Source organism: Mus musculus, chromosome 9 (genome assembly GCF_000001635.26).
Source record: "Mus musculus strain C57BL/6J chromosome 9, GRCm38.p6 C57BL/6J".
Taxonomy (NCBI): domain Eukaryota; kingdom Metazoa; phylum Chordata; class Mammalia; order Rodentia; family Muridae; genus Mus; species Mus musculus.
In genome coordinates, this window is record NC_000075.6 from 66,839,557 (window position 1) to 66,983,735 (window position 144,179).

The 144,179-nt window shown below is 42.8% G+C and overlaps 3 protein-coding genes and 1 long non-coding RNA gene across 10 annotated transcripts; 2 read left to right on the top strand and 2 right to left on the bottom strand.

The window, feature by feature from the left end:
• Positions 1–4,052: 4,052 nt before the first annotated feature.
• On the bottom strand, positions 4,053–80,149 carry Rab8b (RAB8B, member RAS oncogene family). Of its 2 annotated transcripts, none has more exons than XM_030244336.1 (8): positions 49,812–50,161; positions 23,867–23,927; positions 21,281–21,341; positions 15,112–15,189; positions 13,371–13,460; positions 11,778–11,843; positions 9,042–9,092; positions 4,053–8,255 (listed from the first exon to the last, which is right to left on the bottom strand). In XM_030244336.1, the coding sequence occupies exons 3-8, from the start codon at positions 21,281–21,283 to the stop codon at positions 8,163–8,165; spliced, it is 381 nt and encodes a 126-aa protein (XP_030100196.1). In that variant the 5' UTR covers positions 21,284–21,341; positions 23,867–23,927; positions 49,812–50,161; the 3' UTR covers positions 4,053–8,162. The 2 variants fall into 2 exon arrangements, with proteins under 2 accessions (XP_030100196.1, NP_775589.1); NM_173413.3 differs by lacking the exon at positions 49,812–50,161 and adding an exon at positions 79,954–80,149 and having other exon boundaries at positions 4,108–8,255.
• Gm40528 lies at positions 26,141–44,347 on the top strand. Its single transcript, XR_870875.2, has 3 exons — positions 26,141–33,096; positions 38,900–38,955; positions 44,062–44,347. It is a non-coding gene; the product is annotated as a predicted gene, 40528 (long non-coding RNA).
• Positions 80,150–105,067: 24,918 nt separating the features above from the next.
• Rps27l (ribosomal protein S27-like) lies at positions 105,068–109,966 on the top strand. 5 transcript variants are annotated; one of them, NR_154464.1, is made up of 5 exons: positions 106,530–106,624; positions 107,275–107,383; positions 108,031–108,141; positions 109,085–109,161; positions 109,773–109,966. NR_154464.1 is itself a non-coding variant. In NM_001311101.2 (5 exons), the coding sequence occupies exons 1-5, from the start codon at positions 106,619–106,621 to the stop codon at positions 109,783–109,785; spliced, it is 318 nt and encodes a 105-aa protein (NP_001298030.1). In that variant the 5' UTR covers positions 106,530–106,618; the 3' UTR covers positions 109,786–109,966. The 5 variants fall into 5 exon arrangements, 4 of the variants coding, with proteins under 4 accessions (XP_017169030.1, NP_001298030.1, NP_080743.1 ...); NM_001311101.2 differs by having other exon boundaries at positions 109,083–109,161; XM_017313541.2 differs by lacking the exon at positions 109,773–109,966 and having other exon boundaries at positions 105,068–106,624; positions 109,083–109,759.
• Positions 109,967–115,825: 5,859 nt separating this feature from the next.
• Lactb (lactamase, beta) lies at positions 115,826–135,928 on the bottom strand. 2 transcript variants are annotated; one of them, NM_030717.1, is made up of 6 exons: positions 135,485–135,928; positions 135,162–135,228; positions 131,620–131,810; positions 131,026–131,380; positions 128,123–128,288; positions 115,837–116,644 (listed from the first exon to the last, which is right to left on the bottom strand). In NM_030717.1, the coding sequence occupies exons 1-6, from the start codon at positions 135,833–135,835 to the stop codon at positions 116,119–116,121; spliced, it is 1,656 nt and encodes a 551-aa protein (NP_109642.1). In that variant the 5' UTR covers positions 135,836–135,928; the 3' UTR covers positions 115,837–116,118. The 2 variants fall into 2 exon arrangements, with proteins under 2 accessions (XP_006511624.1, NP_109642.1); XM_006511561.4 differs by lacking the exon at positions 128,123–128,288 and having other exon boundaries at positions 115,826–116,644; positions 135,485–135,913.
• Positions 135,929–144,179: the final 8,251 nt, after the last annotated feature.

A 144,179-nucleotide genomic window follows, 5' to 3' on the forward strand; every position in this document is an offset into this window, starting at 1 on the left:
TTAGTGGCTCATCTGATAATTCTCACCTGACCACATCTGCAAAGTCCCCGTTGACATATAAAGTAACTCAGATTCCAGAGATTAGGACTTTGACCTAGTGGGTTGCATTATTTGTCTTCATCCAGGAGTCATGTAAAGACCCATGAAAGAAGGTGGAATTATTCAGGAAAAGTAGGAATCAGGATGCTGTCACTGAAGTTAAGAGAAGGAAACATGTCTTTGACAGGAAAGTTAGTAAGGACAAGGACTAAAAATTGTCACTAGTTTGCCAACTAAGCTGTTTCAAGCATAGCATCTGTCTTAGTTTTAGGGTTTTACTGCTCTGAACTAATACCATGACCAAGGCAACTCTTATAAGGACACCATTTAATTGGGACTGGCTTACAGGTTCAGAGGTTCAGTCGATTATCACCAAGGCAGGAGCATGGCAGTGTCCAGGGAAGCATGGTGCAGGCAGAGCTGAGAGTTCAACATCTTCATCTGAAGGTTTCTAGTGGAAGACTGAAAGGTATGACCCAAAGTGACATACCTTCTAATCATGCCACTCCCTGGGCTGGGCATATACAAACCATCACAGCATCAATGAAGTGGTGGGGCAGAATCTAGACTAGTTAAAGAATAAATGGAAAATAAACAAATGAAGGTGGTAATTATGGGGTTGGCAAGATGGTTCAGTGAGGAAGGGCACTTGCCACTAAGCCTGGTGACCTGAGTTAGATCCTGATATCCACATGACAGAAGGAGAGGACTGATTCCTGTAAGTTATCTTTTGATTTCCACACACACAAATACACACATAAGTGTATAAAAATGAAACAACTTGGCTGGGCAGTGCTGGCACATGCCTTTAAATCTAAACACTTGGAAAGCAGAAGTAGATGGATTTCTGTGAGTTCAAGGTCAGACTGGTCTACAGAGTGAGTTCCAGGATGCTAGGGCTATGCAAAGAAACCCTGTCTCAAGAGAAAGAAGGAAAGGAAGGAAGGAAGGAAGGAAGGAAGGAAGGAAGGAAGGAAGGAAGGAAGGAAGGAAGGAAGGAAGAAAGGCAGAGAGGCAGGCAGGCAGATTTTTAAAAATCTAGGCAAGTCTCTTGTGTGTTGTACTTCTTTCTGAGACAGGTCTTGTAAGAAGGAACTAAACTGAAGCCATTTTGAATAAAACTTCCATTTAGAATAGTAGTCAAATAAAATTTAAGTTCCCAAGACCTCCCTGGGTAACTGACATCCTCAGTTTGAGACATGGATGCTAGTCAAGTTGCCCTACCACAGTTGAATAACCCAACCAATGGGAACAACATAAGTGTACCACAAAGACATGTTTTTACAGAAATCTCCTATCCCTAAATCCTGATTGGTGGGATAACTTGGCACAGATGTTTGTGGTTTTGGAGCTTAAAAACTCTGTAACATTCTTGCTCAGGGTCAGGGGTGGAGGAGGGGTGAGGATATGGCAGGAGGGCCAGCATGCTTAGATGTGGAGGGGAAAGGTACAGAGTAGGATGGGTTTGAAGACATGAGCTCTGAGCTCCCTGAAAGCAAGATAGGCTTAGGGAGATGAATCTGGGGGACAGGGGAAGAATCAGGGTAGGAAAATGCTTCTGTCATCAAGAAGACAGAATGGGGATGAACAGATCAGAGAGGGAGCTAAATGCTTCAAGATTGTTGCTCTTTTTCCCTGGGAGACCTTAAGGAAACAGGTTGATTAAAGTGTGAAATAATTTTGAGAAGACTGGGAAAAATGGACAGCTGAGACAGGAACAGGTACAACAAACAGTGGGATAGCAACAGGCCTGGTGTCATCAAAGTGTTATCAGTTAGAACACAAACAGGAGAAACTAACTTTGCAAGGACTAAAGAAGGCAGAACAAGTAATGACAGGCTGGAGATTCAACAACAGGAAAACCATGGTGTAGTCTGACTATGAACAAGCAGAGGGTCTGGCCATTTTGTCTTTAAACACATCAGGCTGAGGTATGAAGTTTGCTAAAGTTTTACAAACCCATCATGGTTCAAATCACACTCAGAAAAACCGAAGAAGTATGTTTTTAAATGTGTGATTCCAACAAAGGAAACAATCAATGGGGGAGATAAAGGCTCTTTGGCAACCATAGTTATGGAAGACAGTATCTAGACTATACAAAGATAAAATTTAGAATAATACAAAAAATTAAATAGGAATTCGAGATAACCCAGTCAATAAGTGGGCTAAAGAAATTACATCTTTTCAAAAGATGAGGTACAAATAACCAATGAACATTTGAACAAATATTCAACCTCACTAGTCATCAAAGAAATACAAATGAAAGCTATACAAGAAGACTTACTTTCAGGGATCACGCCTATAACTCCTTACCAGGAAAGTTCCTCAGACTGTGTAGAGGACTGGAAGTGCAGCAAGGAGGTTGTGGTGGCTATTCTTGGTTGTCAGCCTAACTACACATGGAATGAATTACAATCCAGAAATGAAGGGCATCCTGTGAGAGACTATTTTTTGCTTGGGTGAATCCACTTCTAGTCTGGCCCTTTGAGGTAGGAAGACACAGACCTTTGACCTGGATCTTGAAGTGGGAAGAGACATGTTTTTGATTCTGATCTTGAGTAGGAAAGACCCAGTTTTAATGGGGGCTGTATTTCCTGCTGGAAGCCTGTCTAAGGGCATGGAAGAAGCCTTTGCTCTTTGCTCACTTGCCCTTGCCTTTCTAGCACATTCCATACCTTCATTGGTATTGGAGCCTGCTTCTTCAGGATTCCAGCACACACTGAAGACCAGCTGAGACATCTAGCCTTGTAGAACTGAGCAACGACTGGATTCTTAGACTTTCCTTTACAGTCAGCCATTTAGATTAGCCTATAGGTCATTTCAATAAACCATACATATACATATATATATACATATATATATACATATATATACATATACATATATACATATATATATATACATATATATATATATAGCATGTATATATGAATATATGTTAGAGAGAATGAGAGAGAGAGAGAGGGAGGGAGAGAGAGAGAAAGAGAGAGAGACTATAACTATTACTCTAGAGAACCCTAATACAGAGGTGTACATCACTGAGTGAGTGACTGGACAAGGACTGGCACAGCCTGCCTGAAGACACAAACCTCTGACGTGAAAAACTGAAAACACACTAACCTCTGAGGGCCATGTCACTCATGCAGGCAAGCCCTACTGCAACTATCCTATTTCTTAGGTATGTTCAGGCTCAAATTGAGCACAGGAGAGCTGAAAGCCACACTTGCAAGTAGTCCCAGGTTGTGGAAACCCTATTTCCAGTTATATGTTAGGTTCCTAGACACTGGGGGGGGGGGGGGGCTCAGTAGTCTGTCTCACCCTTAATAAACCTGAATCTTTGGGAGGAAAAATAAACTACATTGAAATATTATCTCACCCCAGTCTGAACGGCAGACTTAGTTAAGAAAACAAAATCAAGGGTTCACACTTTTTTAATTCTGGCACTTGGGTCTTAGAAGGCAAGGGGATCTTTCTACATCTGAAGTAGTGTGCAAGGCTAGCCAGTACACAGTGAGACCATCTTTTAAAAAAGAAAGAAAAGAAAATTATTTGCTGGCAGGGAACTCTTAGACACTGTTGGAGGGAATGTCAATATGGAAGTTAGTGTGGAGGCTCCTCAGAAACTTTAAAGTACATATTTCTCATGACCCAGCTGCCTGAAGGACTTTAAGTCGACATACCACAGAGACAGTTGCATATCAGTGTTTACTGCAGGACTCTTCACAGGAGCTGGGTCATCTAAACCAACCTAGGTGTCCAACTACAGAGGAATGGATAAAGAAAATGTGGCACATATATACTTTTTTTTTCAGCCACAAAGAACATCGTCATTTGCAAGAAAATGAATATGACATCTGTCTAAGAGAATAAAGGGGGCGAGTGGAAAAGGGAAGGAAATGATGGGCAAGCCTAAGAGGACAGGGAGGAAATACTCTTGGCATACTTTATAGACTTGAATTAAAATATTCTTATGAAACTCGCTATCATGTAAAATGAACATAGACCAATTAAAATATGGTTTAAAGTCCATATATATTCTAAAATGTACAATCCACTTAAGAGTCATAATCATTTTTCAACATGTAGTTTTTATTTTAGATGAACATTATTGTAAAAAAAAAAAGTTCACCTGGAATAAAATTCATTTTTAAAAAACACAACATCAGTATCAGTACAGTTAATGAACTGGCTTCAACAGACTAGCCACATGGCAGGTCCATACTATCCACAGGAGCTTCCCACAGTAAGCCACTGAAGCAAAAGAAAATGTTTAAGCACACAAGTAGAAGTCTATGAAGAAACGCCATAGTTCCCATGGTGGGGCCTGACTGTATTCAGACAGTTCATGGCATTTTGCATTAAGGGAACTGCAGCATCAGTTGCAAACAGTCAAGACAAACCCATCCGTAAGGCCACAGGAATGAACGACCATAAGTTCACTTTAAAAAATGAAAAAGGTACAAAGAGGAGACACAAAGTTCTGTTAGTTCTTGGCATATGGCACACACTTCAAGATACACAGTAAAATCCGGAAAATCCTTAAAACAAATGCTCGTTGCTCTCCATCTCTATGCTCAGTCGTTTAGCTTCTTTCTAACGGACAGGAAATTCATAACTTTTATCAGTGTACCCTGACCTGCTATGTCCTCCGGAATCCCGGGATTTCATGCGCAGACACTCCTCTCTGCCACTGGATGTGATGAAAAAGCTAGAGGAAGGTTTTGTTTAGCTGTTCTTAAGTCTGAAAAAATTGAATTGTAGAAAATCTGAGATCAGTAAACCACCATAATGAAATGTGGTTTTAAAATTCTAGGCTTAGAATCTCATCTTTAAAGATTAAGAACTATATTTATAAAAGAATCTAAGTCACAAGCTTGAAAAGAAAGTCTGCCTAATTTGTCCTTTTACTGCTCATAGGAAGACACTTTATAAGCCATAATACAGATCTCAGCATTTGGAGCTTGAAAAATGCAGTTACAATTTCTTACTCATAAACTGCAGGGCAACCTATTATATTGCACAACTAAATTCATTAATGGATGGACAGGAAAGTCATATTTTTGTATGCTACTGGGTATTGACATGCATGCTTTATTCGAAAGTATTTCTCTTTTCCTCCAGTTCAAAACAAGACAAAACAAAACATGCAACCTAAATGTGTTGAATGCCTGGAGGCGGGCTCACTGTTTTCTACTGGTTATTAGAATATCAGTTAGCTAAATGAGGTATAATAAAAGAAATAGTCCTTCAAAGTAAAGAGCATAGTCTTCAGAAAATTTATAACAAAGACTGCATAAAATGTCCACATGAACAGTAAAAAGGCCTATGGCAGCAACTGGTACACAGGTAGATCACTTTGTTATCATCTGCCTGAACTACAGGAGGCTAGAATAAGTTCCCAGTGGAACAGTTTACAATCAACTGATTCACATGCTACTTAGTTACAGTACATTTCACTGTTTGATACCCTCAGGCTCTAGTTGAAAATTTCGAGTCCAATCGTCAAAAATTAGCACAATAATAAAGTGCAGCCACTGAACCACTAATACTGCTGCAAAAATCCCTATGTACCCTATCCAGAAGACCACAGAAAGGCGCTCTCTCTCTCTCTCTCTCTCTCTCTCTCTCTCTCTCTCTCTCTCTCTCTCTCTCTCTCTCACCACACACACACACACACACACACACACACACACACACACACACACACACACTTCTAGATATCTTCAGCCTCAGCAGGGAACAGACAATTCTCTGTCACTAAATTCATCTACAAGTAGAAAAAATAATGCACATATGTACATTATTAAGCAAAGTAGACTATTTGTTGGGTTGTTTCTACCATGCAGAAAGTGACTTTCCTATGGTCTGAGCTCAAATTATATACAATTTAGCAAAGTTAAATGTAAGAAAATAGCAAGGACAATGTATTTCTATATAACAAGGATATACTCCCCGATTGCTGCTGCTTCAAAGAGCACTTTCAGACTCACCTAACATTTATAGGCTCTTTCAAAGAGAAGTTCATGGAGACTAGTTATTAACCCACAAAAGACACGAGAAGGGTGGAGATATCAAAAGCAAAGCATTCTGGTTTTGTTTGTTTAAAAAAAAAAACAAAAACAAAAAAGAAGAAAAGAAAAGAAAAGAAAAAGCTGACCACAGAACATGTCAGTTTTGGTTTGCAGACAACCCCTGAGATAGAAACCGAAGTGCTAAGACACCAAACAGTCAGAGGTAAATACTAAGAGAATTACATTCGTATGTGGTGTCACGGCCTGTGCTTTTTGCAAAGTACTTTGTGACCAATGTAACTGCTTGAACTTTTTTTCCAGAAAAGTAGTGATAAGACATTTCTAAGAAAATACTTGTTCTTTTCAAATATGTATTTAATTTCACAATGTTAGACTTGTAATAAGTTCTCAATGAGTAAACTGCTTGCACGGGGGTAGCAATGTGTGATTTTAAGCCAATAGGTAACTAAAGAAAAAGAAGAAACGGCTGAAGTTTGTCAACAGTAGAGTCAGCATATCCACCAAAAATAACTTTGGGATACTTGCAGCCACTGGAATGTTTCTGAGCTTCCCAACAGATGGGAAGGCCTGACTGGTCCAAACACTGAAACCAGAGATCTTAATCTGAGGCAGAATTGTCTGTATAACCAGCTATCCACATCCATCTTAAGGTACAAGTGCCTGCCACTGTCACCTGTTTTTATGTTCTCTGTGTTAGGATAGCAATGACATTATGATCTATAGTTGGCACAAAAGTTAACACTGAACACCCTCCCCGTCCCCAGTGCAGTGGCTTCACCCACAGAAGAAACATCAGAATCAGCATTTGGTGAGAAAGGCAGTGACGCCTATGGTGTGTTTTGGCCTGGATGGCCACACCACTTCTCTAATGACAAACCTAAGCAAACAGGGCTAGGTCTTAGATACCCAGCAATGGCTATTTGAAAGCTGAAACCTGAATCATATGTGCTCTAATGAAAAGACAAGATTTCTGGAGGATGTGCTAGGTCTAATTACTTAAAAACAAAACAAGCAAACAAACAAAAACCCAAAGAGTCATTTCTTTCAGCCTTACGAATAGCTGTCTTTTAAAATTATATGTTTAATCTCTCTCTGTATATGTTACGTATGTTTTCTGCAAACTAAAATCTAAATCTAACCTTTGTTAACTCTCGCAGATGGGGATTCTGGTTAAGAACTGGGTGATATAAGCTAGTGGGTGAAACGCAGAAAAAATGTACTGCATACTCTAATGTGACAAGACCATAGGTGGATGTGGACAGACAGCTGTGATGACCACGTCGCTACCTATGTGAGATCGCTGCTCATGAAGTGCACAGGCAGACAGCAATGCTCACATACTATGGGTTTTAGATAAGTAAATAACGCCAGCAAGTCACACAGGAGAAGGGACAGCAAACAGAACCCTTGAACAGTGAGGCTGCAGTGCTTTCCAGAGGCTGAGTCCATGGAGGAGGCAGGACAGGCAACTTCAAAGGGGACACAGCTACTCAGGGATGAGCATGGCTGATTGCTCCCTGAAAAGACAGCAATGCCATGGCCTCTGGCTAGATGGGCATTTTTATAAATTTTGAACATTTATCAAATTAGGAATACTATAAATCAAAGCCCTTCAATAAATCTACCAACAGAAGAATTTTTGGCCATGTGACCCAGGCTAACCATCCTTTAATTGTAGCAGGTCAACCTCTGTTTAATGCTCTGCTGTCTTTAAGCATCCCCAAATATACAAGTGTAGAACTTTATGCCACTAAAGTGCTCAGTTAAGAGTCTAAGATTACGCTGTACCAGGGAAAGGCTGACACGCATGTGCAAAGAAAGACAGCAGCTTCCAGGACAGGCAGTAAAACAAGGAAAAACCAGTTAGGTCCTATGTGTGTCTCCACATCACTGCTTCTGCTTTTTAAAGAAAGGAGTCCGCTCTTTTGCTAGGCCACAAGGCTGGAATCCACTTGGTGGTCTGTGTGAGTTCCGGGGGTGCTCTCCGCAGCAGCCGGGCGAAGTGACTCTGAGGCTGGGTAGCCTGTGCTTTCAGAGAGGCAGGGAAAGGCCCTCTAGGTATTCTGCAGTCTCTCAGAAATGAGGAGTTCATCAAAGCAGAGAACAGCGGAAGAAACTGGTCTTCTTAGACCGGCTCTCTGTTATCTTCACTGGCCCACCTGCTCCTGATGAATTGCTGTCGTTCTGAAAAAGAGAGTGTGAAGTTGCTAAGGAAACCAAAATTTCATGGTTTGACCTCAGTTACCTACGAAGTAAAAGCAGAGTGGGGAATAGAAGCTACCACACTTTCACTTTTCCACACTGGAAAGTTCTCTCAGAAGGAAAATTAGTTAAGGCTGTCTTCTTTGCACGTGGTGGATTAAAAAGAGAAAAACATTCAAAGGCTAGCTAGCACTTCTGTTTTAATCATGGGTTAGGTAGAATGCTCTTGTATCTAGTTCAAAGAAATTTCAGCCATGGCCTGAAGGGTGCCAAAGACAGTGATGGAGACAGGGTTAACACAGTAGACATTCTACTTAGAGGAAGAAGAATTGTTAGTAGAAGGAAGATAATTTTCATCAGGACCCATATTAAAATGAACTTCAGGGTGTTCTAAAGATTCATCACTGACAGTTTCAAATTGAAGCCAACTTGACCAATTCCAAGATCATCATTATATAGATAAAAGTATGTATGATATGAGAAGTGAACTAGATAATCTTATGAAAAAAGCAATTTCTGCCATTATTATTTTTACTATTCTGATAAAAATTCCATTAACTACCCCTTAAGAAGCCAGAAGAAAGAGCTGAGACAGATGTGATGCAGAAACAACCCTAAAGCCATAGAAATTATAACCATGGTACAATCATATGAAAGCCTAAGAAACAAGTAGGTTTAAGGCGAGCATATTATAAGCATGCTGTCCATCCTGTTGAATGACAAGCTAAAGGCTGTATCATGGAGATAAAAGCTGGAAGTGGCACATACCATTTTCCTGTTGAGTTTTGTCATTATATCCCGTGCAAGTGTAAAAAATGCCTAAAGGTAAAACAAAGAATATTGTTAATAGTTATATTTCAAAATAGAAATATAGAATTTTTATTATTTGTTTGTCAATATACCACTTCTGGGTTTTTAATTGAAAAAAGTATAATTAAAATCTTAGCATATCCATGCTATTTGCTTTTTCAGTTACATCATATTTTCCAATGTTGTCACATTGTCATTCATTCATAAAATATTTTATACATGTAAGGTTGCCACAGCTTCCTAATACAGCATACACTGAGTTATAGGTAGCTTCGTCAACACACCAAGATTAGGGCAGGGGCTCTTGTCTACATCGCCCTTTTCCTATAGGGAAAGGTTCAACCTCTAGCCCAGATATTTGTCTTAGTTAAGGCTACTATTGCTCTAATGAAATACCATGACTTGAGGAGGAAACGGTTTATTCAGCTTATGCTTCTATGTCACAGTTCACCGTCAAAGGGAAGTCAGGGCAGGAACCTAGAGGCAGGAGCTGATGCAGAGGCCATGGAGGAGTGATGCTTACTGCTTGCTCAGTCTACTTTGTTATAAAAACCCAAGACTACCAACTCAGGGATGGCACCTCCACAGTGGCCTGTGTTAGCATTCCTTGTAGGCTCTGCCCAACAGTTACCTGGCAATAGCCAGGTAAGCCTGGCCTGCTATAAAAGGGATTATTTGGTCTCTCTTCTCTCTCTGCCCCCTTTCTCTCTCTGACCCTTTTTCCCCTCTATCCTTCCCCTCTCCATGTGTTCCTAGCTAGCCTCTTCTCCTCTCCCTCCTCCTTTGTCTGCCTCTACTCCCTTCCCAACTCCCATTCCCATATCCCCAAATTAACTCTATTCTACACTACACCCAGTGTATGGCTGGTACCTGGGGGTGGGGAGTAGCATGGGTCCGCTGAGGTACCCATTCCCACACTAATCATACCATGTTCTACAGAACATATCCTTGGCCTTATAAAACACATCTCCATCAATCACTAATTAACAAAATGCTCTACAGGCTTGCCCATAACCTGATCTTAGGGAGGCATATATTAATTGAAGTCTCCTCTTCTCAGATGACTTTAGCTTGTGTTAGGATGACATAAAACTATCTAGCACAATGCTCAAATCTACTTAAGAAGTGAATGAACAATTATGTATTAAACTATAGCTCTCCCATCTATCTTCCCAAAAACCTCTACCTTTTCTTTCTGACCTCTTCTGAGGAATACCTAAGCATGCAGAGTCTTCTGTGCCTTAACACTCCAAAATTGCTGGTCCTCAGAACTCAACTAAACCCTATTCCAAACTCCCAACCCTGTGGAAATCAGTTTAAAGGAAGCCAAGAAAATTCAAATTACTGACTTAAAAAAAATCTGTCATTATTTTTACTTTGTTTTCACAGAGGTATGAATTTTGTTTTGTGGCCATGACTGGGGTGTAGAGGGGCTGGCATTAAAAAATGTCCCTCTTTTGGTGCAAGAAATTCTTCCATAGCAGAAGGAAACTCGCTTTTCTTTCTTTTTTTTTTTTAAAGATTTATTTATTTTTATTATATGTAAGTACACTGTAGCTGTCTTCAGACACTCCAGAAGAGGGAGTCAGATCTCCTTAAGGATGGTTGTGAGCCACCATGTGGTTGCTGGGATTTGAACTTCCTACCCTCGGAAGAGCAGTCGGGTGCTCTTACCCACTGAGCCATCTCACCAGCCCTCGCTTTTCTTTTTTTGTTTTCTTTTTATCCATGCCTATGAAAATAAATCAGTGGCAGTTTTCTGTTTCTCAACACTCAGTAGCCAACCTAAAACATGAGTGCTGGCTATTTTAAAGAAAGAAAAGCTGCGGCATTTTCCAGTGACTACTGAGGCCCTTTAGTCTTGGTAAGGAGAAAAGAGTGAAGAGTCTAAGACCCGGAAAACAGCATCAGGATCATCAGGTCTAGTCCCATCTCCTACTACACATAAGTTAAGAAAACAGGGCATCTAGAGGTTTGTACAACAGATTTTCTATACAGAGTAGAAATACCGATAGCATTCTGTGTGTTTTTAAAGTTGATCATAAAGTATACTTTCCATCTCCTCTTTTAAAACCTTAAGTGACCTTTAAACAATTATTACATCTTATTACCTTATTATGTTTGTGTTTCTGAGTATTTTTGCCATAGCACACACATGGCAGAGAACATGGATGCCAGAGCTCAAACTCAGGGCCTCCGGCAAGCTCTTTTACCCTCTGGGCCATCTTGCTAGCCCCCCAGATAATCTGGCTTTAATGGCTAACATAATGAAAGTTTATTAAGACTCAACTCTGAGAAAACTTCCTTATATCTACTAAATGCATTACAGTGCCATGCACAATCTACTCCTAATGTGTACACAAAGGGAACAGATTCAAGAGACAGCAGCTTACTGCAAGTGGTTCAGCTTGTCTGCCACAGACTAATGCAGGGTGATGACAAATGACAGAGGACACTGGAGTCTGCACTCCCAACCTCCAAACAAAGGGCCGCTCTGAACTTAGGATGAACTTGGATCTCCCCTCTCCCAAGAACCTTAACTGAGCGATCTTGACATAACCCACATGGAGGCTGCTTGCTAGAAGTCCAGCGAGCAGAACCCATGTGACAGCCCAAGGCCCAGAAGGACACAGGAGGCTCCCACGTACCCCACAGAAGAACACAGGAGGCTCCCATGCACCCCACATTCCTTACCTCTTCTACATTTGTACTCGACTTTGCACTTGTCTCCAAAAATTTAATCCCATAGTCAATTGCTAACTGAAAGACAAACAGAAAATGAAATTTTGTGAGAGTGGCTTGGACACACAAATTACTTAGCAGATTGCACATGTGTCAAGAGTCTATGCCAGAACTCCTATGGTTTTCAAGTTTTTTGTTTTCTTGTACTGTGTTTTACATTTTCCAGTTTAACTTAGTCTAAAAACGACACAGCATCGACTTAAAATACTATGTTAGAAATGTGTGCTGTTGTACTTGTGGGTCTCAAAAACACACAAGAAAAACCAGCAGATGGAGTCTCCCTGTTAGCTCCGCCCAGTATTCATTTACTCTTCTATCTAGTCTCTGAGAGCAGAGCTCTCCAAGGTAACCACCCTCATTCCCCTCTCTGAAAGATCTGCTCTATGAAGGACCCCTGACAAGGGGCTGAGCTGCATACTTTACCTATCAAAGCAGGCCTGGCCTCCAGGTTCTCCCAGCATTCCTCAGACCCTACCTTGCTCCCAACCCTGAACTTTCCAGCCCAGAGAGTGGACCACCCTTCCCCCAAGAGACTCTTCCCTATATAATCCAGACATTTTGTGCTCTCTTCTCTTTTCCTTTCCTCCTTCTCCTCTCCCTCTCTCCCTTCCTTCTTCCTCCTCTCCTCCTCTTCTCTCTGTGTTCACACCCTTTCTTTCTTTCTTTCTTTCTTTCTTTCTTTCTTTCTTTCTTTCTTTCTTTCTTTCTTTCTTCCTTTCTTTCTCTTACCACTCCATCCCACCCCCACCCTCACCTGGCCTCTTGGCAACTCTCCTGGCATCAAGCCTTGGGACTAGTGAATTGGTCTGAGAGCAGCTTCCCAATAAACCTGCCTAACCCAATCTAGCTTGAATGAGCTCATCTCACTGGCGGAGAAATAATCTTATCAGTAATGATGACAAATGTCAACTCTTTACATTTCCATCTATCCTCAGAGACCCCATCCATATAACACTACTCAAATTAAATGTAGATTTTTAAGAGCAAGTTGATAGTCAGACTGAAAAACAAAACACATTTTGCACCTATCACTGGAGAAAAGTTCCAGACTTAAAAAGGAAAGACTTCTTAGGACTTGAGAAAACACCATAGGAGTAAATACACATAAAACACACACATAGGAGTAAATACACATAAAAATAATTGTTTGCTCTATCGACTCCAGGCAGACAGGCCCCTGTAAATGTCACCCCTTATTCAAATCAGCTAACCTGTACTAAACTCTTAGGAAAAACAATAAACTGGAAAGTGATTGTGGTTGAAATTTCTCCTACCCTAGTATATTTTTTCAGAAACTGAATTGTCTTAACTTCAAAGCTGGGCTTTTCACACAGATCTAAAAGAAAGAGCCTGAACTCAAAGCTGCAGGGATCTTAAGAAAGGCCAATCGGTATCTCAGCAGGTTCTTTAGGGCTGAGTCAGGACCGGATGGTATCAACAGGGCTGATTTGAATACTAATTCCCACAGTTCAAGTACAGACTACTTCTCACGGTTGTTGGCTAGTTCTCTGGGCCCCATCCTTTATCCACCCGGCTCACACTTACCTTCTCCCCTCTCTCTTTCGACACTTGTCTTTTGTCGTTCATATCACATTTGTTACCCAGGATCATTCTTTCAACATCTGAAGAGGCGTGCTGCAGGGTTAAAACAGTACCTTATAAAAACAGCCCGAGAAAGACCACGGCAATTCAATGGGAGAATCATAACCTGTCAGAAATGTGTGTTCAATGACAAGACCACCCTTCATTCAACACAAGGCCCAGTCAGAGAAAAGTTTAAACATAGAAGGGAGAATTACTTCAGCTCAGAGCCTTCACAGAGCCCATGCAAACATTTCCCCCAAAGGCTCACACTCTTTTGCATATCTCATACAATAAATATATCTTATGGTTACCTAACAGTCAAACTTATCAAACAATTATTCTAGTCAAAGACAAAAAAGAAAAAAAGAAACCCACAAAAACACACTTAAGTACTGGGTCATCAGTAGAGAAAGTAATCTGGGTTCTGGACTATTAAAAAGATCTACTATGAGCCAGGCAGTGGTGGCACATGCCTTTAATCCCAGCACTTGGGAGGCAGAGGCAGGCGGATTTCTGATTTCGAGGCCATCCTGGTCTACAGAGTGAGTTCCAGGACAGCCAGAGCTATACAGTGAAACCCTGTCTTGAAAAACAAAAAACAAACAAACAAACAAAAAACCTAAGTAGAGTTAGTGTTTGGCTCTCCAAATAAAAATGTATTTGATGGCTGGGCGCGGTGGCGCTGCCTTTAATCCCAGCACTCGGGAGGCAGAGGCAGGCAGATTTCTGAGTTCGAGGCCAACCTGGTCTACAAAGTGGGTTCCAGGACACCCAGGGCTACAGAGAAACCCTGTCTCAAAAAAACCAAAAAAAAAAAAAAAATCTACTATGGACTGGCTCACTCAGATGTGTTATTTCCTAATCAGTGTTAGCAAGTTAACCTTTCTTCTATGCTCCGCCCAACAGTTACCTAGCCCAGCCAGGTAACAGCCTGGCTTGCTATAAAAGGACTGTTTGGCCTCTCTCTCTGACTCCTCTCTCTTTCTCTCTCTGGCCTTTCCTTTTCCTTACCCCCGCCCCCAACCCACGCACGCACTTGTTCCAGGCCAGCCTCTTCTTTCTCCTCTCTCTGTCCTTCTCTGTCCCCTCTCTTTCTCTGCCTCTATTCTCTTCTCGTATCCCCCAAGTAAACTTCATTTTAAACTAGACCTGTTAGGGGTGTACCTCAGCATGGGCTCCCTAAGGTACCCCTCCTGCCACAACAGACAGCATTTTACAAAACATAGCAGTCAGGGTTTTGTTTTGTTTTTTCTGAAATGCTGCGGAGGTTTTAAAGAAAACAATACCAACTATCCTGGAACTAACTCAAATTTCAAATATCTAAGGAGAAAGGCAAATAAATTGCAGAAATATAATTATTTCTGCTGGTAAAACAGCCAGGAATCAGACACCTCAGCTGTGGCCCTGTCTTAGAGCTGCATGGACACTGGCAAGTCTCTTCTTCCTTGCCTGTTTCCTCACGAACAAAGCAGGACCTGGATTAGGTTGCATCTGAGCTCTGACCTGAGTTTAAGTATGAAAATGCTCCTCTGTTCACGGGCTATAGAAGGCAGTCCACCTGGCACCACTGGGGATCTAGGTGCCCCCCCCCCCCCCCGCCCAGTGGACAGGGTGGGCCTCTCACTTCCTGGAGAAAGCAACAGCCTGCCACATGTCCCCAGCAAGCTTCTGTCCAGAATTGCCCTGCTCCTTCCATACACACCTCTTCAATGTTTCTTATCCAATTTTTAATATTGTCAAAGGATTTTTCATTGGTGATGTCATAGACCAGCATAATTCCCTGTGGGAGGAATAAAAAAGCCTTATGTCATATTTCATATACTAACAGCTCCCAATGCAGGCCATGCCTACCTGCCTCTCTTTTATCATTTTGATCTTTAAAGAGAAATTCATAATAAGCTTGAAAAATACAGTGAGGCAAAAACAAATGACTTCCACTCTCATGTCACTCTACCTATGAACTGTTAACATCGTCACAGTTAACTTTAGTGAATTAGCGATTGTGGGAACGTGAGTACTCTTTCTACCTGACTCAGGTGATAATGATTGGCACCAACTGGAGTTTCAGCCCAGGCTGAGATAGACAGGGGAAGGAAGAGGGAGAGGGGCACTTCCAGGGCGCACTTGCTGCTGAGAGGAAGAGAGGCACTTTCAGGGCGCACTTGCTTGTTACAAATGAGAATGGTTGTTCTTACTCCTACAGAGGCTGAGACCATACAGTTTTTAGATTTTTTTCTTTTATTACAGGCTAATCACAATGTTACCATTTTTTTAACACTAATAAATCATGAAAATATAATGCCTTTAGTACATGGGTTAATTAAAGAATTGCTATCATGTTTTTAAAGATTACCCACCTCTATGTTAAGTATCCAAACAATACCCTGAGAGCTGATCATGGCCCTTACAGAAAAGAGACTGGAAGAGGTTACGGATGAAAACAGGAAGACGGCTGAAGACCAGGGCGCCAGCTCCCGGGAAGCAAATTGAAGAGAATCTAATAAGCTAGTGCACGAGAAGAGGTCAGGCTCTGAAAATACTGAGCCATGGGATCTCCAGGACATTCCTCAGGACTTTCAGTACTAAGTGCTACATCTACTAAGCATCAACCCATTCAGCAATGTGTAGTGGGCGGTGGTCCAGTGGCAAAGTGCTTGTCCAGCATAGTTAAGGATTCCGGGCTTGAGCTCCCAAATCATGAGAGAGAGGAGAGAGGAGAGAGAGGAGAGAGAGAGGAGAGGGAGGGAGAGAGAGAGAGTGAGCACAAAAAAAATTGAGGGAGGGGATAAATAGCTTTCTGTATTGAAGGTCCAGGGTACACTCGATTGACTCAAAGAAAGCTTAGCAAGATGCACAGATCTATTGGGAAGAGGGACAAGATGGGTTCAAACAGGCAAACAGGTGAGCACTCGCTAGACAGCAGCTGTTAGGGATTTCCTATAGTCACTACAAATTCTCCTAAGTAAAACAGAAGAGTGTAAGTCCCTCCCAATCTGCTGCTTTTCCTCAACTATCTTGTGGGGAAGGGCAATAAAACCCGGCAGCTGTGTCAACACCTGGCTCTTTCCCTCATAGCGAGTCCCGTCCCCGGGTCCTGGAGGTCCCATGACTCAGGATTCTCAGAGCCTGACCTCTTTCCTTGCACTGGCTTATTAGCTTCTCCTTGGTTAGCTTGCCCGGAGCTGCTGAGCCAGGCTTCCTGCTTCCTGCTTTTACTCTGAACCTCCTAACGCCTCTTTTCTGTAAGGTACAGTGGTCATTCAATATTCAAACATTTGCAGTACCCCCCACTGTTCTCAGAATTAAATTCCACAGCAAAGTCCTGCACAAGCTGGCTTCCAACTGTCCAAATATATACAAGTCACATAAAACACAGACAAAAAAGCCAGGAAATAAAAAAAACATTAAGTTATCTCTCAGCTGGGCTGTGGTGGCACACACTTTTAATCCCAGAACTTGGGAAGGCAGAGGCAGGCAGATCTCTGAGTTTGAGGCCAGAGATCTGGTCTACAGAGTGAGTTCCAATATAGCCAGAGCTACACAGAGAAACCCTCTCTCAACAAAACAAAAACAAACAACACCAAAACAAAAAAAATTATTTCTCATGGTAGTAGGATTTGGGATGATTGATTGGAATTCTTAAAGCATTTTTATACCACGTAACTACACTTTTTAACAGCCAGGAGAAAAATATTGTGGCCTGCCTGCCTTCCTTCCTTCCTCCTCCCCCCCCCCCCTTTATTGGGACAGAGTCACTATGAGCCTTGATTGACCATGGGCCTTGGCTGGCCTGAACTTCCTATATAAACTAGGCTGACTTCCAACTCATAGAGACCTGCCTGCCTATGCCTCATAAGTGCTGGGAGTAAAGGCATGCTATTGTTTAAATGACAAGCAAGATTCTCCTCTACCCCACCTCTCCTTGCCTCAAATGCACATTTCACTTCAGCTATACACTGTAAACAATTTTTTTTTTAATTTTAAATGAAAAACTTTTTAGGGGGCTCAGCGGTTAAGAGCACTAACTGTTCTTTCAAAGGTCCTGAGTTCAAATCCCAGCAACCACATGGTGGCTTACAACCATCTGTAATGGGATCTGACACCCTCTGCTGGTGCATTTGAAGACAGCTACAATGTACTTTGATATAATAATAAATAAATCTTAAAAGTGGAAAAGTGTACATTTTAAAATGAAAAAGTATTTAAGTTTTATGCTTTTTATAATTTACCACAATGAAAAAGCAAATAATAATTACCACTACAGAGTATTTAGCTATATATCTACAGTTAAAATTAACCAAGTAATCTCTATAGTGCTATTATCCTTTGGGCTAATTAATCAAGCTCTATGATTCATGTGCCCTGTCTGCCTCAAATGTCTCTTCCCTTGGTAACACAGTGTGGTGGGAGGGGCAGAGGCTCTCAAGCTAGAAGCTTCCAGCTCAGGTGCTACTACGCAATTAACGGGGGACCCTGGAAGGCAGTACTTTAGCTTTCTCAGTCTTTAACATGAGGCTGCTCTGGGGAGCTACTGAGATGTTATCTGTACGCTACCTAACCCAGATCCTAGTATGTAACTTGGACTCAACAAACAGCAGCTATTTATTACCAACTTGCCTCTTTGATTTCAACAGCAAAAGCCATTTCACTATTTCCTGTGTTTATAAAATTAATATGGGTCTTCTAGAAATAAAAATTAAGTATACCAGTTAAACTTTATGGATCTAGTATAGTCTACAGTGAGAACAGCTGCCTAAGAATTCAGAAAAGGTTGTTGGTCTATGAGAAATAACAATGATGTAATGGCATGGCCCTCTTTCCCTTGCAGCCTAATTGTCCAATCAAGGTTTACTGTAAAGGTAGTAGGAACATGGGAAAGCCTGTAAAGTTTCTGACATGTTTAAAATGAAACCAAGAAATCTACATAGTGGCAAGAATGTCACATGCCTAATTCAACCACCTAGATAGAGCTTGCCATGACCACCACCTGCTGGGAACAGCATTCTCCATGCAAACACAATAGCCCTACAGCTCACTGACACAGACAGCCTGAGAGACCCAAGGCTTCAGCAAGCATTTCCTGGAGACGCTTCCACCGATTCATACTGTCAGCACGTATTTACTGGGTATCTACTATGTCAGGAACTAACACTGTATACAGCAAAACACAAGAGAAAAGTGAAGCACGGGCCCTACCTTCAGAATGGAAAGCCGATACTGTCCTGTAGAGCAATGATCGTAACCATATGAATAGGAAGGAAGATGAGGCATAGGAACATGAGAAAGCCAGGTAATCCTGAGTCTAAATTAAGTAACACATCCCACTGGCCTATTTCTTCATACCATGAACTAGATAGAGCTAGACAGCCAAGGGAGACTCCTGCTCCCAAGGTAGTGTTCCTGCCTACTCTCAAGGGAAGGGAGCATGGGAACGGCATGACTGCCTAGCCCCACAATAGAAAACACTGACCAACAGAAACACTAGTGTGTCTAAAATACTTCTAATCAAAGTTACCTGTGGGCTATACCAAACTTTACCTGTTAAAATGTTCTTTTTCATTTTCCCCAAAAGAAACAAACATCAACAAATGTATTCCCTGGAACCCACAGGAAGTCCCTATCTTCTGATTCCGAATCTAAGCAAAATAAGAGAGCAGCAACCAATGTCTTTATGACAACGAAAACTCTTTACAATCTGAAGTTATCTATTCTGGCAAGTTTGTTTTATTTTTTTGGTCAACTTGACATATGCTAGAGCCATCTGAGAGGAGGGAATCTCGATTGAAGATCCTCTAAGAATCTCAGAAGATCAGCCTATAGGGAAGGCCTGCAGAGCATCTTCTTATTGAAGATTGATATGGGAGGGTTCTGCCCACTGGGAGGTGGGGAGGCAGTCCTGAGGTAGATAAGAAAGCAAACTGAGCGTGCCATGAGTAAAAAGCAAGGAAACAGAACTTCTCCATGGCCTTGAGTTCCAGCCCCAGCTTCCCTGCATAACAGGTCTACAAGTTATAAGGCAAAACAAATGCTTTCCTTCCCAAGTTACCCTAGGTCACCATCTTTCTTGCAGTAATAGAAACCTTAACTCAGATAGTATCACAAGGCCAAGTGTGGAGAACACACTAAGTGGCTAGTGGTATGCTAGTGTTAAAAGGGAGCTTCAATCTTGTGTGAAAGGGAGAAATTACTGATACTCAAATAATAGTGGACAAGGGTAAGTGGGGGACGAGGGGGGTGATAGAATGACAGTGGAAAGACCTGTAGACCTTGGTCACATCCTCCTGGATGCAAAGGATAACCTTGTACCCCTTCAACTCTGTTACCCTAGCACTCCTAGGACTATCAGAGTCACAACAGCTGTACCCTACAACCTGCCATGGGCCCCATGAGCTTAATGGTTTAGCTTTCATAGACTGTCAGACCATATCAGGCTTCATCATCAAAATTCAAGGCTCAAACTTGGGCTTGGCTTATGCCTACTTAATTTATTTGTTTTTTGGTGCTAGAGATTTAACATCAGGAATGTTAAAGACACATTCTACCACTAAGCTAGACTAGGACCTAAAAGCTAGCTCACACTGAAGTTCTGATGTGGGCCTCACAGCTCAGGCATGGCTCACATGCCTCTGATTCCCAGTTGCTTGTCCACCACTGAGCTCCCAGCAGCATGTTAAGTCCCGCCCAGAGCCAATAGGCACTCTAAGTGCATTTGAGAAGCACGTAAGGACAGAAAACAGTCATGTAACAGAGCTATGACAAAAAGGACATGGCCAGGGGTAGCCAAGAGGGCTCTGGCAGCCAAGGTCCTCTAGAGTTATTACTCAGCCACTCCTCGCCAGTCAAGGGGACTCCAGAGAGACAAGCCGCATGCAAGGCCAGGTAGTGGGGCTAGAGAGGATGCAGGCTGACATGGCTACAGTGCCGAGGGACACAAGGGAACAGGAAAGGGACACTCAGTTTCAGGGTCTTGGGTCTTCTAAGACTGCTCTCAAGTGCTCATAAAAGGAAAAGAGACCACAAAAATGTAGAAATAGCTCAGCTGAAAGTAGAGGAGTTCTAGAATAGCTAAGAGCTAATGGCTTAATTACTTATTATAAAGACTAATAGCAAAATATAACTTCTAAAAACCAAATACAGTTTTTGTTTTTTTTTTTAATTCTTTAAAATCTCTTGTTAGGGCTACACAGAGAAACCCTGTCTCGAAAACAAAACAAAACAAAACAAAACAAAAAACCAAAAACCAAAAAACAAACCCTCTTGTTTTTACATTTAAAAAATGTATTTTCCTTCAGTTTACGATGCAGGGAGGGGAGTTTATAACAATCAGATGAAGTCCTGGCTGAATAGGTATTATTGATAAGGACACCAATGCCTTGGGCTCACGGGAATTAGCAAAGTCTACCCTGGATCAGGCTCAGGAAATGGGCAAGCCTCCCCCAGGTTGGGCGCAGGCACCTGGCAAAGCCTTTCTCTGGTCTGTGTGTGAATGTTGACTGAGTGTCTAGGAAGCATGAATGGAGACGGCAGCTTCCTCATCCAGATGTTTACTGCCTGAACTGCTCTTGTAATGCTCCCACCAAGACAAGCTAGCCCCAGTCTTCCGTCCATAATCAGTGCTCTGAATGTCCTGTGTAAGTGCTGCTCTATCAAAGTAAGCAAGAGTCACCGCTCCCAGCTTTTCTGTTGGTGTGTCTGTATGTCTGTCCTTCCTTCATTCCCTCATTTGCACCATCAGGTTTCCAGGACCAAGACGGCCATGCTGAATGCAGTGGTCCTAGGCTCAAGCTTCATATCCATAGACAGGCAATGAATAGCCCTGTTTCCCTGTTTTATTTTCACCTGAAAGGTTAGAACCTTTGAAACACACTCACCATGGCTCCTCTATAGTATGCTGTCGTAATTGTTCGGAATCTTTCCTGGCCCGCCGTGTCCCTAAAACGTGAAACAAAGAAAGGAAAGAATGGTTTTAAGTTACCAGCCACACGGGTAAGGACCCGAGTCACAGCAGATAAAATTCTGATCTGCCCACAGTTTACTGAGGCAGGGGAAAGGAGAACGCACACAAAGATGGCACATCGTGCCTTGAGAGCTGGAGGCAGCAGTGGCCACAGGAGCCTGTCAGAACTCACAAAGACTTGGATGAAAAACTCGGACTTGTTATAAAAGCAGCAATGAGATCCCACTAGGAACTGGGCTATGGGAGGAGGCAGAATGGCTCTAAATTCTTGGACTCCCAGAGGCAGCGATAACCTATCTATAAGTGCTACATTAGAGAGCCATTTTGCTTTCTTGACTGCATGGGTGATTTCAGTACAAAGCACACTGCTGAATGACTACATGTATTCTGCTCAGCAGAGCAGAACAAACTATGTCTCTTCTAGAGCACTTTCAGAGCACAGCCTGCAGTTAATTACAGAGGAACCTGGAGTCCAACATCATTCTCCAAGTTTCTAAAGAATAAACATAAACATCTTGGAATTACACAATCTTTCAGCTACCCTTCCTTTTTGAGCTGAGGGCATACCGTTAAAATATGCAGGATTCTAGGATGGGAGTGTGGCTCAATAGTAGGGCACTGGCCTAGCAAGGCCCTAGGTTCAGTCTCTGGCATTAATCCAGGGCTTTGTGAGGGGGAGCACATGTGTGCTTCACACTGACACACTCCAAGAAATACGGGCATTTCTAATTAAATTCATAGCTTCAATCACACAGAAGAATCTCCTTGATATTGGGAGAAAGTCATTTGTTTTAATTTTCCATTTATAGCCGGAACTAATTCACTTCCTGTGATACTAAAATAAACTAAATTATACAATTTAATTGCAAAGAACAGAGAGATTTGTGGAACTATATTAAAGATCTAATATACAGTAAACCCCACCAAAGGATAAAGGTTCAAGGAAATATAGCCAATTAAACAGCAATTATCTTCATATTTATATCTACTTTATAAAATACTTCCAAACATGATGCCTCCACAGCCCAGAGTGAAGTGGGTGATATTATCATCTTTACTCTGTAAAAGATGCAGCAGGCTCAGGAGAACTATGGCCTCATCTTTGCCACTAAACAGCTCTCAGCCTTGAGTGAGACTCAAACAGTGCAGGTCTCAGCTGTTGGGCACCAGGATGAGACTCACACCAAACCCAGATCTTGTTATTCTCTTCCCTATCAGCATTAGAAATGTGACGAACTTATTTTGTGCTCAGCAACAAGGAGGAACAGAGAAACCAAGCACCTTTGAATGGATTAATCATATTTCCTTGACTCAAATACATTACTGATTTAGAAACAGCATATACATGCACACACTTACACACACACACACATATACACACACACACAAATATAATTAAAAAAACCTTTAAGGTTGAATGTGTTTCTCTGAGTTCTGTGATGGAACAGGGGGTGTGAATGGCAGTAACAGGTGACAACTTACTGCTTGCAAGTAGCATCCATATCCGTAGTATATGGCAGTCTGTGGGATTGTGCCCTCGACTTTTGATAGCTGATGCTATCTCTAAGTGAACAGTGCCAGAATTGAGTTAAGTCATGGAACGCCTACATAGTATCGTTTGGAGAACTGCTTAGGGTGGGCATAGAGGGTATGCCAAATACCTTGGATACATTTGGTATCCAAAATGTTTAAATATTTTTTAAAACTCACAGTACTTATTTTTTCCTTATTTCTCCATTAAATAGGCCCTACTTGATAAATTATAAAATAACAGAGCTATCGAACCTTCAATCTCATCAATCCAGGCTCATTTATAAGTGAAAAAAAGGCAGAGCCTGAGAAGGTGCAATGGTTTGGAGAAGTTTCTCCTGCAGGTCTTAAAGGCCTGGTCTTCGGGGCAGTGGAATCTTTGGGGGCTGGGCTGAGTGGGAAGTCCTGAGGTCATTGGGAGCATGTTCTTCAAGTGGATTGTAGGGCCCTGGGCCCTTCCCCATGCTCTGCCAAGCACTCCCTGCCACTGCCACCCAGCCCCTCATCAGAGACCCAAACCAATGGTCTCACCTAATCTAGGTCCAACTGGGAGCCCAAGCAAAGCATCTCTCTTCATAAATGCAGTGTCTCACACGTTCTGTGACACTGTGTTAGGGATGGACATAAAAGCAAGTACTTTCCCCAAAGTCCTCAATTTACAAGGCTGTGGCTTGACTTTCAGACCCAGGCCTGACTTTCAGCCCAGGGTCTGTACCATTTTGCTGTGTCTGAGTCACAGCTGTGACTACAATGAAGGAGTGTATGCTTTTGAGAATCCGTTTTTTTGGTTTTTTTCTTGTCCAGAGCTTAGAACAGACGGGCTCTGGACTTCCTTCCCACTCTGGTTTTCCAAAGGAAAGGTCTGAATGCCTGGATGATGTTTCTAATGTCTTGAGTCACATTTTAACCTTAGACTTCCAATTCCAGGAGATATTCCACAGGCCTTCATTTTTTTTTTTTCTTAACTTACCATATCTGAAGTTTAATTTTCTTTCCGTCGAGTTCTATCGTTCTGATTTTAAAATCAATTCCTGCCAGAAAACAAAAAAGGATATGCTAAGTTCCTTAAATTCAATCCAAGTCTTATTAGGGAGGGAACAAAGATTTCTATTGAAAAAAAAAAAAAGCTCTCCAACGCACTGGAAAATGTGAGCGCACAGAGGGTGTGAATGGCATGTTTCCTCTGAATTCAGGCTGGAGAAAGGAATGCTAGTCACTCTGCAAAGCATTCCCACACATGTGAAGTGCAGGATTACAGGCCTCATTATTTGGGCACAAATGGACCACATCCTTCAGAGTTACATAATTCAGAAGGACTGAGAACATAACATATTTTCTCCTTCCTGAAATACATACACACAATATTTTCAGTCCTAGTGCCCCAACCTTCCCTACAGAAGACTGTAGAGACTCTTTAAAACAATTTTCTTCCCCTCCCTTCATTTATTTTGTTAGAACCTGCCCACTTAGGAAAAAGAAAATGAGACTCTGCCCATTTGATGTCCAGGGAGGGAAAGCTGATTCTATTTTATACAGTTAGCAGGGACTCCATATACATCTCAATTAATGTTCCCTGAGAGTTACTGCCTAGAACTGAAATGGCTAAAATGCTTTTTAGCCCTGGCCACATTTTGGAATTCCAGAGAGAACAACAACAACAACTCTCTTGACTAGGCCTTCCTCCTCCCTAATCCTGAGACTGACTTAGCTGGTTAGTCTGGTTAGCTGGTGATTTTCAAAGCTCCCTGAGTAATTTGAAACTGAATCCAAAGCCCAGCAAGCCCAAAGGGTGACAAGAAAGGGAAAGCATTTAGGACTTTGGCACTTCAAAAGTTGGACATCTCTTCACCTATGCATCCGCAAGCCGTGACAATCAAAACTTACTTAGGACTCTACCACACAGCAGTGCACAGTCCTTGTCTCAGTAGCATGCTTTATCATTAATTGGGAAGCAGGCTTTATTTTCATTTTTACTTTTGAGACAAGGTGTCATTAGCTAAAGCTGGTTTCAGGTCACTGTGGAGCTGAAGATGACCCTGAATTGACTTTTCTGCCTCTCCCTTCCCAGTGCTGAAACTGCACACATGCACCACCACTCCACCACCCCTGTTTATGCAGTGCCAGGGAAGCAAGGACTTTCTACAGGCAAGCACTCTACCAACTGAGCTATAGCCCCAGCCCCAGGAACGAGGAAGGGCTTCTGTAGGGATCAGAGATAAATACAACTGGGCAGCAATGCACTAAATCGCCCTCCTCTGGCCACTCAGCTGTATTTAGTTTTTTTTCCCACTCTTTTACCTTTTACACTAAACTCAGTTTCCAATACTTTTCAAGAACATTTATAAACTGTGTCCTATAAATGGTCTTGAACAGTAACTGCAGCATTTGGAGTGTGGAGGGGTATCATGCAGCCATGTATAATATTTCTTCACAGGGAGGTGGAAAGCACCCAAAAGGACCGTTTCCCAGCTCCTGCTTTCAGTAATGCATATGCATAAACCAACTGGATTTCACCCTCTTCCCTCTGTGGTACTTTTCCATGCGGGAGCCTTCTTAGCTTTCTGCATTTGGAAACACACAAAAATCCCACCCAAGCCGATCTAACAAACTAGCCTCTTAATCATTCTCCTCTCTCACTAATGGCCCTGGACTGTGAGCAATACAATCTGATACCAGTGTTCCCAGGTTACACGCCTCCTGTTTCCTCCTCTCTGGTAGTTGGCTTTGCAGGAGCAGTTGGAACTGTAAGCAAAACTTAGTAGTGTGACTAGTGCTGCAAGCATCCCATAGCACCTGTGTCTGCCCTCACTTGTTTCAGGTGTAGACACCAGTCTTTATTGTCATTTGACTTTTTAAAATACCCCCAAATCCAGTATAACAATGACCCATAGAGATCCTCTTTTGCCAGGCAATGTGACTCAAATTGGTTAAAAAAAAAAAAAGTACTTGGCAGCCTGAGTTCAATCCGGGATCCCACAGTGGAAGAGAGAATTCCTTAAAGCTGCCCTTTGACGTCCATACATGGACATGGTGTGTGTGTGTGTGTGTGTGTGTGTGTGTGTGTGTGTGTGTGCGCACGCCACATAAAGCTCAAGTGTACAATAAATTAAAACAAAACAAAAAATCCTTCTTCCAGTCTTTAGCTCTTTCTAGCTCCCACATAAAGAACAATGCCTAACACTCAGTAGGCATTCAGTAAGTGTTTCCTAAAACTAACATTCAAAAATGTTATGGCACTTGGGAGGCTGAGGCAGGTGAACCTCTGAGTTCAAGGCCAGCCTGGTCTACATGATGAGTTCCTGGAGAGCCAGGGCTATATGTAGAGAGACCCTGTCTCAGAAACAAACAAACAAACAAACAAACAAAAACAACAAGAAAAGAAAACAAGAAAACAAGAAAAGAAAGGAAAGAACCCAAGTCCCCTGGAAGAGTGTGTGCTCTTAACTAGTGAGCCACATCACAGAAATAAAACCCACTAATAGGAGTGGCGAGGAGGACTGGAGGGTGAGAAGTGAGACTTCAGATTTGCAAGTTCTGCTGAGTACCTCACAAATCAGGAAGACATCACCCAGCACTGAGGTGCGTGCGTGCTTCAAAATGGAGAGACAGTGGATCTGTGAAATGTGCTTGACCTCCTTAACCCCAACCAAATGTGGCTTGAGAAAGCCTCCATTCTCAGATGCTCCAGAGACAGGAAAATCCAACTTCACTCAGCACTAGGCTACCTCAGTGATTTGCCTTATAAGGAAAAAATGGTCTCAGTCAATCCCATCAGCCAAGCTTTAGTCAAACCAGGTTCAAAATAAGGCAAATGCCAAGTTGTAGTTAAGAGGGCTTCTTTCTCCCTATCTCATTTGCCCTGACCTGTAACTGCTATCCAGCCGTGTGGTAGCCCTGGAGCATCACTGAACCTATCCTATTCTGGGGTCCACCTGACTCATGAATCATTCTGGGCTCATAAACACTATTAAATTTAATTTGTTTAAAGCTTGTTTTTCTTTCTTTCCTTACATATGCGTGGGAACAAGCTATCTCCATAGCAGAAGTGGAGGTCAGAGAACAACTTCTTTGTGAATGGTGGTATTTGGCATTGCTTTAGCTGCAGAGTATAGTTGGTTAGCTAACGTGGAAACACAATCAGGATCTTTCACTAGAAACGAAGGGTATTAATATTACTGACAAGTGCACACACATGTATGCACACCCAAACACAGACAAGCATGCGTGTTCTCATAATAGTTACAGTGATATAAAATCTCTCCCCCTAAAAATGAAGATATTTATAATTAGCTTGACAATAATACCAATAGAAATGCAGAAAACCAACATTCACTTTAATATTTCCTTTTCTGAGACAAGAGAGTAATTACGATAGAATTATATTGGTTAGGATACTCTGAACTACAAGTAACAGACTTCAACTCCAATTAGCTTAATGTAGCTGCTAACTCAGAGAGTAAGCCCAGCAGAGACATGTTCAGAGACCCTCAGTCCAGGGGTCCCAGCTCTTTCCTCTGTACCTCCCTCATCTCTGCCTTTCTAAAGGTTCCAGTTTATCCTCTGACTAATGTCAGCTCCTGACAACAAAAGCAAGATGAGAAGAGAACAGTCCAGCTACCTATTCCCTTTTATGATGCCCTTGTCTTCATGACTCTTCCTTTCTTTTTTCCTTCCTTCATCTCTCCCCTCTGGAGGCATAATGTAAAGATTATCCTTGTATGATTCAAATGCTGTGTTCGGTGCCCCCAAATGTGACTGCAATCCTTACTCTGAGAATCTCCCGTCTTGATGTTGTGTTTTTTGTTCCCCAATTATTCTCTGATTGGTCAATAAAGCTAGCTGATCACCCAATAACTGAGCAGGGGAGAGACTAGAACAGGACTTCTTCCCAGTTAAAGAGGGCAGGATAGAGAGGAAATAGGAATTCAGCTACAAGGAGAGGGTCTAGGAAACACCATGAGAAAACAGCAGAGATAGGCAGAAAATGCAAGTATCTCAGGAACTTTGGCTGGGAGGTAGCCACAGTAGCTTAGAGGATTAAAATAAAGTAATATAAAGTAGTACTGCTCAGTTACTGTGCCTTAAAGCTGTAAATAAATATAATAGAACAGTCTCAAGTATTTGGAAACTAGCTAGGTAAGAGAAAAACTGTAACATTAATAAAAATGCCAGTAATAGCTCTTTATTTTATGTGTATTCATGTATAGAGTGGGTGCACATCAGTGTGTGTGTGTGTGTGTGTGTGTGTGTGTGTGTGTGAAAAGATCAGAGTTCAGCCTAAAATGCAGATCCTCTGGCATGAGTCACCTCTTTAAAAATCCCTGTATTTATTTATTGAAGGTAGGGCATGCCACAGTGGGAATCAGAGGACAACTTGTGGGAATCTGGTCACCCCTTCCGCTGCCTGAGTCTCAGAGACTGAACTCAGGTTGACAGGTTTTGCAGTAAACACTTTTATCCATCGAAGCATCTCACCAGCCTCTCTCTTACTGGCCTGGAGAGGAAAGCGAGGCTGGCTGGCCAGGGAGCCCCAGAATCCCACCTTCCAAGCATGTGGAGCTCAACATTCAGCTTTTTTTTTTTTTTTTAAACATAGGATTAAACTCAAGTCCCTGTACTTGGAACTTTACTAATAAGTTCTCTCTCCAGCCCCCTGTCTTATTTCTCAAGGACTTGTCATTGGAACATCATGCTCTGGTGGGCTAAGTCCTACTTCCTGCAGTAACCACTGCCTTGGGACTTACCAAGATTGAACTAATTCACCCCAAGATTCAGGTTAAGGCCCATCCTTGCAATAATGAAGCTGAGTTACTTCCCCGGTACACAGGGCTACTATAAATAGCTCAAGAGTGGAAAGCCTGCTTGGCATAAATCATATCTTTTATAATATTCAAATTTGTATCATTAATACAATTTCATATTTGCATCTGTGTGACGTGGGTAAGCCATGACCAGAGTCATGCTGCCGACACGCATATCAGTCCACTCCACTGACTGGTGCCAGCTGTACTTCTCTGACGTTCACTTCAACCACTGCTTAATCAAGAAACAGAAAATACATAGGCAAGATATGGGCAATCCAAGACTCTGATGCCACCTCTGCTAAACTGTGATGGTGACAGCCAGGACAGTCCTCCAGCCCTCCTGGCCTGTTCTAATTCCCCAAAGGAGCTGTGGAGAGGAGGGGGAGGAGCTGCCACAAATGCCAGCATCAACAACCACAGTACAGGTTTCTGTGAGGTGTGTGGGCAAAACACCTTTACACACAGATAAAATAAATAAACATTTTGAAAAAGAGTAAGATTGAAGAGGGCTATTACATCTCTAAAAAGCATAGCTTTCTGAAGGAGCTTAGCTATGTTTAAGGTCAAAAGAGTCATCCGATTTCAATAGACTTTTAAAGAGCATCAGCTTTTGGCAATGAATAATATAATAATTCATGTTCAAAATGATAGCTTTGTGTTGCCCTGACTTGAGAACACTTCATGAGTTACTTCATAGCAACGTGGAGGCTCATCCAGCTGGCAATCCAAACCATCATCTACCTTGGGAGACCAGACTCCCCGGTCGAGGCTGCACTGCTCAAATATACCCACTACAATTTTTCTTTTTCATAGTCTTAAACTGACTTGGCTTCCCCATTAGTATTTATCTATTCCAACAACATAAGAAACAAACTGTAAAAAAAAAAAAAAAAAAAACACTCCCAAGGGACTCAAAGCCATTTTCATTTTGACATTTTTTTTCTGAATGATTCTCATAGAAATGGCAGCTCACAATTGATTCGTGCTATTCACTATAAAAGGCAGGAGAGGAAATAGAACCACAGAATCACAGGCCTGGCAAGAATCCTGGAGAGCACAGGTTTGTTCTCATGGCTAAGAAAATGGGCCCAGATAAATGTGGGAATTTCATCAGTCATAAAGACTCATGCATGATGGATTAAAGATTAAATTGTTTACATTTTAAGATCACAACTGCAGCCCAACATGATGCTGCACATCTTCAATCCTAGCACTCAGGAGGCAGAGGCAGGCAGATCTGTTAGTTAGAGGCCAGCCTGGTCTAAACAGTGAGTTCCTGGACAGTCTGAGCTTATACAGGGGAACCCTGTCTCAAACAAACAAACAAACAAACAAACAAGCAAACAAAGGACTGCCCCAAGAGACATGAACAAGAAGCCCAGGCCTGTGATGCCTATTCACTAAAGGGCAACATCTGAGATGCCTACCACCAGGAGAGAACACCAAGAATACACTCTTGTTATTCAAAGAGTGACTGCACTGAGGCACTTAGCTATGCCACACCTGTCAACACACCTGTCAACACACCTGTCAACACACCTGTCAACAGGGCTGAATTTAACATAACATTAACTGGAAAAAAAATAAGTTCAGAAATACAGTCAAATTATTACTGGAATTCTCTAAAACCACTACAAAAAAGTCTGTTTCATTAGCACGTAGTACATCCATGTGTGAAGTAGTATCATTTATACTTACGCCAGAGGATAATTAAACTGTAAAATATCTCCATAAATATGATGGCTCAGCAGTTAAGAGCAATGGTTGCTTTTCTAGAGGACCTGGGGGTTCAATTCCCAGCACCCACATGTCAGCTCACAACTGTCTGTAACTCTAGACTCAGGGGATCCAATGCCCTCTTCTGGCTACCATGAGCACTGATACAGAAGACGCACAGATACAGGTACAGGTAAAATAGCATACACATAAAATAATAAAATATAATAAAGCATAAAAACATGCATGAGAATGGTTGGTAACAAATTAAGGATAACTATTACTTCTGGAAAGAAATGAAGGGAGTAAGGATTCACAAGGGGTTGATTCTATTTTTAACTCACTAATTTTTAAAAAAGATTTATCTTTCAATTGTGTGTGTGTGTACACCTATATGCACATCAGTGCAAGTGCTTATGGAGGCCAGAGCTGTGGTATTCCCCTGGGGATGGACTTAAGACAGTTGTGAACTACCTGAGATAGGTGCTAAGAACTGAACTCAGATCCTCTCAACGATCAGTATGTGCTCCTACCTGCTGAGCCATCTCTCCAGCCCTTTAATTTATTATTTTTAAAATCAAGTAATAGGTACATGGATATAGGAGTATTTTGTATTAGCAATACTTTCATGTACATGTACGATTTCTTTATTTTTATTTATGTGTCTATCTGTGCTGCCTGTGAAGGTATGTGTACATGTGTGTGGTATGCACAGGTGTGTGGGTATTTATAGAGGCTAAAAGAGGGTGTCAGATCCCCTGGAGCTGCAATTACAGGCAGTTGTTATCTGCTCTATGAGGATACTGGGAACTGAACTAGGGTCCTCTAGAAGAACAGAAAATGCTCTTAACTGCCGAGTCGTCTCTCCAACTCTTTTCATTTACATTTTTTTTTTAAAAAGCATCTTTGAAAACTGGATGTGGTAGTACGCGCCTTTCATCCCAGCACTTAGGAGGCAGAGGCAGGCAGATCTCTGTGAATTTGAGGTCAGCCTAGTCTACTTAGTGAGTTCCAGGACAGCCAGGGCTACATACTGAGACCTTGTCTCAGAAAAAAACAAGCAAACAAACATGATTTTTTTGAAAGTAAATCATGGCTGGGGTGATGGCTCAGAGGATAAGTGCTTACTAGTCAAGCATGAGGACCTCAAATACATGTTAAAAAACAAAACTAAACATTAGATGTGGCACTATGACCCCAGCATTGTGGGGTCAGGGATGCTCTGGGGTGGGTGTGTTCTTCTTGGGCCAAGCAGCATAGCCAAAACAATAAGCTACAGGTTTGTTGAGACATATGCTTCAAAAAATAGTCAAAAGTGACAGAGGAAAACACCTAACACTGACATCTGACCCACACATACATACAAAATAAAAGATAAATAATAGAAATTTAAAGCAAACATTAGAGGTTTGGAAAACAAATATGAAGGGAGATATCCATTCACCACATTTAGGAAAGCCAAGCCAAGTTTTAGTAATGAAAGGTACTTAAAAAGACTTAGCTGCAGACAAGCAGGCCTATCACCCCTGTTCAATATAGAGGGCCTGTGAGCCTATAGGTGCAGTGGTTTTCAACCTTCCACTCTGCGGCCCCTTAATTCAGTTCCTGTGTTGTGGTGACTGCAACCATAAAATTATTTTCATTGCTACTTCATAACTGTAAAGTTGCTACTGTTATGAATCATAATGCAAATATCTGTGTTTTCCAATGGTCTTAGGTGACCCCTAAGAAAGGATCATTTGACCCCCAAAGGGGTTAAGACCTACAGGTTAAGAACTGCTGCTGTGAGCCAGGCATGGTGGCACACGCCTTTAGTCCCAGCACTTGGGAGGCAGAGGCAGGCGGATTTCTGAGTTTGAGGTCACCTTGGTCTACAAGGTGAGTTCCAGGATGGCCAGGGCTATACAGAGAAACCCTGTCTCGAAAAAAAAGAAAAAGAACTGCTGCTGTAGTGAGTTACCATGTTGAGAAGGCTCTCTGTGTTGGGTAGGGGAACTGGACAAGACAAAGGAGTCCTGATTTTCCATTCAATGAGAGAAGGAAGAAGGACCCCCCCCCCCCCCCCCCCGCCAATTCCTTCCCCTGGGCTGTGCTTACATCTCTGAGGAAAAAGCATTTTCTGGGAATATCCACAGAACACTGGACTTCAAGACACCAGAAAGGTGTGATGTGGAGTGTGTGTTCATTCACAGTACTGCTTATAATACGGTTGGTTTTCAGAAACCAGTGAGGCAGCTGGAGCCAGCTGGAGAGACGGATTTCACCAGAGCCTAGGAAAAAACACTGAGCCTAGCCCAACCCACAGTTGCTGGACCTCACAGGGAAAAGGAACTCTGATGGAAGAAAAGAATGGGCCACCTTTTATCCTGCAAGTTAGAAATAATTTAACATGCAAGAAGGGACAGAGTGGTAACCTCTTCTACACTGGAGTCAAACTAGTTGACAGATACTAACAACCATAGTACCTCCGACAAGAGAAGAGGGGCATCCCGGGTGAGTGAGGGTGAAAGTCAGCTGAGTGTGGGAAAGACTGCTTTTAGCCTGGCCATGGGAATGCTCTCTGGGAGGGCAGCGGGCCAGCTCTCCTGACCTTCAGCATGAGCTGTGACTTGATGCATTCTGTCCTGGGACACTCGGGGGAAGCTGTAGCCTGAATCGTGGAAATGAGGAGTGGGGAGAGGTAAGGGGCCTTCTTCAGCTTCGCTTCCCTACCTGATTCCTACTGAAGTTTAGGGGTTGCTGTTGTCACTCACGTCTTGTTTTGTTTTGTTTTATGATCTGATCTTCTAGCTGCAGGCACTAGAAGTGTGGTAGGAAAGTCCATTTTCTGGATCACTCAGTCTTTCAATAAATGACGGCAATGTAGAATTTCAAGACAGGTTTACTCAAAGTGCTGAACCTACGTGGATTGTCTATGTCCTTTGATGCACTTTAAGAGGCAGAAATTTAGCATTGTGCTTTTATGAAGAAAAAAGGAAAGATGTACTCCAGTTTAAAAGCACACTTGATGGGGCTGGAGAGATGGCTCAGCAGTTAAGGGCACTGGTTGCTCTTCCTGAGTTCAATTCCCAGCAACCACACGTTAGCTCACAACCATCTGTAATGAGATCTGATTCCCTCTTCTGGTGTGTCTGAAGAGAGCAACAGTGTACTCACATACATTAAATAAATAAATAAATAAATAAATAAATAAATCTTTCAGAACAAACAAGCCAGCCCCAAGCTATCTGCATATGGGTTATGTAGTTTGTCTATTTACATTCCTGAACTATTTCAGAAATGGGGGTGGGGAAAAGCTTCTCAAATGTTGATATCTACTTTAAAGCTTTATTTATTTATTTTATGTATGTTGAGTACACTGTAGCTGGACAGATGGTTGTGAGCCTTCATGTGGTTGTTGGGAATTGAATTTAGGACTTCTGCTTGCTCCAGTCGACCCCACTTGCTCTAGCCGGCCCCCGCCCCCTCTGGCCCAAAGATTTATTTATTATTATAAATAAGTATACTGTAGCTGTCTTCAGATGCACCAGAAGAAGGCGCCAGATCTCATTACAGATGGTTGTGAGCCACCATGTGGTTGCTGGGATTGAACTCAGGACCTTCAGAAGAGCAGTCAGTACACTTACTCACTGAGAGGAATCTACTTTAAAGAAATCTACATATACTCTACAAACAAGATATCAGAAAATACAACTTAACCTTTACAAAGACACCTGACATCCTCAGAGATGCACTGGACCTTTCTTTCCTATTTCTTCAGTTCTATTCTATGAAGAGGAAGTGGTAAGCTAAGCCCCATTTGTGGTAGAAATAAACAGTAACACAAAATGCCATTTCCTGCTCAAAAAAGCTGCATAGCTTTGCACTATTTCAGAATTTTCTACTTATATCTCAATTCAATGTAACTTGACATAAGACTACTTCATAAGGCAGCTGTACCTATTAGATCTGACTGTGCTAACAAGAGATAACAAACTCAGGAATTCATTCTAGAAACTGAGGAAGAATCCTTACTGTTTCCTTAGGCCACAAACATACATGACTGAATAAAAACCACTGTGCTTATTTATGCACTGTTTAATTTGTTTGGCAGTGTTGGGGATAGAACCTGAGCTGTGTAAATACTAAACAAGCACTGCACCACTGACCTGTGTACCACTGAACTGTGCACCACTGAACTGTGCACCACTGAACTGTGTACTGCTGAACTGTGTACCACTGAACTGTGCACCACTGAACTGTGCACCACTGAACTGTGCACCACTGAACTGTGTACTGCTGAATTGTGTACTGCTGAACTGTGCACCACTGAACTGTGTACCACTGACCTGTGTACTGCTAAGCTGTGCACCATTGAACTGTGTACCACTGACCTGTGTACTGCTAAGCTGTGCACCACTGAACTGTGTACCACTGAACTGTGTACCGCTGAACTGTGTACCACTGAACTGTGTACCACTGAACTGTGCACCACTAAACTGTGTACCACTGAACTGTGCACCACTGAACCGTGTACTGCTAAGCTGTGCACTGCTGAACTGTCTACCACTGACCTGTGTACCACTGACCTGTGTACCACTGAACTGTGTACCGCTGAACTGTGTACCGCTGAACTGTGTACCACTGAACTGTGCACCGCTGAACTGTGTCCTGAACCCATATGCATGCTTTTACTTTAAGAACTTTCTTTTATGTGCATGTGTGTGTGGAGGACTGTGGAAGATCTAAAAAGCAACTGAACACTATAAGCAGGGTTAACAGGCCATCCCTGTTGGAGCTTGGAAGACAGTAGTGCTAAGAGCTATGTAGAATATAAAGACCTGGCTTAAGAGCTTTCAGAGGAGAACAATGTTAGCAACCAGTCTAGAGACCATTATTGTGATATATTGGCAAAGAATTTGGCTGCCTTTTGCCCTTGTCCTAAGAATTTGCTTGAGGCTAAACTGAAGAGTTTAGGACTAACTTTGTTGGTAGTGGAGATTTCAAGACAGCCTATTATTGACTCTGTCTTGTATTATTCTTATGCAGATCTACAGTTAGAAAAAACCAAGCAGAGCAAAAAGAATTAAAAATTATACAGTTGGAGGAGAAAAAGAACATTAGGCAATTTAATGTTGTAGCCAAGTCTTATGCTCAAAGATATGAGAAGTTCAGAGAAAGGCCTCGTGTTAAATAGAATAAAGGGAGTGCTGCACTCAGGGTAAGACCCTATTCCTGATACCAACTCTGTCTTAGTACTTTCCTATTGCTGTGCAGAAACTCCATGACCAAGGCAACTTAATAGAAGACAGAGTTTATCGAGGGCTTTCAGTTCAGAGGGTGAGCAGATCATCATCATGGAGGGGAACACGGCAATAGGCAGGCATGACCCTGAAGCAGTAGCTCAGAGCTTACATCTTGATCCATAAGTATAAAGCATAAAAATGCTGGGAATGGCATGGGATTTTATAACCTCATCACATGTCCCCAGTGACACTTCTATCCAATGATGCAATTCCTCCCAATCCTTCCCAAACAGTTCTATCAACTGGGAACTATTCAAATATTTGCACCTAATGAGAATGAAAGCTCTTCTCCAAAGCTATCACCAAAGGCTGCATGAGTTTATATGTACCACATGTGTGCAGGTGCCCATGGAGGCCAGAGGGCGTCAGAATTATAGGTGGCTGTGAGCTGCCTAAGACAAGTGCTGGGAACCAACTGTGGGTCCTCTGCAAGGGCAGTACACAGTTTTAATAACTGAGCCATACTTCCAGTGCCCAAACTTTTAAATGTATTTTAGAATTTCAAAGATCTTTAACCCTTAACATTAAAATAGAATGACATAATTAACCCTTAAAATGTTTTTGGGGGAGATGAAGGGGAAGTAAATCAAATGATAACTACCTGTGTCAAGACCTAGAAATAGCAAATGAAGCATAATAATAGCTTCAGCACAGGTAACATTTGCAGAAACATTCAGGTATCAGTGACTATGCTAAATCCAATTAAGGAGGTAGCAGAATTCACCCAGCATTCAGCTCACCACTTGCAGGTGACTAAGCAATTGCAATCCTTGTGATTTCAAACGGAGATGAAGGGGCTGAAAGGATGGCTCAGTCAATAAAGTTCTAGCCCTGCAAGCCCAAGTCTGGGTTCAAGCCGCAGAAGCCATGCAGCAAGCTGAGTGTGGCAGTACATGCGTGTGATGCCAGCGATGGGGAAGCAGAGATGGGCAGATCCCTGCCTAGCCCTACCAGCCAGCTCCAGGCCTTAAAGGCTGTCTCAAGGGACAACATGGGCAGCTCCTGAGCAACGACCCCAGAGTTGGCCTCTGGCCTTCATAGACACATGGCACTGGAGCAGTAGCTCAGGGCTTAGTCCTGACTCACAAGCACAAGGCAGAGAGAGCTAACCGGGAATGACATGGGCGTTTGAAAGCTTGTACCTGCACATACATACACATATAACACACACACACACCATACACACACACACACACACACACACACACACACACACACACAAGAACTGTGCCTTAAGTGTAAGTCCAGAAGTGACAATGAGTTTAATATTATCAAGAGAGATTTTACAGATTCTCTGTGAACAGATGTTCTGTCTTTAATCTCTGTTCACAAAAGGTTAAATAGGAGAACTACCCTTCCTGAAAAATTAAAGTTCGGAAGGCTCTGAGACTTCCATTTTTCTCCCCATGATTGGTTCATGACCATCCCAAGAAAAAAACTTCTCCAAAATGAAACCAGCTGGGTGTCCTCTGCTCCATCCACTGCTGCCAAGAAAGACGCCTCTACAGCAGGAAACCCCTGTGGCATGAGTCATCAGACCCTTTAAACCTGGAATTGTCCGGTCTGTACTTGACAATTCAGTCTTTTTTTTCCACTTGGGGTGAAGGGAAAACTGTAGTCACCGAAAAAATAATTTTAAAAACAAAGAGCAAATCCCTCATTTTACACATTATCGCCATGGGCAAAAAAACAGATTGCCAAATCACTTAAGTTAATTCAGGGAAAAATGAAAACTACATTCCAACAATGCTGTGCGCATGCACATACACATGCACACACACACACACACATACACACACACACACACACACACACACACAGATACACACATACAAGCTGTAAGACATGGAGTAGATCTCTTAGATCTGCCCAGGTACTAGATGTTCGTTATACTACCCATTCACTTAGAAATGAGTAAAGGCTAAAAAGAAAGGCTAAAACGTAACAGAATTAAGTCACAATATGACACAGTGTGCGATCCAAAAACAAAAAATTAGCTGAGTTCCCTCTCAGACTAAATTCTTTAAACAGGAACTATAAAAAAAACAAGTATTCATGCCCTAGGGCTGAAACAACTTTAACAATAATTTGATTATTTTCTGGGAAAATTCCCAGTCACTTTGTTTAGAAGAATTTCAGGTTATATAGTGCAAAATGAAAAACTTAAAATTCACCCCATCCAATTAATACAAATCAACAAACTGGGGGTGGGGAGCAGGGGAGGAGCCTGTACCAAATTCCTGGAGGCAGAAAGGGGATCTAAAGACTCAGTCCTGCAAGCCCAAGCTGCTGCTGCTTCCCAGCTACCTTTTCTGCAGAAATGAGAGGTTGTGAAATCAACCTAAGGGCAAACACAGCACTCTGAATCAGTCAGCGAAGCCTCTGCCTCATCAAGCTAATGCTAGCTCGTGCTGCCGAAGCTAGCTCATGCTGCTGATGCTAGCTCGTGCTGCCGAAGCTAGCTCATGCTGCTGATGCTAGCTCGTGCTGCCGAAGCTAGCTCATGCTGCTGATGCTAGCTCGTGCTGCCGAAGCTAGCTCATGCTGCTGATGCTAGCTCGTGCTGCCGAAGCTAGCTCATGCTGCTGATGCTAGCTCGTGCTGCCGAAGCTAGCTCATGCTGCTGATGCTAGCTCGTGCTGCCGAAGCTAGCTCATGCTGCTGATGCTAGCTCGTGCTGCCGAAGCTAGCTCATGCTGCAGAAGCGCAGTCAGATCAAGCAGCTCCACAGTCCACTGCACCTGACGACAGGTGGATAACTGGAACAAGTGACAGATAACAATGTTAAAGCAGAAAGATGGCATATGCAACAGCGAAGTAAGACAAAATTAGCAGAAATGGCACAAGCAGAATATTATTTCTCTCATAAGAAATGGAAAACTGGGGGCTGGTGAGATGGCTCAGGGGGTAAGAGCACCCGACTGCTCTTCCAAAGGTCCGAAGCTCAAATCCCAGCCACCACATGGTGGCTCACAACCACCTGTAACAGAGATCTGATGCCCTCTTCTGGTGCGTCTGAAGACAGCTACAGTGTACTTACATATAATAAATAAATAAATCTTTAAAAAAAAAAGAAGAAGAAATGGAAAACTACTACTGACTACATATTCTGACTTGTAAGCTCAAATTCCTGTGATACAATAATTTAAAACTCACAACAGTGAGAGTCATGTATTGAATTGGAACTGTCTCTCGCAGGCTCATGTTCTCCCGGCTTGTAGGCGGTACCCTGGAGGCTGTGGAGCCTTTAGAAGGTAGGTTCTGGCTACCGGAAGTAGTTCACTAATTAGGTCATACTCACCTGGGGTCTCTGGTTGGCCACAATGTGAGGCATAAAAGGCTCAGGAAAGTAGTCATGCCTTTGCTGCCATGGTCAACTGAGACCCTCTGAAACCATGAGCCCAAATAAGTCGTATTCCTCCTTTAAGCTGTCAAGTATCTGGTCACAGCCATGTGAAAGTAATTAACACACTTTATACCCTCCACGTGCCCAATGGCGCCTACCTATGTATGTAGAAAGTCTCCACCTGAAGATGAGTAACTCAGTTTCCAAACTTTACAAACACTAGAGGATTCTGTACAAATCTCTTCCCTGGTTTATTCTTTAAAGAAAAAAGGAGGAGGAAGAAGAGGAGGAGGAGGAGGAAGAAAAACAAAAGAATTTATAATAAAGCAGCTACCTTGATAAATCTAAAATCTTTAAGCTGCAGATCTAGGGGTACAGTCTGGTCTGACCCAGTGATGGAGACGAACACACATTTTCTTTCACTTCTTTTGTTCACCCAGCTATTTGCCTCAAGCTTCAAGAACACAGAGAATGAGGAACAACTATATTTAAAGTCTAAAATGTAGGCGTTGTCAACACATGCTACAGCAGATTTTGCATTTAATCCATATTTCCGTATTTCTCTGCTACAAGATTCCAGTATGCAAACAAGAGAAGAGTGGGAAAGGAGGAAAGATCTTGCAGCATTCTCATGAGAGATGTTTTATAAATCAGCCTAATATTAAAATGTTTTAGAGAGTCAGTACCATATTTCATTCATTCTCTTAAAAGGGACCAAAGATAGCCAGACAGTGACGGTGCACACCTTTAATTTCTAGCACTTGGGAGACAGAGGTAGGCAAATCTCTGTGAGTTCAAGGTCAGCATGGTCAAAAGAGTGAGTTCCAGGACATCCCGAGCTACACAGAGAAACCTTATCTCAAAAAACAAACAAATAAACAAACAAAGTGACCAAAGATATTTCAAATTATTTTTTCAGCTTTTAAAAAATAAAACCAAATTGAAATTGAGATAAAGGCCCTTCTATCCCTCCAGTAGCTAAGAAGAGGCTATTGCACAATCCTATTCAGGCATCAACGTTTACTGTGAAACTATTCACAACAGCCAACTTCTGTAACTAACCTAAGTATCTATCAGTGGGGCAGAGGGCAAAGAAAGCGTATAATACGCACACAATGGAAATTTTCGTCTGTCATAATGAAGAAGGAAGTTAGGCCATTTGCAGGAAAATGGATGCAGCTAGAAATGATCACGTTACGTAAGTTAAGCCAGCCTTAGAAAGACAGATAACCTATGCTTTCTCTCCTTTGTGGTTCCTAGACTTTACAGTCCCATAAAATCATGTGTGTATATTCACCATGAAAGCACAGTAAAACTATTGAGGAGATGGAGGAGTCTGACAGTGGGGGGGGGGGAGAAAAGAGGACAAGGTAATATGCTCATCATATATTTTATTTTGTGCAAATACTTTAAAATATATAATATGATTTTTTAAACGCACAGGTATTTCCACTGACTTGTTTCCAGTCTTGGGTAAGAGAATTATCCAATTTATCTGCCTTTTCCAATTCTGTCAAAACTGGCAGTCCTTTCTTGATCTTGGAGATGGATGTTAACAATTTCCCAGGATCTATCAGCATCTGCTTTTCTCCAGCACACATTTCAATTACAAAACATATGCTTTTTAGACACGTTGTCCCCAGGCAATTAGCTGCCCCAACTGACAGGCATTAAATACAGAAATACAAGACTCATTTGGAGATCTCTAATGTGAGCTCTCGAGCTCCAGAGGAGATGGACCTGATTCTCACAATAGCTGGGGAACAGCTTCCTTGAAAATAGCTTTTGGTCTCCATCCCACCCCACCCTTACTTCTCCTTCCCACAGTAGCCATAAGACCTTACCCAACATGGAGAAATGCTTTGAAGCTGTTAAAAGTAATCTTTGAACATTATTAAGATTAAACATTATAAAAGTACCGAAACATAAGGTTTACCATGTCCACAGCTATGTAGGAAACAAGAGCACATGGAAAGTGACATGTGACACAGAGTAGCTTACATTAGGGCGGTGTAAGGGAGGATTTTCAAAACCATGAAGTTGAAACTGGTGCCCACTCTTACGCTATTCTTGCCTTAAGTAATCCTGAGGAAAATATTACATACACTGTAACTGAAACAGCACTCAATATGAATATTCCTAAAATTCTGGATTAGAGCAGCTCTAGGTGGCTATCCCTGCAAAGATCTCAACATCAGACATGTTGTTTACATGGGGCAATAAAGAGCCATGCCAAAGAACCAGCTCACTCACTCTGTGTGAAGGAGAAGACTGCATTTGGGGAGTCAGTTCTCCATTTGTTAGTATTTCTGTTGTTATCAAGACTCCGCAGGGAAGTGAGCTGGCCAGAAGCATAGCTGGTAAGAGTGGGAATGGGAAAGAAATAGAATTAATCAGAAGTAAAAGAGCAGCAGCTATTTCCCAGGAACTATGGCAGCTGTAGCTACATACATTGTCTATCTATCGACTGCCCAAACTTGTCTCCCACTTCCTAATCCTATACTTCCAGTTTACCTGCTGCCACCTGCAAGAGAATGTGTGAAGACAAAGGGAAGGCTAAGCACCAGCTTCCCTGCAGAATCTGTGGTTTGTGGCTTCTGTATGAAAGGACCCATGCACGCAGACATCATCTGTAGACACTATTCGTCCAGTCTATCCCTAGCTGTGATTAGCTCAGATAATTCCAAGTTTGCCATCCTATAATTTATCCAATTACTCGAATCAGCTATGAACAGAAGAAGACAACAGTATAATCTTTGATAAAGTGAATTCATTTGGCTTTTAAAAGCTGCTTGCCTGCGGATCGTATTTAACTTCCACATAAAGGACAAAAGTTACTTTGGGGTGTTTTTGGTTTTATTTTGTTTTGTTTTGTTTTGGAGATGGGGGCAAGGAGTTGGGGTTGGACAATCTCAAACTCAAATTCATGTTCTTCATGCTTTAGCCTCCTGAGTGCTGGAATTACATTTGCAACCACACCTGGCTTGTTTGATATATTTTAGCTTATCTTTCTATTCCTAAGATTCCATATAACAAGGGGATGTTAAACCTAAAACAAAATAAAACAAAACAGAACTAGGCACACATATTATTTTAAAGTAAATTCATGGGTGCAGAGCATGGAGAATTCTAAGCTTTTACTTGTTGGGGAAGACAGCCAGAATGATTTCATATATATACAGTCGAGAGAGTTTGTTTGTTTGTTTGTTTGTTTGAAAGCAAAAGGAACATCACTTGAAAATGTTACCTCTGCACTTGAAGTTGATTTCCAATGTCAAGCTCATTTTCCTAGTTTGTGGCTTACCCAAGGTGCTCTGGTAGCACTGGAACCCTAAGTTAGTGACAGAAAACAAACACAACTATCTGACACAGACTCACTGTCATTTCAAGATGTACGCAGGCAAGCCTGGGGCAGGATTTCCTAATCTAGTGGCCACAATATTCATGCTCCCAGTTTGGCCCAGCACAGTCATTAGGGTGGGAAACACACATGACCATGATGCAAAGGCATTAAGAAACACAGCACAATGATGGTGTGGCTAGAGCTGTAAATGGTCTGCAAGCAGAAAGAGCATGAAGGAAAATGGTACTGGGCGTGTGGGCAACAGGAGAGCACCAACATAGGACGGCAGGAATTCTGAGGATGACAGAAGAATGCAAAAAACAAAACAAAAACAAAACCAAACAAACAAAAAACCCCACACATTCTGGAAAGCTGACATTCAATCTACTTTGGGTAAGCGATATACATTTACTGGCCTCCAGGCTAAAGGCTTTAAGCAGACATTCAGAGACTGAGACTTAAGTTGAGAAGTGGCCGGCTTAGCCCTGTTCAGAGTTTGCAGCCTTAGTGGGAAGTGGTCTCAGCACACCAGACAGGAACACACTACGGCTGCTTCATAGGATGCAGACAGGAAGGTTTTGCTGACGCAAATATAAAAGACATGCTTTTGTGACTAATGAAAGGGCAAATGTCAAGGTTTCACTTTACAGAGACTGGGGCACCTCCAGAAGCCGGATACTGAGCCAGGCACCGAGTACACTGCAAAGGAGAGTGCTGGGTGCTCAGCAGCTCCAGGCTAACACCAGGCTGGCTGCAAAGCCTGCTCCACACTTGGGTGTCTTCAGAAGCAGGAACTAAGACAGATGAGGAAGCTACGATGTCAAACTGCCTGCTCGAAAGCTGTTTGCACAAGCTACTGCAGGACTATTTCCCCGAAAGGTGGCACTAAACAAGTGTCACCTGCCTGTCACAAATGGAAAGCATAGCAAGGGAAAACTTTCCTTCTTGTTTATAAACAAATTTGACTTAAAATTTAAGACAACATAGTATTCATTCTCCTTCCCGGTTCACGTTGCCCCTTAGCAGATGAACCTCCCAGCAGATGAACCTCCCAGCAGATGAACTACACTGGGTCAAGATTGAAATTCTCACTAAATACACTAAGGGTTTTGATGATTCATTCACTGGAATTGAATATTATCAAACATATACAATGATAATATTAGCCAGATATGATGGGCATGCCTGTAACCCCCAGCATTCAGGAGGTTGAAGCAAGAGGGCAATGAGTTTGAGGTTAGCCTGGACTACACAGTAGTTCCCTGCTCTCAACAAAGTAGAAGAAAAATAAAGAATAATGTTTAAAAACAAACAACAACAGAAACCTATTGGTTTTGATTTATAGTAAGTCAGCCTACAGATAATATGAACTTCTGACGCCAAAATCACTTGTGTAATGAGCACAGTGACATAAACGATGCAACTGCATTATCGATGGCATTCTCATCCCCTGCAATAAAGAACCTGAGACTCCAACAGGCTAAGTAGCTTGTGTGTGATGCCATAGTAGCCTTTACTCATGAGGGAATCATCCCAAGTCAATGGATGCCTGAAAACTCTGACAGTATCAAACCCTAGCTACAGACAGCCCCTGACCATCATAGTGTGAGACATATGTACCCAATAGAAGTGGTATTTTGAATTCTGATCCTTTCCTGTCTTTTTTTTTAGGGGGGGGTGCTTCCTGTTTTTGATACCTGGCAGCAGCAGCACCCAGTAGCACGATACAGCTCGCTGTCAGAGAGGCTGCTGTGAGGATGTGAGCAAGCACTCCCAGTATACCGTATCACTGATGGCTTTAGATACAGACATGCAATAAACCACAGAAGACAGTCACCCTTTACTATGATGCAGACATAGTATGTCATATGACTGCCCACATTTTAAACGGGCCAGGCCATGTAACTCTTAGCCTTTAATCCCAGTACTCGGGAGGTTCCAGGACAGCCAGGGCTACACAGAGAAACCCTGTCTCGAGAAAACCAAAAAAAAAAAAAAAAAAAAAAGAAGAAGAAGAAGAAGAAGAAGAAGCAGCTCGTGCTCACTCCTGGGCATGTGCTGTCCTTTTCCTAAGCACCTCTTTCCCCGCTAATGCCTGTTGCTTATATCTCTGCTAAAATGTCTTAATAAACTCCAACTTGGCTTCATTAAACAAAATGATAGGCTAAGCTAAACCATGATGTTCGTTTGCAGGGTCAGCTGTTATTAAAAATCACTTTTAACATATAATGGGCTTATCATGATGGAATGCTACCATGAACCTAGAAGTATCTGACCAATATATAAACATCACAAAATTTAACTTATGAATTGAGCATAGCAAGATATTAATAAAAGAGAATAACTATACTGTAATAAAAGTAATTTAAAACTCATAGACAGTTTATATCTACAGTTTTTCACTTAACATTCTGGATAATGGTTAATAGCAATGTCAAAAACTGCAGGCAGGAGGGATCAGGGTGAGTAGAGCCATGGGACTGGGGACTGGGGACTGGAGATCTTAAGGGTAAAGCTTAAGTCCCAATTCATACCTGCCACACTCCACACCTGAGCTCCCTTCCTTGCACCAAGGATGAGAATTCTGCCTCAAGTCATCTACCAGAATTTCTTCTTAGACTCCACCCTGGAGGGACTAACTCAAACTATAAAGAATCTGGAAAGAAACAGTTGACCTAGGTCACTCCTAGATCACAAAGGCAAAAGTGAGTCAATTCATGGCTGATCCAAATACTAGGTATTTCTTCTTTGAATAGCTTAATATAGGCCCAGGGACTAGGGCTGGTGAGATGGCTCTGTGGGTTAAGGTGCCTGCTGCCAACCCCAACAACCTGAGTTCAATTCTCAAACCCATTCAGTGAAGAGGCCAACTTCCCCTAGTTGTCTTCTGATCTCTATTTACATGCTATGGCAACTGCTTGTGCATACACATATATCCACACCAACACATAGACACAATCAATCAATAGATGTATTTTTTTAAAGATTTATTTATTTATTATATGTAAGTACACTGTAGCTGTCTTCAGACACTCCAGAAGAGGGCGTCAGACCTCGTTACAGATGGTTGTGAGCCACCATGTGGTTGCTGGGATTTGAACTCCAGACCTTCGGAAGAGCAGTCGGGTGCTCTTACTCACTGAGCCATCTCACCAGCCCAATAGATGTATTTTTGAAACATAGTTCTAGATAAATCAAAAGTGACTTGATCATCCTAACTTTTCTTTTTTATTACTAGTGGCAATATTGGGGCTGTAGCATACATAGAACCTACTTATCACAGAGCTACACCCCAGCCTGGTCATGGCCTCCTTTGAACGAGAATAAAGATATACTTTGAGTTAGAGGGAGCTCTCCTTTACAGCGAGACTCGAATGAAAGGTTGGGATGGGCAGAGGAATTTTCTGGTCTCATGACTGAAATATCTCATGCAAGCCGACAGGGACTGTGACAAGCTGTTTTCAAACAGTGCCTGGTTCCACAATGAAGCTATGAAGAACCAGAAACTAGGGTATATTATCTGTGGTTGTTCTTGGCATTTAGAGGTATCTCTTAAATAGATATAAATATCTTCTACAATGAGATGGATGCTTGGTATAATTTTGTCTAACTGTTATATCTTCCCAATTCTAAGTTTATAATGAGAAAGACACTACACTGCAAATAAAAAATGGCCGTAACAATTTAAAAATAAGCAGCCTGGTTCTGTGACATCACTGAAGTTCCCTGTGTCACCTGATAATGACAGTTTATAAACTACAAAATAAAATAAACATAGTTTATAATGCATTTCTTTGTTTTGATCATCACAGACTACCTGCAGATGAAGGTAGGGATAACAGTTATTTATTTACACATAAAGACACAGAGGCCAAAGACACCATGGAGCAAGTGCCCTAACCTGAATCTCAGGACTTAAGCCCATTACTCGCCCTGTTATATCATGCTACTTCATTAGGATACATTTGTGTGGGAAAATAAAACTGTTTTTATACCTGTTTCTGAGGAGGTACTTTAGGAAAAACAGATGATGGGCAAAGGAAACTTTCTTCTTTAAATAAGTATCTCTCAGTCAGGGACTAACAAATCATTTCATGAATTTAAAACAAAAGGAATTTATTGTATACTAAAAAGGTATCAGCATGTGAACTTCATTTCAAAAACAGAGCTGTTTATTCTGTGGTGCTAGCAATGGAACCCAGATCTTTGCAAATATTAGACAGGCCTTTTCCCACTGTGCTCCTATCTTCAGCCCACAGCAGAAAGAATTTAAGAAATGGAATTGGGTATACAAGCCATGAAGTTGCTGAAAGCCAAACTGGTAGATGGTTTAGCATTAACAGGGAGCACACAACCCCTAAGCCTGCTCCAGAGTACTCAATGGTGCTACTGGGGCTGAAAGCCTGGGGTCTCTTGAAAGGAGCATATTAGTGTGGTAGATTTGTGCAGTAGGAAACAGGGCCACACTGAAACTATCTCTATGGAAGAAGCCACCAGGTGGGAGGGGCCTGGGGCTGGGACCCTCGGGCTTTTCCTCCTCTTGCATAACCTTTCACCCAGTCACTAAGCAGCTAAGCCCAGTCTGAGGCCTGCCACTAGGAGCTTGGACAGTAAAGGAGGGGCAGAGAGATCGGAGGTGAAACTATGGACTCCAGTCAGCACTCAGCTGTCAGGTTCTGTGTAATCCCCTGAGGTTTGGGATTAACAAACCCCAGCAGATGTTGATGGACAGATCTCCACAATACTGAGTAGGTAAAATAAACGAGCAGAGAGAGAAAAGAAATAGAGAATAGAAGGTGAAGAGAGGCAACAATTCCCTCCAACACTTCCACTGTTCACCTGTGAGCCAAAGGCCAGGAACAAGTAAGTACTCAGACCACGCCTCAGCCATGCTCTGGTACCAAAGGACAGGTCCAGCCAGCAAGTGACTAACAAGTGGGGGGCCCCAGTAGAAGCAAAAGGCAGCCCTGATCATGACTATGGAAGCTTCACAATCAACTGGGAAGTTTAGGATAGGCTGACCCAATGACCCGCATGTCATATGCTGTCAAGTCAGGCCCTCTAAAAAGGAAGTCTGTCCCTGAGTCAGCGATGTGGTCAAGCAGCACTGCTGCAGCTCATGGGCATGGCCAGTGCCTCCAGTGCTATTTGGTTGTACCGCTTCCCTCTAAATCCAGCACAGCTTGGATTGTTAGTAATTTACATTCTCTCCTCCCAAAGTGGAAAGAAGCACCGCTGGACATGAGCGGCCTTTTTAGCTTGTGTAATTACCCACCTTAAAATATAAAGCCCCACCCAACATAGCCAACCCTATTTGTCACAATTCCTTAGGACAGCATCTCAGAAATGCCACCTCTATCCTCTGGTGTGTGGGTATTCCTATCTCTAAGGGACAGGATTCTCTGCTGTTTGCAGTGGTATTCATCCTGCCTGAACCCTGACACAGATGTGCCTCAATTCTCAACAACTCCGCCCTCTGGTCCCCAAGTCCCCCACTTGCTGTGCTCTAATCCAAACCCCAGAGGATCTAGGATGGGTATCGTTGGATGCGTTTGGCTACTTTTTTTGTTGTACCTGGTTAGTTTCACCTTCCCAATTTGACTTGAGCAAGAGGCTGGGCACTGAAAGCAGCTCAGTGAGAAAGTCCCGGTGGCCGTTTGAATGAATGGGTGAAAGGGGAGCCCTTTAAAAGAGAGTCCAACCTTTTACTTAGAGCCCTTCATTTGCAATCTCAGTTCTGCTTGCCAAGTGAGTGCCGGGCACTCAGTAAATACTTCCTGACATTGATTAATTACTTTGGAATACAGTCAGGTTCTCGAAACTCTAAATTGATCCTACTGGGAGGCATCTTAATGATGCTCTGAAGTTACACATTTGGACAGCTGTAGGGTATAAACACACACAAGTGAAACAGGCACGAAAGCCATTTGAGTCATTTAAGTTATAAGCAAAAGTACAAATCAAAGCACAGCAATTAGTACACATAAAATAGATGTCTTCTTCATTCAAGAATGGAGAAGAGAGCACTGCAGCCATGAACAATATTGAAAAAAATGAAGAGTTCTACACCATGCACGGTCCCACTCTGACCCCTGAAATCACAATTTAAACAGCCTTGGGGTTTGAGTAATTTTTTCAATCAACATACAGTACAACATACCCACAATGAACTAAACCCCAACGTGTGATTACATCAGTTAGACTAACGCATTGCACTACCACCAGCAAAGCCAAGAGAGCTGATGACTTCCTGTTAGCTAAGAAAATCTTGCTTTCCTCAGAAGCCACCTTTTCTGAAAACTTAGAAAAAAGTCTCGGCTGTAAGCCATAGAAGTCTGTGTGCTGTGTGGGAACGTTTGCCATTGCTCTAGCCACCAGAGGGGCTTCCAGGGTCCACTGAGAAAGCCCAAAAAGCAGGAAGCCCAAAACCAAGAGAGACAATAAGCTCATTACCCCAGAGACCTAAACAAAAAACACAGTCAGTCAAGCCAGCAGCCAAAGCTCTGTCAATAGAGCCTTGAGAGTGAAAGGGCCAGTTTCTTTCAAGGAAAGGGGCTCTGCCCCGTCAAATGCAGCCTCTGTTGAAAGGGCTTGTTTTAAAAATGAGCTGAATCTTGCATGGCAAGATGAAGGGACAGTAATGGCTGTGAAGCTTTTTTGACCCACAGGGTAGAAATAGAATTGGGTAGCAGTCTCTCTCTCTCTCTCTCTCTCTCTCTCTCTCTCTCTCTCTCTCACACACACACACACACACACACACACCAAAATCTGATAAAACTGTAGTTGATTTATACTTTCCCCCCCAACATTGTCTCACTAATATAGCTTTGGTCGGCTTAAAACATCTTATATAGAACAAGCTGGCTTCAAACTTGAAGCACGTATCAGTCTCCTGAGTGCTGGACTCAAAGGGTGAGCCATTGTGCCTGGCTGACCTTGTACATGAAGTAGACTCTACTTTCTATTCTTACATTTTGGACTATTTTCTTCCCTTCCATTAAAAGCAAAAGGTTGTTATGGACACACCAAATTGACTTCATGACCCAATTGCAATTCACATGGAAAAAAATTTTTTTGTTCTTTAAAATCTATTGCTGATAAGAAAAGACATCTCTTTGATGAAGGGAGGGGAGATGACTTTAGAACCTTAAATGTAGTGGAAATGAAAACATGTATGAAATTTAGGAGGGCAATAATTTAGCATGTTCTCTGTATTTTGTAGGGAAAGGAACACAGAAAAGACTGGGGAAGATCAGACTTAAGAGAATCCCAGCAGTAGAAATCCTGCCCCAGCAAGGTGCCTGCCCAAGCCCTCCTCCCCCTGAGATGCTCGCATCCACCAGCTTTACCAGAGAAAAAAGGACCATCACACAAAAAAAAAAAAAAAATGCAGAAGAGTTTGGCAGAGTTTGGTAACTGACCTTACTGTAAATGAATGGAATGAACCACAGCCTTTACTTGAGGGAGCAATTGCCTGCAAAACCACAAACTCCCCCTGAAGTCAGTTCAGGACGGCCAGGGCACATATCGTACAAATAAGATGAGCTTCAGATTAGATCACCCTGCAGAATGGAATCAAATAATATCTCTCAAGACTGTCTCCTGAGACCTCAAAACAAAGCTATAATGGGAGAGGCCATCATTATTAAAAACCACTAGTGCTTGCTGGGAGAAAAGTCATCAGCCATCTTGTCCAGCCATAAACACTGTGAGCTACAACAGTAACTGTCCTGGCATGATATGCCCATTGGTGTAACAGTGGCACAGATGCTACGGGGTAACCAGCCTACTGCTGATTGGAGTCGTGTACTCCACAGGAGGAAATTTATGCCTGGTCTTGTAAACCTGGCAAAAAAAAAACCCTCACAGGTATTTATAGCTTATAGGCCCTAAGAGAGAACATTCTACTATTTTGCTAATATTATGGTTTAATATCCAACTACTTTCTAAGTACTTATCTTTATACCCATATGTCTTAGCTAAGGATTTCTATTGCTGTAATGAAACAAAAAAAACAAGTTGGGATAGAAAACTTATTGGGCTTACACTCCTACATTGTAGTCATTATTTTAAAAAGCCAGGCCAGGAATTCAAACAAGGAAAGAACACCCTGATGCAGAGACTATGGAGGGGTGCTGCTAACTAATTTTTGCTCGCTCGCTCTCTCTCTCTCTCCTGCTCTTTGTGTTTGGTTTTTGGGACAGGATTTCTCTGTGTAGCCTTAGCAGTCCTGGAACTCACTCTATAGACCAGGCTGGAACTAAAGACTGCTTTCTTATAAAATCCAGGACCACCAGACCAAGGTTGTTACCACCCACAATGGGCTGGGCCCTCCCCCATCAAGTACTAATTAAGAAAATGCCCTACAGCAGGATCTTATGAGACAAATTCTCAATTGAGTTTCTCTCTTCTCCAGTGACTGTAACTTGTGTCACACTGACACAAAACTATAGCATATGCTGATGCAACTCTCAGCCCCGATCAGGGAAGCTTCCTCCCTCCCACCCCCACCAGTGGACAGTGGTTAATACAGAGACAATAAGAGACTATGGAGTGCTCAGCCATAAATGGGACATCTGTATCACACTCTTTTTCCCAAAGGCTGAGCAAACGAGTGGGCATAACGACTTTCAGAGCCAGAGGTTGGGAATGAATGCTAAGAAGTGCATAACAGGGCCATTGCACTCAAACTCACAGCAGTGTGGCTACCTGCAAAGATCAAGCTACTCAAGAAGCCAGCTTGGATGGGAGAGTGGCTCATGAGGCCCACTGCTAGCTAAGAGCTACCAGCAGTTGCTAGCACAAGGGTAGGGAAAATCGTTTTCCTCAGGGGTATATCCCCTGGAAGGCTGCTCATGCTCTAATGAACTCATGTGCAAAAAAGTAGTACTAATTTGACTCTGTAGGTTACGAAAAAGAAAAACTTTAAATAAGAGGTCATAAAGGGAGGACACAACATCTGCCCCAACACTGGAAGTAACTGGACAAGCAGGACCCAGGTACCCAGGAACTCTGCCTGACCACTGGCACAGGTTCCTTCTAGTCTGGGCCGGTACCCTGAGCAGACCTTGGATTCGAACTCTGCAGCCAGTCCCACAACACCCAGAGGAAGCTCCCAGGTGCTTTAACATGCCTAGGATCCCAGGATCTCAGGATCCCAGAATCACAGGATCACAGAGACAACTGAACTCTGAGGAGTTCTGACACAACCAGGATCACAGGAAGAACAGGCCCCAGTCAGATAGAGTAAGGGCAGACAGCACTAGAGATAATCAGATGGCGGGAGGCAAGCATAAGAACATAAGCAACAGAAACAAAGATTACTTGGCATCATCAGAACCCAATTCTCCCCCCATAGCAAGATTTGGATACACCATCACACAGGAAAAGCAAGATTCAGTTCTAAAATCACTTCTCATGATGATGATAGAGGACATTAAGAAGGACATAAATCCCTTAAAGAAATACAGGAGAACAGAGGTAAAAAGCTAGAAGCCCTTAAAAAGGAAACACAAAAATCCGTTAAAGAATTACAGGAAAACACAGTCAAACAGACGAAGGAAATGAACAAAACCATCCAAGATCTAAAAATGGAAATAGAAACAATAAAGAAATCACAAAGGGAGACAAACCTGGAGTAAGAAAACCTAGGAAAGAGATCAGGAGTCATAGATGCAAGAATCACCAACAGAATACAAGAGATAGAAGAGAGAATCTCAGGTGCAGAAGATACCATAGAAAACATTGACACAACAGTTAAAGAAAGTGCAAAAAGCAAAAAGCTCCTAACCCAAAACATCCAGGAAATCTAGGACACAATGCAAAGACGAAACTTAAGGTAATATGTATAGAAGGGAGTGAAGATTACCAACTTAAAGGGCCAGTAAATATCTTCAACAAAATTATAGAAGAAAACTTTCCTAACCTAAAGAAAGAGATGCCCATGAACATGCAAGAAGCCTACAGAATTCCAAATAGACTGGACCAGAAAAGAAATTCCTCCTGTCACATAATAATCAAAACACCAAATGCACTAAACAAAGAAAGAACATTAAAAGCAGTAAGGGAGAAAGGTCAAGTAACATATAAAGGCAGGCCTATTAGAATTATACAAGACTTTTTACCAGAGAGTATGAAAGCTAGAAGATCCTGGGCAGATGTCATACGGACCCTAAGAGAACACAAATGCCAGCCCAGGCTACTATACCCAGCAAAACTCTCAATTACCATAGATGGAGAAAACAAGATATCCCATGACAAAACCAAATTTATACAATATCTTTCCATAAATCCAGCCCTACAAAGGATAATAATTGGAAAACATAAGGACGGAAACTACACCCTAGGGAAAAGCAAGAAAGGAATCTTTCAACAAACTCAAAAGAAGATAGCCACACAAACATAATTCCACCTCTAACAACAAAAATAACAGGAAGTAGTAATCACTTTTCCTTAATATCTCTTAACATCAATGGACTAAATTCCCCAATAAAAAGACATAGACTAACAGACTGAATACGTAAACAAGACCCAACATTTTGCTGCATACAGGAAACACACCTCGGTGACAAAGACCTCAGAGTAGAAGGTTGGAAAAGAATTTTCCAAGCAAATGGTCCCAAGAAACAAGCTGGAGTAGCCATTCTAATATGGAATAAAATTAACTTTCAACCAAAAGTTATTTAAAAAGATAAAGAAGCACACTTCACACTGATCAAAGGAAAAATCTACCAAGACGAACTCTCGATTCTGAACATCTATGCTCCAAATGCAAGGGCAGCCACATTCATAAAAGAAACTTTACTAAAGCTCAAAGCACACATCACACCCCACACAATGATAGTGGGTGACTTCAACACTCCACTCTCAGCAATGGACAGATCATGGAAACAGAAACTAAACAGAGACAAAGTGAAACTAATACAAATTATGAACCAAATGGATCTAACAGATATTTATAGAACATTTCATCCTAAAGCAAAAGAATATACCTTCTTCTTAGCACCTCATGGTACCTTCTCCAAAATTGACCATATAATTGATCACAAAACAGGCCTCATCAGATACAAGAAGATTGAAATAATCCCATGCACTCTATCAGATCACCATGGACTAAGGCTGGTCTTAAATACCAACAAAAACAACAGAAAGCACACATACACATGGAAGCTGAACAATGCTCTACTAAATGATCACTTTTTATTTATAAGGAAAAAATAAAGAAAGAAATTAAAGACTTTTTAGAATTGAATGAAAATGAAGACACATCATCCCAAAACTTATGGGACACAATGAAAGCAGTCCTAAGAAGAAAACACATAGCTCTAAGTGTCTCCAAAAAGAAACTGAAGAGAGCTTACACTAGCAACTTGACAGCACACCTGAAAGCTCTAGAACAAAAAGAAGCAATTACACCCAAAAGGAGTAGACAGCAGGAAATAATCAAACTCAGGGCTGAAATCAACCAAATAGAAACAAAAAGAATTATACAAAGAATCAACAAAACCAGGAGCTGGTTCTTTGAGAAAATTAACAAGATAGATAAACCTTTAGCCAGATTAACCAGAGGGCACAGAGACAGTATCCAAATTCACAAAATCAGAAATGAAAAGGGAGATTTATCAACAAAATATATCTTAAAATAATTATTCTGTCTGTTGAATACTAACAGTTGGAAATATTAAAATCATATTCTATTTAAAACGAAAATTATTTATTAATATCCCCTTATGATTCTCTGGATTTTCAAAGATTAATATAAAATAAAATATATATGAAAGAAATAGAAAGCATTGGATTTTCATACTCCTCAAAACAAACAGATTTGGAGTTAAAAAATAAAAAGAGGTCATAAAGTTGGGAGAAGAACAGAAGGGATGGGGTGGAAGAGAGGAAGGGCATAGATAAAATCAAATACAGTATATTTGTAAATAAAATTCTCAAAGGATAAATTTAAATTTATTTTTAAAAACCTATTCTCAAAGAATAGGTTTTAATATACTTTTAAAAACCATTAGTACTTCCCAATAGCTCTTAGTGCCAGGCAGTGTGGTAAGTCCTTAATGCCCCTCACCATTCTCAAAACCAGCCAACCAGCCAACTAAGGAACCTGCACCAGGGGTATTATCTCCATTGAAGACAAGAGGAAAGGGGAATTCAGATAAGTATCTTGCTTAAAACCATGTACTAACATGAGAGGGCTGGCATAACAAGCTCAACTAGTTGAATTCTCATGTCTGTTTTAGAAGTAGTTATTACTGTGTGAGCTCTGAACTGTCTGTCTGGAAAAAAGAATGTTGCAATTAAGATGAATTTCAAAATGAGAGTTTCCTTTTTGACATGAATGTTGCTACTGATACAAAGTTGTACAAATGCAATATAACCCTTCCTCTTCTGAAAAGTCTGTCTTTGTCAGATTTTACTTTATATTATTTTTCAATTAAAAAAAAAGCACATTAGTGTAGTCAGTGACTTAATTCTCCATTGGAGAAAACAGCACTCACACACAGACACCTTCATGATGGGAGCCTTCTCTGGCTTCAAGTATCCAAAAATCACTAGTCCTTTCTTCTCCATCTTGGTTTTGAACAGCCATACATGACTCTCCAAACCTGGCTAAGGACCTGAAATCGTTATGGCCAGTGCCACCATACAATGAACTCAGATAAGGTCTCCTCTGGAAATCTAAAAGCTCAGTGCAATACACAGGAAACTAAAATTATCTTAAACACCCAAATTGCTATTAGAATAAATATCAAGGAAGATTACAAAGTCCCAGAGGGAACTGAATAAAAGCACCCAAAATCCCAGCACTACCAAATCACAGGAGAAATGAGAGTTTGGAGCTAGCCTGGGCTAAGTACCAAGACTGTGGAAAGAGAGGGAGGGAAGAAGAGAGAAGGGGAAAAGAAACAAAAGAAATTTCTGATGGAAAACCTCTATATTCAAATTTTTTTTAGATATAAAGAACCTATATTGTCACGTCTATTGCATAACAGGAAAATCATCATACAGAACTGTCACTCTCATTACACTAAGACCTCCCATCAGGGGACCCAGTCCTACCATCTCTTTGCCAGGCTCTTGGCAGTACATCTGTGCTCCTTTCTCCTGACTAATTATATGGACCCTCTTTGATAAGCTGTTTGATTACTCCTTCTTTACAGGAAAGGAGCTATCGTGAGCACAAGTAACAAAATGAAGTGAGAGAGACTCTGACTCAGCAACACCGAGAGGAACGCCCGTGTAATCAACATCTCTGTGACCAGAGAGAACCCCGCCTTTCCTGGGGGAAAATGCTCCACTGAGGCAGCAGCCGGGCCAGCTGCTCTGACACCATCTTTTGGCTAAAGAAGGACACATATTTGAGAAATCAAAACTTTCAGGCAGGACGACACAATACTTGAAAACTGCATCAAAACATTTATCTAGTCATTCAAGAAGGGAGAAGCCAGGCAGATAACACATAAGAGAAAAGGCCGAGAAGGAAAGACCATCTCATGGTGCTGCCTTTCATACGGACTCTTGGGCAATACAAATCTGTGAGAGTCAGTGTGATATGGTTCCTTTGCATCTTCTGCCAATTTTCACTTCAGTTTTCAAAAAAAAAAAATGCTGGGTTATGAAAACAAAACTACTGTTAGCCAGAGACGTTTTTAATATCTCTGAAACTCAAGCAGTTTGGTGAGGAACTCCAAGACAAGTTCTAGACTACCTTAATCAACAGAAATGAAAATATAAAAATGTATTTTAAAATTAAATCTGTGTATCACTGTATTACAATTCCCATAAAGCACATCTCACAATGACCTACAGTCAGAGCCAGAAGGCAGTAACTTAACTCGGAGAGTGGAACAGGGGTGACTCTAGGAGTCACCAGAAGTCATGCCTTCAGCACCTACTTTCCCGGGTCACAGTTGGTGAGTTGGGGTCAATGCAGGAACTGGTCTCATAGCAACAGCAGGTATCTCTCTGTCTGAAATGGGGAAGCTTATCCGAATCATTGTGGACTTTTAGGCATACTGACAATGCTCTACATACCCTGTTCAATTTTGAAGACTTATTAACTAACAAGAAAAATAAAGTAAAATCCCAAATACACAATCCATAGGAAATACTTTTCCTTGTTTCTCTGAGGTCAGAGAAGGATGACATGCAGTTTTTAAGTTAGAAAGAAGACATAAGAAACACAAACTCTCGAAAGCAGACACTCACATCTCAGGCTGACATAAGAAAAGAGAGATAAAACACTTTGGAAACTGAAGGCCACGCCCATCACCAGAAGCAGAGCCAGACACTGAGCACAACCATCTTCAAGGAAGCTCCGAGTGCTGCTGACAGATTCTTTTCACAATTGAAATCAAGCTCTCAGATGACCGCACAAGACTCTGCCTCCTACAGCACCGTATCTGGGAAGGAATGACCAGGCTCAAGTTTAATAGTGGGAACTTCTAAGTTTACAAGTTGGCTCAAGAAAAGGGCCATTTATGTTTTATTCTTGAGAGTAGATATGAGAAATGGGAATAAATGAAAAGTACAGAAAATTATTCACTTTAAGTTCCAACAATATAAATAAACAGCTGGAGACTTATGTAAGAATTCTTCATTGCCAGAAGGAAGGCTATAGCGTTCTCTCTGTGTGTGTGGTGGGTATGCTTGTGTGTCTGTGTCCCAATATTACAAGTTAAATTTACAACTTACCTTTTATTATTATTTTTGCAAACAAAGGCTATCTCATCTGTAGCCCAAAAACCAAGTCTACTAAATTTAAAAGAGGTATACATTGCAGTTTAGAGATGTGGATTAGATTTAAATAAGAAATTCTTTAGGCAGCACAGTGGGTTATCTGAGCATTTGGCTCTGTATAGAGCAGCAGTTACTGACCTAAAGCACGTTCCTGCAGGTCCTTCCCCAGAGTGACCATCCACACAAACATCCCATCTGTTTGACGTAATGAAAAGGTGACAGAAGACATCTTCACTTACAAGAACTTATTTGAAGGATAAAGTAAAGAATCATGTAGTACAATCTCAAGTACTGCCTGAGAAATAGGTAAATGAAAATGAATCTATGAACAGGCTAAAAATATCCAGTTTAAAAAAGAATACGGTTGGGAGGTAGACAAAGTATGCAAATGGAGGGCTGGAGTTTGGGCCCCAGAGTCCACAGACGAGCCAGGAGTACTCAGTTTGCATCCTATCACACCTCCACACGATGGAAGGGGACTGGAGAGAGACCCAAGACTATAGCTGTACAGCAGCCATGGATGAGCTGGGTTCCTGGAAGAGAGGCTGGAAATGAAAAACGACGGGGTGCGAGAGAATGATGAAGCCAAGACAACAGTTTCTGACCAAGGCTCAAAGTTTAATATCCAGCACTCTGCTTATATAAGGAGAGACCACAGACCCATCCTTTGTTTCAGCTGGATTGACTTGCAAAGCAAGCTCAGTGGGCAGTCTACTCCTGTAGGAAATTGACTCCACCTGGGTCATTAAGGTCCAACTGTGGCAAGCACTTAATGTCTATTTAGCCAGCTCCAGGCTGGGGGAAGAGCACACCTGAGGCCTGTGGGCCAGCTTGCCTGGCACACAGCATGAACAGGAGTCCCTGCCGCAACAAGGTGGAAGAGAAGGACCCCATGGATGTAACTCTGTTCACATACACAAACATTCATGTGCACATGAACATGCATACATACACCTCATACACACACATTAAAAAAGAGAGAAAACTGTTGGGACCTGGAGTTTCCTTTTCATTCCAAAGAAGGAAGAAAGAAAAAGGGAGTGAAGGAAAAGACAAAAGAAGGAGGGAGAGAGAAAAGGAGGGGCAGAGGGAGGGCCTAAGCCACTAGAATGTGCTTTTAGTTTCTGCCAGTCTTATACAAATCCAGCATAAACCTCAGTGTTTACTGCTAATCGCATGGACTTTTAATTATATTCTGGGACTGTGCGAGCCAGCCCTGCAAAGTCACATCATGCTCTTTCCTGTGTTATCATCCTCCCCCTCTCCCGCCCCCCCCCCCCGGGGATAAGCACAGGCACCTGTGGGTTCTATGTGACGATGGCCACTCACAGTCAGGTTGGATGTTCCAGTGGTTTCCCACTCAGACATCAATCACCAGTCAGTTCACAGGGCTGTTTTAGTGAAAGGGGAAACATTTGGGGAAGTCCAGAAGCTACCTGCTAACCCCACGACCATGTATGGAAATTCTATAGAGATTCTCTTCCTCCCCTTATGTTTTCCTACAGTAAGTCTCAGAGGCAGAGTTTCCTTCCCTCTGGCTAGTTATAAAAAACACCTTGAATCCTACAACACTCTATAAGGATCCTGTTATTTTTTTTCCCCTTGAGTCAAAAGTAGCATCAGATCATCACTACTATCTTTTCTGATTCTCAATCTCTAGATGAAAGTGACATTTTTCTAATACAAAAATGAAATAATTTATTTTAAATCTACCCAAAATTGGATTGAACTAGAAAAAATATGAGTCAGAGCTGAACTTGAACCGGAACAGAAAATGTACTGGCTCCCTTGACAACTGTCTTACAGCTCAATTTCAAAGCTTAAACACATAACGGGGACAGCCTGAGAACCCACCGTTGCCCCTAGCCAGGGCACACTGGGAGCCCACCATTATCCCCTAGCCAGGGCACACTGGGAGCCCACCATTGACCCCCTAGCCAGGGCACACTGGGAGCCCACCATTATCCCCTAGCCAGGGCACACTGGGAGCCCACCATTATCCCCTAGCCAGGGCACACTGGGAGCCCACCATTATCCCCTAGCCAGGGCACACTGGGAGCCCACCATTATCCCCTAGCCAGGGCACACTGGGAGCCCACCATTGACCCCTAACCATTTGTGGCCCACTGTTGCTTATTTGTTGTCTGCTGTGGGTGATTTAGCATTCAATGTGAGCTACACGCCAAGGAAACTGCTACACCAACCCACTGAGGTGAATATCACCACACAGGGCAGGAAGGTCACTTCTGAAGGAGGCAGACTGACAAGCCAGGAGCTTTTAGATGGTCAGTCAGTATGGCACTACCAAGGAAAGAAAGATTCACAGAAACCATTCTAGGGCCTTACCTGAAGGTCCAGACTGTAGACACACACTCATACTTTGAGCATTTTTACACTTAAAAGGAAGTATTTGTTAATACAGTACCAAGAAGCTTTGTGAGGGAAGTTTCAAACTAAGGTTCTCACTAAAGTCTTGCTTAAGCATTCTTTCCTGTCCAAATGTTCAGGTTAAAAACGCAGTAGGGTTAAATAAGCTTATCATTCAGAGGTCTGCTGTGTGTGGATTGTGGGGTGGGACACCTCCCTACTGCCACACATGGCAAGAGGAGAATGCACTCAATCTGCCTGTGGCCTCAGAGTCACTTCTACACTTCTGATCTACAGAGGATAGTCTATTATTTGTTCTCCTGTCACAAGAAGTTAGGTGGGCCAGAGAAGCCAAAAGGAGACCTCAACATAAAACACCCACTCAAGCTAACAGAGAGCAGGGCTGAGCCGTTTGCTTTGGGCTTTTGCAGTAAAGACACATATCTCACACTAAACATGGAACTCTCCCCTTGCCTCTTTTTCTGCTCTTGTCTTTTAATATCAAAAGGGCTCTTGTGGGGCACATGTATGATGATGCCTGATGGCAGAGGAGGTCACCTCAGATGGAGCTGAGCACTGGCTCTTCAAAGCTATTAGAACCTCCCACACATGCGGGCAAGTATGCTACGTGAAAACACTGGAAATGTGAAGTTAAACCTTCATCCTCTTCCGTCTTTCATCTTTTATTTGCCTACCTGTCACTCAACACAAAACCAGCCCACAGCTTAGTAAAAGAAGGCTGATAATGGGCCTATTGGCCACAGGCACAGCCACCAGCTGAGCCATCACTACCCTTGTACAACATATTTTGAAGTACGTACACTGTACAATGACTAAAGCTAGCTAAGTAATGCACATGTTGGCTTGTGTAGTTATTTTTATGGTAAGATATGAAAGGAACATAAATGTCCATGAAAGAACAAATGGATAAGGGAGATTTGATACATATATACATACACACATACATATATAGTATGTCCATCTGTGTGTTTGTGTATGTGTGTGTGTCTGTGTGTGAAATAGTTCTACCTTTGGCAGAACACAGATGAACAGGGAAGGCATTGAGTCACATAATAAGTAAAGCCCAGAAAGAACAAACGCTGCTCATTCTCACTCATCCCTGGAAACTGACGAAAAAAGGCTTGAGTTGATGGAAGTGGAGAGCTGGAGGGGTAGGGGTGGGAGCTAACAAGGCGGTAGAGATACTGAAGAAAGGATACAAAATGTCAGTTAGGTGGCAGGTGTTAAGTCCAAGGGGGCCTGCTTGCAACACGGTAACTATAGTTAATAATACATTGTAGTCGGAAAGATTCTCGAAGAGACAAAATACTCATATCACTGAGTTCTAACTTGTGAGGGACCATCCTATGAATTAGTTGGATTTAGTTATTTCACAATTTATATGCTTCAAAATAGCATGTTGTACATGATAAATACATCCTTTTCTTTCTCTCATTGTACCAGTTTAAAAAAAATGAGAAAATTTTCATAGAACTACCCCCCCCTTTGCATATAACAGTGGTCTCCAGACTTTTAAAGTATTTAATTAACAACCCCCCAACCCCCGTTCCTCAAGAAAAGGAGATATGGAAAAAATGAAAGGAGTTAAAAGCAGGCCAGCCTGGTCTAGCTAGTGAGTTCAGAACAAGCCTGGCTAGGTACAGAGACCCTGTCTCTAAAACAAGGGAAAAAAAGGAGGGAGGGAGGGAGGGAGGGAGGGAGGGAGGGAGGGAGGGAGGGAGGGAGGGAGGGAGGGAGGGAGGGAGGAGAGAGAGAGAGAGAGAGAGAGAGAGAGAGAGAGAGAGAGATCTAGCAACTCTCTGCTCTATAAAATTCTCATGGAGGAAAATAAGTGATATGGAACTGGTCTCCTCTCTCTCAAACAGCAAGAATTCCATTGCAATATTTTTGCTTGCTTGTTCAGTTTTCAGATGACAGGCAGCTAAATAATGACCATGTATTATCATCATCATTTTATAAGTAAAGAAACGTTTTTAATTCTAAAAACTTAAAAATGGCATTCTTTCTCATTTAAGAGTCTGTCATAGATCATTTTCTATTGCTGTGACAAAATACCATGACCAAGGCAGCTTATAAAAGAAATCATGTAATTGGGCTTATGGTTTCAGAGGGTTCATGTTGGGGACGGGGCAAAGGCATGGTTGACAGAAACAGTTGAGAGCTTACATATCAGCAAATAGAAAGTAAGAGCTGGGGCTAGTGAGATGGCTCAGCGGGTAAGATCACTGACTGCTCTTCCGAAGGTCCTGAGTTCAAATCCCAGCAACCACATAATGGCTCACAACCACCCATAATGAGATCTGATGCCCTATTCTGGTGCATCTGAAGACAGCTACAGTGTACTTATTTATAATAATAAATAAATCTTAAAAAAGAAAGAAAGAAAGAAAGAAAGAAAGAAAGAAAGAAAGAAAGAAAGAAAGGAAGGAAGGAAGGAAGAGCTAACTAGGAATGGTGTGGGCTATTAAAACCTCAAAGCCCGAGCCACCTCAAAGCCCGAGCTGGGCAGTGGTGGCGCACGCAGAAGCAGGCAGATTTCTGAGTTTGAGGCCAGCCTGGTCTACAAAGTGAGTTCCAGGACAGCCATGGCTACAAAAAATGAAACTAAACTAAAACCTCAAAGGCCAGGCCCAGGATACATCTCCTCTAACAAGGCCACACCTCCTAATCCTTCCCAAACAGTTCTACCACTTGAGGTCCAAGCATTCAGATATATGAGCCTATGGAGGCCACTCTCATACAAACTACAACAGGACTATTAATAGTATTATACTTGCCAGGTGAGATGGGGCTAGAGCCCACCCAGGAAGCCTCAGAACACTGGGACCTTCTATTAAGAACAAGGGGTATAAGCCGGGCGGTGGTGGCACACGCCTTTAATCCCAACACTTGGGAGGCAGAGGCAGGCAGATTTCTGAGTTCAAGGCCAGCCTGGTCTACAGAGTGAGTTCCAGGATAGCCAGGGCTACACAGAGAAACCCTGTCACAAACAAACAAACAAACAAACAAACGAACAAGGGGTACAGCTAACACCACACTGTGGGGAGTTCACAATGACAGACCAAGAATGATGTAGAAAATGTGGTTTTTAAGGAGAATAAGGACTTAAATTCCAGTGAGAGCTTTGGTCTAAAGTTAACTAGCTTAGTGTTGGACAGAACTAGGGACATGCAGATGCTCCCAAGTGAGACTGAAAGTGCTCAGGCCACGTAAGAGGACACTATAGTGTCTAGGTGACCACTACTAAAAACCTAAACCAGGGCAGGTGTAAGATGGAAAAGAGACAAAGATGATATCCAGGTTTTGAGTCCGTATACAGAGAAGAATAAATGGCAGTGTTAATAAGTGGGTGACAATTCATGGAAGGGTAATGAATTCTTTAGGTCAAAGGATAACCAAGGAAGAACTGGGGAGAGGATAGGAATATAAGATAGAAAGTTGGGGAGTCATGTGTAATGAGGCTAAGTTGCTTCAATCACAAGGGATTTTTCAATTGATTATATTTTATTATTTTATTAATTTATGTGTATTCCATACACACACACACACAGGCCATGGCACATGGAAATTGGTTCTTTCCTTCTACCATGGGTGCCCTAGAGATCAAACTCAGATTGGGAGGCTTAGAAATAGGTGCTTTTAGCTGCCAAACTATCTTGCTACCCCCTAAAAAGGATTTCTGAACATTTACAACATGATAAGCACTGGACTGACTGCTAGAGCTCTAACAAAGAAAAGCAATACATCTGCTTCCTGCACTCATGGGGCTGGCAAGCTGGCAGGAGGGACAGACATTAATGCAAGAATCATACACACGAGCATGATTACAAATTGTATTAAAGTGTGTCTAATTTCCAAAAGAGAAAAATCACTTGGAAAACAGCTTTAATTACAAGGCAAAAGGAAACTACCAACGGCAACAGAAGGCACAATTAGGAGGGGAAGTCTAGGGAACAGAGAATTCGGAAGCTGATGGGTGGGTGATAAAGGGTGCCAACCACTGATGAGAGGCCTTAGGGCACAGACACTGAGCAAGCCTCTGGCCAAACAGGCCATAGTGACCTGATCTCTGGAAAAAACAGAGCAGGACTTTGAGGCTTAGTAAATGGAGTGAGGTGACAAGAAATCTTTCAAGAGGATAACCAACTAGAAAACAGAGAGGATGTCGATGGAGTTGAAAGCATGGCAAAAAGAAACAACTAAGGCAGAGGAAGGAAGGAGAGTGGGAAGGTGGTGTACCAGGAAAATCAACTAAGATAGCAATGGCTTCCAAGAGCAAAAGGTGAAGGAGGCAGAGAAGGGGTCACAGTGGTAAGGATGCTGAAGATGCACTTGGTGTCACTCAACATTTACTGGAGGATTTCTATACACTAAGAACTGTGCATGTCTGCAGGGGAATTGGTGCAATCAGCAGACACTGACTCCATCAACACTCTGAGTGGAAAAACAAAAACAAATTGATTTTTATCTTATATCTAAAGAATAGTTCTAAGCAATAACATGATAATTATGCAGCCTTTGAAGTATGTACATGTGGCAACAAAGGGGAATCACTACTGATGAAGTCAAAAGTCCTTCCTGGGGAGGAACTTAGGTACAGTGCTGGTGCATTTGGTCCTTGAAGAGAGACCTGTGTATCTGAGCATCAGGCAAAAAGCTCTGAAGATGCAGGTCATGGTCCCTGCTCTTCTGGGAGCTGCAGTTCTCACCCTTTGAGGCACATTTCGTTGTTCAGTACTGAGCAGTAACTGAACCATCATCACAAACCTCTGACCATTTGAACATTGCTTCTGCACATGAATCTGGCTGGTGAATGCACATGTGGAGGCCAGAGGTTGACAGCTGGTGTCTTTCTCAATTGCTCTCTACTTTATTTAAAGAGGCAGAGTCTCTCACTGAACCCAGCCTATCCAGCTTGTCCTGAAGGTCCCTGCCCCTGCCTCCAGAACACAGGGTTACGGGCAAGTACGCACATCCTTCAGCTTTTATGTAGGTGCTGGGAATCTGAAATCTGGTCCCACAGCAAGCAACGAGCCATCTCTCCAGCCCACATACCTTAAAAGTTTTAACAAGACATGTTTCTAGATTAATCACAATTTTGGAAAATAGACCAAAGCAAAAAGATCCATGGCATGCTTTTTTTTTTTGTCTTGTTTAGTGCTTTTGAACCCCTAAAATGAATTCTTTAATCAACATTGTCTTTAAAATCATAAGTCAAATGTATTACAAATATGAACATAACCCTTTCAACTATAGTCAGAATAAAACCTATCCTCTTATACCCCCTTAACCCCAGAGACTCATCCCCGCCACCCATTGTGATTATATATCTATCCATTCAACCATCCATCCATCCATCCATCCATCTACCCATCCATCCACCCATCCACCCATCTATCCATCCATCCATCCATCAGTCCATCCTCTCATCATCACCCAGCCCAGGCTGGCCTGGAACTCACTATAATAATTCAAGCTGGCCTCCAACTTAAGATCCTCTTGCCTCAGCCTCCCAAGTACTAGGATTATAGGTCACTGGGATTAAAGGTGAGTGTACCATTCCAAGCTATCTATCTTAAAAACAAACAAACAAACAAACAAACAATGTCTTTATTAATTCTTTGAGAATTCCATAAAATGTATCTTTAACATATCCCACTCCTCCCAGATCCTCCTCTTCCAGCTATCTATCTTTAATGTTTAAAAACTCTTTTAAGTTCTCACCTTAGCTTCCTGGTCCAAAACAAGTTTATATGAGAACGAGCACAGTCAGAGCTTTCTGCCTGCCCTATGCATAGAGCCATGGTCTAGTAAATACCCTGGCGAGGGAACATTCAGAGAGAACCATGCTTTATGCTCACGCTGACACAGCCACTGCCTTAATTCTCCTAATAAGACAGTTTTATTATTACAAAGAAATTAATAGCATGTATTGATGCTATAAAAGCATAATTAGCAACTTTTCTAAGATTAAAGTACCATCACCTTTATTATTAAAGAAAAACCTATTAACTAGCTTTCGAGTTGAGTAATTTTCTCCATTAAAATCAGCTACACTATTTCGAGATTTAATGTATTGTTCAAATTCATGTATGCAAACAAATTCATTAAAATTCCGGAGACTTCAATCCAAAACTCACTGCACTTAAAATCCAGAGCCCTCATAGAGAATATAGGGCTAAAATATTTAAACTGAAATATTTGTCCCTTCTGGGCAGGCCAATCAATATGATTGTTTTTGTTTGTTAAAGATAGCCAATTAAAAAAAAAAAGTCTGTTTGACAGAAAGATATGTCAACAATAAAAACGCAACTGTGCCTCAACTAATGTGCCTTGATGCTCTCACTTAGAAAGTGGGGATGATAGCAGGACACAAAGATACTATCGTGACTCAATAGGTCAGGCCATGAACAACGTTAATGTCTAAAATAGCACTGGTATACAGTAAGCACGCTATAAATGTTAGTTCTTATAAAAAGCAAGTACTAGCCAATCAAGTCCCCTAAGATTTCCAGGGTTCATTTGGGTATCTAGGCGTATCCACGGTGAACTGGAACTGACTTGATTTATACAGTTCTTATTACAACTCTGTGTGTCTGGTTTCAAAGCTATGCCACACACAATAATTCATCTTTTTCTCAAAACAAAAATCCTAACAAGGACTTAACTGTTTCCTTTATCAATTAAGAAAATGTTAAAATAATTTGACATAGGATCTCAAACAGGAAGTGTTAAAATCAGGAGCTGAACTTGGGGTTTCCAGGTCAACAGTCTACTCTCCCACTTTGTCTGCTGATCATAACTTAGATCAGAACTCTGAAAGAGACCTTAGACTTTTCTAGAGCAAGATCCCCTTCTGCCATGCAGGGACAAACACCCAGAAGGTTCACTGATGACTTGCCTGAAGCTATGTGCTGAGCATCTTTCCCACAGTATCACACGGCCACCGTGTTCTCCCCGACATCAGTAGCCTGCCTGTAGGAGGCCTTCGGCTCTGTTTCTAGCCTCAGAGGAGCCGATATATACAGACATGCACTGTATAAATTGAGCTTGTGGTGGCTGAGCGCCCAGGTGCAAGTTCATGCGACGAAGTAAGTGGACTTGTCACATCAAGTTTAGCTGCTCAGACTTTCCTTTGTTCTGGTTCACAGTGGCATGCTGGAGGCGCAGACTTAGTGAACAAATCAGGTGTAGGTCTACTCTACAATACTGCTGAGGAAAACTTTGCCAAACAGGGTTTTCTAAACAAAGCCAGAGTTAGGTAGAATTTCACTCTCTAAAAAAGGACAGGTTACATGAAGATTAAACCTGACTTGAGGAAGGAAGGAAGCTTACAATTAAGGTGGCTGTTCCTAGCAAATTATAGTCTATATAAGGCCAAGCACACATAAATAAAACAAACCAATGGCACCATGTGGAGAGACAATTCAGAGATTTCTGATATAATTAGTTCCCTTTGCACCAGGGTTCAGAACTAAGTGCTGCCCCTCAGGCCCCCGCTCTACCATGCACATATTTGGTTGCTTCCTAAGGCACTAGGTTGGTGGCCAAGAAACAATTCAAAATCCCAAGTTCTCTGACCTCCCAAGCCAACAGGCAACATGCACATCCACATTAGCTGCCACCAGGGCCTGTTAAAGGGGGCTTGCTCATGTTCCCAGTCAGCACTCTTCTTAAGGGCTTGTGGATTCATTTACACATTTATTCCAGACCACTGAAAAGGACTGTTTCTAGGCCTAAATGCTCAATACACTGAAATTCATAGAGAATTCCAGCAGTCACTCTGAAAGATTCAAGTCGCTATGGACAAAGGGCCAAGAACTCAAGTGTGAGCCTCAGGTTTAGGCTCCATTATCTATTTACAGGACCGACAGAGTCCATTCTCCTCCAAGTGCATTACATTCCTCACCTAGGACATGGCAGTCCTCTTCTCTTCAAATCTTCTGTGATAATGCGGAGGTTTATGTACAGGAATAGACACAGAAACACTCAGGCAACAGTAAACGTCCAGGTGGAGGAAGAGGCAACTGGAATTGCTAACCCTCAGTGGCTCTACCACCCCAACCACCCCACATCCTTCCACGACCCCTGCTGCCCTCAGGCTACAGCCCAGACTAACAAACCTAAGAATAAAAAGTTTCTCCTAATCTGCCCTCCAACTTGACCTTGGGTCACATCCTCTACCGTCCGTTGGCTCAGGTGCCAAAGTTCCTCCAGGGAGAAAAGTGCCTGCCATGCAAGTGCCCGAGTTTGGCTTCCAGAGTCCGCATAAAACCTGGGCATGGTGGTATGTGCTCTTAATCCCAGAACTGGGCAGACAGAGGCAGAGACAGGAGGATCCCTGTCTCAAAAATCAAGGTTAATAGCAACTAATGAACAAGAACCGAGACCCACCTCTGGCCTCTAAATATGTGTGCACACACACAGGCACACTCATGTGTGCGCGCACACACACATACACCCAAACAAATGTGGTTGACGGAACAAATTTGGAGAAAATACTGTGCTTGACCTAAGTAGTTGACTGACTACTGGATTCCCCGTGCAACTTCAGAAGCAATAAGATCTAGCTCAACTCTTACCCAATTCCAGCTGCTGCTTTCTAAAACCCAAAAGTAAATAGAGAGTCAGCATATCCTTGGAGTCCAGATCTCTTGAGTTTAATCCCTTCCTTTCTTCCACAAATGTTAACCACATCTAGATCACATGCTAAACTATTAGTTTCTTTTTGAAGCAAGAGCATTGAAGGCAAATGAGATGTGAAAGAAAGGAAAGCCAATGCTCAAGACAGGACTCAAAAGCACCAATCTCTCTCTTCAGTGCTACAGACACTGCGCCAGCCTACAGGAGCAACAGGCTTGCCTGAACTGCCTAAGGCTACTGCTTCTTCATTCTGCCTTCACGTCAATCAAACACTACTGCCCACAGGTGAGAAGAAGGCATGGTCATTAGCTGAGAATGATAAGAAAAATCCATTTTTCTTTACAGACACTGATTGAACAGTCTGACAAAATGGGGCTGCAGGGGGACCCTGAAGACAAGGAAGCCCTTTTTTTTTTTCTTTTTTACTGCTGAGGAAGCGACCAGCATAAGGTCCTTGAGAGGAGCTTGTGCAATAACGGATGGAGGACTGAATTTATAAGCAGTCAACAAATAGCTGTACAGCCAGTCATCACTCTTTCTAGTGGAGTTTACGTGTGTGTGCTTTAGGAGATGGGTACTGTGTGCTATCTCTCCCAGATAAACACAAGAACTAAACTAACAACTCAATTTTTAAGCAGTTGAGGGAATGAAAGAGATGATGGCTCTATGGTTAAGAGCATGTCCTGCTCTTACAAAGGACTTAGTTTCAATTCCCAGCACCCACGTCAGGCAGAACACAACTACTTTGAATTCCAGTTCCAGAAGATCTGACTTCCTCGGGCACCCGCACACATGTGGTGCATGTAAAACTCCAACAGACTAGCCAGGCGTGATGGCACACGCCTTTAATCCCAGCACTCGGGAGGCAGAGGCAGGCGGATTTCTGAGTTCGAGGCCAGCCTGGTCTACAGAGTGAGTTCCAGGACAGCCAGGGCTACAAAGAGAAACACTGTCTCGAAAAACCAAAAAAAAAAAAAACCTCCCACAGACACACATAGACAAACAAAATCAATCTTTAAGAACTCTACCCTGTATTTCATAGTAAAGTTGTATCATTAGTCTGGGAAACAGCTCCCCTCCCATTATACATTTCAAGAAAATGTCCAACTGGAAGGAAGCTAGAAGCGATTGTATTGCACAATACTATAGGCTATAGTTACAGTAACTAAGAGACCATTTAAACAAAAAACATGGTAAATTAAAGGAGAGCACAACTAAATATATAATATAATATAATATAATATAATATAATATAATATAATATAATATAATATAATATAATATAATGGTTGAAGGCTGAGGGACCAAGACATAGAAACATCTTTGATAGTAATATATATGCAAATTTTATATTTTAATTTACAGTGAAATTTTATACACAGAAAATTAGCTATTTCAATTTTTCCATAAAATTTTTATACTGTGGGACTAGAAATTTTTAAAACAAAGTAAACAAAATAGAAAATGTACCCACTCAGATCCTCTGAGCAACAGCCTCATTCACGTGTCATAGTTCACTGCTGCTGGGACTAAGACAAACATGAATTTTTACCATCTATCTCTAAACAATACAAAAGAGTAATAGCAAGCAAAAGTCACTATTCATTCTCAGGCTGCTGGGTGGGAGTTCCTAACGCCCCGAATTCGATGGTTTACTTTAGCTGCCAACATGAAGCAAGACACTGAAGAAGGAACCAGAGAAAGCGGCAGAAGGGGTCAGAGTACGACCTTCAGTCTTTCCCTCTGCCAGACCAGACCAAGCCCTCTCCCCGAGTCCGGCAGAAGTGAGGGGCTAACAGAGGTCAGTGAAAGGAGAGAGAGCTAAGGCATCCCAAAAATGGAACAGAGAACCCTCAATAAAGAGCTGTTTTCTGAGCTATATCAAGATTTTTATTGGAGGTTTTTAGAAGAGAAAAAGGTAAAGACTTCCTTGTTGAAAACCATACACAGCAAGCCACCCCATCCAGACTTATAAACAATCAACAGGGTACTGCCGCCCACTGTTATCCCACAGCGCAAGCCTTTCACCTTTCTAATGGACCTCAAGAGTCTGCATTTGCTTGAGGGGGTGTACTTCATAGCACCTGTTCCAGATAAACATCACACCACGTCCTAAAAAGTAAACTTATAATTCAGCTTTGAATTAGTTCATCCTATTTTTCAAAACAGAATTTGAGCAATCGCTAAGACTGTCCTTCTACTTTATACATCAGGAAAAATACCCATGATTTATTAAAATAACTACTGCCTTGTTCTTCTACAAAACCACAAAATTAAATATGATGTGAGAAGTCCTGCCAGTTCAAACTCTGGCAGCCCAAAGCTTTGGAGCTCTGCACATTGCCTAATCTCGCTGCGGTTGTTTATCAGGACGAGGTGAATCCCATACCTAGCTCTGTTTCTGCAATCCTGTCACGCTGCCTGCCACAAGCTACCAAATGCCACTGGGGTCTGCTCGTAACTCTGCACCGAAATCTGACAAACATGGTGCCACGCAGAGACTGAGCCTTTACTCTGGGAACCAAGAAATCCAATTCTGGACTGAGGAGGATAAGAGCTCCCTGGGAAACACCCAAAGGTTCAGCAACAGGTAAATACCAAAGTGCCTAATTAGCTGTGCTAGCCCCTGCAGGTAAGGCAGCAAAGGCAAGCAGCCCAGAGCTGCTGGGGAAACACTTCTAACATGTCAGGTGCCTTCCTAAAGGAAGCCCTGAGCAACTAAGCATCAAAAACACATTAGTTTCTTTCTCAAAGAAGCCAAGTCCTTTTGGGTTCTTACTCGTTCAATTCGAAATAAGAAAAATCCCCTAATTTAAAAATTGATCATAGAAGAAGGAGGGATCAGGAGGAATCAAAAGGGATCGGGTGGGGTGGAAGGATGGGTGGCGGAAAAGTCCTGGGAGAGGCAACGGGAATTAGGAGGCATTTGGGGGGACAATGTGGAAACTTAGCACAGTAGAAACTCCCTGGAATCTATGAGGGTGACCCTAGAGAAGACTCCTAGTAATGGGGGGGGGGGGGGTAGGAGCCCAAAGCGAAGCAGCCATCTTCTGTAACCAGGCAAGGCTTCCAGTGCTGAGACTGAGCCATCAACCCAGCCACAAAACCTTCAACCTTCGATCTGTCCTGCATGCAAGATGTGCTGTGGTAACGGTGGTGCAGAACTTGTGGGAGTGGCCAACGAATAACTAGTCCAACTTGAGGCCCACGCCATGAAAGGGAGCCCACACCTGACACTTCTTAGGTGGCCAGGAACCAGAGGCTGCATAGCTCAGAGACCTAGGATAGAACCAAACATGACTGGCAAATAAATAAATAAATAAATAAATAAATAAATGTCACTGAAATGATTCCAAATGATACTCTGTTATACTCATAGATCTGTGCCTAGCCCAATTGTCATCAGAGAGGCTTCATCCAGCAACTGATGGGAGCAGATGCAGAGACCCACAGCCAAATGTTATACAGAGCTCAAGGAACCCTGAGGCGGAGGAAGGATTGTAGGAGCCAGAGGGGCCAAGGACACCATGAGAACACAGCCCGCAGAATCAACTAAACAGGGGCTCACAAAGACTGAAGTGACAGTGACTGATCATATATGGGTCTGAGCTAAGTCTTCTCTACATGTATGTTATGGTGGTGCAGGCTGGTGTTCTTGTGGACCTCCTAACAGCCCGAGTGCAGGTGCTTTTGGAACCCGTTTCCTCCTAGTGGGTTCAGCTTTGATATCGAGGGTCTGTGCCTAGTCTTATTGTAACTTGTTATGGCCTCTATTCAGTTGGTATCCCTGGGAGACCTGCTCTTTTCTGAAGGGAAATAGAGGTGGAGTGGATCTGGGGAAGAAGGAGGTAAACTGGGAGGAGTGAGAGAGGGGAAAGGAAACTGCAGTCAGGATGTAATGTATAAGAAAAGAATCTAAAAAGGGGGTGCTGCAGAGATGGCTCAGTGGTTTAGAGCACTTGCAACCACCTATAACCCCAATCCCAAAGAACCTGCATCACATGTGTACAAACTCAAATTGGCACACAAAGGAAAAACAAATTGTTTTTTAAAGAAAAAGGATACATCATTACATACAATAAACCTAATAATCATTGTCTAATGTTTGTCAATACTAATGGCTAATGTTTAGTCATAGCATGTTGCACAACCAACAGCTACCTGCTCATGTTAGAAAATAGCCTATGTGTAGGAAGGTGCCACCCCCGCTTCCCCATGACAGATGTTAGGAATCCATCAGCATCCTCCATATTGCTGAGCTCAGACAGGGCTTCAGATCTCCACAAAATGCAGCATTCCAGCAGGCCACACCAACCCAAGTGCCTGCACACACACACACCACATCACACACTCCGTTTTGAAGTCACTTCAGCCCAGCTGAGTATCCCTCAAGATACTATGGCAAAGGACTGAGCTGAGTCCTTAAAGAAATTTACCTCACAGTAATTTCAACTCAAGAAATGCCACAAAATGGCAATTTCACTGAAACCATAAAATAGTAATTGCTTTTCCTTGGTAATGATAGAAAACATAATTGCACATATTAGTTTTCCTTAGATATAAGCTATCCCAGTGCTATGAAATCAAAATGGAATAAGCATATATATATATAAAATAAATGTTTCAAAATAGGATTTGGTTGTATTCAGCCCAAAAGCCCAGCCCATTCCTAATCTACTCACTACCCTGTGACTCAAACAAGTGCTGTGCAAAACACAGACACAAACACAGCTCCATCTGCTAATTAAAAATGGGCATGAAACTGTTAACAGGCATCTGTGGCATTGTTTGAAGCTAATGGGCAGAGACAAAGCTGAGATGCTCTTCTAATGCAAACCCAGTGATTTCACTCATTTGCTGTTTGGTATTGATGAAAGTGGGGGTTGGAAGCAGGGTGTTAAAATGGCTTGTTATGCACAGTAAGAGACAAGTGAACTCTCTTTCATATTCTAAAATTGATTGCAGGAAGGCAAACAGCATTTCACACAAGAGGAGACAGCATTTCTATATTAACCAGCCACATTAAACATTTTATCTTAATTCAGAGATAATCTAGTCATGTCTAATGCCACGAAAGAACAACAAATTCACACAATGCTTTCTTTACAGTCCAGAACTGCTTCACAACTCATCCGTCTACCGTTCATCCACCGCACCATCCTATGAAGTAGGCCTTGGAGATTTACTAAGTTTTTCTGGCTTGATTTTTGCCTTGGGAAACTCCCAGGCCCTGAAAAACACACACAGACGATTACACTCCATCAGAGATGAATCAACTAGAGGCTCTGGAACAACCTACTCATCCAAGGCCACCATCTAGGAAGAAGATACAAACCCAGACCTGACTCTGGACCTACCGTACCCCTTAATTCATCATGCCATCTCCCCTACACCACAGTTGAACCACTCTGTTTCATGTACCTAGGAACCGAAAATGACTGTCTTAGGGTTTTACTGCTGTGAACAGACACCATGACCAAGTCAAGTCTTATAAAAAAAACAACATTTAATTGGGGCTAGCTTACAAATTCAGAGGTTCAGTCCATTATCATCAAGGTGGAAGCATGGCAGTATCCAAGCAGGCATGGTGCAGGAGGAGCTGAGAGTTCTTTGTCTTCATCCAAAGGCTGCTAGTGGAAGACTGACTTCCAGGCAACTAGGGTGAGGATCTTATGCCCACACCCACAGTGACACACACACCCATTCCAACCAGGTCACACCTATTCCAACAAGGCCACACCTCCAGATGGTGCCACTCCCTGGTCCAAGGATATACAAACCATCACAATGACCAAGGCTTTATTTATGAAAAGAGTCCTGATGAAGGATCCATTTTCACATACTGTAACCACCACACATCCTGACCACCGTGCCTGGTTTGTAAGTAATCTCATCTAGCGACAAGCCTCATCTAGCTAGATAAGTCTATTTTACATTTGCCACAGCACAGTTAGTTATCTTTTAACTGACCATAAGTTTGTCTTTTTCTAAGAAAAGTTCAGCCTATCTTGAGGGCAAGATTCTTCCAGCGTGGTAATGAGAACAACGCAGCTGAGCCACTCAGCTCATGGGGCTAAGGTCCACACCCCCTCTTCCACCTCCCATTCAGGGCCCTAATTTGAGGCCCCTACCTGATCCATTTGAGCTTGCACTCTGACCCAGGCAGGAATAGTTGATAGTCTGCATTTTCGATTCATCTTTCCACAGCTACACACATCTCATACTCCACAATCGGCCTCACTTCCTAGTCCCTCATCTGGAATCCTCTTTTCATGCTGCTATGAGTACCCTTGTCTGCACACTGTCCTAGGAGCCAGTTACAACACACAGATGTGCTGCTCTGTAACACAGAGTTCCAGGCAGGCGGGTAGGACTGACCCTGAGGCAGCTCAGACAGAGCCCTCCTATCCTCCTTCCTATTCTATCCTTCCTTTCAGATCCAGTTCTAAGAGTTGGTGACAAAGTCAACTGTTACACTTTTCCTGATCTTTGAAGACTAAACTTATTTTCCTCTAAAACAATATCCAAGCTGATTCCCCTCCTGCGTTTTTCAGTATAAAGACAATGTTGCTGTTGTTACCACTTAAACCCGCCTCCTCCCCACCCCTACCCCCAAACTGCTGCCTGTCAAAGGGTGGCTGAAGCTCTTTATTAAAGAACACTTAAGACAGATCCATATTCGTCCCAACACTCAGATTGCCCATGCCTGCATTTCTAGAAAGGGTTTTTTTCATGGCCTGGAACACACATCAGGGAGAGGAGGGTAACCCTCTATCACTCACCACGAAGGCCTCCTCTGCCTAACATCGCTAGCAGCACAAGCACTGAAATGGGAAGTCTACCCGGAGCCCTGGAAGAACATGAAGACACTAAAATAGGCTTTATGCACAAAATGTTCCATTTGAACTTGCATGCTCTTTGGTATTTTAGTTTGAGAAGTTGGAACCAAGGAAAACAACTATGAAGATGAAAATCAAATTCCTCTATGTATCTGGCTTATGCTCAGCCAGATGTTGACATCATTTTAGATAAAAATGTAAATATGACAGTTGGTTATTTAGCTAGTAAGTCTTGATAAAAGTTTTGGAATGAGACCAACTAAAAGCAGCTTTACATTTTAAGCAAGGGTCAAGAAACTGGCTCTACAGCGGACCAGTTAGGAAACACTGTTGAGCACGGTGGGTCACAGAGGGTCTTCAATGTGTATTCCTCATAGTTCTTACTTTTAACAACTTCTTTTAAAATGTTAAAAACAAAAACAAAAAACAAAATGAGAAAACACTCTTAGCACAAAGCAGGCTGCAGGCCCAATCGGGCCCATAGGCTATACTGGATAAACTGACTCAAAGACAAATGAAGCCAGGAGAGTGAGTGGTATAGACAAAATGCCTAAGAGTGCTCTGCTGGCATTTTGCATCAACAATTACCAGTGTGGGGCTACGAAATGATTTGATGAGTTATCTCACATGTGGAAGGAATGTTAATGGCAGGGTGCACTATGATCTCTTGACCTGAAACTCCAGGCCTGGAAGGAAGAATAAAGGCCGTATGTGGAGTTATCCCTCCCCATACAGAGTCTCTCAGGACCATTTCCCTTCCCTTAATGCTAATGGAGATGGAAACACCTTAACTTCCCACCCTGACAGACACTTGTGCAAGTCCAACTACTCCCAGGAAAATGTGGATTTACAGAGAGGATCAAACTCATCCCAGCGATGAACGAGACACAGAGTTGGACTTGGAGCTTCAGTAGTACTCTGCTGGAGATGAAGAATTCGCATTTGTCAAGCTGAGACAGGGCATAAAGTGGATCATTTCTACAACTCACTCCACGTCAAACAATGACTACACTAAATAATGAAACCACTCAGGAAATACCTAACAGGAAGAAGGGGGCAGGGCAGAGGAGAGACGGGGAAGGGAATCAGCTTAGAAGGTCCCATTGTAGGGCAGAGTTGGGTCCTCTCAGTTCTACCAGCACCTTGTTTAATACAAGGCCATTTCAAGATGTCTGGGTGCCCTCATATCCATATTAAAATGCACCCATAACCTTCAGGAAACATACATGAAATAGTTTCACCATTTCTATCTAAACATTATATTTATAAATATTCACCTAATTGTTAATTATGATTATGTAAGGGAAGGGGCTGGAGTCAATCTAAAGTTTTTGGTTTTTTTTTAATTTTTCCAACATTTGAGCTAGTTAGTTGGCCTGAGGCATTAGGCCTGTAATTTCAAGTGACTAACTCAGCTTTACTTCATGATTTGCAAGTATTATCTGACTAATAGACTAAAAGAGTTCCAGAAAGCCACGTGAAAGAAAAGCTACCTTTTGTCACGCCAAAGAACAGGAAGGACTCCAAGTGGCAAACCTTTGAGAAACGAAGAGTATCTGAGACAACTGAACCTAGACTCAAAATGACTGTCTCCTCTTTCATGGATCCCCCATCCACAGTCTAAAGACAAAAGAACTGTTTTTAAACACGTAAACACTAGCAATGCACAATTAAAGCAAAAGCATATCTTCATAGTAAAAGGCAGACATGGGATGTATCTGCCAAATACACACAAACACAGGCCCTCAGAAGAGCTCTTTCCTGGGGCGTGGTGCTTATCAAATTTGTCAGCAGTACTACAAGAAGACCTTGTCAAGCTCAGTCACAGTAAAGCCCAGGACTTTACACAAATGGACACTTAAATTATGATAGGAAAAGAAGGGTCACCAACTGTCACTGAAACAACTTCATAATGGAGGTGTGGTGTGGAGCTTATCGGGAGTGACATTGCTGCTAGAAACTGTGCTTGTGGCCAGTCAGGAGTCTGTGGAACTTTTCTCGAGAGTAGTGTGAACTTCACCCGACTGTTCAAGCGTAATTGCAACTACACAGCATTTTGCTTTCAGGTATATAAGTTCTCTGGCTGTCTGCTACCACTTCCTGTTGGAGTTCTGGGGCTAAGTAAAAGATATGGGAGTTTCCCTCCTCCTATCAACTGAAGACATAGCTTGACACTATATTCACCACATTCACCACACAGAAGGTACAAAGACCAAGAGTTCACATGAGACTCACCATGTATATATACCTCCTAATCTCAGCTGTCGAAGGGTACCTGCTTTAATGTTTTAAATGTAACGTTTAAAGTGTGAAATGTAATACACTACACACACACACACACACACACACACACACACACACACACACAGAGATCTGTTGGGGTGGGGTGGCTAGGGATTAAGTCCAAGGCCTCGTCCATGTTAAGCATATACTATATAATTCAGTTAAACCCTTAGCCAAGAAAAGTGATTTTTAAAAGATAGTGTTAAAAGGTCCTTACAAGAAATGTGGGGGGAGTAGGGCGCTGGTAAATCTACTGCCGAGGAATCCAAGGAATTTAACATGCTGTATTAGTGAGATTTAGTCACTTTCTTTTCATTTTTTTTCCTTTTAAAAAAGTTTATGTGCCCATGTGTGCGCCTGGGTGGGAGATGTCTACGTGTGAGCGCAGCTGCCCAGAGAGGCCAGAAGAGGAGTCAGGAGCCCTAGAGTTGGAGTTGCTGGCTGACAGGTATTTGTGAGCCACCTGCTATGGGTGCTGGGATCTAACCTTGGGTCCCCAAGAAGAACAGCAGGTACTTTTAGCTGCTGAGCCGTCTCTCTTGCCCCAGACTTACTCAGTTGTGAAAGTTGAAGCAGGAGGAAAGTTCTGAGAAGTTTGCACGTGGAACAGACACTGTCCCCCACCCTTAACTTCTTAGGAACTGTCCTTTCCAAGCTGAGCTGCAGCATGCAGTCAACACTGAAGAAGAGTCCTTTGGGGCTTGGAAACTGATACCAGAAATGAATGTCCTTTAGCAGCTGTACCAGCTTGCACCAAGTCTCTTACAAATACACTTTCGAGAAGGGAGATGACATTTAAAATCTGCTTCCTCAGAAAAGTCCCACTCAAGACTAACTGCCAAGAACTCGCAACTCAAACTTCCTTCAGCCCAGATATCACAACACCCAAATTTCCATTCAGTCTGTAGGAAAAAAAAAAATCAGAATAAACCATGGAGACTCTTTACCAATACTTACACTGGAAAGTGCTCGATACCTACTTTTAAAATGTCACCTATTTTCAAATGCCACAAATATTTAAACACGGATTTTGTTTTGTTTTTAATTCAAGGTTTTTTTCCTGCATAAATGTATGTACACCATGTAAATGTCTAGTCCCCACGGAGGCCAGAAGAGGGTGTTGTATTCCATTAGAATTACAGGCAGTATGAGGTGCCAAGTGAGTGCTATGAACCAAACCTGGGTCCTCTGTAAGAGCAGCAAATCCTCCTAACCACCATAGCAACTTTCCAGCCCCTTTGACATACTTATTGTCAACACACTAGTTCCCCATTACTTGTGGATCACCTGGAAAGCCATTTGAAAAATGCTTTAAATAAGCTAGTATTAGAGGCCAGACAACCAAAAAGCTGATGAGTGAGTGGGCCACTGGACTGCAGCTATTTAACAAAGGAAATAATGTTAAGGTCATCCTACTGAAGGTTTAAAAGCAGTTTTGATGTGTTCTTCAGTTTACAACTTAAAGATCCTGTTTACCTGCACACAATGTCTTTTACTGAAGATACAAGAGCAGCTCCCAGTGAAGAGTGAGAAATTTTTTTCTTGAGTCAATTAGAAGTAATTGGGAAATATACAGTATGTTATGATTCACCTACAAAGTAATTAGAATCAAAGGAAACTACACAGGGAGGCAGGCGGAATGTACAGTCAATCACTTGGCTTGGATGTTACCAACTACACGAGCTCAAGAATTTACAAAGTTGAGAAACTTACTGCTGCTTCCCAAGACACGGAATAAGGCGGTGAACAATAAATTTCTTCTAACCACATCATCTCCCAAAGTCCCCAGCCCCTTTAATTCCTATAAACACTCAAAAGATTTTTAACACCCCGTAGACATTACTCCATCATTAGTCACTTTTTAAATCTCGATTCAAAGATGTCAAGAGAAAATGGAAACCAGCGTTCCCAGTTACTAGGGAAAGTCCTGAGCCCCGCGTTTTCCATTTCCTCTCTGATCTCTCAACCCCTGCACTGCATCCCCTGCTTCCCCTTCTCCTTTCTAGTTAACACTCAGCTCGCCTTCACTTTCTCCACCAAGTAGCCTCAAGTCGCCCTCGGGTCCTCCTGAGTCCTTCTCCCACCTACAATCTTCTGCATTTTCTCTTGGCATCTCTGTTCACACCTTTAGAGTCAATGTCGTTTTATCGCTTGCCTCCTGATCATTCAGTCAGTCATTCCCCTCAATTCCCTGTTGACCGCCTCCTAGTCTCACTTCTCTTGTCCCTGGTGTCCTCTGCCCCTTTACTTCATTTGAAGCCCCTCTTTGAGTCCTCAAACCTTCATTTCCCTCTTCACATTTCCTTCCTCTTTCCTGTCTTTCTAACCCACGTTCGTATTCACTCTCCCTCCCCTCCTTCTCTTTCCGTACGATTTCCTGTGTTCCCCCGACTCCGTCCCTCTGGGACGCCGCTGCCGCCGCCGCCCCGGAGCCCCCTCGTGTCCCCAACACCCCTGGTTTCCGATTGCTCCGGTTCCCTTTCGTCCGTCCGCAGTTCCGCATCCCCATCCGTCCCTTTCAGCCTCTCCGGCTCTCACTGCCCTCTCCGCGGCCCTTCGGGGTCCCCTTCTCCGGTCGCCAAGCCCTCGCGTGCCCTCTCCCAGGCCCCCAGGCACCCGCCCCCCTCGTCTCAGCTCCCGTCCCGGGCCGCGGCCGCTCCCTCACCGATGGTGGAGATAAAGGTGGTGTTGAAGGCGTCCTCTGAGAAGCGGAACAGGAGGCAGGTCTTGCCAACGCCGGAGTCGCCGATGAGCAGCAGCTTGAACAGATAATCGTACGTCTTCGCCATCTTCTCACTCCGGCCCTCTCTGACCGCCAAGAGCAAGGAGGCGGTGGAAAGCAGCGCGGAGGGGGGGCCTCTGGCGAGGGGGCGTGTCTGCCAAGCCACCCGCGCCCCGCCCCGCCTCTCGCCCCACCCTCTTGAGGCGACAGGCTCGCTCCTCCCCGTCCCAGCCAATCTGCCCGCGCCTTGTCATCACCCTCCGCCCCGCGAGGCTTTATGGGATTTGTAGTACTCTGGGAGAGCCGCGGGCGTGCCTCGCCCAAACTGTCCGAACAACCTCCCTGGATAACAAATCTGAGTGATGTAGGGTGGTGTGTTAAGACTTTCCATCCTTACAGGGAAAAGACGCTTCGTTTCAAACTCCTCTTCTTTTGCCAAGGGAACTTGACTTTGTTGTTTCTTTGTTTATGGGCATCTTTCAAATCCAAGACCTCGGAATCTAAGTCCTGCAGTTCGCTCATCTACTTGCCTGAACCCGGAGCTCGGCAAGCTTTCTTTGGAGATGCAAAGGTTCACGAAGTCTGTGAATTAGCTGCAGAGTATTACCCAGCCTCTCCCGTTCCCGCCCATTTCCTAGGCCCCCTTCCACAGCCCTTCAATTATAGAGCTCAAGGAGTGATGTTAGCGGGCTAATTTCATTCCCACTTGTGCCTTCTGAACTACAGGCCACAGCCAAATGCGATGATCATTTTAGAGGCTCTGCTTCATAGATACCGCCTCGCGCACCGCGGGAGGATGAATTCTTGAGAAAGAAAGAAAGAAAGAGAGAGAGAGAGAGAGAGAGAGGGAGGGAGGGAGGGAGGGAGGGAGGGAGGGAGGGAGGGAGAGAGAGAGAGAGAGAGAGAGAGAGAGAGAGAGAGAGAGAGAGAAAGAAAGAAAGAAAGAGAGGAGAGGGGAGAGAGGGGAGAGAGGGAGAAGAGAAGAGAAGAGAAGAGAAGATAAGATAAGAGAAGAGAAGAGAAGAGAAGAGAAGAGAAGAGAAGAGAAGAGAAGAAAGATGTGGGAAGGCTTGTGCTACGAACAGCTTATAAAATAGCGCCACCTGAGACAGGTGACGGGAACTTTGGCCATAGAAGATGTAGAGATTTAGATTTGGATTTAGTCTTTGCTAAGCCACTTCACAGCTGTGTGAAGTCTCACAGGCTTGACACGTCTCAGTTTTCTCATCTGTAAAGACGAATGAAAAACAAACTACTTCATAGGTTGTAGTGAAAATTAAATACTGAGTGTGAAAGCACTTTGAAACTTGGTAAGGTGCTGTGAAGTGTAGGTGTTAGTTGCGTTTAAATTTATCACTCCTCAGGAGGCTTTCAATTAATGGGTGGCAAAAGGAAGGGAGGAAATAGCACTTTGATGTATTCAATTCAAGCCTTCATTATTTATTACCCTAGACTAATTCTTTATTGTTCAGTGCTCTTTTATCTGCAAGTGGCAGAAACCCAGCCAGATCAAGCCCCTGTGAGACAAGGGTTTACTATCCAGATCATGAGGAAGGAGTGGCTAAGGGGGACCAGGAGCTTTATCTTGTCAGAAGTCTCTGTCTCATCTCTGCTTCTTTTTCAGTTTTAATTTAAAATATGTTAAATACCAACTGTCCTAACATACACACACACCAACAAAAATTCTTTTGGATGCCTCCATTTTTAAGAGTATTAAAGGGGCCCTGCCTGACAACAAACTATCTAAAACCCTCTAGGACAAAACTTACCTTAGAGACAAGGAAATACCTTCTAGCAGAGGTTGTTACAGGAAGCAGTGGAGTTAATCATTAGAATAATAATAAAAAAACTGGACAGTTAATTGAACACATTGACAAATTCTTCTAAGATTCAACAATGCCTGTGACTTCATGTACAATATCAGCAATGTTGCATGTCTGGTCCTATTGTAGCAGAAAATTTAGTTGTTCCTAATATTGACCATCACTTCCAGTGTAGAGAGAAGATGAAAGGTATCATTAGCTCATACTTATTGATCACACAATGCCCAGAGGGCAGCAGCTACTTTTGCCAACTTAATATCTAATGTCTAGAGTATGCCTTAGGTCAAAGCTGCCTTCAAAGTCATGGTTCTGAGGAAGGACTAAGTTCCCTTTGGAGAAGGGATCCCTGCCTTCTGGCATCAATCAAGCTTCTTTGCCCAAGCCAAATTCTGAAGCATGCCTCTGAGTAGGGCTTCACCAGGGTCTGAATGGTCCATGGCTCAGGTCCATTCCTTGGTCCTCATTCATTGAACAGAAGGAAAGAAGTCTTCAAAGTCCATTGGAGTTTTCCTAACTTTATTTTTAAATTTAAATCATTTTTTATCTTTATTGTGTATATGTATGTAATGGGGGCAGGGTTTGTGTCATGGCATATGTTTAGAGATCAGGAAAATATTGTGAGGTTGTTCTTTCCTTTCATGTTTACATAGATTTGGGGGATCAAACTCTGGTCATCAGATTTGTGTGTTCAGTCACCTCATTGGCCCTCTTCTTTTTAAGGATTTTTATCTATTGATATACTTTGGTGGGAGGAATGCTGGAGAGATGGCTCAATGGTTAATGCTAAGTTTCACTGACTGCTTTAAGAGGACTCTGGTTGGGTTCTCAGCAACCATGTGATGGCTCACAACCACCAAGAGACCTCCAGTCCCAAGAGACCTGATGCCCTCTTATGGCCCCTTTGGGCACTGCACACATGTGGCATGGTACACAGACAGGTACCACATGTGGTACACATATAGCCAAAACACCCATACATAAAAAAGTTTTTTTAAGGAAATAACTTTCGGTCCTACTATTTCAACTATTGGCAGTTTGTGTGTGTGTGTGAAAAGGGACATATTTATATAGTAAATAACTAAGTTCAGAAGAGAAATGCAAGTTAGGAAATTTAAAGTCCCTAGATTTCCTTAGGGGAATTTTGTTAATTAATGGGATTTAAAAAAAAAAATTCTGTCATATTTTCAGTTCCTCAGTATTTTTATACTACCACCTATGTATAATATTGGGACTTTCTAATCCTACATTTGTATACCAAGGTGAACTATTCAAGCATTTTGTTTGACTTTTTTTAAAAATCAGATTTTCTTTTCATTATGCATTATTAATTCTCAGATTTTATACACTGGTGTATTAAAGACAAAATTCACAGTGATAGTAAATGGGTAGCACTGATGCAAGCCATTTGCTCAAAGGTTTGATTGTGAATATGTTTGTAGAGTGGGGGCAACAGGTGACAGATTCTTTGTTGACATCATTTTTCAACTGGATGAGACTCTTCTAAAATGTCACATCACAATGATTCAAGGAAGACAGTCAGACCCATGCTTCTTGCCATTCGCTCAATCCATCTCTATAGAGAGCATTGACCAGCACGCTCAACTTGATTAAGAAAATGTTGACTACAGCTTTCTGTACTGTAGATATTGTAGATGAAAACTGAACAGAGACATCTCAGGAGTTTGCCCTGTGTGTATTTCATGACCTGAACAATCTCTCTTCCTGACCTTAAAAAGCTATTCTTTCCTTACTGGTGACTGAATCATGGTATAATCCCAATACTGAAAAGGGATCTGGTGTTTGAGGATGGTTTTGACAGAGCTTGAGTTTGTTTTTTGTATTCTCTTGTTCCTGGCTGGTTGCCTTTGCTCATAATAGTAAGCAAGATTGCCATGTTTTATACATTTGAAGGTATTACTATCTCCTGTAGTAGTTATTCTCTGGATAGCAAGGCCTCCCCACCAAAAACAACTATGGCATTCTTGAGAGACACTGTATCTTCTATGCAAAATGTCAGCCTAAGTCAAGAATTTGTTTTGAAATGTGTGTGCATGCACATCGTGTATGTGTATGCACACATTTGTGTGTATGTTGGGGGCACTGCGTGCCACAGTATACATGTGGAGATCGGAGGACAACCTCGGGTAACAGTCCTTGTCTTCCATCTTGTTTGTGGCAGGGTCTCTTCTTGTTCACCTCTGCATATTCCAGATGAACTGACAGGTGAGCTTCTAGGGATTCTCACGTCCCCACTTGGTCATAAGTGAACACTGGGATTACATGACTGATACTGCATCCCGCTTCGTGTGGGCTCTGGAGATCCAGACGCTATAGAGCCTTTCACGCTCACGTGCCCTGTGTTTTATCCACTCGGCCATCTCCCTAGCCTAAGAATGTTGATGTGTCGATCCATGACACTTGACTTTGAGAAATGTTTTCTTAAGAGAAACTAAATGTGGAGTGAGACCTGTAGACAAAGTAGAAATTGGCCATGCTGGGAATTCCCCCTCTCCTTGGATGCATTCTCCAAAAACCTAGGTGCTTACAGGAACCTGGATATTCAGGCCCAGGGGCTTCTGAGCCATGAGCTGGCAACCTCCATGTTGAAGCTTCCAGCCAGCTACTCTTGGGGCCTGGCCCTCTGCCATTGCTTGAGCACAGCTGTCCCGGTGGGCTACAAAGATGTCCTTCATAGTCACTGTCCTCTTTGATGACTCAGCAGTGACGTAAGTCCTCTCTCTGTAATGGAATAATGTGTATACTAATTTGTCTTCTCCCCTTCAATCTTGGGTCTCTTCGAGGAAAGAGACTTCAGTAATTTCTTGAATCCCCAGGATACCCCACTGGACACTTTACACATGGTAGGAACCTGGATACGCTATTGAATGAATGAACAAACAAACATCAGTCAGTCATGCCAACCAGGATAGCTACCTTAAAACAAAAAGACTTTAGGGAGAATTGGGGTTTTGTTTTGTTTTTTTTTAGCTAAAATCCTCCATTCTTTGAGAGTCATCAGTATCTTTCTATTTATACTCTACTTTGTATTTATTATTCATTCTGTAATTACACTACTCATTGTTGTGTTTAAGGAATCAGTCTGATTATATATTCTTTTTCTAGTCTGTCAAGATCACACCGAAAGATAAGCCCTTAAAAATACCAATCCCTTTATCACCTGTGTGTCATCTAAAAACACTCCATTTGTTTAGTGATATTCTGCTGGTATAATTTTATAATTATCCTCACCAGAGAGGGACAAGCTGTACTCTTCCACCCACTGATATTTCCTGAGCAATCACCAGGTTAATAATGTCTACTCCAACAAATATTCATTAAGCTCACATTATAAAGCCGGCTCAGCAAGGCCACCTGGAGGTCACAGAAAAATCTGTCCTGTGGTACCTGGCCTCAGTTTGCTCTCAGCTAGTGGAGGGGTGGGGGAACTATGAAAGGCTGAGCGACAAGTGTGAGCAGACATTTTGCTGGCACACACTGGGTGAGCCAAGGGAGCATTCTGATTGATTGGCTGGTTTTTAATTTCCATCGAATACTCCCGTTCTCATTGGCTGGGTGTTCGCCTTTAATATCTGAGTGTCTATGCTGATTGTTCAGTCTTCTATCTTGATTGACCAAATATTAATGCCAAAGCACAGCGAGATTTAAATAATTTCACCTGATGCGAATGGTAAGGAAAGTCAGATACTATATCAAGAACTGAGTTGTGAAACTATGGTATCTGCTTGCCTAATAATTCTCAACAAAACTAGCCTCCTGTAACAAAGCTGGTGTGGAGGGGATGGGCGGATGTCATGCATCCCTCAGTGCTGGGCTAGTGGTCATAACTGAGGGATGCTCACTATGGAAGGGGCCCCTAGAATATTGGCAAGGGCCAAGGCCAATGACCAGCTAAAGGCAAAACTTTTCTTGGCGGCTAGTGGCAGAGCCTTAGTCACCTACAATAGAAAAGGCATCTAAGTTGCAATAATTGGTGTGGCTCTTTCTGGATAGAATCTAGCTCTCAGAAAGGCGGGGTATGGTCTATCATGCCTAAAGTATAGGGCTCAGCTCTCTACTCCAAGAGAGACTTGAAGAAATCTATTCTAATTACTATTAAGTTCATTTCTTTTTGTGATAACAATGTTTCTAACAATAAAATGTTAGGAATTTTCATTCCTTTAATTAACTAAGTATTGCTACAATATAGGATTTTGTGTCAAAGCAGCACAAGTTGCAGGAGTCTGTTCTCCATTTCCACTATAAGGTGCAGGGATGGAACTCAGGCTGTCATGTTTACATGATAAGCACCCTTACCTACTGAGCCATCCTGCTGTCTGCTTGTTGTTATTTTTTTTTTTTTTTTTACTTTTTTTCTCCTTGCAGTGATAGACATTAAATCCAAGCCTTCATGCATACTACACAAGTGTTCTACCACTGATCCTATTCTATCCCAGCCTGAGAAAGTCATTCGGGCTAACTTTAAATGGATGTTGATCCAATAGCAAAACAGAGCTGTGTACCCTAACAGGTATAGAGATACTACAGTAGTGAATAAAAGAATATTTTAGGCCTTGAGTCAGATATAGATCTAGCGACAGGAGATGCTTAATCCAGCAGCTCAGATGGCATGCCTGGGCCCTGGCCCCTCCCTCTCAGTTTCATAATGTTTCTTCAAAGTAGTACTTACTTCAAACAGGCCAGCTACATATCATGTGGTTGCAACGTGTCTACCTGAAACTTCTGGTCTCCCAGCTTCCATATTGAAACAGATAAGAAAATAAATAACCCTCTTCCCCAAGAGTGTGAATTCATGCTCTGAAACTGAGTTCTTCAGGCATTGAATGCCCTTCTCTAAAACAATCAAAGGCTCAAGAGAAGAGCCTAAGTCGACTGACTGAAGCCACTAGAACTGAGAATGGTCAATCTTTTCCCTATGCACATAATTCTGTGAGACAGAAGGAAGGCCAGAGAGGACATTGGCACATATATTTAGGTTGGACACACTGGGACATTTCTGTCTAGTTCTCCCATGCAGAGGGAGCACAAGATTCCCTCTTGTCATTCTCTTAAGCAGAAGGACTGATGTTTAACTGTGAAGAAGAGAACATGGCCTCCCTGGGGAGAGGTTGGATGGTCCAAAACCAGGATTAACCAAACCATTGGACAGCCAAGCCCTGCCGTACTCTGCTTCAGCAGGCAACTAGGGTTACGATTAGGTTAAATACTGCTAGGCTCTGGCATGCCTGCCCTGAGAGTTTGTCATTGGGTCGCCTGGCTTCTGTCCCCAACAAGAACAACAGCCTTTATACCTCCATTGCCTCATCTGTGAGAAGACATGGGGGGGAATGCATTAACCCTTTCTATCCGCTCAATGTTTTCTGCTCGGAAACTAAGGTTCTTATCCCGGGCAACCTTAGGGCTGAAGGCCTGGTCCTACAGACACTGGTCTCCTGGGCCACTCAAACACCCCTGACAGAATCAAGTGACCTGAGAGTTCTGCTGGATCTACTACAGGCCCTAGTGCCAGGAAGGTGGCTCATCATACCTCATACATCCTGCTTGTAAGTAATGCTGTTTACTGTATGACTTGGTTATCAGAACACTTCTCTCTTTCTGCAGACTGTAGAGTTCCAGTGCTTTCTGGGATGGCAATGGCTTATTAGCTTACTAAAGATCTATTGGATTGCTAAACTATGGGGTTAAAGAGAACAATTGAATTCTGGTGCTGGAGAGATGGCTCAGCCATTAAGAGCACTTGCTGCTCTTCCAGGGAACCTAAATTCGGTTTCCAACCCATGCTGGATGACTCACAACTGCCTAAAACTTCAGCTCCAAGGGATCCGACCCTTGGAGCTCCTCTTCTGGCCACTGTGGGTAAACTATACACATGTGGCAGACACAAAGGCATGGTCTGTCTGTCTACCTAGCTGTCTGTCTATCTATCTATCTATCTATCTATCTATCTATCTATCTATCTGTTTCTCACTCAAATTTCGCTTTGTATTTTGAGTCAAATCTAATCAAATTCCTGCCTCCAGTTTGACTCAGAATAGATAATGGTTTCCTGAAAAAGAAAAAAGAAAAAAAAAAAAGGCTTTTCTTCCACTAATTAAATAACAGCAAGGGTTTGTAATAAGAGAACGTATTGGGTTATTCCAGAATCTAGGATAAATGTCATCTCTTTTTCTGAAATCCCTTGCCCTCCCTGTCCAGAGAGAGCTGAAAAGTTAATGTGAAAATCAAGCCAAATTCTTTTATGATTAGAAAAAGAATGAGCACACCAGGATAGACTGTAAAAGAAATAAAGGGGACTAGGTAATTCTTTGGCGCCATCAGGAACACTCAGATGTTAAAACACTGTTAATGAAATCCCAATCACCTGGTGATTTCCACCTATTATGTTCTGTAACCCAAGGAGCTATATGACCTAATTAGGCCTGTTTCGGGGATTATCACATCTTATTCCGCAGCAACTAGCTTAATATTCATTGAGGCTTTTATGAAACAGAGAGGTTCCCATATGTCTCTAGAGCAAAACATTTGTGTGTGCCATCTGCTACTCAAGAGCGGTTTTGGAGAAAAGGAATGCAAATGGCCTGGTTCTTTAATTACTTTCGGGGGAGGCTACACTATAGTTGGGACTGCAGAGAGATCACCATTATTTCACAACCCCAAGAATTTTTGTTATAAGAAAACAGCATGAGAAGAAACAGAAGCCTAAATTTATTTGTGGGGTGTATGTGTGTCTCTGTGTGTGTCTGTGTGTGTGTGTATACATGTTCATGTGTGGACTGTGTTGGTGTGTGTGTGGTATGTGTGTATACATGTTCATGTGTAGACTGTGTTGGTGTGTGTGTGTGTGTGTTCATGTATAGACTGTGTTTGTGTGTGTGTATATTTGTTCATGTGTGGACTGTGTTGGTGTGTGTACGTGTATACATGTTCACGTATGGGCCGTGTGTGTGTGTGTGTGTGTGTGTGTGTGTGTGTGTGTGTATGAATGTGGAGGTGGAGACCAGAGGTAGATGTCAGGTGTTTCTCTCAGTTATCTTCCACCTTATTTTTTGAGACAGGGTCTCCCACATGGCTTGGAACTCAGCTATTAGGCTAAGCTAGCTGGCAGTAAGTCCCAGAGATCTGATTTCTAGTGTGCCTGGTGTTTTACGTGAGTCCTAGGCATTGGACTCTTAACCTCATATTTGAGCAGCAAGCACTTCATCAACTGAGCCTTCTCTCCAGGTCCTGTGTCCTTTTAACTTGAGGCAAAGATCACGTGAAATGATGTGCAAGGCATTTTCAAGCTAGAGTGAAAAGGATGCTATGTGAGGCTTGGAGAGATGCTTCAGAGGCCCAAGTGCCTGTTGCACAAGCATGAAGAAACGGACCTGAGTTTGGAACCCTAACACTCATGTAAAAGCTAGGTGTAAAATCCAGATGCAGGCAGCATGTGTTTATAATGTAGCATCAGGGATGAGGGCCTAGTTGGGGTGGAAGCCTGGAGACAGGAGGCTGTCCAGAGCTCACTGGCTGGCTTGTTCAGGCCAATCAATGAATCCCAGGTTCACTGAGAGGCCTTGGCTAAATAAATAAATAAAATAAGGTGGAAAGCAATAGAGGAGGCCATCCAATATTAACCTGTGGCTTCCACATACATGTGCATGCACATGTGTACACATGGATGATGAACATAAGCCACACATACCTACACACACACCTACACACATATTATCTGAGATACTGGGCCTCTCCTAACTTGGTGTCTGTTGTTGTGACAAAACACTAACTAAAAGCAGCTTGAGGAAGAGAGGGCTTATTTGGCTCACACTTCCGCATCACAGTCCGTCATCAGGAGAAGCCCAGGCAATAACTCACGGCAAAAACCTGCAGGCAGGACCGGAAACAGAGACCCTGGCTCGCTCAGCCTGTTTTCTTATACCACCCTGGACCACCTGTTCTCCCACATCAATCATTAAGCAAGAAGATGCCCCACGGGCATCCCATAGGCAGCTGGGACATTAATGGAGGCAGTTCCTCAGTTAAGGTTCCCTCTTCTTGTGGGTCATCTAGTATGTGTCAAGTTGACCAAAATTAACCAAAGTGGGGCCCTAAAACCCACAGGCCTGCAGAAAAAAAATCTCTTGACTAATAGTTAATGCTTCCATTTAAAAAGATCAAAGGTTCTTCTGAATTTCCTTATCCAAAGTCAGTAGGAGCCGGTTCCCGGGGCTTTGAACCTGGCACGCATGTGGAGGTTAGAGGACAACTTGTAAGAGCTGGTTTTCCCTTTCTGACATGTGAGTCCTGGGGACTGAACTTAAGTCATCAGGCTTTTTGGCAAGCTCCTTTATCCACAGAGCCATCCTTCTGGTCCTTCCTTTCTTTCCTCTCAATTACTTCTTGGATTGTGGCTGGCTGTTAAAAACTAGATACCATTAGAAACTATGTTTCTAGGACTAGGGATGTAGCTCAGTGGTAGAGTGCTGGCCTAGCACATGTGAAGTCCTGGGTTCAGTTCCTCCTACTAAGAAAAAGTATATATTTACCATCAGGTTTCCTACTCCTTAGTCTCTTCAACTAATAATGTGTGTGTAGGTGTATGTGTAGGTATGTGTGGCTTCAACTAATAATCAGCTGAATGGTGCTGATTACTGTGATAGTCAACAGGGCCTAGAATCACCTAGGGAACTGAACCTCTGAGCATGTCTGTAACAGAGTTGTTAGACTGGATAAATTGTGGTGGAAGGGTTCATCCTTACTATGGGCAACACCATTTCATGAGCCTGGATTCCAGATTTAAGGCGGGGAGAGCAGAGGGTGGCTGCTCACCGGCATCTCTCTCTCTCTCTCTCTCTCTCCCTCCCTCCCTCCCTCCCTCCCTCCTCACTATGGATACAATGTGACCAGCTGCCTCCTGCTCCTGCAAACATGCCTTCCTAACGTGACAGGCTGTACCCTCACTATGCAAACCAAACCAAACCCTTCTTCAGGTTGCAATTGCTAGGCATTTTGTCACTGCAACAAGAAAAATAAGACAAAATCCAAAATCCCAGTGCCTGACTTGAGTTGTCTTCGGGTCTCAATTCCTGCTGCCCTTGCTGTTTCCGGTGAGCGGTTTCCCTAGTTGCAGCTGTCACAATACAGAAGGTGAGAAGTCAACAAGCAGAAGTGGCCAGGTGTGGTCGCTGACTGAGACTCCTGGCGGGCCACCTGTCCTCAGGGGACCACTCATCTCTCAGCTGGTCTTCTGCTTCCGATATAATCACACCAGTTTATTGCAGTGTTTCTCAAAGTGTGTACCTAAGTTACTGAATGAATCAGCAGATGTTAGCCTGTTATAAGAGAAAGGGTTTCGTGGCCAGAACCTTTTGAGAAATGGTGTTATATATGATACTGCTCTGTCAGACCTGACTCTCAGAGCCTTTACTACACTGAGGTTCCTGGAGACTGTCCACAGCAGGGTGTGGCGCACTGCACCTTTTAGATCACTTGGGATCTATGTTCTACAGAACATAGGTTGGGAAACTGGTTTCATCTAAACCCTTCATTTAAGATACCAAGATACCAGACTGTGAAGTCCCAATGTCAAAGATAAAAATCACGTTGTTTACAGGAAGCTATCCAGAAAGTGGGCAGAAGCCCTGACTGAAGACGCAAAACACCGGCCCCCAACTCCTGGGTTCTGCTTAGTCCCTGGGCCACACCTCCTGCTGTCATCTCTACCACCAGCATATCCACACAGGGGTCAGCCCTCAGCTAAGGGCCTGAGGTCCCCAGCTACTAAACTAATGAAAACCAACATATAAAGAAGCATGTTTACCAAATATTTCAACAGTGAAAGAAGAAAAAAAAAAAAAACCCAAACTCCTCAACTCTCTTTTAGAGGCTGACATTGTCTATCTTCCTGAACCACTCTCCACCTCACATGCCAAAGCAGGGTCTCCCACTTGACCCCAGAGCTCACCTACGGGCTTCGCTAGCTATCAGCTTTCCCTGAAGATGGAGTTTCCACTTCTGGTCACTGTGTTATAGGCAAGCCACCACACCCACTTGACATTTACATGGGTGCTGGGGAGCTACGATCCCTCCTCAGGATTAGTGGGAGCCATCTCCAAACACCTAACCTTGACTCTTCAATGAGCATTTTGTATGCGGTTTTGGAAACAAGACTAATGTCATGTAATTAAGGTATTTCTGCTTTTTTCTCCTTTCCTGCTATTCTGTCTTTTGGATGAGTTATAAGTTATGTCAGAGGGTCCCATCATGCCCAGGATAATTTCCTATACTGGCATCTTAAATCCTGTAAAATGATCATCCTGATGAAACATTATTAGAGATGAATTATTTAAATTTCTTGAGTGGGTGAATTAGATTCACATTGTATCTTAAATGATTAAGATAGTGTCTAGCATATATTAAGCACACAAAGATAAAAATGTTTGTATTAATTAGAAATTATAATCTTTTGATTTGGTTTTATTAACAGATTTAAATTATGGTACTAATACACAGCAATACTAATAGTATTGCTTATCCATAAACAGTCTCCTTGATGTATTTTTGGTGGAAGACCATGAATTCTAATTAATGCCTAAAAACTCGGACTTTTATTTTTTTTTTTTTTAAAGATTTATTTATTTATTTATTATTATATGTAAGTACACTGTAGCTGTCTTCAGACACACCAGAAGAGGGAGTCAGATCTCGTTACGGATGGTTGTGAGCCACCATGTGGTTGCCGGGATTTGAACTCAGGACCTTCAGAAGAGCAGTCGGGTGCTCTTACCTGTTGAGCCATCTCACCAGCCCAAACTCGGACTTTTAGACCCTTCATTTCAGACACTTGCCCTATAATGTAGAGTTCTATATGTACTAGTACATAGGTTCATTTCTATATTTGACATTGAAACACACAGATTCAGAAAAACAGTGAGTCTGTAGATAGGTCCTATCTTCCAGCCACTACTGTTGTATTCTTTGTATTTTCTTTTCTGACATTTAAAAATTGTATTTTTCTGTTTGTTGTATATGGATGTGGGTGCACCTGTGTGTGCGTGTGCACATGGAGCTCAGAAGACAAGCTCCAGGGTCAGTCCATGGGTGCCCTCCACATTCTGTTTGAGACAGGGTTTCTCACTGGCCTGGAACTTTGCCAAGTAAGCCAGGCTGGCTGGACAGTGAGTGCCAGAGATCTGCCTGCCTCCGTCTCCCGCCACTCCATCTCTAGGATCATAAGTGTGCACTACAGTACCCAGCTTCCTATGTGGGCTCTACAGATCAAACTTGATCCTCACACCTGTGAGGCAAGTGCTTTGTCCACTGAGCCATCACTTCAGCCTGTGGTTCTCTGTGTTCGCCCATTTATTAACCCTTGTCTTAAAAGTCTTGGTTACGAGAGCTTAGTCATTCATTTTATTTATTTATTTATTCATTCATTCATTCATTCATTCATTCATTTAGGAGATAGGGCCTCACTTAATCCAGGCTGACCTCAAACTCCCCGTGTAGCCAAGGATAGCCTTGAGCTCCTGGCTGTCCTGTCTCCACCTCCCAAGTGCTAGGATTACAACATGATCCCAGTTCATGTAGTGCTGGGGATTGAACTAATATATGGCTTTGTACATATCAGTCAAGCACTCGATCAACTGAGCTATGTTCCCAGCGGAGTCTGAGTTTTAGTGTATAGCCATCTGTCTTAGTTGGAGTGTTACTGCTGTGAACAGACGACACCATGACCAAGGCAACTCTTATAAGGATAACTTTTAGTTGGGGCTGGCTTACAGGTTCAGAGATTCGGTCTATTATCATCAAGACAGGAACATGGCAGCATCCAGACAGGTATGGTGCAGGAGCAGCTAAGAGTTCTACATTTTCATATGAAGGCTGCAAGCAGAATACTGGCTTCCAGGCAGCTAGGAAGAGGGTCTTAAAGCCCATGCCCACAGTGGCACACCTACCCCAAGGCCACACCTCCAAACAGTGACACTCACTGGTCCAAACATATTCAAACCACTACACCATCTCTTGGGATCTGTGGGGAAATCAGTTCCTGGAACCCTTTCAGATTCCAAAAACTATGGATACTCAAGTCTCTCATATAAAATAGCACAGAATTTTCCTATCACTGTCTCTTGTGAACATTCAGTCATCTCTAGATTACTTATGCGTGTCCTCCTAGTCTATTGTTAAGGAGCAATGGCACGAAAGAAGTCTCTGCACGTTCAGTATAGGCACTGCTTTTTCCAAGTGTCTCTAAATGTGCCAGTTGTATCTGCAGATGTAAAACCCACAGACACAGCGAGACAACTAAGAGGGTCTGGTAATGATATTAAAGTGTTGGTAGGTGGCAGATCACTTTGTCATGGGGTCCTAACACCCTGTTTCTGTCCCAGCAGGAGAAACTCAGAGGATTATGTATTTATAATTCACTGAGAACCACTAAAAATATGACATGCCTGTTTTCAGGCAGTTCAAGGTCCACACTGATGCTCTGGGCTGCCCTGCTGCTGCTACCCCAAGCTCCTCTCCCCAGCCGAGTTCTTTAAGCTGCTTGGACTTAAGCATCGAACATTCTACAGGCCTCTTCTCGGCAAATCAGGATGAATGAGAGGAGGAATGGGGCCAGGTTTCCTGGACTAAACCCCACTTCACTTCAGCAAATCCCTGGGCCTTTCTATCTGCTTTGTCAGCTGTGAAATGAGCAGACTGATTCAGCCCTGCTTCAGAGGGCGACGAGTGGCAGGTTTAATTAATGATGATTGGGATGGGCTTTGTGATGTAAAGTTGTTCATAAACGAAAAGGAGCAGTAGTGTTATTTCACTCCAAGTCGGCTACATTTGGAGTGCATCCCGCTTATGGCTGCCACAGCTAAGCCTTCAAATCCTGTTCGCAGGGGTGCATTTCCCCGGACAGAAAGCAGGCTTGGTAATAGAGAGGCACAAACACGAAACCAGTGCACGTCTCACGTGTCTGGTTGGCAGGCAGCACCAAGATCCACTGGGTCCAGCTAGTGGCAGGTGATAGCTGTTTTTCACAACCCAAAAGAACAGTGTGCATCCATTTAGACTCCAGGCTATTCTGGAAAGCTCCCGGAGATCGAAAGCATCAGACTGGTAGACAAAGTGATCTCCATTGATCTCCCTGGCAAGTAGTCTTCTGGCTTGTTCCGGTTGGCAGCTCACGTTGATAGTATTTTTGTCTGGGTCAATTGTGTACTGAACACAGGCAACAAGGATCAGGGCCCTCGGGGGACTACTCCTGTGTCTTATGGGGATCGCATTCAGTGGAACTCATAGGGACAGAGCTATCTGGTTTACCAGAAGTCATGCTGGTCCATTTGAGTCACCCTGGGAACTGCTCATTCCTTTGACCATAATGAGAATGTTACCTCTCCCCCACAATTCATCTAACAATATCTGCAGCAGTACGTTGTAACTTCCACACATTTATTGGATTTTGGGGTTAGGATAATAAATATCTTCAGAGAGTCACATGCTGTGTGTCGGGCCCCAGTTGGCGATGCAACCGAGAGGTGACTGGAACACAAGAGCACACGCTTCATCAATGGGTCCATCCCATCCATTGATGAGTTCCTAGATGAATAGGCTGGTAGCTGGTGGGGCCATGTTGGAGTAAGTAGGTCACTGAGAAATGTCCCATATGGGTCCAGCATGTGAATGTTTGGTTCCTAGTTGATGGCAAGGCTGGAGGAGCTACATCACTGGAAGGGAGCTTTGAGAGTTTAAACCCTGACTGTGCTTCCTGTTTACTCCCTGCTTTGTATTTGATGAAGATGGGAGCACTCAGCTTCCTGATCTCACTGCTCTGCCTGATAGTCATGATGAAAACTTACTCCACTGGAACCATAAGCCAGAAGAAATTCTTTCTCCCTTAAGTTTGATTTTGGGTTATGGTGTTTTATCACAGCAAGAGAAAAGCAAATGGTACACTACGCATGCTCTCAAAAGTTGTATCTGGTCCCCAGGCCCCTTTTGACCTTCTCTGCTTCTTGGCTGCCATGAGGTGAGCCTCCTTCTCTGTCATACTCTGCCACCACCATGGTGGTCTGTCTCAACACCAGCATAAAAGCAATGGAGTCAACTGGCCATGAACTGATACCGCTAAAGCCAGGAGTTGAAATAAGCCTTTCCTCTTCTGAGGACCTTTCTTCTGGATATTTTGCCAGTGGTAAAAATCTGTCTTAGGCTTCATAAGACCTTGTCTCAAAATAAAGTGTCTAATGAGACAGTCCATGTGAAGAACTTAGCATAGTATCTAACACAAAACAATTGCATAGGAAATCTTTCTGCCTGTTTCTCTCCCTCTGCCTCCTCTTCCTCCTCACCCCTCCTCCTCTTGTCATCATTAATTACAGATTATAGGGAAAGGAGTCTCAGTTGCTTTTCAAACCTAGAAACAGGTTTTAAAAACCTGGCCCATAGCTCCTTTAATGCTGTCTTATACCTGGGGCAGGAATCCACTGGGATCAGGACCTCTAGGTTTTCTGCCTCTCACCCCTAATTTCAGATTTTATTATTTGGTTCCTTGAAGTACGATTGAACCAATTCTCACATATTCATGATAGCCCTGTGTTAAAAGGCTTTTTGCAAATGAATCGCTTGGGTTTTGTGCATATTCATTTTGTAGGTTGTAGAACCTGCTCCTGGGAACACTTAGATCTTGTCAACTGAGTTCTTAGCATGCCTGCCATTGTCATTTCAACACTTTCTTCCTTCCATGCTTCACCTCCAGATTTGATTATTCCACATGAGCACAGCCTGTTTTTTTTTTTTTTTTTTGTAGAGATTTTTAAACATAATATTTGTATCGATTATTTGGGAATATCACATAATGTTCCCTGATCACTTTTGCTTCCCAGTTTTCCAGGTCTTCCCTCTACCCCAGTGACCTTCTGCCCATCCCCTCAAACCTAAAGATTAAAAAAAAGAAAAAAGTCCATTTTGTGTTGTCCATATAGTCACTGGAGCATGTTCAAACTCCCTGTGGCCAGCCCCTTCAAGAAAAACGAATCCTTCCCCCTACTGAGCCCCCCACCATTAGCCATCAACTGTGAGGGACTGTACACCATCATCCTTATCACAATTTTTATGACTTCTCTTTAGTGGCTTCCTGTATAGGTTGTTCCTTTTATTAAGGGACAGGAGTTGTCCCAGAAGCCTTCTGTGTCTCCCTTTTTTCAACTGTGCGTCTGCAGTCGTCGATACCACTGCAGTAGAAGTTTCCTTGTCCTTCACAGTCAGCTGGAGCACAGACCACACACATCCACCTGGCCTCCAGTGTCAGCACACGCCACAGACCTCAGCATGGTCTCTGGTGGCAGTGCATGCCATGGATACCCATACAGTCCCCAGGAGCAGCCCAGTCCATGGACATCTGCATGGCTTTCAGTGATAACACGGGCCACAGACATCAACACCCCTCCCCAATCCCCGCTGCAGACCCAGACATGGGTCCCAGCAGCTGCATGGACCACAGACATCATTATGGCCTCAAGTTGTTGACATCTTTCCCCCTGAGATTATGGAGAAAATGTTTTCTATAAGAAACTATGACCAATGGGTATGGTGGCACAAGCCTTTAACCCCAGTACTTGGAGACAGAGCTGATGGATCTCTATGAGTCTGATCTCATCTACATAGCAAGCTTCAAGCCAGCCAAAGCTTCACAGTGAGAGAATGTCTTATAACAAACAAACAAACAAACTATATTCAATTAACATCCCATGTTTCAGGGAGAAGACAGAACAGCAATGGACAGTCTAGAGAGGATTTCAGTGCCACGGGAAGTCGTGACAATGCTTAGGAAGGAGTAGTACCCTGTGGGGTTCCATTGACCTATGCCTCCTTTCCCCAGGCCCCTCTACAGGAGCTACTATCACCTCAAGTATCTCTGCTGCCCTGGCCACAGATGGTTGGGGCAGACACTGTAGAGCCACACTGAGACAATGATTCTCTCTCTGCCACATTTGGAATTGGGACAGAGAACTCTGGTCAGCCACAGTTGGCCTCAGAAGTAGGACAGCATATAAAAGGGAGGTGAGGCCTTATTCAGTGCGTGCACAGGGAAGCGAGAGCAAGTGGGCTGTGGAAAGAAGAAACCAAAGTATCTGGGAGAAGAGATGAGAAACTAGGTTGCCCTGGGAGGGTAAGGGAGGCAGCCAGAGGATAGCCGTCTTCATTCCCAGTGGCCGGCCTCTCAGGATTCTGTTCCCACTCCCATGGGGCTTGGCCCTGGCACATGGCCAGTGCTCAGCTCACTTTCGGCTCAGGGCAAGTGTGAGAAGTCTCGTTTACTTGAAACTCAACAAGCCAGAGCTAAGCCCATAGGCGGGCAAGGAGAGGGGCTAAGCCAGGGATCTGCTGCATCACGCTGGCCTGGCTTGATGCCCACCCTGGGGTTTTTGTCACGATGCCTGACAGTGGCAGGCACACAGGTAATTCCTGATGGTAAGATTAGAGGTAAAAAATTATGGAACGATGCTCTCTCTTCATCTAGTCATTTCCTGGTATATTTTCTTGTGAAGTAGGGAAGTGGGTGGGATTATGATGCTACACTCAGGGTTTTGTCTAGCCTGGGATTTTTCTATAGGGCAATCTGTACCTCCACTGTACCTCCAGATGACACTGATCATGTATCTTTCAGAAACAAACAAACAAACAAACAAACAAACAAACAGACAGACACCAGCCATCAGGAACATCCAAATCCTATCCAGCTTCTCCAACAATTGATCAGGCCGAGTTCAGGGACTCTGACTCTGACATGCAGGTATGGCCCTGCCCCAGATTCAAAGGTAAGTCCTGTGTCTAGCTAAATGCTCTGAGGTACCCTATTACAGTAGTTCAGGGACACAAGCTACTGTGAATTGACTTCTTGTCTTCTGCTTTGATGACAAGAGCGAGTCCCAGTTCCCGGTCACAGAGCTTGCTTCTTGATGGTTAGGCTTTCATCCCTAACCAGGCTTCTTCTATCCTTCAAAACCAGTCCTCTGAGGCTGGAGGGATGGCCTTATCAGTTAAGGAGCGCTTGCTGCTCTTGTAGAGAACCAGATTTGGTTCCCAGCACCCATGTCTGGTAGCTCACAACCATCTGTAACTCCTGCTCCAGGGAACCTCTCTGGCCTTCAATAGTTCGATATCAGCACGATGGGATTATTTACACAACAGAAATGAGAAAAAACTATGGACCAGCACACATAGACCTTGCATGCCACAAACTCATTTGCCAAATGCCATTGCTTGAGATTATACATTATACAAAGCCTGCTCAGCTGCCCTCATTCATAACAACAGGCCTCTACTGGGTACTTGAACAAGACATCATCATAATTTGACATGTTTAGGACCCATGCTTCATGTAGAGACATTTTTGTGTAAGAGGAATTTAAGTAATTTTAATTCAGTTAACTAGTTTCAGATGAATGCAATATTTAGGAGAAGATACTAAGGGTAAATAAACTCATGATCAATTGTCTAATACACTGTATACCTTCTTCAGGAAAACCGATGGTACCCATTGACTGTGTCTGAAGGAAATTACATAGCTATGTGTGGAGTCATTAGCACAAACCAGGCAGATGGGGAAGTCTCCTGAAACAAAGATGACCTACCTCTCTCTTGGCCAGCACATGTAGGACAAGTAGCTCCTTGCGCCACCTACTGGAACTTGAAAGGACAGTCTCTTTTCTTTTGATGAAATGCGTTCTTTATACAGATGGGAAATATTCACGTTACTTAAGGTGGAGCTAATGTAAAGACATTGGATCAACAACATAAGATGTAGAGGCCTAAGTCACTTCTTCCTTCTTCAGTACTGGGACTGAGCCCCAGCTTCATGCACACTAGACAAGCACTGTGTCACAAGGTATAGCTCTAGCCCTGAAAAAGAACAAGAAATTAGTTATGAGATAGGGTCTCTGATCACTCGGGCTGGCCTTGAATTCACTCGGTATCCCATGCAACTTTGAGCTTACAATTCTTATGCCTTGGTCTCTCAAGTGGCTGAGATATAAGCCTGTACCACCAGGAGGTCCAGCTCAAGCTGAGATCTTAATTTTAAATTTATTTTTATTTGTTGTTGTTGTTGTATGTATGTATGTATGTATGTATGTATGTATGTATTTGTGTGTGTGAATGTGTGCACATGCACATGCACATGCTTGTGGAGGTCAGAGGACAACTTTGTGGAGTTGCTCCTCTCCTTCTACCTTCCAGTCCATAAACTCGGGTTGTCAGGTTTCCATCACAAGTACTTTTACGCACTGAACCATCTTACCAGTTCCCCAACTAGTTTTTCAACTATTGACAAGCATTTGGGGTGGTAGCACATGCCTTTATTCCCAGGACTCAGGAGGCAAAAGCAGATGGATCTCTGTGAGTTCCATGCCACCCTGGTCTACAGAGTGAGTTTTAGGACTGCCAGGGCTATGTAGAGACTCTCTCTCTTTCTCTCTCTCTCTCTCTCAAAAGTCAACTAGCACAATGAATTGTAGTTAGCATTTATTAAACGCTTACACTATGCACTGTTTCATCTGATGAGACACTTTATGAAATTATTTTTATTTTAGGGGACTGAGGTGACAGTGGGCAAAATTCGTGTCACTTAAGCATGAGAACCTATGATCCCCAGCACCCACATAAAAAGCCAGGCATGGTGTGTAGGCTTGTAAGCCCAGAACTGGGGAGACAGGAGGATCCCCAGAGCTCTGCAGCCAGGCATCCCAACTGACCCAGTAAAAAGACACTGTCTCAACAAACTAGATGGACAGCTGCTGAGGAACTTACACAGTTTGACCTCTGGCTTGTACACACATGCACATGTATGTGCATATACATTTTACACACATGTACACACATGTGCATATACATTGTACACACAGGCACACATATGTGCACATACTTATGTGCACCCACACATATATGCATACCTGTACACACACACACACACACACACACACACACTTCATTTTATAGTCAAGAAAACAGCTTTCAGTTAAGTCTCCATGCTCCCAAGAGAGGGGTTTACATTATCTGCCCTCTGTATGTTACAGACATTCCATTAATAGTGGAGTTTTTCGTTGTAAATAATGAAAGCACCATTCATTCTACTTAACACTTTGAGCCCTTTAGCTACAGCCTTTTGATCAGCTTTTAGCTAAGGGAAAATCGGAAAGAATTCCATTTATTTCGCTTATGCACACTTCCCAAGAGAAGAAGCCACATTCATTGTGTTGTCATCAATCCCCAAACAAGTACAGCTTATTCTCCCGGTTCTAGAAGTGAATTAACTGAAGACTACCCAGAATTCAGAGGTCTTTGGGTTTTTTTTTTTCTTCATCCAAAAAATTAAGGGAGGAATAATAAATGGCATTCACCAGGAAAGATCCAGAAAAGTTGAAACTAGAAGGATTCTAGCTGAACCACACAGCTAGTCCACAAAGAGCAGCCATCGAGTCAGCTGTGTCAAGTGGCAGGCTTTCGCAGCTCATTTCTAGCATCTGAGGAACGAACAAACCCTGACCTTTGAGTGGCATGTGGAATTTTAAGCGAAAGAATACAGACAAAGTATGCATGGGACAGCAGTGGTTATTAAAAAGTGATTAATGTAGGCAATAAGAGTCCACAAAAGGGAGAGGTTCCAGCCATTCGTTTATGCTGACCTCAGAGCATCTTTCCTATGGGCTGCAGGATCACCAGAAGCTTGGAGAGAGTGCCTTCCTATGACTCAAAGTAAGTAGCTCTGTTTCTTCCCTGGTGGCTTGGGCAGACAGAAGGTTTGCAGGCAGAGATGGCAGGGGAGATGAGGAGAAGGCCAGAGACTTGACCCTGGAAGGCTGGCAGGCTAGATTCTAGGAGATCTCATCTGGCTACTAAAGTTCCATTTGTTTGTTTATTAAGACTGGGTCTCACTTTGTAGCCCAGGCTGGCCTGGAACCCTTTCAGTAATTCTGCCACTGATTCCCAAATGCTGGAATTACAGCCACACCCATCACATCTGGCTGAGTTTATTTATATATAACATTTAAAAGAGGGGTACTGAACTTCTGGCTCTTATAAATAAGGCTGCTATGAACATAGTGGAGCATGTGTCCTTGCTATATGTTGGAAAATCTTTTGAGCCTGTGGAGGCCTGATGCCCCAGCATAGGGGAATGCTAGGGTGGTGAGGTGAGAATGTGGGGGGGGAGGGGGAACTCCCTCATAGAAGCAGGGAGGAGGGGGGATGGGATAGGGAGTTTTCTGAGGGGAAACTGGGAAGGGGGATAACATTTAAAATGTAAATAAATGAAATAACCAATAATAATAATATATAAAGACAATATAAGAAGAACTATAGAAGTACTTGAAAAAAAGAAAAAAGACCACTCACTGTTCTTGAGGTTGGAAAGTCCAACATCAAGTGCCACTTGTTTTGGATGAGGATCTGTTTGTGTCCTGAAAACTCACAGCAGTGCTTCTCACCCCTAGCTGCACATAGAAATCACCTGGAGAGGTGTTTAAAGACAGTCACGGGATCTCTCATTTAATTGTCCGGTGCCGCTGCTTTGATGCTTCTAATGTCCTATTAATGTCCAGCATCCTATGGTACAGGAGGGCAGGACTCGCTGGCATGAGAAGCAGATGCCCCTTGCAGGGGAAGGTGGATGATCTCTTGCTCCCATCAAGAGAAATATTCTTGTCCCTGGAGTAGCAAAAATCTGACATTCCCACTTTTAAGGTAAAAAAGACTCCAGAAAGAGGCAGTGTGTGGCTGGCAGTGTGGCTCAGGGAGCATGTGTTCAGCATGTGCCTGGCCCTAAGTCACACCCTCTGCGCCATACGTAGAACAAAGAATTCTGTAAGTCTAGTTAAGGCTTCTTATTTGGGGATGTTTACACACATCTCTGGAATGTGATGAGATTCAGATTCTGGCTCTGAAGATCCTCGAAACTGCCCTAAGAGTCTCTGTTTCTAAATGGTTAGTAAGTTGATGGGATGCTGCTGGTCTGCAGAGTGCAAAGGCCTGAATGGCTAAGCCCTAACAATGGTTAGCATCCTCCTGTACATTTCAAGCATAGAACAGGGAGAGCCTCAGGCCTGTCACACTCTGGGGTTCCAGGGGCAGGGTTGACATTGTTAACTGACTAGATTAAGACTGGGCAAGGACTGAAGAAATGCACTGTGGGGGTGGGTGGGGAGTGCGCTGGGGGACTGCCCACAGAGGACTGCCATGTGTGATGTTGACTGGGTAGGGTTGCAGGTTCCACCCTTAATTGCACCTTCCAGCAGGCTCCAGCCTGGATAAAAAGAGAAGCGAGATGGAGGCTGTGGCCATATGCCACTTTCCTTCTGAGTGGGTATGGCCATGCTGCCGTCATTGTCTGACAGACTCTAGAATCCTTGGCCTTTTAAGTTAGACTTAGTACATTGGACTCTCCAGGGAACTTCCAGACTTTCCAGATTGTGACTGTTAAGGCAGTGAGCTTCCTGAACCGGGAAGCCACTGGGTTCTCAGTTTCTCTAGCATGACGACAGTCATTGATGGACTATCCAGCCACTCCCTGCTCTCTGTCCCTCTCCCTTCCCCCACCCCCATTTTCCTCCTCTTCCCTTCCTTTTCTCCTCTTCTTCTCCTTCTTTCCCCACCTCTCTCTCAGCTCTATCCTTTTAGAGAACCCTAATGTTTAATAATTTTTTGAGAGGCTTTTCAAGATAGGGTTTCTTTGTGTAGTTCTGGCTATCCTGGAACTTGCTCTGTAGACCAGGCTACAAGATCCGCCTGCCTCTGTCTTCTGAATGCTGGGATTAAAGAAAGGTACCACCACCGTTGAAATTCAGATCCAAGAAAAACAGCTGAGGTGCATTTAACATACCAAAATGGACCTGGCCTTCAGGTTCTCCCAGCATCCCTCAGTCTCTCTCTCTCCCCCCACCCCCTCCCTCTCTCTCATACACACACATACACACACCTTCCCTGGCCTAATTCTTTAGGACCAGTAAGCTGCTTCCCAATAAACCTACCTTTATATATTCTAATCTGACTTGAATTGACTCATTTCAATGGAGAAATAACTTATCCACCACCATCTGGCAGAAAATCCTAATTCTTCTTCTTGCCTCACAATCTGAAATTAAACACATGTTCTAAACACTATTTATCATGTGTGCCAACACTGCATGCATGTTTATTAAAGTCAGAGGACAGCTCTAGGGAATCCAACACATGAGTTCCCTGAATCAAACTCAGGTTACCAGCTTGGTGGCAAGCACCTTGCCCTCTGAGCCATCTCACAGGTCCCACGGTTTAAATCCTGATATAGCCAAGGCCTTATCTATAAAAAGGTTCTTTATATGTTGTTTAGTTGTGAAAAGTAGCAGTAAGGGAAGAAAACAGTGAAAGTTAAGACCAGTTCCCAGGTCTTCCTTCATTCAGCTATTATTTCTGTAAGACATTACCATAAATATAGTGGTTTAAAACAATACAAATGCATAATGGTAAAGTTCTGTGTTTTGAAAGTTTGACCCAGATCTCACTGGGTTGAAACTGAGCAGCGTGGAGGAGAGCAGATTCTTTTTTTTTTTTTTTAAAGATTTATTTTTTTATATGTAAGTACACTGTAGCTGTCTTCAGACACTCCAGAAGAGGGAGTCAGATCTTGTTACGGATGGTTGTGAGCCACCATGTGGTTGCTGGGATTTGAACTCCGGACCTTCGGAAGAGCAGCCTGGAAGAGCAGTCAGGTGCTCTTACCCACTGAGCCATCTCACCAGCCCAAGAGCAGATTCTTTATGGAGATTCACTCCCTTGGTTTGCTGCTTGTACCAACCTCCCACATTCCTTGACTCGATGTCTCCTTCCTCCATCTTCAACGTCAGTAGCAATGTCTGCTGTGGTGTTAGCACACACCTGCATCCCAGCATGCTGGACACTAAGGCAGTAGAATCAGGAGTTTGAGGCTATCTGAGGCTATATAGCAAGACCCTATCTCCAAAAATCAAAACCAAAACAAACACCGCCAACCCCCACCGCCATCCCCACCCCCACCCTATTATGGTGAAGAAACTTCATGGCCAAGGCAACTTCTAGATGGAAAGGTTTATTTAGGTTTATGGTTCCAGAACAGTAAGAATCCATCACCATCATAACACGGATGTGTGGCACCAGGTAGGCATGGCAACGGGAGCAGCAAGCTGAGAGTCACATTTTAAAGGACAAGCGTGAGGCAGAGAGCAAACTGGGAATGTAACTCTTTTAACACCTCAGAGCTGGCTTCTAGGGACATATTTTCTGCAATGAGGCCACACCTCCTAAGCCTCCTAAGCCTAAACCGCACCAACTGGGTCTCAAGTGTTCAAATGGCAGAGACTAGGGCAGGCATCTCATGCAGACTGCAGCCTTAACTGTACTCGTCAAGTAACCACAGACCATGGACATTGAGACATTGGAACTTCTAGGACCATTATTTTCCCCGTACACACATAATAATTTACATAGTTATCTATATCACCATATTTAGTATTGACTTACAGTTTATTCATTTTTGGTGTTCCAGAGATGGCCCCATATGGCTGAAGATGATCTTGAATTTCCAACCCTCCTGCCTAAACCCCAAGTGCTGGATTATAATAAGTGTGCCCCATACCCCTAGATGTATCCAGTGCTGGAAATCAAACTCGGGGTTTCTTACTTACTGGGTGAGCACTCCTCCATGAGGGAATGCGGTGTTTTAATTTTCTTCTGCTTTATGCAAATTGAGTATTATACATCTTTTTTTTTTCCCCAAATTGGTAGGACAGTCTTAGGGTCAAGCTTATAAATGGTGTATGTGTGTGTGTTTAAGCCAGGGGGTCAATATCAGGTTTCTTTCTTAGGTGCCACCTACCACGTTTTCTGAGACAGAGGCATATCAAACACAGCAGCAAATGGGATTTGTTTAAAAAACTATTTCAGAGCAAAGCAAACCGGAGGTGAAGCCTATCCGGTGCAGAACTTCAAGTCTCACTCCTTAGAAGGCACAGACACAAGACTAGAAGTTTGTTTCACAACCCGTCAGTGGGATCTTTCTAGTTAAAAATTATTTATTTAGTGGTGTTAGGGATTTAACCTAAGGCTTCATGAAGGCAAGGCAAGCATGCTATTAGCTGAGCTACACCTCCAACCCCAAAATCAGATTTTTAAATTTAATTATGAGTGTGTGTGTGCGCGCGCGCGCATAGGGAGTGCAGTGCCATAGAGATCAGAAAAGACCTGCAGATCTCCCTGGAGTTGAGTTTGAGGCAGTTTCGAACCGCCCAGCTCGGTTCTGAAAACCAAACCCAGATCGTCTGCGGGAGCAGTACACAGTCTTAACCAACACACACTCTTAAGCGCTGAGCCAGCCCCCTCCCAGGCTCGCCTATGGTGTTTGTAATACAGCGAAGAACAAAGATTATTGTTCCGTGTGTCCCCCTGTCCGCTGCCCCGCACAATGAACAGGGGAGACCAGGCTAGTTGCAGCCTCGGGTCTGGTTTCCCTCTAATGCCTAATGCCCGGGCCTCCGAAGCCCGGCCTGGGTGCAGGGCGGAGTCGGAGTTTAACGCAGAAGCCATTTAAATGTCCCTCATTGGACTTGGCCCGGCGGTCAGGGCGGGAGCCGTACCACTGAGACGGGAGCCTAGAGCGGTCGCCCCCGCCTCCACTCCTCTCCACTCCTCCCCGCCGCCTCTATCCCGGAAGTTGCTGAGGGGCGCTCGAAAGCGAGCAGTTCGTCTCGGCGACCTGGAGCGGCCGCGCTTGCGGAGCCGTCACCATGCCCGTAAGTTTTTGACTTTGGGCTCGGGCTTGCTTTCCTTCAGGCTTTCTGTTAGTCTGGCGCCTCGGCAGGCGGCTAAGCCCGCGGCGTCTCTTGCTCCTGCGGGCCGAGGCATGGCGGGCTTGTTGAGACTTGTCCGGGCGACACGGCGCGGCATGGCGTGGCGGGCCCTGTCCGGGCTCGCGTGAGTGGCCAGCCCGTGGGGTGCAGCTCCCAGCTCACCATGGGCTTCAGGGTCACTAACGGGCCTCGCAGCTTCCGACACGTTCACTCCACCCCGGGCGAGCATGCCGCAGCCCTGTGCTGGCCATTGGATGTGGAGCCCCGGGGCTGAGGTCATCCCGGCCTTGTTCTGATCTGCTGCGCTGCGGCTTCGGGGAGGCCCGAGCCAGACGCTGGTTTTTACTTAGCTTTGATGGCTACCCAGCCAAACGACAAAGGGGTTCTCTCTCCCATATGCTGCCCGAGCGCTGTAAAGTGCCAGGAAAGGACTGGCAACGTGTGGGTGAAAGTGGTCCTATCTTGAAAAGTTAGGGTCTTAAGTACCCCCTCTGCGGAGTGTGCCTGTTGCTCCTGCTTTGCGTTCCTCGTGTGATTCGGGCTGCCACCCGTGTACTGTGACTCCAGTAGTAACAATATGTTTCCTTCCACAGCTGGCTAGAGATCTGTTACACCCTTCCTTGGAGGAGGAGAAGAAAAAACATAAGAAGAAACGGCTGGTTCAGAGCCCAAATTCTTACTTCATGGATGTGAAATGTCCAGGTATAAAATTTCAAATTTCCCTGTCCTAAAGGACGTTTCAGGAAAGATTCACACTTTAATAAGTCAGGATCCACTGTTGACTAGAAATGACATTACAGAATTGTCATAAGGGTCATTTTAAAGAAACATACTCAAACCTTTGTAGAAACATATGGGAGCCAGGTAAAGGATACGTTGACTTAAGTCTTTAACTTAAGATGATCATTAAGATGATGAATTTTCTTTTTTGCAATGCAAATAAAATATATGTTGATTCTTCATTCTCAAACTGCTGTCTGATGTGTTTGCTATACCATATGTGTCTGTTTAGTACTTAACATGTGGAAATGGAAACAGAATTTAAGAGTAAAACACTACACTGAAGCTATAACTTGAAACAGATGACATGTCTGTTACATGCTGAAATGTTAACGGTTCTGGAATACTAAATTTAATGTTTCACCTTAAAAAAAACAAGTGACTTCTAGAATAATTATTGTTTACAGAATTTACAGGAAATTCTGTTAAACTTAAGTTCTGTTAAAACATCACTTAATATATAAATGACAAGTACTTTACATGCTATCAAGAAAAATGAAGAGCTGGGGCTGTGTTTTCATCTGCTTTTCAAGTTTTTAATGTATGGTTCCCCTTCCTTCCCTTTCTAGGTTGCTACAAGATTACTACAGTTTTCAGCCATGCACAGACTGTGGTTCTTTGTGTGGGTTGTTCAACTGTGTTGTGCCAGCCCACAGGAGGAAAAGCCAGGCTCACAGAAGGTATGGCTTTTTTTTTTTTTTTTTTTTTTTTTTTTTGGTTTTTAGAGACAGGGTTTCTCTGTGTAGCCCTGGCTGTCCTGGAACTCACTCTGTAGACCAGGCTGGCCTCGAACTCAGAAATCCGCCTGCCTCTGCCTCCCCAGTGCTGGGATTAAAGGTGTGCGCCACCACTGCCTGGCTGGTATGGCATTTTTAAACCTGGTAATGAGATTTTAAATGTTTTATTGTGGGCTCTTTAAAGAGTCCCCAGTTCGGGGTTAGGGAGATGGCTCCAAGGTTAAGAGCACTGACTCCTCTTTGAAAGGACTTGAGTTCAATTCCCTGTACCCACAGCTCACAACTATCTCTAATTCTGGTTCCCAGGATTCAGCACATAGACATACATGCCATACATATGAAATAAAAATAAATTTAAAAACAATAAAACTTTTAAAAATATAATGATAAAAAGAATCCCCAGTTCAAGTGGCTAACTTTATACTTATGATACTGCCATTATTTTTTTCTAACTTTAGAATACTTAAAATCTTACAGATTTATTCACCTGCATGCTTAACTTAGATTAAAATAAAATTAAGTCAGAATGGAAGCAACTATAACTGCCTACACAACAACACAGGTTTTTTTATTAACCATAAGATTTTTTTTTAATATTTTGTTTTATATGTATTTGGTGCATAAAGGTTTTTTAAATTGTTGCCAGTTAAGAATCAAATACCTCAGTTGTATCAATTAAAATGCCCTATATTTTATTTCATGGATAACTTTTAAAAAACTTATTTAATGCTTAATTTAAAAATCAAATTAACATTCTTAATTTGAAAATATAATTAACATTTTGATTTCATTTAATACTATAAATAAAATAATTGTGTATATCGTTTTTTATAATACGTTCATATTTATAACTCCATAGTACTAGAAATTTGCTTATGTTTTAGAGAGCTGTGAATTCCATGTTTTCACTGGAAGAGTTACAAGTGAATTAGCAATAATCCAAGATCAACTTGGTATTTTTAGGTAAGAGCAGAGTCCAAAGTCAACATAAGACATGTAAGAGTTAAGGGTGTGGTGACACAGGCCTTTAATCCCATTGCTTAAGGTAGAGGCAGGTGGATCAGAGTTCAAAGCCAGCCTGGTCTATGTAGTGAATTTCAGGACAGCCAGGGCTACACAGAGAACTTATTTTCATGCCATGCCATTGGAAGCTTGTATGTACATGCTAGCAAATAAAGTCTTCATGGCAGAGTGCTAACATCTGAGAACTCTAGTCAAAGTTACTTTTTTGGGAGACTGAAGATGAAAGGGACTGAGGAATTGGAGAATAAGAATCTTTAAAACAATTTGAACGATTGAATTTGGTTTGTGGTCTTAAATAGATTCCATGGTATAATTTGAAAACAAGTAACCATTGTGTTTATGTCAGGATAAACCCATACACGGTTATTATAGCAAATTTATATTAGTCATAATAATATTCGGAAACTTGTTTCCTATTTAAAATCTAACATTCCTACATCTAATCTAAGATTTCTAAGACTTTTTTTTTTAATTTAAAAGTACTTTTTGCCACTAAAATCACACCAAAGATAGAGTAAGATGTTTAATACACTCTTCTGATTCCTTTGCAGGCTGTTCATTTAGAAGAAAGCAACACTAATGAGCTATGAAGTTCCGGAATTTGTGTTTTTCACAGAAAGCCTTACCAACTTCAGTTACTTTACCAAGACAATGTAATTATTGTTTGATTTTATAAAGTCTACAACAATGATCTCCTATTTTGGTGTCAGTTTTTCAATAAAGTTTTAATTATGGACAAGTTCCTCCCTCTGCTTCTCTCTCTCTCTTTCTCTCTCTCTCTCTCAGAATTATTTATTTTATGTATGTGAGTACACTGTAGCTGTCTTTAGACACACCCGAAAAGGGCATCAGATCCTATTATAGATGGTTGTTAACCTCCATGTAGTTGCTGGGAATTGAACTCAGGACCTCTGGAAGAGCAGTCAGTGAGCGCTTTTAACCACTGAGCCATCTCTCAGCCCCCTGCCCCCTCTTTTCTTTTTTAAAGCACATGTGGGTATGCTATACATTTAGTTGTACTGTGAATGTGATCTAAGTTAAAACATTTAAAAGTGTATTTTGACTAGTTTGAGCCCCATTTCAAGAGTGCACACACCCTAAGTATTTGACTGTCAGATCATTCTAATTGCATTGAGTGTACTTAAATGTACCTTAGGATATTACAGCTCAATTTCCACATCATAGGCAGAGTTCTTTCAACCCATGATGTTCCTGTTCTGATCCATGCTTAAATGTTCTTTGACTTTTGTCTCAAAATGGCAAATGCTCTCAATTTACGTCTTTTACATCTGGCTCATTTTTTATATTCCACCTGTTTTCTTGTGTACCCAAACTTTATTAGAAAAGAATTCGGGCCAGGGCTGTTTCTTTTTGTTTTTTTTTTTTTTTTAATTAGGTGTTTTCCTCATTTACATTTTCAATGCTATCCCAAAGGTCCCCCATACCCACCCCCCCCCAATCCCCTACCCACCCACTCCCCCTTTTTGGCCCTGGCGTTCCCCTGTACTGGGGCATATAAAGTTTGCCTGTCCAATGGGCCTCTCTTTGCAGTGATGGCCAACTAGGCCATCTTTTGATACATATGCAGCTAAAGACAAGAGCTCCCGGGTACTGGTTAGTTCATATTGTTGTTCCACCTATAGGGTTGCAGTTCCCTATAGCTCCTTGGGTAATTTCTCTAGCTCCTCCATTAGGGGCTGTGTGACCCATCCAATAGCTGACTGTGATCATCCACTTCTGTGTTTGCTAGGCCCCGGCATAGTCTCACAAGAGACAGCTATAACTGGGTCCTTTCAGCGAAATCTTGCTAGTGTATGCAATGGTGTCAACATTTGGAAGCTGATTATGGGATGGATCCCTGCATATGGCAGTCACTAGATGGTCCATCCTTTCGTCACAGCTTCAAATTTTGTCTCTGTAACTCCTTCTATGGGTGTTTTGTTCCCATTTCTAAGAAAGGGTAAAGTGTCCACACTTTGGTCTTCGTTCTTCTTGAATTTCATGCGTTTGGCAAGTTGTATCTTCTATCTTGGGTATCCTAAGTTTCTGGGCTATTATCCACTTATCAGTGAGTACATATTGTGCGAGTTCCTTTGTGATTGGGTTACTTCACTCAGGATGATACCCTCCAGGTCCATCCATTTGCCTAGGAATTTCATAAATTCATTTTTTTTAATAGCTGAGTAGTATTCCATTGTGTAAATGTACCACATTTTCTGTATCCATTCCTCTGTTGAGGGGCATCTGGGTTCTTTCCAGCTTCTGGCTATTATAAACAAGGCTGCTATGAACATAGTGGAGCATGTGTTCTTCTTACCGGTTGGGACATCTTCTGGATATATGCCCAGGAGAGGTATTGTGGGATCCTCCAGCAGTACTATGTCCAATTTTCCGAGGAACCGCCAGACTGATTTCCAGAGTGGTTGCACAAGCTTGCAATCCCACCAACAATGGAGGAGTGTTCCCCTTTCTCCACATCCTCGCCTGTTTCTTAGTGGTAGAGCACTTGCCCATTACACAGGAGGCTCTAGTTCAATCCCCAGTACTTCCAGAAAGGGAAAAAAAAAAGCCCTGAAGATTTGGTTTGAAAGTCAAGCCTACTTTCAGATACTGCTTAGGGGGTGTATGTCTGGTCCTGATTAGTCTTTAGCAACAGAAGTGAGCTGCCACTGCTGTGCAGACCCAGAGCTCAGAAGGCTCCAGTCCTGCCTGTGTTGTGTTTTTGTGAATGTAATGAGAATATAGGAGAGTAGTTTTATAGCGCCACCTTTGGTTTTCAGTTTGTATTTTGAGTAGTACACTGTTATTGGTTTGTAGTCAAATTTTGTGGGTTTTGTTTTTTTGAGACAGGGTTTCTCTAACATCGTTTTCTATCTTAGAACTCTATAGACTAGGCTAGCCTAAAAATCAACAGAGATCCACCTGCCTCTGCCTTCCTAGTGCCACCATGCCTCACAGTCAAATTGTCTAATGAAACTATGATTATTTTTGTAACTGTATTAGACCAGCCCTTGCACATTTTAGGCATGTTAGCTCTTATCACTGAGCTGTACTTCCAGGCCGTTGGTTTTCTAGACAAGGTTTCTCTGTGTAGCCCTGGCTATCCTAGAACTCACTCTGTAGACTAGGCTGGCCTTCAACTCAAGAGATCTGCCTGCCTCTGCTGCTCAGTGCTGGGATTATAAGCATGTGCCACCACCACCTGGCCAAGGCCCATTTTATCTTTTCATGTGACTTATTTTACTAAACTGAACTAAGAAAGTTGTATCCCACAAGTACGACTTTTTGGGACTGGCAAATCATACACACATATACCTAGATATAGATATACACACTGAGAATATATATGTATATAGTGTAAGAACACAGGATAATGGTCAAAATAGCTAGGATTGAATCAAGTTCTAGTAATTTTGGTTTGTGATGTAAGGAAAGAAGGAAATTTGTGCTTTAGAGTTTGGAGATAAAATGATACAAAGTTTAACAAAAGCAGTGCTCTCCCAATAATTGTGGGCTTTTCATTTTTAACTAAAAAAGGAATTGTTTCTATTCAAAATAAAAGTATTTTAAAATTATATTGTCCTTATTGGCAAGCAAAGGCACAGTTGTGTTGACTGCTTGCTGTAAACAAGCCACCCCCAAGTTTAACTGCCTAAGACGGTGATGACTTATTTTTCCTCGTGATTATGTAAGTTGGCTGCGTACTCTGCTGCAGGTCTCATCAGGTTTCCCTTACGCAGCTTTAACTGGAGATGAAGCTCAGTCGGGTGCAGCATGGCTTAAGTCGCCTCACAACTGATTGTAGCTGGTGTCTAGGACATCTTGGTTCTTCAGTAAGCTTGCAGTGTCCTCCGTGAGTGACAGCAAGCAGGAAAGTTCCTTAAAAGCTTACGAGCAGGACCTCATCTGCCACATTTCACAGGTCAGGAGAAGGACAAAGTCAACCTAGCTTCTGGAAGGTAAAAACTGCTCTCCCTGTGATAGAGAGGGCAGAAAAATCACACCAGAAGTTACTGTGTGCCAGAACAGGAAGAAATTGCACCTATTAAACAATGTGCTAGAAGAATGCTAGAATCCACTGATTACTTAATCCTATACTGTGAGTAAGTCCATAATGAATTTTTGGGGAGTGAGGAGCAGGTTGTTTTTTGAGACAGGGTCTCTGTAGTCCTGACTGTCCTAGAACTCACTAAGTACACCAGGCAGAACTCAAAAAGATCTGCTTGTATCTGCCTCCTCTAAAGGCGTGTGCCTCCATGCCTGGCAATTCTTAAATACTCTTCTTTTTCCAGGTCTGAGTAAACAGACTGCATGTGGAAAACTTGGAGGAGAGTCAAAAGATCAAAGAACACATAAAAATATGTCTAATTAGTAGCTAAAAGCAAATAAAAACAATCGTACCATTTTCCATCTAGTGTGTAGTCAAAAATCAGATGCTAAAAAATTAAAGTTGCCATATAAGGCTTATGTAACTATATTCAAGTGATTTCTTCTTTAATATAAGTATGGAATGTCATATGGTTCAACCCACAAAACACTGAGGTAGTAGTGCAAAATAATGTGTAATATAATTTGATAGTTGACAGCAGCAGTTATAATAAACTGGATTTGTATAAACTTGACCAGATTATAATAACTCATAATGTACAATTGAGTTCTGAGAAAGGTAGAAAATGTTTATCTGTATAAATGTGATAGAAAGCAATAGTATGTATTACATATGTGAAAGTGCCAAGCAAGGAAGTGAGAGGCTACACCCCAATCCTGATGGTCTCGGCCAGGCGAAAGCAGCAGGCTTTGGGTGTTAGTCAAAGGGTCTTCAGTTTTTTCTGTATTAGCATGCTTAGGTGAAGAAAATTTGACATGTTGACATTTAAAATTTTAGGCATTGGAAATATGTATATTTGTTGCAGATCTTTTGTGCCTTTTTTATGTTCACAAAAGATCAATTTAATACAAAGCCATTTAAATAAATCATTTGTATCCAGTTTAAGTAAAAAGGACAAAAACAAGATAAGACCGTATCTCTTCTTGAATAAGGGTCAGTCACTGGAGACAGACCCCTTCTTAAGATAATGAAAATTTATCAATCCTGTTTCTAACTGAATTGGGTAAGAAAGTGAGTGTGCACTGGAGGCGCAAGGACAGTCCAGTGTCTCCTGCTTTTATTCTCCACCTTTTCTTTTGAGACAAGATCACCCACTGACCCCAGTACTCCGTGAGTGGTGAGATTATAGGCAGCAGTCTTCAGGGACATGACTGTCTCCCTTTCCTCAGCATGGGCGTCACAGCATAGGACCATACCTACTTTTATGTGCCAGAAAGAGATGGACATGTTTAAAAAGAACTGGTGCTGTCTATAATTCACGCAACCCAGACACTGATTTACTGATATAAAGAAGAAAGTGAAGAAACAGACTTGGGATTGAGAAATACAGAAAAATTCTTTCATAAAGTACATAAAAACTTAGGCATCTTCCTGTTTCCCATCTCTGCTGGCACACAGGTAATCTCCAGCATATAGCATTTGTGACTGTTACAACAAAGCATCCCAGAGTCAACACTACAGAAAGCCATCTGTGGCGGCTACCTCCACGATGGCCCTAAAGATTCTCAGTACCCACCCCCGTGTACAATCCACTCCTACAATGGATCAGCGGTGACCTGTGATTATTAGACCAATAGAACTCACCACATGTGATGGTACACGACTGCTTCTTCTGTACTCTCTGTTCCTGTTAACATGCCTTTCTGGCCACACTGGACGGCAACTCTGAGACTACAAACCTTCATTTTCCTGTTCTTTCTGACGAGTATCTGGTCACAGTGGTGCACGCTAATGTATACAGTGGATTCTGGCTAGCTTGTAACATGTGATGCACTGTAATGGTGTACTGCCATTCACTCTCTTCCTCTCTCCTTAACTTGCCCTTAAGCCCACAAAATCATGACATAAGTAGTCAAGCAGCCCATAGGGAGGCCCCTGGGTGACAGGACTGGCTGCAGGCCATCCTGGAAGCTTTTCCTCCAGTCCAGATGCTACTATAGTATACTACATATACTAATCTCTTAACCACCACATGTTGTCTGCAACCTCTTTATAGACTGTGCCCCGGATCCACCCAACTATATTACTCTTCAAGTCCAGAGCCTTCTTTTAAGCTGCTGTGTGCACATTTATATTCATATATATGTGATTCTCATGAAGCCGGGCGTGGTGGCGCACACCTTTAATCCCAAAACTTGGGAGGCAGAGGCAGGTGAATTTCTGAGTTCGAGGCTGGCCTGGTCTACAGAGTGAGTTCCAGGACAGCCAGAGCTAAACAGAGAAACCCTGTCTTGAAAAAAAACAGAATAAATAAATAAATAAATAAAGACATATATATTATATATGTATGTGTGTATATATATATATATGAAGGTCAATATTTACAGCCTTCTGTTGCATGAGACATCCTCTATTACACATTTTAAAGTACATATTTTAACCAAGTTGGTGGCTCATGCCTATAATCCAGTGCAGGAAGATTTAAGTTCAAAGCCAGCCTATGCTACACAGCAAGACTGTAAAGAAAGTAAAAATAAAAACTTAGGAACTGAAAAGTGCCTTCTTTTATCAGAAGATTTTATTTCAAGAGTAAACATTTTTTTTAAAAAGTAGAAACAACTGTTATTTCCCTGAGTGTAAAGAACTAATTGTCCAATAAAAAGGCAGTTACAAAATTAAGCAATTAGAGGTACATAATTCTCCACATTTAACTGTACTCTATTACAAATGTATCCTTAAAGGGTTTATGTATTTGGGAACGAAATGTATCCTTAAAGGGTTTATGTATTTGGGAACGTCAACATTTCAAAGAATGGAAGGCTCACTGTGGACCTGTGCTGCCATTAGGATTAGTCAGCTCTGTCTTTATCAAATTCCAGAGCGATCTTCAAAGCAGTGCTATTGAGCCCCACAGACTGCATGTTGCATATGATAGAGACGATTATTCCTCGTGGGGGAACCTTGTTATTTACGGCCTCTGAGTCCAGTTCTTCAGGAAGGACCAGCAGGACACTACTGGCACCCACAGCACCTCCAGTATGTGAGGCGTAGTGCCGCTGCTTCCTGCAGGATCCGTACGTTTGCTTCTTCTCTACCACACCCCACGCCATTGCATATTTCCCCTCTTTATCCCAGGACATCTCTGTGTTAGGGACTGGGGTCCACATCATCACCATTGTTTCTGGCTTGAGATATCCAGGCAAGAGATTTTCATTTGAGTTCTTAAACTGCCCAACTTGGTAGCCATACAGCATTGCGTTTCCAAATTTCAGGAGGTCACCCACTGTGGACAGAAATCCACCACCAGCCCATTTATAGGAGTTATCCACGTAAGGTGTGTTGACAAGACGTTTCTTTTTATTGTACACGTAAAATCTAAAATGGAGTAAGAAAATAATCATTAAAAATGTAATAGTCTATTGTAATTGACTTTCCATGTGATAACGAATAGGAATGTATATAAATGAGGGGGGTGTAGGGACCATACACAACTACAAACTATCCATAAACCTTCAGTATAATTCAAATCGTAGTGATAACTGGGTAGGGAATCTACTTAATGAACTAAAGCACAGAAAGAATCCTTTCCTATTGGTATGGCTTCCCCATACTAAGCATATCTAACTCTCTTTTTGCATATTTAACTTTTAATGCTTGCAACAGTGCACTGATTAATATTACATATCTGTACCATGCATGAGGTTAATATTTATATTAGGTAGATATTCCTAGTCCTTGGGCTTAGTGTTGAACTGGGTGCCACAAATAAACTTTGTAACAAAAAGTGTACACATGAAGATCTGTAGAAATAAGGTTGATACTTGGAAGACTAGATTTCTTGGACAAAAACAGCATACAAATGCCATGTCTGATGACGCAACATGGTACTTCCTGGGGATTGTGGGAAAAGCTCAGTTCAACAAAGTTCAGTTTGAATTCCAAGTCTCACCTTTACTGCTGTGATCATTTTGGTAAACAAATATTTATATAGTTATTTCTCTATGTCAGGTCATTTTATTAAGCATTAATATACAAACTCATTTGTTCCAAAAGAACCTTTGGAAGTCAGGACTATTATGAATGCTTACTTGTCTTGGGAATGGCAGAGCTGGATTTAAGACAAGACAGTCTACCATCGTATGCTGTCTCTCCACTTCAGAACCTTACTCTGTGATCTGGGGGTTAATATTCCTTCCATACAGAGTCCAGGCTATGTATAGGAAACAATGCGTATTTCTGATGGGTGTGTAAGAAATAAATGCTAGCTGGAGTTTGCTTTCATAGGTACCAACTACCAATGGATCTCTTACAGCCAGGCGTTGCTCTTATACCAGAAGAATGTTACGGAGGGACAAAGCCCCAGCCTCTAGGGCCCTGTATTCTCTAGAGCAGACTAACAGCTGTGGCTGTTAGGTAAATGCAATGAAACTACAAATCATGGAACAAGAGATGAAGTCTTCATTATGGAGATCCTTTCTTTCATGACACACACAGAAGTGGTGCTCGTAGGTTTTGAGTCTGCTAACTGCCTCCCTCTACTGCTCTGTCTGGAAGTCCATTTCAGCTCCACTATTCATACGCAGTAGTCAGCCTGAATCTCACCCTGACGTCTGAAACTCGGAAACCAAGTCAGTGTCACCATCCCTGGCTTCCCAACTCCCCAACACAGAGCATCTCCGCTCTCCTCTGTCCTCCGCAGACCTCCCCGCCCTCTCCTGAGCTCTCAGTCCTTAGAGTCTTCCTGATTTCAGCTGCTCTTTCTGCTTTGACTTTGGCATTACTTACTTCAGCCACTCTGGCTATGGTCCCACTAGAACATTGTCTCATTCTTTCAACCACACCAGTACACCAGTCTTAATCCCCTTCCCTTGCTTAACCAGGCAAAGCAGGAATCCATACAGCAAAGCTAGACCATATATTCTGGCTACAGGATGGTAGTACTGACTGGCTGATTCAGTGCTGGGTTGGACCCCAGGGCCTTGCACTCACTAGCTGGTGCTCCACCCCTGAGCCATATCCCTACCCTTAGTGGTGTCACTCCTTCCTCTCTTGCTCACTCCCTGGTACATCTGTCACAGGTATCCTCAGTCTCTTCCACTTTCAACTTTCTCTCTGAGCTGGCTCCAAGAAGAATATCACCACCCAATCTGCTTCACTGAGAAAATCAAGGCCATCTAAAGCAAGCCTGAATTTATCTAAAAATGATATTTCCCCTCCCACCAACACCACCATTATCATCATCCATTTTTCTGTAGTTACTTAAGACATTCCTTCCAGTTTTTAAAAAGATGAGTTCTACTGACAACATCTTTTTGTGTTTGGGGGTTTCTGCTATTTGTTTGTTTATGAGGCAAAGTCCTACTATGTGACTCAGGTTGGTCTCCAACTCATAATCCTCCTGCCTCAGCCTGTCAATTGAGGTTACAGGTGAACCCCTGGCTCTACACCTGCATCTGTGATTGCCTTGTTTTGTCCCTAAAATGCGACTCTACTGCAACACTTCACATTATTTTCTCTCCCGGAAATCCGCGGCCCAGTTAAGAGCATAGATTACGTTTCCCCTGCCTTTCACCCATCCCAAACCCTCCAGTGTTTACCACAGCAATGGGAATAAAATCCACACTTCCTTCCATGACCTGTAACACAGCCAGCAGTCTCCTACAGAGATAATACCACACCTGTGATGAATTCTTCCGTATCCTCCCAGACCACCAGCTATCCCATTAATACTAGCTAAACAATGTGTTTACAACTAGCTGAGGCACAGTCCCTGGGAATTTCTATCACACTGAGGTTTTTGTTTCAATAGTCTCGGGAGGGGCTAACAAGCCTCCAGAAGATGCCAATCCTGCTGGTTGTGCATCACCTTTTGAGAAACAGGTTATGGCCTGACCGGCAAGATGGACGTAAGAAACCCAAACAATGCTGTACAAGCATGGCTGAGGCCACGCAGAGAAGCAAGCAGTTCAGTTTGGCTGAAGGAGGGGGGCCAGAGGGGAAGCAGCCAGAGGAAATGCTGGAGAAGTATTTGGGACAGGGGGCAGATCATGGCACGCTCTCTCTCTGTCTCTCTGTGTCTTCTGTCTCTGTCTCTGTCTCTGTCTCTGTCTCTGTCTCTGTCTCTCTCTCTCTCTCTCTCTCTCACACACACACACACACACACAGTTTCTTCCAAAGGGAAGAAAAGTATTATGCTAGCTACAATCTCCAACAACCAGTCTCTTGTCTCTCTTTCTGCTAAACTACATGAGGGAGCTCATATCTGCTCTCCTGCTCACCTCTCCGTTTACTCTATAGCCCTTATTATAGACTATAGTCTCCATCAGCCTGCAATCATTAAAGGCGGGCATCTGTTCTCCACCTTCCTCAACTGCTGTCTCTTCCCCCATGCTCTTCTAACTCCTGCCTGCTTTGTCCATTATCACTGCTGACCAGCACTTCTTGTCTCTCCTCCTGGGCCCTTCTGCTCTCCAAGCTCTCTCTTTCAGTTCACATCCCCAGGATCCTCTAAAGCCACGGCTACATCTTTTCCTAACTGCTTATCCTACTTCATCCAATTATGTGCTGGGTTTTTTAGGGGATATAGTGGAATCTTGGAAGAAGAAATCAGAGTTAAAGAGAGATGGCTCAGTGCTTAGGAGTTATAGATACTTGTGAGCCACTGTGTGGGTGCTGGGAATCAAAGCCAGGTCCTCTGTAAGAGCAGCAAGTACTCTTAACTGCTGAGCCATCTCTCTAGCCCCCCAAACTGGATTTCTACTAACACTAATAATTCTCTAATGTGTTTCTAAAGAAAGGCTGAAATATGTTTACTGAAATTACCTGTGGGCCTTTCTCCCTCCCAAACTTATATCCTCTTTCAAAGTTCATAACTTTAGAGGGACTATAAGAATACATAGTTTGAAAATTTTTTCCAATTTTTTTCTTTCATGATTCTACAATGTTAGTATTCCTTCTAGGTTCCACCCCCACAGTTATCTGGCAACAGCCAGGCATCCTAACTCAGTATAAAATGGGCTGCTTGCCCCCTCCTCACTCTCGTAGTCCCTTAGCCTCTGTCCCTTCTCTCCCCATTCCCTTTCCTCCTCTTTCTCCACGTGTTCACGTCCGTCTCTATTATCTTCTCAACTCCCCTCCCTTTGCCCTAAATAAACTCTATTTCATACTATATCTGTCATATGGCTGGTACCTCAGGGGGAAGGGATGCCTCAGCATGGTCCTGCAGAGGCGCCCCCTTCCACCTCACCATACCTCACTCCAGCAAACATATCCCTGGCTTCCTCTTCTTTTTATAAAACACAACATACTATATCCCCTAAAAGCCCAGCTCATAATTGGATGAAGTAGGATTAGCTGTTAGGAGAGAGGTGGCCACAAGCAGGGGAGCATGGGAGAGGTGGCCCAGCAGTTGAGTGCTGCTGCTCTTGCAGAGGGCCTGGGTTTGATGCTCAGCACCCACATGGTAGGTCAATTGTTTGAGCCACATGGTTGCAATTGTTTGTAACTCTAGTTTCAGGAGCTCTTCTGACCTCCATCAGCACCAAGCATGCATAGAGGACACATATATAGACATGGGCAAAACACCTATACACATAAAATAAAAATAATGCTAAGTCTGCAGAAGATTTTTTAGGCAGTATTTTTCTATGTATTGCAGGCTGGCTTTGAACTCACTATATAGCACAGACCAGCCTCAAACTAACAGCAATCATCCTGCCTTCATCTCTTGAGTATGGGGATCACAGGCATGCATGGCCACGCCCAGCAACAGAGGAGCTTAATAGGTGTTTTCTCATGTCTAATATTAACTTCATGAATGCTATGGGGTCAGCTGCTCTGCCTTACCTTTTGCCTCCCATCCCCGTAGCTCCCCTATAACAGCTTCTTCCTCAACTCTGATCATTCTCATGGTGCCAGCTAATCAAGTAAAAATATCAATACATCTAAAGGGAGTTACATAATGGGAAAACATTAAAAAGGAGTACATTAGCCGGGCGGTGGTGGCGCACGCCTTTAATCCCAGCACTTGGGAGGCAGAGGCAGGTGGATTTCTGAGTTCGAGGCCAGCCTGGTCTACAGAGTGAGTTCCAGGACAGCCAGGGCTATACAGATAAACCCTGTCTCAAAAAACAACAACAACAACAACAACAAAAAGTACATTTTCTGATTAAGGTATTTATCTAAGAGAAAACTTCAAGCTTGTAAACCTGAATTACTAATATTTTTTGTGAACAATCAGTTCTGTGTAACTTCCTTCTAAGAGTAAAGCATTTGAAAATACTTATAGAGATTGGACATTAGGAACCCACATTCATTCTTTCTTTAAGTGTAAGATTACAGAGAATTAGTCTTTAATTTAGAAATCTAAACTTTATATAGGCAGGTTCTAGACTCAAATCTCTCAATTTCTTTGGACAGAAAACAAATAGGCTTTTTATGAAAATAATTTTGTTCAGAAGAAAGGTAAGCAGAACTATTTTAAACTCTTAGGAACTTTCTTCTTTAAAAATGGAGCACACAACTCCTTGAGAGGGTTACTGGTCCTGGGTTGTAACTGGATAACTGATGGTATGATGCAGATGACGAACAGCCTACTCTTTTTAGAATTCTCCAACATTTTATCAAAGAACCGCATTATACAACTGCAAAGTTAGAAATTCGAAATATTTCACTTTAAAATGCCTCTTAATGTTTTTCAAAGCACTGAGGTATTCATTTTTTATTGGTATGAGAGGCTTAGGAACAAGCTAAATTTTAAAATGGATATTATAAGCATCTGGGGGTGTGGCTCCATGGCAAAGCTCTTCCTAGCATGGGTGAGACTCTGGGTTCCACCCCCATACAAGAAAACACAACCTTGTGCAGCAGAGACTGCAACTACAAAAAGCAACCCCACTTAGCACTCCAAGTGAAGCATCGCATCTGCCTCAGTCTTTGTTAAAGGTTGCACTGAGCTCTTAGGGATGGCTTTAGGAGCCAGCGCCAAGGCTGAGGACAGACAAGGCTCTCTCTCACACACACACACACACACACACACACACACACACACACACACACACACACACACACACCGTGACAGCCCTTTACCAAGCCAGCACCAGATCAGGAACCACTGGCAGAACTACCTGGACTTCCCCTGCTGTTAAGATATCAACAGCCAGAGAAGGGGTCCATGCCACATCCTGGCTCTCCCCTGCTTCTCCTCTCCTCTTCCCTCCCATTATATCTGAGTAGTGAAGGGAAACTGAATCATGATGTGACTACTAATAAAAACGCACTGAAAAACTGAAAACAAAAATAGAACCAAGGGGCTGGAGAGATGGCTCAACAGGTAAGAGCACTGACTGCTCTTCCAGAGGTCCTGAGTTCAACTCCCAGCAACCACATGGTGGCTCACAACCATCTGTAGTCTTCTGGTGTGTCTGAAGACAGGGACGGTGTACTTACATACACAAATCTTTAAAAATAAATAAATAAACCCCAAACCCTACATTTAAATCGAGCCTGCTAGTCTGTTGGCTAAAGATATGAAAGAGCTTAAAACAAGAACAATGCTTAGTTCTTCTAAGACACCAGGAAACAAGCAGAAGGTAAAGCCATATCCATGATACCAAAATAGAACAGCCCAGAGACTCATTTCATTTGTTTAGGAACATTCAGCTTAGGAATCCAGAGGGTTTTCCTTTGTTTCATCCAGTTCTGTACTCTAACCCAGCCCCAAAACTAAAGTACCGTGCCAACAGAAAGCTAACCAGACCTAATAAACCAATGGATTGACTAAGGACTCTGCACCAACAACCGGAGTTCCTTTCAGAGGTAAAACCATCTACTCTGCTCTTGTGGGTGTTGGCTTAGACTTATTTCATTTACTGTATAGCTGGAGTGCATTCTGCTCTACAGAATCAACACTGTGTATTACTCACACAGGATCTGTTTCTATTCAGGCATCAGGGAAGGCCTCAGTTTTAATCGAGACAGCTAAGCATGAATCTCACCTCTCCCTTCCTTACAGAAACCTCTGGCCTTGGGCTATAGTTCTGACTAAAACATTTAATATTTTGAAGTGTAATATACTGAGGGAAATACTTTAAATAGGTGATGGGCCTCAGGGGTCACTAGTTTTTCAGTTTGATGGGGGGTCTTACTTTGTAGCCCAGGCTGGCCTACAATTTGTTCTACATCCGAGGCTGGCCTCTATCTCCTCATCCTCTGGCTTTAGTCTTACCAGGAGCAGCTGTGTATCATCATGTTCCATCTCATGGTGATAAGCACACCATCATACATGGAAAAATGACAAGGGAGAAACAGATTCATTCAACAACCCTAAAGAGCATTGATCAGGGTGTTGTAACAAATATTATAGCAAGTATGATTATGCCAACAGATCAGTATACTAACAAGCTATAAGCATCTCGTTTTCTACAGAATAGTACAAAAAATTAATAGAAAGAAAATATGGCTACTAAATTTTACTTAGTTTATCTGGGTACATATTTTTGTGGGGTTGTTGTTGTTAGTTTCTTTGTTTTGGAAACAGGGTCTCACTATATAGCTCTGGCTGTCCTGAAACTCACTATGTAGTCCAAGCAAGCCTCAATATCACAGAGCTCCACCTGCCTCTTCCACCCTAGTGTTTGGATTAAAGGCATAGCCACTACTCCTGCCTGGATGCATATTTTTAAAAATGACCTTTTCTCCTAGAACAGCCCTAAAAAGCCTAGTGTCTTTAATTAAAAAAAAAAATTACAAAGAAGGCTGGGTAAGGTACACTCCTTTAATCCTAACACTTGGGAGGCAGAGTAGAGCATCTCTGTGAGTTCAAGGCCAGCCTGGTCTACACATTGAGTTCTAAGACAGTGAGGGCTACATAGAGAGACTCTGTCTTAAAACAAACAAACAAACAAACAAACAAACAAACAGCAAAACCAACAACAATAACAAAACCCAAACTACAAAAAAGGAATCAGCTGAGTTAGAGGCTCACATAGATACTCCATCAAATCAAGTAAAAAAAAAAGTAGAGACAATACTTTTTTGTGCCCTATTTTATGTTTGTTTGAAACGAAGTCTCTGGTATGCAGGCTTACTATGTAGTCATGGTATGCTGGGTTTGAAGGCTGTGCTGCCATATCTGGCTTTATGAAGAGCTGAGGCACCGATCCCCGGAGCTTCATGCATGCCAGGCAAGCACTCTAGTAACTGAGCCACATCCTATCCCTGTCTCATGTATCAGCGGTACTTTTAACTAAAATGAACCAACTGCCACTTTTATATGGGATCACCAAAATCCAAGCAAATCCGGGTTGGAGAGACGGCTTGGCAGTTAAGAGTACACACTGCTCTTGCAGAGGACCAGAGGTCAGTCACTAGCACTCATGTCTTGAAGCTCACAACCTGCTGTGCTTCCAGCTTGAGGGATCTGTTGCTCTTGTGCCTCATTGGCATCTGACTCACATGAGCAATAGAATTCTCCAACATCATATACACACACAATTTTTATATAAATAAATCTTTATTAGAAATCCAAACAAGGACTGGAGAGATGGCTCAGCAGTTAGCACTGGCTGCTCTTGCAGAGGTCCTGAGTTCAATTCCCAGCAACCACATGGTGGCTCACAACCATCTGTAATGGGATCTGATGCCCTCTTCTGGTGTGTCTGAAGACAGCTACAGTGTACTCATATACATGAAATAAATAAATACATCTTTTAAAAAAAGAAAGAAAGAAATCCAAACAAATAAACAAACAAAACCTTTTACCTCTGAACTGATAGGATCCTTCCAGTAAGATGGAAATTCACTGTAGCTATGCAAAGGATGAGGGCTAACATGAAACTAACTCAGCATCACACACAGTATTTTGGTTTTTTTTTTTGCAGGTTATGAAATAGCAAATAATAGCTCATCTATTATTTGTACAATCATAGAGCCTTAATGTTCAGATTAGAAACAGGCTTGGGTTAGGGAGCTAGGTCAGTGGTTATAGGGCAGGGGATAGGCTAGCTGTGCAAGCATGAGACACTGAGTTAGAATCAGTATACATGTAAACACTGATTTACACACGTGCCTGCAACTCTGTGTGCACTGGGGCTGGAGACAGACAGATCCCAGAACCTTGCTAGCAGTCTAGCCAAGGCTCAGTAAGATATCCTATCTCAAGGGAGTAAGAAAGAGAGAGAAAGGAAAACACTTGACTCCCTGGCTACTACATCCACTCATGGGCTTACATGCACATTTGCATACGCATACACACACACACAGAGTCTGCTGTTGGTGCTAGATAATTTTTCTTTAGATTCAACCGACAAGCACTGGCATTTACATTTGCCCTTTTTCTTGTTTTTCAGTAGAGTATGATGCTAGACCTATAGATAATACTCAGGAGATGTTATCTCAGACACTGTGAATCTCAAGTGCTCAAGAACCAAAGACCTTTTTTTAAAAACTAAAGTTCACTGCTTGCTGCTAACCTTATTTCTTTTGTCTTTTAGGCCACAGACTGATTCACATGTTTAGTCCTTTAAAATCAAATGTTAATTTAAAATGATAATTTAGCCAAAACAATGTTAGACTGAAGAAAACTACTGTGGAGATGGGGAAATAAAGCTTAAAAAACCCCAAACACCACCGTTTCATTTTCTTCCCCTGAAAGTACCAATGAATGCCCCTCTAAGCATGCATTACTGGAGAGATGCAAGGAAAATGAATGTCTGACGTGGCCAATGCACTACCTTTCTATTACATCACATATTCATTAATAAAACAGAAACAAGAACTGGAAAACTGAGATTATTTGCTGGCCTCAAAATTCTCTGCCAAAATCCCCTTTATAAGTTTACTAGCAAAAATTATGATTAAAAATTCTAGATGGTCATATTTTACCAAGTATCTTTCACAAATTTCTAAAAACAGAACCCATAGGAAGGAGCACGTTTCCCATTCTAAGCCAATGAACACACAAGTATGAATATATAAATGTTCACTATTAACATACAGAATATCATCTCTAAAACCCTGATTAAAAATAAGCACTGGGCACAGTGTTGTGAGCTTCTGATCCCAGCTCTCGGGAGGTTGAGGCAGGGGGATTTTGAGTTCATGGCCAGTCTGGATTACATAGTGAAAGTTGTCTCAAAAATTCAAAGATAAAAACATATACACATTGGAAGCTAGAGAGATGGCTTAGCAGTTAGGAGCCCTTAGCGCTCTTTCAGAAGACCTGAGTTCAGTTCCCAGCACCCACCTAGGAGGCTCACAACTGCATGTAACTCCAGGAGATCTGACACTGTCTCCATGAGCACACACACACACACACACACACATACACACACACTGCACATAAATTCATACACACACACACACATACTATATAACTAATAATCCTTAATACATATTTAATATATATACAACCTAACAACCATTTGCCCATATAATGGAAGATTATGACTCATTGATCAAAGTAACCTACAAATGCATACTAGTATGAATAAACATAAACATATAGATAATTATATGGGAGGAAAATAGCTTTCTTCTAATAGAATTCCAACCAACCAATGTAAAAAGCAGAGAGTGCCTGGAAAGGCTGCTCAGTGGTCAGAGCACTGGTTGCCCTTCCAGAGAACCTGGGTTCAGTTGCGAGCACCCATTTGCAGCTCACTGGATTCAGGGATCCAGGGCACTCTGGCATCCTAACCAACTGCACACTCATACACAGCCCTACACACAGACACACATAAATATAAAAAAAGAAATCTTAACAAAAGAAGAAAGAGAAACCTGGGACCATGTTAACAAAGCACTAAAATACTGTTACCAATAATTGGACACATTTACAGCATGCAACTTCTGAGACCCAGAACAAATCAATGAAATGTGGGCAACTGGACCAGACACTGTGTGCATGTTCATATGTGATGTGTGAGTGTATGCTACAAAGGACATTATTACAACTAGAAAAATTGGAATAAAGTCTATAGATTTGATTAAATCACTGCACGAATGTCCTCACTTTTAGAAGGTGCATATTTAAGTATTTATGAATAATGCATACCATGTCTTCAGCTTATTTCCAAGTGGTTCGGGAAACACCAACATACAGATAATATAAATATGGCATAACACTTGGGGAATCTGGGTAACAGGTCTATGTGAATTCCTTACACTACTGCAATTTCTTCTAAGTATGAATTGTTGCAAAATAAACGTTAAGTGCTGAAAAATTAAGAGGTAAATAATAATATTAAAAGAAAGAGAATATGTTTAAAATCCAAATTGTCTATGCACACGATAGGCAGTATTTTGGCTTAATTACTCAGGAGCTTGAAGCACGATTGATTCTTTCTTTCTTGTTCTTGTGCCCCCTTCCCCTCTGTGATGGTCTCATTCTAGCCGGGCACTCACTGTGTAGCCTAGGGTGGTCTTGAATTCACAGTAATCCCTGTACTTCACCTTCCTGGTGCTGGGATTCCCAGTATGGGATGCCACAGACATATTTCTTTCTTTCATTTACTCATAAAAACCAGACATATAGGGCTGGTGAGATGGCTCAGCAGTTAAGAGCACTGACTGCTCTTCTGAAGGTCCTGAGTTCAAATCCCAGCAACCACATGGTGGCTCACAACCATCCGTCATGAGGTCTGACACCCTCTTCTGATGTGTCTGAAGACAGCAGCTACAGTGTACTTACACATAACAATAAATAAATCTTTAAAAACAAACAAACAGACATATAGAAAAGCTCCAAAACATGTGGCCAGCTGACACTGGAACGGAAACAAGGACAATCTGACTTTTAAACAGACAACACAGTGGTAAGACGCACACAGCCGGACACAGCGGACGTCTGTTTACCTTGCTCTGTTGTAAATCACTGGCTCGTTTTCCTCCTGGACAGTTGTCAGCATGTCCAAATCATGGAAAATTTTCTGCATATAATCCAAATATTTATATCCTGAAGCTCTTTCTACTATGGCTGCCAGCAGAGTATAGCCAAACGTTGAATACAAAAACTGACTACCTTGAGACATCACCGCATGGGGAGAGGGGAGAAAATGCTCAATTATTATTCAAGCATATGCGAAATATATTTCCATTGAAAACAGTCATACTTCTAGAGCTATAATATTTTATTTTAACATCTAAATACAGGTTACCCTGGTTAGCTTTGTAACACCCATGCTTAGGCCAGCTCCCTAAATATCAGGCCAGCTCCAGGACACAAGAATAACAATGAGCAACACAGGGACTGCACACTCGTATGAATCCTTGTCTGAATCTGCTCTTTTATCTGAACATGAAATAAGCAGATATATACCACCTCAAAACAAAACCCTTCAAATTGGCAATAAAAATAGAAGGGTAGAGAAAAATACATTTGACTTCTCCATCAATTGTCTTTTTGTGGGGGTGGGGGGATGGGGGTGTGGAAAGTGAACCCAGATAGGCTGTGGCAAGCATAGCAAAAGCTAAAACTTGGGAGTTCCTGGAAGGGAAAAGCAATGACATGTGCAGAGAGAGAGACACAGACTCTTTGGGTTTCTTTTTATGAGTAAAAGACAGAACACTTTTTCACAGTTTGGTGTATTGAAAGAGCAGAGCAGAGTTGCTGGGTCACTGGGGTATCAGGCCTTATTTAGAGATCATTAGAGCTCAGAGCTACTCCTCAAAATAAGTACACCTAAAGGCATCTTCCTAATGGGTACTGATTGCCCAGAAGCTGTGAATGCCAAGAGGAGGGTGGACTGAGTCACAGGCTGCCCTTGAATTCAGGTTTGCCCTGATGAAAGCTTTAATAGCCATCTACATAGCAACCCACAGCTAGCCCTTGATCAAGTGTCATGCTCTCCTCAATACATCCCACAGTTCAAGATATAACTAGTCACATGAGTTCTATCGATTGATCTATCTATCTATCTATCTATCTATCTATCTATCTTTCCATCTTCTCTCCATCTATCTCTCCATCTATCTTTCTTTCTTTCTCTCTTTCTTTCCCCCCCCCTCTCTCTCTCTCTCTCTCTCCATTTATCCCCCCCCTCTCTTGGTTTCTCTGTGTAGCCCTGACTGGGCTGGAACTTACTCTGTAGACCAGACTGGCCTTGACTCAATGATCTACCTGCCATTAACTCCTGAGTGCTGGGATCAAAGGTGTGTGCCATCACTACCCAGCTATGCTGCCGGCTATTAGTTATTTAAATAAAATGTATGTAGGCATAAAACTTTGTTCAAGTTTGTGTATGTATGTATATACTTAGGGGTTTGTATTCTTAAGATTTTATGATCTATATTAAAAATGGGTAGAAACTTTATTTTTAAATACAAAACTCATAATTGTATTTTCATTGGTCTTTTTAGTTATATCTACATAATAATGTTGATTCACAATCATGTCTTTTATTTATATATTTTTTAAAATTATATGTATGGGGGAAGGGAGTGCATATTGAGATCAGTTGACCTCCCAGGTCTGACGAGAGCATGAGAGTCTCAGGAGGAGCTGGGGTTCAGGACGGCTACGAGCCACCAGGAGTGGACGCTGGGAACCGAGGTCAGGTTCTCTCAAACAGTGCGTGTAGATGGCTCTCAAAATGAAAATACTACACCAATTTAAGACAAACTTAAGAAAAAGGTAATGCATAAAGATGAACAGAAAGCTAAAGCCAAGCATGGTGCTGCTACATACCTGTAATCCTAGAACTTGGAAGACTGAGACAGGAGGATCACTGTTGAGGCCAGCCTGGGCTACACAGTGAGCAGCTGTCTCAAAGAAAAAGCAGTATTTTATAGATTGGCATTTGGAGGAAGGTAAGTTGCCTAACACTAGCTTCTTAAGGGACAAAGGTGCAAACAGGCTGCTGGGCCCTTGACACGCTAACCATGCAGCAGCACCTTCGCCTCTCCACTTGCGCGCAAGTTCTGTTTGGAGCACTATTATGACAACACTGTCCACAGTTCCCATGAATAGCTCAGCGCTGAGAGTCTCTATGGTGGGGCAGTCCTCCGTGACACCAAAGCTAAGCAGCTATCTGCCTGGCTGTTAGGGAAGAGAGCTCAGTTGGGAAAGTGCTTGTAGAACAAGCAGGAGGACCAGGGTTCAATCCCCAGAGCCCTCATAAAAGTCAGGGTGATGACACTTGTAATCTTTGCTCTAGGGAGCCAAGATGGCTCAACAGGTAAAATTGCTTGCTGCCAACCCCTGAATTCAGTCCCTGGGACCCACATGGTGGAAGAACTGACTGTGGAAAGTTGACCTCTGACCTCTGCACACATCACAACAAATAAATAAAATGTAAAAAACCAAAAACCAAAAACCAAAACCAATGTGAACTCTTCCTGAGGAATGATGTCCAAGATTGTCTTCTGGCCTCCACAGGCATGTGCATATACATGTACATGTGTAATGTACATGCACGAATGTATGCACACACAAACATACAAAAGCACACATCTACCACACACACAAACACAGACACTCACACATGTATGCACACACACACACAAGCACATGTACATAAGCACACATGTACCACACATGCAAGCACAGACACTCACACATGTATGTGCACACACACACACACACACACACACACACACGAATGCACGCACACAGGCACACACAATGCAGGCACTATACTGGCCCACTGCAATCATTAACCTGATTGAAAGCCATCAGAATGGCAAGCAACATCTTGACCTTTTTGAAAAATGAAACTTCAACAATAACAACTTTGTTAGGAGGAGGAGTCAGGACTCACCAGGTTTAAAGAATAAAGGGTCATTTTTAAATAATCTTAGTGATTCAATTGAATTTTCAAACTTTTCTTTCAAATACAATTCGCCTTGTTCGAAGTCATTCTTTTTCTTGCCTGGCTTCGCGCTGCGGCATCTGGCTTCGCTGTCCTGCTCGACTTTGGCTTTCGGTGCGTCGCTCTTTTCGTTGTTTTTGCCTCCCTTTTCTTTCAGTTCTTTTTCTTGGTCAGATGGTGGCGGGGTCCCTTTCACCATCTTCAGGGCTTTATAAGCTTTCTCTTCTTTCACTTTCTTTATGTCCTTTTCATAATGACGAATTCCACTTAAATGCGAAATTAGTAATCTTGTTGTGACAGAAACCTAACAACAAAAAACAAAAACCACACAACTTCACTGACAGTGGTAAATTGTAGCAAACAAGCCAACAAGGGCCTTGGAAGGAAGGCTCACAGAAAAGTAGCCAAAAGATTATCATATAGACTGAACAGGAAATCTAAGAAATAAAAACAAGCCAAAGAATTCTATTGAATATTTAGAATAGGGTTCTGGTATACACAGTGTAACATACGAGTGGGAAAACAGGCTGTGAGTGTCACTACCTTTTCACCCTCGTATTCTTTTTCTGGGAACTCGGGAACATAGTGCTGCACAGGAAGGTCCAGATCCAGCTTCCCTGCTTCCCACAGTTTAGCCAGAGCCACCATGGTGAGGCTTTTGCTGATGCTTGCGATTCTCATGACCGTTTCTGGCTTACAGGGTACGCGGTTCTCCACGTCTGCATAGCCTAAACCTTCAAAGGAAATAAAAGCAGAAAGTCTGACACTGAAATTGTATCAATTAAAATACACTAGGTATTTCTTTTTAAGACACTGGACTAGCTGGGATAAGAGTCTTTTTTTTTTTTGGAGGGGGGGGGGGTCCAGACAGGGTTTCTCTGTGTAGCCCTGGCTGTCCTGGAACCCACTCTGTAGACCAGGCTGGCCTCGAACTCAGAAATCCACCTGCTTCTGCCTCCCAAGTGCTGGGATTAAAGGCATGTGCCACCACACCCGGCTAGGATGAAAGTCTTATCAATACTGACAATTGTAAGTGTGTTTATAGCTGAACTAGAGTTTACCTGGTTATTAAGTCAATATTTTCAGATACTATTAGCTTAACAATATGATGATGACACTTCTTTTTACATAGCCCAGGTTGGCCTTGAACTCAGTTTGGGATTACAAGTATTGTGATGGTTATTCTTGGTAGTTAACTTGACCACATCTGGAATTAAAATGCAAAATAGAAGGCATACTCATTAGGGATTTCTGCTTTTTGAAGTAAAGTGGGAAGACCTACTTTTAATCCAGATCTTTGAGATAGGAAGACACACCTTTAATCCAGATCTTTAATTCAGATCTAATCTGGGCTATGCCTTCTGCAGGAAGCCTTTACACGGACATGGAAGAAGGACACTTCTGCTCTTTGCCTGCTTGCTCTCCGCTTGCGAGTAAGTCCATCCTTCACTCCCATTAGAGCCTATTTCCTGGGACTCCAACATTTAATGAAGACCAGCTGAGACATCTAGCTTTGATGACTGAACACATACTGGAATCTTAAGACTTTTCATTCACAGCCTGCCATTGTTGGAGTAGCCAACCACAGCCTGGAAGCCATTCTTATAAATCCACTTTCTACATAAACAGAGAGAGATTCATTCCATAAGTTCTGAGAGAACCCTAATATAGACTTTGGTATCAAAATTGGGGTGACAGATATTGTAGCCAGATTCGTATAACCATGCTTGCTAGTCTACACTTTAAATAATTTACATTCCTTAAAGAAAACATCACCATTCTTCATAATTCCTCATATTGTAGTTTTCTGTTTTTGAGCATCTTCGCTGAATTCTTTAAAACAGCCAGCAAATAAAATGAATACAAAAATATGTCGAGTTCCCTAACCACTTGCTCAATGCAGCTGCAACCAGAGGAAAAACAATATATTAATTTTTAAAAGCGTCTTCTAGAAAAAAAGTTTGGTTTTCATCTTCTGTACAGTATAAAAGTATGCATTTAGATGTAAGAAATATAAAAAGCTGAGGTATGAAGAGAATACATGATAAATGTAAAAATATTTGTATAAAACTTCTATTTAGAAAGCTGGCATTTATTAAATTCTTTTTAAAATTATTTTTATTCTCTTTTTCCTTCTTTCCCTCTTCCCAATCCCCCCAATGTGTGTGTGTATGTGTGTGTGTATGTGTGTGTGTGTATGTATGTATTACATGCACCTATAGATATCAGAGGACAACTTGCAAAAGTCGATTTTCTCCTTCCACCGTATTGGTCCCTGGGATTGACCTCAGGCTGTAAAGTTTGGCCTTTGTGGGCACCAAGTATGCACATGGTACACAGGCATACATGCAGGCCAAACAATCATACATATAATGCGCATGCCCATAGAGGCTTGGAAGTGAGTGTCAGACCCTCTGGAACTGGAGCTACAGATAGTCGTGACCACCATGTAGGAACCAAACCCAGACCCTCTGCAAGAGCAGCAAATGTTCTTACCCACTGAGCCATCTCTCCAGCCCTGCCCCTGTTAGGCTTTTTGGATCAGGATCTTCCACTATGTACCCCAGGTTGGCCTCAGCTCTTCAGTGCTAGGGTTATAGGCATGTGTTACCATGCCCAGCATATTAAATTTTTTCATAAACTAACTATGTTGACTAAAATATACATATACTCAAGTGAAGTGTAATTTTCCCAGACCCTACCACTTTCAGCAACATCTTCTGAAACTACTGCTTTCCTTAAATAATGCCTGAAATATCATTCACTAAAAACCTAGGTGATGAGCTAGGTGTGGTGGCTCAAGTCTCCAATCCCAGTACTGGGGAAGGCAAAGGCAGGCAGCTCTCTTATGAGTCTGAGGCCAGCCTGCTCTACAAAATAAGTTCCAGGACAGCCAGGTCTGTTACACAGAGAAGCCCAGTCTTGAAAAACAAAACAAAACAAAACAAACAAACAAGCAAGCAAATAAATAAATAAATAAAACCCAAGTAATGAACTGGAGCAATTTGTTCATAATGGAGAAGTTATGAATATAAGAAGTCATAATCAAAGAAATGGTACTTTGATGCACTTACCATAAAAAGAATAGAAATGGTTCTCTCTGGCTGGAGAGATGGCTCAGCAGTTAAGAGCACTGGCTACTTGCTCTTCGTGAGGCCCTGAGTTCAATTCCCAGCAACCACATGATGGCTCACAACCATCTGTAATGGGATCTGGCACCCTCTTCTGGTGTGTCTGAAGACAGTTATGGTGTACTCATATAAATGAAATAAATAAATCTTTTTTCTTTTTTTTTTAAATGGCTCTCTCAAAGCTTCTAACCTTGGAGAGGGATGGATGCCAGGGTCTCTACATGCTCAGGCTGGCCTCACACACATCATGTGACCTTAAGCTTCTGATCCTCCAGCTTCTACGTCCTGAGGAATGGGATCATGGGTCCATACCACTTTGATTTATGTGGTGCAAGGGATTATACCCAGAACTTGTACCCAAAAGCAAGCACCAACTGAGCTCCATCCCAAACCACTTCAAGCTTGTCGTTAAAAACAAAACAGGTAACACTCTGTCTAGTAAATGTAATAATAAACTGTAAATCATTAAGGACCAGGGATATCATGTATTCTTAATACTTGGTATAGTGCCTTTTACAGAAGTGGGGAATAAAAAAATTACAGAATGAAAGAATAAAAATATGCAGAAACTGACATTTTAGTTACTAATAAGGGTTATCTAATATGTAATAGTGGTAATTTAATGGATTGTTCTACATTCCATTTTCAGACCAATTCTTAAGAGTAAACTGGGAGAAGAAACAGCATTTTGAACACATCCACGTACTTGAGTCACACAATTTAATTATTTACTTTATTTTGCCCTCACACATGGAGGCTAAGCAAGTGAGCTTCCACTGAGCTATACTCCTAGCCCAGTTAGTTACATTTTAAACTTTCCAGTGATAAATAAAACAGCCTGATTATTCTAGGGATACATTGTCTCTACAAATGTGCCACTTTTTGCAACTCCAACCTGTAAAACATCAGTATTTTATTTTACCAATAACAAAATGGGCTACCTGCTGAACTCACCTTCTGACCAGACTTCTTTTCCATCTACAGAAACTCCAACCACGATGCCGGGGGCACCAACCTCATCCTAAGAGAAAAGAAAGACCCTGGTGGTTCAAAAGTAGACTGACTCCGCCCACTCTGCGGTCCCGCCCACCAGGAGGGCAATGGTTCTGCTCCGATTGCCCTGGCCGTCGGAGTGCACAGGACTCTAAAGGGGAAGGGGCGGGCCCCTCCGCGACCGGTGACCTCAGCTGCTACTTGAGCAGCCCTAAGAGCGTCAGCCCGCGGCCAGGCAGTCAGAAAAACGGAAGCCGCCGCCCTGACGCCCACTGGGCCCGCACCTTGATCCGGTGTAGCAGATCGCGGCTGCTCTCGATGGCTCTGGAGAAGCCCCTGGCTGCTGGCGGCGCAGGCGTGTGCGGGCTCCCCGGGCTCAGGGCCTGCTCGTGCGATAACTCGGTAGTGCCGGACGCCTCGGGGTCCGCGGGGGACTGAATGGGGACGGCGCCCCGCAGCCCGACCACCAGCTTCGCGCCGAGAGCCAGCCCCAGCCCGAGCCCCAGGCCGCCGGCCCAACCAAGGCCCAGCACAGGCAGGCCCGGTCGCCTGTGCGCCCCGCGCCGCCCTCCGTCCCAGGCTGGGCCTGCGGTGGCCGCAGCCCGAGCTGTCACGCTTGACAGGAGCCGGTACATGTTGCCTCCGCAGAGCCGGCTGCCTCCTAGCTTGCTCCGGCTTGGCCCGCGGCGGGCGGGACGAGGGGGCGGGGCTGAGGCGGGGCTTTACAGTACCTCTCAGTCAAGGCCGGGTGGGTGAGCGACGAGCGCATCGAGCGCCTGGTCCTCGTCTCCTTTCTAGCCTTCTGGCTACTAATCCTCTTTGGTTCCACCCCTCCTTTTCTTGCTTTCTTTTCCCTCCCTCTTTTTCATATCTTTCTTCCTTCTTTTATCTTCTCCTTTTCCTCTCTCTTCTCTCCCTTTAGCTCTAACCTCCCTCTCTTGTTTTCTTTTTCTCTCGCATCCCACATTCCTCCCTCTATCCTCTTTTCTCTTTCCCTCTCTTTATTTCTGATTCTCTCCTCTTTCTCCTTCCCACTTTAGTTTCTACCTGTCCCTCAAGCCTCTCTTTTCCTTTTCTCCTCCTCATCTCTCTCCTTTTCCATGCTTCTTCTCTCTCACAACACACATGATATCCTTAGACAAGTCTCCTGTCACAGCAACACCCTCTTGCCACCTTATGCCTATGTTAACAACACTCGCCCCTTTGTTTGACTGAGATGCACAGTGGTTAAAACACTTGCCATGCAAACACAAGGACTGGAATTCAAATCCCCAGTATCCGGGTGAAAATGCCCAGTGGGCATGGCGCCTACCTGTAACGGATTGAGAAACCCAGCCTCAATCCAAAGTTAGAAGCGCAATTATAGATGGTTTCCAACATAGTCTGGGACGTTCTCAGGCAAATGCTAATATGCATGTATATACATGCACACACACAAAAGTGGGAAAAAGCAAACCTGATGTGGGTTTTTTTCATTCTTTTAGGAGAATTTTATGTCTTGACTCGCCTTCCTGCCCAGTGACAATCATTCTAGCAAACATTAATCATCGTAACTGCTCTGGAGATTGGTTGTGTTGTCTGACATCAGTTCCATGAGGAAACTGGAGTAAAGGGAGGCTAAGGGATTTGTCTAAATCTACAGAGTTGTCAGGTGATGGCCCAGAAATGTACCTTCTCAGCCTTCCTCTCTTGTCAGAGGGTTTGAAGGGTTCTACGATCAGAGGCGTGGGCGGTGAATCAGCTTCCCAGTGGTGCGATGGATGCAGCTGCAGCTAGTATTATTACATGGCCAGGGTCCACTGGGCGCTACAGCTGCCCTTCCACACCCAGTCCTGTTCTCTGAAGCAAACTCTAGCCAGGCTACTCTCAGTTCTCTTCCTGAGTAGGAAACTCTTCCACAGTTTCTCACAGCTCAAGGCTGCGTTGCTAGAGTGACCCTATCTTTCTTCAAAATACCTGCCTGAGAAAGATCAGAGTTTCCAAACGCAGTTACTGTTTGTTCCAACCACCACTGGAAAACAGAGCTCCTGTCCCCCAGTCTGTGGCAGAGGGTAGGAGCCTCACGTCATAAGTGCCAAATAGCAAAATGGGTGGATTCATGTGGACCAAAACCCTTTCTGCTTCTTGTGACTGTCCACACTCCTGATCAGCTCAAGTTGTCACCGCTCGCTCTCTCCTCCTACCCCATCACCTCTGCCCACATCCCATGGAGCTCCGCTTCCTCTGCCCTGCGTAGCTATGGAGTACGGTCTGGTGTCCAGCTGCGTCTGGCTTTGTCACACACATCCGTCGGTCCTGTCCAAAATGTGGCCCCTGAGAAATAGATCCTTGTTTTCCAAGCAAGGTCTTCAGGCGTGCATTCACTGTGAGGTTCGTGGAGTTGAGCGGTTAAGGCTCAGTGAGGAGCTCCAAGCAGAAAGGGCTGCCCACTCTGATTTGCAGGGACAAGCACACAGACATGCTTGGAGAGAAGGAACACAGAGGAACAGAATTTTGGTCTGATTGCAGGTGCTAATTATAAGAGACTTTCCTTTTCAAAAGACTATCTGTGGCGGGGGAGATAAATCCGTTCACAGAGTACTTGCCTGGCAAACTGGGTTCTATCCCAAGAACCACACAAACTGGGTGTGGTGGCACATGCCCAGAATTCCAGCGCCTGGAAGGTGGAAGCAGGAGGATCAGAAGTTTTCATTTTCTAGAATTTTCATCCATGAAGACTTGAATCATATTCTTTTTAAAGCCTTCCTCCTTTCACCCAGCATAATTATTCTGGTGTCAGCGCATGCACCCACAGCCCACTCTTCTATTTTATTATTATTTATGTGTTTTCATATACAAAAAGATAAAACTTGAAAGTGTACTAGATTTTCCCTCCTATTGTGTCGTGGGGATGTCTGCTCCTTCACACAGGGAGAAATACTAAAATCACCACAGGGAAAGAAAAAGATGGATGCAGCTGCCAATGAATGAACTATGATACAATCAATGTTCTTTCCAAAATGTTTGCATTTTGTAACTGTAGTTACAAGGATATCTGCTTCAGGCCATTTTAGGTAGGTGTGTGTGTGTGTGTGTGTGTGTGTGTGATATTCCTGCAGTTATGGCTATAACAGTTTGTTTATGCATTTACTAGTGGACTGTGCCTTTTCTAGTTTCAACCATTGAACATGAAACTGCTACAGACAACCACAATGTCTTGTTATAATGCAGGTTTTCATTTCTCTTAGAAATTATAGTTGGAGGTGGAGTGCAGAGCCATTGCATAACTCTGTATTTAATTGCGCTCCCAGAAGCAGCATTTCACCTGCCCACCAGCACTGCATGATAGTTTCAGTTCCTCAGTGTAGCTGCCAGCACTGGCTTTCTTCTTTTCTGTCTTTCTTTTTTTCTTCTCCTTTCTTTTTTTAGCCCTGGCTGTCCTGGAACTCACTATGTAGACCAGACTGGCCTCAGACTCAGAGATCCACCTGCCTCTGTCTCTTGAGTGCTGAGAATAAAGGCACTGGCCCAGCTCCAGCTTCCTGCTGACAGCCACCCCAGCAGGCAGGAACTGGATCTCACTGAGGTTTTGCCCTGCATTTCCTCTGAGAGCTGATGCTGTTAAGGTCAGTAGCTATTTACACATCTTTTCCTTAGTTGTAAGTGCTGTTTTCTTATTAAGATATATTTTATGTATACCACTAGCTTGCACATTAATTAACACTATAATAAGATGATATGCATAGTCTTCACAGAAGAAAAAAGGAAGGACTGGGGTTAAAAAAAAATCCCTTCCCCCAACAAGTAATAAGTTACTTTTTCTTACATTATTTAAACTTTGTGTATGTTTTGCATCATGTATGGGTACCATGTGTATGCAGTACCCATGGAGGCCAGAGAGGGGGTGGATCCTCTTGTAAATGTAGCTACAGACAGTTATTAGCTGCCATGTGGGTGCTGGGTATCGAACCTGCTCCTCTGGAAAGACAGGAAGTTACTTTTTCTAAGTAGGTCAATGGAGAAATATATTCAGCAACTAGTCATGTCTAATTGCTATTGCACTGATGGTCAATGGAATTTAAAAAGAACCATTATGAATTCAATGTCCTGGATATTAAAGCAGCACACACATCTTCATATAGAGTAATGTCTATTCAAAGCTTCTACACTCACTATGTTCCTTTATGTGTATGCGTATGCCTAAGTGTATGTAGGCGCTAGCCTGGGGTGCCCATGGAGGCCAGAAGAGAGGATCAAATCCCCTAGAACTGGAGTGACAGAGAGTCAGGAGGACCAAACCCTGGATACTCTGCAAGAACAGCAAGTAGTCTCAACCACTGAGCCATCTCTCCAGCCCCACTATTTGATTGATTGATTGATTGATTGAGATAGGATCAGGTTGGCCTGGAATTCACTAAGTACCCCAGCTAGTCCTCAAACTCTAACCTCCTGCCTTAATGTTACAAGTGCTGAGATTACGTGTGTGCACCATCAGGGCTGGATCTCCTGCCCATTTATTTTATATTTTTAAATATTAATTTTATTTTACTTTATATGTGTGAATGTCATACCTGTATGTGTGTATGTGCACGATGTGTGTGCCTAGTCCAAAGAGAGGGTCAGGTTCCCTGCAACTGGAGTTATAGCTATTGTGAGCCATCACGTGGGTCCCGGAAATTGAACCTGGGTCCTCTGCAAGAGCAACAACTGTTCTGAACCACTGAGCCATCTCTTTGCCCCCACCTTCCCATTTCTATAACAGTATTGAATGACAAAATGAAGAAGCCACTAGTGGGTTACAATGAAGTCGGGGACTGGGGTGGGGGAAGGAGAGAAGTGTGCTAAGTACAGTTTAAAAGGCTGAGGTGAAGGATCATGGAGGTGACAGGCCTGTTCAGCTTGTCTGTGGAGTAGGACACAGGCTTTACTGGTCATTAATTGTCATAGAAACACAAGTACACAAAGAGTAGAAGAGAAACCGGGGCAACCTGAATTACATTAATAGATTCTATTTATGTTACCGTCTTAGCTATGGTACTTTACTGTAGTTTTTTTTTTTTTAAATGTTACCAATTTGTCTTTTTTTTTTAAAGATGTATTTATTTATTATATGTAAGTACACTGTAGCTGTCTTCAGACACTCCAGAAGAGGGAGTCAGATCTTGTTACAGATGGTTGTGAGCCACCATGTGGTTGCTGGGATTTGAACTCCGGACCTTCGGAAGAGCAGTCGGGTGCTCTTACCCACTGAGCCATCTCACCAGCCCCCCAATTTGTCTTTTTAAAACAGTTATGGGATCTATAAGTAATAAATTTTATTACTTACCAGGGCATGTGAATATACAATTATTTCCAAATAAGGTTAAGTTTAAAAATGCAATAAAAAAAAACCCTGATCAGTCTCATAATGTGTCCCTTCAAGTACTGTCCTTAATAAGGCTATATTACACAACCTTCAAAGCTCAGCTCGGGTCTTGTGTCTTCCCGTAGACGTCACTGGTCAGAACCAGCCAACTGTTTCCTCTGCCTTGATCTTCTGTGCCTTCTCTGTTGTGCCAGCTGTTCGGATCTAGGTGGCAACCCTCTGAAGGCACAGCTTCGCCTCTGCATTTCTCTCCCCATATATAAAGCTCCAGATTGCTTTGTCTTGGCGGGTCTGAATCCTGATGATAAACCTAGTCGTCACTTTATCTGTAACCTCACTATAACTATATTACAGGTTGCTGTGAAGGTTAAATGTACTACAACATGAAAAGGAGATCAAGTGAGTAGACATTTTACTGAAAACAGAAACAATGAGCTGGAGAGATGGACCAGCAGTTAAGACTATGTAACTGCTCTCACAAAGGCTCTAAATTCAGTTTCCAATCCCATACCGGGCAGTGGAGGCCATCCTACAACTCCATTTTCAAGGATATGCCGCCCTCGTCTGGTCTCTGTGGGCATTGCACTCATGCAGAAATCCATACTCGGAGACACACAGACATACACATAATAATTACAGATACATACAAAAGTAAAATAAGATAAGATGCCGTGTGAGGAGTGGTGAGGAGGGTGTGACCCCAGGCTTCAGCTTGATACTTGTTTCTAAAATTACCACAGGGAAAGAGCAAAGACCTACTGAGAGTGAATGCCCAGTGCTCTATCATCCAAATGTTTGCATTTTGCAGCTGTAGTGACATCAGTATCTGCTTCTGGACATTTTAGGTGTGTGTGTGCGTGTGTGCGCGTGTGCGTGTGTGTGCATGCACGCATAATATATATTCATATACATGAAAATTGTGCTGGTCTATATACATATATGTATGTAAATCATATGTATATATGTATATAAATCAGCACACTTTTCAAAAATAAATGTTAACACCACGAATATCATCCTTGAGTGTTGTCCTTGCTTATATTCTCTGTGTTGTTCCAATTTTAGTGTATGTGCTGCCAAGGCAGTTATACCCCACAACAGAACAGGAGGACAACTCTGGAACATTTTCAAGTTTTAACTTCCCTAGGAGGCTAAGGCAGGGGGGGGGATTTCAGACTCAAGGCCCACATGAGTCACTGTCCTAATTTGGTTTCTGCTGCTTTGTGATTAAAAAACAAAAAACAAAAAAACAACAAAAAAACAACAACAACAACAACAACAACAACAACAAAACCTGACCAAAACCAGTTTGGGGAGGAAAGGGTTTATTTGACTTACAGGCCACACAGTCCATCACTGAGGGAAGCCAAGGCAGGAACTCAAGGCAGGGATCTGGAGGCAGGAACTGAAGCACAGGTGCTCAGGTGCTCCTAGGGGAGCACTGTCTACTGGCTTTCTTCTTATGGCTTGTTTAGCCTGCTTTCTTATACCACCCAGGACCACCTGCCCAGGGGTGGTGCCATCCACAGTGGGCTGAGTGCCCCCCACACCAGTCAATTACTTCCCCCTCCCCCAGATAATTCCTCAATCAAAGTTCCCACTTCCCAGATGTGTCTAGGCTTGTACTAATTGTAAACAAAACAAAACCAACAAACAATAACAAAACACCCAGCACCGCTGTATAGCCAGATTCTGTCTCAAGACAAAATAAAATAAAACAAGCCAAAAGAAAAGAAAAGGTTTGCCAGGAACCAATATTCTTTAGTAGCTCTGCTTCACACAAGGGCTGCCCTCCAGTTAAACACGTTCACACAGGCTTCCCTCCACCCACAGCATGTCTTCCTATCAAGCTCTCTGTTTAATTATTTGGTGGACGCCCAGTGGTTAAAGACCAAATAAGGATTCAGTTTCAATCACTGGAGGAGCCAGTCTGTTCTGCTCCTAGATGGAAACTTAGAGAATAAATAGTCTTTTCTTGAACTGTCTTAATGACCCTTCGAAAGAAAGTCACCAAGGACTGTGAGTGCATCCTCTCTGCCATCGTGGGAATTTGGAAACTCTTCAGAACTGAGCTGAACCCTGAGGACCTCACTAGACTCCGGGTCCTCTCCACACAGGCCAGTGGATTCTGTAATGGATTCCGTAGAGACGGCCGCCAGTGTACTCTGCCTGTACTGCAGGCCTTGTGGGCCTCATGATTTCACTGATGACTGAGCAGGGTAAAGCTTGGTCATTCAGTCAGGTCACCTCTCCTATAGCCTCGGACACATTTACCTTCTGGGAAAATAGAAAGGAGTTGTTGTTGTTGCTGTTGTTGTTGTTGTGGATCAAAAACAAAGAATGGGGCTGGGTAGATCATTCAGTTAGCAAAGTGTTTCCTGTGCAAACACAAGGACCCGAGTTCAGCTCCCCACCACCCACACACATAAAAAGCTGGATGGGGGCTGGAGAGGTGGCTCAGAGGTTAAGAGCACTGACTGCTCTTCCGAAGGTCCTGAGTTCAAATCCCAGCAACCACATGGTGGCTCACAACCACCTGAAATGAGATCTTCTGGTGCGTCTGAAGACAACTACAGTGTACTTATTTATAATAATAAATAAATCTTTGGGTCGGAGCAGTCAAGGATTGAACGAGTAGGGCCGACCAGAGCAAGTGGGATTGACAGGAGCGAGCAGAGGCCCTAAATTCAATTGCCAACAACCACATGAAGGTTCACAACTATCTGTACAGCTACAGTGTACTAATATACATAATATAAATAAATAAATCTTTAAAAAATCATTATTAAAAAAAAAAAAAGCTGGCAGACATGGCCTGTGCATCTGTAGTCCCAGCACGGGGGAGGTGGAGACAGATGACTTTCTAGAGCTCATTGACCAGCCTGCTCAGCCAAAGCTGTGAACTCCAGGTTCAGTAAAAGACCGTGTCTCCAAAATAAAGTGGAGAGAAAGTGGAGTCAGGTGCCAGGTGTGGTGGCACATGAGTGCGTATAACGCACACACACACACACACACACACACACACACACACACGGCATGAAGTAGCCTATATTTATTTTATCCTTACAGTTATAAGTAACTTTCCAAGTGTTGAAAAGCCAGAGTCCACGGAGAGTAAATGACCCTTCATTCTGTCATACTGCTTCTTTATAACAAACAGTATTTGATGTGCTGCTCTTGGGAGGAGCCACGCTGTCCTACCATTCGTTCACAAGGCCAGTGGCCATCAAAAGGCTCACAAAGGGCTTGTTCTTGCTGCAGTTTCCTTAGCTCAAGCACCAGGGATGGGTTTCTGAGTCCGTCAGGATAAGCATCTTCCAGGATTTTCGCACAGGGATTTGATATAGTGGTGGGTGAGCATCTGGGGGTGGGAGTGGGGGGGGGGTTCACAGAGCAAAGGTCACCAGCTGCAAGGGAGAGGGTGAGAGGCAGCTGATAGAATTCAGTCTGCATGTGTCCGATGCCTGGTGAGTAACTTTGGAACCTGGTCCATCATTAATCCACTCTAAGTAAGGATTTCCAACAACAACAACGTAAAATATACAGAGAGCAGATGGTAGGAGCCACAGGCAAGGGCTTCAAGCTCAGCTCTCAATACCAAAATGGCGCCCCACTCCAGGGTAGTCATTTCCCCT

Excerpts from the sequence above, each read along its gene's own strand:
- Rab8b (NM_173413.3), bottom strand. The coding sequence starts at position 80,077 with ATGGCGAAGACGTACGATTATCTGTTCAAGCTGCTGCTCATCGGCGAC. Across the intron at positions 13,461-15,111 it reads GGATAAGAAACATTGAAGAG|CACGCCTCTTCAGATGTTGA; the intron begins GTGTGTATGGAA and ends TTAACCCTGCAG. Across the intron at positions 11,844-13,370 it reads CGAAAGAGAGAGGGGAGAAG|TTAGCAATTGACTATGGGAT; the intron begins GTAAGTGTGAGC and ends TTTGTCTTTCAG.
- Rps27l (NM_001311101.2), top strand. Across the intron at positions 107,384-108,030 it reads CATGGATGTGAAATGTCCAG|GTTGCTACAAGATTACTACA; the intron begins GTATAAAATTTC and ends TTCCCTTTCTAG. Across the intron at positions 108,142-109,082 it reads AAAAGCCAGGCTCACAGAAG|AGAGCTGTGAATTCCATGTT; the intron begins GTATGGCTTTTT and ends CTTATGTTTTAG.
- Lactb (NM_030717.1), bottom strand. The coding sequence starts at position 135,835 with ATGTACCGGCTCCTGTCAAGCGTGACAGCTCGGGCTGCGGCCACCGCA. Across the intron at positions 135,229-135,484 it reads ATCTGCTACACCGGATCAAG|GATGAGGTTGGTGCCCCCGG; the intron begins GTGCGGGCCCAG and ends CTTTTCTCTTAG. Across the intron at positions 128,289-131,025 it reads CCCTTTATTCTTTAAACCTG|GTAGTCAGTTTTTGTATTCA; the intron begins GTGAGTCCTGAC and ends TGATGTCTCAAG.